This window comes from Ostrinia nubilalis, chromosome 9, assembly GCF_963855985.1.
Source record: "Ostrinia nubilalis chromosome 9, ilOstNubi1.1, whole genome shotgun sequence".
Lineage (NCBI taxonomy): Eukaryota > Metazoa > Arthropoda > Insecta > Lepidoptera > Crambidae > Ostrinia > Ostrinia nubilalis.
Window position 1 is genome coordinate 3361525 of NC_087096.1, and position 119935 is coordinate 3481459.

Below are 119935 nucleotides of genomic sequence, written 5' to 3' on the forward strand. Positions count from 1 at the left end.
CATTCCACCCGTGGGTGTTTACACCGGGTGAAAACAAATAATTTTATAATTATTTCAATTGGTATCTTTTCTTTATTTTTATTGAATTTTTCTCATTTAAGTTTATTGATTAATAAGTAATAAGTCAAATTTAACACTAATATGCATTTATATCGTGGCCAAATTGTAAAATTGATCACGTTATGATGATGTACCAATTATTTTATAAAATGGTGTTATTTCAAGAATCGTTGAACCGATTTAGAAGAAATTTAGTAGGAACACAATAATTTGTGATCATGGCAAGGACATGGAGGGGGGGGGGGAGGGGGGGATTGCCAAAGATGCCAAACTCTCTCTTTGATGACATTACTGTATAAAGTTACAAATAACAACACCAACTACAAAGTACTTCTGCTTAAACATTTGAAATCGAACCGCCCTTCCGCCACTGTAACGCATTGTAACGTTTTTCAAAACCTCCTCTCCCCCCAGATTGCATTAAGTATCACTAGAACGCCCCCTTAGCTACAAATACCACTTCTCACTTTAAAAAAACGCTATTTTTGTTTTCACCCACCAGAATGGGTGATAATGGGTAAAAACCGGGTTTTTACCCAAATCACCCAGTTTTAACCCAATCGGGTGAAATGGGTTTTTACCCACTACCCATCTCTAATCGTAACCGATTGTTGTAATCGGATTACATGAACATCACTCGACCATGTATGTCCATTTGGACATATCGGAATGGCACGCTTTGACGATCAACTTGCTGTATCTACTCTAATCCATATCTGTGATCTAATCTGTGATAGCACCAAAATAACAACACGTCAAAGTCACTCTGTTTATTTGAACGATCAACAGCAGATGATTGTTCTGTCATGACATCTGAAAGTTCAAATAGAAATGTCAGATGTTTTCCCCATTATAAGTAATCTGTGTCCCCATCACAGATTAGAGAGTATGTCTAAAGACAGATAGGAAACGGCCCTAGTATTGGTTAAACGATAAACAAACTGGTACCGAGCTAGATTGTCCAGTAGGTGGCGCTGAATACAATATGGCGTCTGCCGCCCACAGATTAAATATACCTGTCATACTTTTTTATGATCCGTTCCTTTTCATGTATTGCGGTTAAAAATAAAACTATTGAAGTATCAAATGAAACTTTATTGATGAAATATAACATGAAATATTTTGTTTACGAAAATCAATAAGCATTAAAACTATTGGATTTTAAAAGATTACAGTTACTGTTGTGATTACAGTAGGTACATTGTTTTAGTTTTTACATAATGTACTCACGGCTTGACATTTGTATGTAACTCATACAAAATAAGTTGCGTTATGACTTATAGTAAAATAGTTTTTAATGTTCTCCATAAATTCACATGTTCACTCTCACTTTGGTTCTGTCCAATCCAATAGCCACTGTAAGCAGGCCAGATCTACACGTTTCTCACCACCTGTAAAATATATGAAATATTTGTAAATTAAGAGCAAAAAGATGCGCATGTCACCGTAAGACTGTAATCTCCTACATCATCTACATTCTACACTAATATTATAAAGAGTACAGCAGATGAACAAGTGATCTGTCTTATCTACCATACCTATCTTACTGTCTGTTTTGTTTCTAGATTTGCACTACTTTGTTAAATAAAATTAATTTACCTTGTCAAATGTGTACTTGTCAATCAATTACATGTACATTCACAGAATCTGGATTCCACCAATCTGTAATTAAATAATTAACTTTTATTTGATCCTAGTCGAAAAGCGTCAGAGGATAGTGTTAGAATCATTTTGAGGGTGTTTTAAATTTTAAAGGTACTTACCAAATGTTCTTATCAACAGAAGTTAATATTCATCTAATACAAATCTTCCTAATTTAATGCATTTATGTCATGGCATAACTTGCAAATGAAATGAGTTCATCGTTTGTAATCAAGCATTCTTGGTCTGGTTTTATTGCTTATATAGGTTTCTTCTAAACTTATTTGAATAGGAAGTAAAGGTTGGTTCATCTGGATTTTAAGTAACAGTTGACAATAATGATCAGCACCGGTGATTCCATAGCAAGCACTTTTATTGTAATTGCAGCTTAACACCTTATAAGTTCGATATTAACCTGAAACAAATAGGTACTTAGATTCACTGTATAAAACACGTATCATCATTCACTGTGTCCTGCAAATCTATGCCTGCAATGTACCTACGTGTATTGTATTTTGGGTCCAAACTCCAAACTCCAAAGTATGTTGTTACTCCATGAAACGATCCATATTTAGTTTCCATTGATTTAAATGGAGTTATGAATGATATTGTAATGAAGATTTAATCCTTTGTGTGGTTCAATACTTGATAAAACATGATGTTGCTGCAAGCTGCAATAACCTTTCTATGAGTGGAGTGGATATCTTACTTGAGAGAAATTTCTTCTTAAAACAAACATCAATCCAACTGGCAATCCATGCACATGTAGTTCTAATTAATATTGATTGAGAAATTATTGATTTTAGATAAAATTTGTTTAAAGAAAAACACGTTTTTTCGATGAAAATTTTTGACGTTTTTTTTTTTTAATAATGTCACAGTTGTAGACTTGAGACGGAACTAAATTGATTAAAGTGAAAATTACGACTTTGAATTAATATACTTTTAAATAAACATTTCATTTATAGAATGCAAATAGATTCAATAAAATAATTTATAAATAAAAGTTGAAGTTGTAATTCGAAAATGTTTACTAACTTGATTCCAGACACGCAAAAGACCATTGCCATTGTCGCATAAAGGACAACTATAAAAAAAGTCACTTCCTCTCGGAACTGTCAAAAAAATTCACTCTCTATGGAGCTGTCAAACTCTATGGCGTTTCCACCCCGTGGTCCCCATTTTCTCACTGTGAGTCGAGTTGCGAGTGTTTTTCATTAAAATTATCCTTTGCCCAAGCTAAATATTAAAACCTGGCCGAATGACAATTTATTTATAAAATGGATGATAGTAACCAACATACTTTAGGCTATTCTACAAGGGCGGCTTTAGTCAAATTACGTGATGATATACGTGCAGTGATAGATGAACACAAGCGGAAAAACAAATCAGGGTATTTATTTACATTCATACATTACTTACATAATATGCCTACCTATGTAGCAGCTTTTTATCACTTTAATATTTATCGTATAATCAAAAATTTCACATTGACATTTAACGAAGTTTATTTATAATTACCCTATATCACGAAAAATCTGCTTTAACTCATTCAAAATGAAATAAAACTTGTTCCGACTTTGGTACCGGTAAATTTATTGTATTTATAAACACAATTTATCAAATAATGACTAATTACGAGTACTATGTAATGGCAAGGCACACAATATACAGCAAATAGTTATTAATTACAATTAGACACCACATCGTCAAAGAAGATTCCAGTCTCTTTAATTATATAAATTGATTTCAGGTATGAGCTGATGAAGAGTATCATATCATTTTCATCCGAGAAGGTGCTGCTGTCTGGAGTAGCATACACCATAACAATTGTGTACATAGTCTGCCTCATCCTAACATATTTGCTGGGCGAGTCGGTGCAGGCCCATGCCTATCTCCTCTGGGAGGCCCTCTTCTTGTTCATAATACTGGTTGTAAACTTTCTTGTCGCTTACAATGAAGAATATCTCTATAGGAATGAGATACCACACAGGGTCAAGAAAGTTTTAGGTAATCTGTTTGATGTATTTTTTTCTTTTTGAGGTCTCTCTACATAATTTTATTACTTACCCAATTAAATTCTATTTAATAATACTAAGGTAATTAATTCATAACACATTTTTTCATGGTAATGCTATAATTTGATGTTTAACTGTAACTTCTAACTCTTATCCATCAACATTCATTTCTAATTTACAAATTTTATGATATGTAAGTATGACCAATTCCTTGAATGATTGTTAAATATTTTTTTAAATTATTTAGCCACTCTGTTTATATCTTAGACTATGTTTCATAGTATTTTCATATGTAAATTGAATCCTTTCAGACACACTAGAGCAAGCCATAGAGGAGGCGAAGTGGAAGGATGAGCACTATCCTCATCTGTGTGCTCCATACTCCCCCTGTGTTATTCTTCAGTGGACTTATCGTGATGGTGAGTAGAATTTTTAATATTTTCTCAGATAATTCTCAGACACTCAGATAACGAAATTACTCTATAAAAACTTTATGAAAAGAGCACATTAAACAGTTCTATTATACAACAATTTATAGAACTATCAACAGGTAAACCTAAACTATAATAGGGAATTATCTGTTAGATTAGTGTTAAATGATTACATTTATTACTATTACTATTTTTTATTATTTGTATTGATTATGTTATTTTCATATTTTAATAAAGTTTTCTATTTCTATTAAATAAAACCGGAAACATTACAATGATACAGAAAAAGAAACAATATTATACCAAAATAAATATAATTAGTGGGAATTAACTAATCTGTTTTCTGCTAGGGTGATTTAATAAATACATATACCATTAACACGCAAAATGAGGTAGTAAATAAGCAATAATATCCATCCATTATCTTAACTAAATTAACCATCACTAGGATACTTGTGTGTACTATCAGGCCTGTTCATCTCCGCGAGTTTACATCGAAAACAAAACACGCACGATGGCCCACCTACAGGATACTATTCGACAAGGCCTCACATACGAGCGAACATTGACTCACGCACGCGTATTCTTGTGTATGATGAAAGAAAATAAAGAAAATGGTGTACTAAATACTGTGCAGTATTTAACTGCCTAAATAATAATAAAAACACAGAATGTACTTTTTTAAGTTGCCTCAACACACTGAGAGGTAAATAAGTAGTTAATATTATTCATGATAATTCATGCTAAATCATGTATTTCCTCCGCCATTTTCCGCAGTTTGGCACCTCACGTCACATCATTTTACCGAAGTCAGCCCTATAGCTTCGGCGCAGTGCCGATCACTGACGTTTGTCAACAAAATGGTGCTTGACTCTTGAGACAGGCTAAATTACACCATATTGTTAATGAAATTGAGCATACATTTTTTTAAATACCTTCGCGAAGTAAAACTTCTGTACGTAGTACTTATTATTATTCTGTGGTACTATTAAATCTGCTCCTCAACCTGTTCTTACAGCAACAATAGTGAACCTGCCGTGGGCCCTGCTGGTGGAAGGTGACGTCATCGTGCTACGGCCCGGCCAGGAGGTGCCGGGCCACTGCCGCGGGCTGCAGCCGGAAGACCCCGAGCTGTTCTTTGGACAGATATTCCAGCCTACGTCACAGGTACGTAACTTACAGCAACAGTAGTGAACCCGCCGTGGGCCCTGCTGGTGGAAGGTGACGTCATCGTGCTGCGGCCCGGCCAGGAGGTGCCGGGCCACTGCCGCGGGCTGCAGCCGGAAGACCCCGAGGTGTTCTTTGGACAGATATTCCAGCCTACGTCACAGGTACGTAACTTACAGCAACAGTAGTGAACCTGCCGTGGGCCCTGCTGGTGGAAGGTGACGTCATCGTGCTGCGGCCCGGCCAGGAGGTGCCGGGCCACTGCCGCGGGCTGCAGCCGGAAGACCCCGAGCTGTTCTTTGGACAGATATTCCAGCCTACGTCACAGGTACGTAACTTACTGCAACAGTAGTGAACCTGCCGTGGGCCCTGCTGGTGGAAGGTGACGTCATCGTGCTGCGGCCCGGCCAGGAGGTGCCGGGCCACTGCCGCGGGCTGCAGCCGGAAGACCCCGAGCTGTTCTTTGGACAGATATTCCAGCCTACGTCACAGGTATGTTTTTTTTATCCACAACGAGGAAGCTCTTGGCCTGTATCTCACCTGATGGTAAGTGATGATCAGGCCGAAGGTGGAAGCGAGTTTCACCCGGAATCCTCAACCACGGAGGAACTGGCTATCTTATCTCTAACTGCCGGAATACAACAATGCTGTTGTTAATATTGTTGTTATGGCGACAGACTTAGGTAAGATGGTGGTAGCTAGCCAGGCGGACTTAGAACAAGCCCTACCACCAACCAAACCGAACAGAAAAATCTGCCCCCACTGGAAATCGAACCCGGGACCTCTGCGTCTGAAGCAGGTGGACTTACCACTAGACCACAGAGGCGGTTAATGCGACTTACAGCAACAATAGTGAAAATGCCATGGGCCCTGCTGGTGGAGCGTGACGTCATCGTACTGCCGCCCGGCCAGGAGGTGCCGGGTGACTGCCGCGGGCTGCAGCCGGAAGACCCCGAGCTGTTCTTTGGACAGATATTCCAGCCTACGTCTCAGGTACGTAACTTACAGCAACAATAGTAAAGTGGCCAGGAGGTGCCGGACCATACTTTTTCTCCTCCCGACGTCCCTTACTTAACATTTAGTAACAAAAACACTAGAAAAGTTTCTCTTAGCCTAGGCGCAGACCGTTGGGCCCGATTTTAATTTGTATGAAGAATCGGCCGATACCAAATCGGTGTAATGTGCGCACTTTCATTCATCTCCATACTGATTAACAGCCCGATCCAACTATCGGCCAACTAAAAGTCGGTGGTCTGCGCCTAGGCTTACGAAACAACGCGTCTCCCTATTTTTGATGAACTTGACTGATTCACTGCTAAACGAAAAAGAAGTTGAGTTCCCATTTTTGCTGTCTCTCTCATTCCTCTCATCTTTAACAGAAAGAAAACTTCACTTCGCCTCGCATCCGCACGCCGCACCAGAACAAAGCCTACAGGATGCTGGAGACTCCATACCTAAAGAACCTGAAGCTTGCTCTGGAACAAGCCACGACCAGGCCTGTGACGGTCTTTGAGAAGCATAGGTATTTGGTGAGTTTCAATGCTTCCATTATTTAATTAATTAGTGCGCCAAAAATCTGATTTAGTTCATTGATAAATTCTAAATTGTTTTTATGATATCTTATCAAAATGCTTTCCTATCTTATTTCACCATCAGTTTAGTGACCAGATTACGAAAACCTTATCTTCGAATAGAACATGTATGTTCATATGTTGCGTGTATTTTACCGACTTATGTCGCCCAGTCAACCATGAGATCTCATATTCAATGACACTGCATTCAGTAGAGGGGTCAAGCGACTACTTAGTAATTAAAAACTATGATAGTATCCCACTATTACATAATGTTCTATTAAAAAATCGACTGCCATATGTCACCAACTTTCGCTTTGCGGGCGACGGAACTTTTTCAAGTTAAAAATCCGCTACGTTTAACTCCTTGCAAAAATTCTTCATATTATTTTACGTCCCAAGCAAAAAATGATTATATTTGTATCGAAATGCTGAAGAGCGTAAAATGTCTTTTGCCCGTTTTCACCATCAATCTCTAATTTTTTAGTGACCCCTATGGTAACACTTACCAGGAATAACTTCTTCTAACCGGTCACTTAAAATCAGGTATTGATGGTGAAAACGGGCATTAATCTCTAGTGCTCCGTTGAGTCATTCCATTTCAACAATGGTATTTTTATTGTGTCTCCTTTTGCGGCAAATCAGAGCATTATTTTATTTTAATAAATAAGCACTCAATTAACTCTTGTTGCACAGTGTACAGTGAAGATAATGGAGGGCATCGTGCTGCCCCTCGTAATAGTAGTGGTAGTGGCGGCGAGCGTGGCGCGTCACGTGCACGACCTACCGGGCGCCACGCACTGGACCGAGATCTACTTCCTGCAGACCATCGCCGCGTCGCTGCCGCTGCTGCAGATCGTGTTCCCGCTCGCCTGGGTCACGCTCAACTGCTACGGGCTGGCGAGGTCAGTCTCTACACGCCAACTGTCTATTGTATAGCTGCTAGTGGTAGTGGCAGCGAGCGTGATGCCACGTGCACGACCTACCGGGCGCCACGCACTGGACCGAGATCTACTTCCTGCAGACCATCGCCGCGTCGCTGCCGCTGCTGCAGATCGTGTTCCCGCTCGCCTGGGTCACGCTCAACTGCTACGGGCTGGCGAGGTCAGTCTCTACACGCCAACTGTCTATTGTATAGCTGCTAGTGGTAGTGGCTAGTTCTCTACACGCCAACTGTCTATTGTATGGCTGCTAGTGGTAGTGGCAGCGAGCGTGATGCCACGTGCACGACCTACCGGGCGCCACGCACTGGACCGAGATCTACTTCCTGCAGACCATCGCCGCGTCGCTGCCGCTGCTGCAGATCGTGTTCCCGCTCGCCTGGGTCACGCTCAACTGCTACGGGCTGGCGAGGTCAGTCTCTACACGCCAACTGTCTATTGTATAGCTGCTAGTGGTAGTGGCTAGTTCTCTACACGCCAACTGTCTATTGTATGGCTGCTAGTGGTAGTGGCAGCGAGCGTGATGCCACGTGCACGACCTACCGGGCGCCACGCACTGGACCGAGATCTACTTCCTGCAGACCATCGCCGCGTCACTACCGCTGCTACAGATAGTGTTCCCGCTCGCCTGGGTCACGCTCAACTGCTACGGGCTGGCGAGGTCAGTCTCTACACGCCAACTGTCTTGTATAGCTGCTAGTGGTAGTGGCAGCGAGCGTGATGCCACGTGCACGACCTACCGGGCGCCACGCACTGGACCGAGATCTACTTCCTGCAGACCATCGCCGCGTCGCTGCCGCTGCTGCAGATCGTGTTCCCGCTCGCCTGGGTCACGCTCAACTGCTACGGGCTGGCTAGGTCAGTCTCTACACGCCAACTGTCTTGTATAGCTGCTAGTGGTAGTGGCAGCGAGCGTGATGCCACGTGCACGACCTACCGGGCGCCACGCACTGGACCGAGATCTACTTCCTGCAGACCATCGCCGCGTCGCTGCCGCTGCTGCAGATAGTCTTCCCGCTCGCCTGGGTCACGCTCAACTGCTACGGGCTGGCGAGGTCAGTCTCTACACGCCAACTGTCTTGTATAGCTGCTAGTGGTAGTGGCAGCGAGCGTGATGCCACGTGCACGACCTACCGGGCGCCACGCACTGGACCGAGATCTACTTCCTGCAGACCATCGCCGCGTCGCTGCCGCTGCTGCAGATCGTCTTCCCGCTCGCCTGGGTCACGCTCAACTGCTACGGGCTGGCTAGGTCAGTTAAAACAATACAACAAAGAAGATTGTCTTTTGTTCACAAGACAGCCTCAAATTCCAAAGACCTTCTTTTTTTTCATATCCAGATTTGGGTTATCAAATATATTTTGTTTTTGGCCAGCTCTAAGACACAGTCCACAGAACTTCTTCGATATTATTGTTGCAACAGCTTTGATTTATTTGACTACTGCCTGGCCTAGTGTTTCGCCGGTCCCATTCCTGGCACAATACAAATATGGGTGTATTCTATGTATGTTTATTTAAAATGTGGTTTTCAGATTTAAACTCCTCTCGGAAACACGCCAAAAGTATGTCCGTCCGAAGTCTTGTTCCATATCAGAAGACGCCAGCGACCCACTTATACAAGCGCTAAGCGAATCTAATCTAAAACCAGAGAGTTTGAAGTCATTGGGCAAAACATTTTTAAATATCCTCTTAGGTAAAGAAGACATGGTCGCGAGGACGGCCAATATTGTGCACGTTCTGGGATCTTTGTCGGTGAGTGTACAAAAATATTTTTTTTTATACTTAAGAATCGGCTTTTATGAACAAAATTACCTAACTTTTTTCTAATATTTTAGGCCCTCAGCTGCGTAGACAAGAAGGGTATACTATCGTGGCCTAACCCGACTGCAGAGAAGGTGTTTTTTCTCCGCAACTCGAGCGCTACCTCACACAGCTCGAGTAAGACGAGCCTGGCCGGCTCTATGGGCCGCCAGAGCGAGACAACACTCGACCAGCTGGGCGACGGCAAGCAGAACCCAGAGCCGTCTACTATTGTCGAAGTGAGTCACGTGTTTGTATTCTTCTCTCGTTCTCCATTTAGGATTAGTTCAAGTGTCTCTCTCTCTCGCTTTAAACTTGAGTTTAAGCAGTTCCATAGGTCGGCTACCGTTGACCAGCTGTGTCGAAGTGAGTCCTGTGTTCGTAACTCCTCAAATCTCCTGCATTCTCCACAGAGCTAGTAAGTCGAAGGAGCTCCATGGGCATGGGTTATTCGATTATTAGCAGCTTTGTCAAGCGAGATCGCGATCTAAAAATTCCCTTTGCCATATAAAAAAGCAATAGAGATAATCACATATTGACAGCTCATAAAAATGTCTTTAGTGCTAGTGACGCTCCCTACGCAGAGTTGCATAATGTACCCTATTGACTAGTGATGTGAACCAATCTATTGTATTGTGTGCAGGTCCTGGACCTAACACACGACCAGAACGCGCCGTTCTGCGTGGAGTTCGACGACCAGCGCTGGCGGCAGCACCTGGCGCGCCTCAAGCCGCTGGGGCTGGCCGCGCTGCTCAACACGTGCGCGCCCGCGCCGCGCCACACCTACGCGCACTTCTGCGCGCACCTCACCTGCGAGGCGCAGCTCAGGTGAGCATACAACATGGCAGGTGACAGCGCTGGCGGAGCACCTGGCGCGCCTCAAGCCGCTGGGGCTGGCCGCGCTGCTCAACACGTGCGCGCCCGCGCCGCGCCACACCTACGCGCACTTCTGCGCGCACCTCACCTGCGAGGCGCAGCTCAGGTGAGCATACAACATGGCAGGTGACAGCGCTGGCGGAGCACCTGGCGCGCCTCAAGCCGCTGGGGCTGGCCGCGCTGCTCAACACGTGCGCGCCCGCGCCGCGCCACACCTACGCGCACTTCTGCGCGCACCTCACCTGCGAGGCGCAGCTCAGGTGAGCATACAACATGGCAGGTGACAGCGCTGGCGGAGCACCTGGCGCGCCTCAAGCCGCTGGGGCTGGCCGCGCTGCTCAACACGTGCGCGCCCGCGCCGCGCCACACCTACGCGCACTTCTGCGCGCACCTCACCTGCGAGGCGCAGCTCAGGTGAGCATACAACATGGCAGGTGACAGCGCTGGCGGAGCACCTGGCGCGCCTCAAGCCGCTGGGGCTGGCCGCGCTGCTCAACACGTGCGCGCCCGCGCCGCGCCACACCTACGCGCACTTCTGCGCGCACCTCACCTGCGAGGCGCAGCTCAGGTGAGCATACAACATGGCAGGTGACAGCGCTGGCGGAGCACCTGGCGCGCCTCAAGCCGCTGGGGCTGGCCGCGCTGCTCAACACGTGCGCGCCCGCGCCGCGCCACACCTACGCGCACTTCTGCGCGCACCTCACCTGCGAGGCGCAGCTCAGGTGAGCATACAACATGGCAGGTGACAGCGCTGGCGGAGCACCTGGCGCGCCTCAAGCCGCTGGGGCTGGCCGCGCTGCTCAACACGTGCGCGCCCGCGCCGCGCCACACCTACGCGCACTTCTGCGCGCACCTCACCTGCGAGGCGCAGCTCAGGTGAGCATACAACATGGCAGGTGACAGCGCTGGCGGAGCACCTGGCGCGCCTCAAGCCGCTGGGGCTGGCCGCGCTGCTCAACACGTGCGCGCCCGCGCCGCGCCACACCTACGCGCACTTCTGCGCGCACCTCACCTGCGAGGCGCAGCAGGTGAGTTTAGGTATAGCATCCATACGCTGCCGCCGGTGACGATGTGGACGTATGCGATTAAGATGTAGATCAGTCTTTCCCAAAGTGGGCGATAACGCCCCCTTGTGGGCGCTGCAGGATTAAAGGGGGGCGGTAAGAGACCCCGGAAAAAAATCGGGGCATTGTGTAGAGGCTTGGGAGGAGATTTATAATTTCATCTACTAGGAGGACTCTTAGACACCGACTGAGCACTCGACTCTTGACTACAAAAAGGGGGGCGCTACAAAAGAATTTATTCTCAAAGTGGGCAGTAGACAAAATAACTTTGGGAACCGCTGATGTAGATCATCTCGTCGTTTAGTATAGGCCCGGCTACAGACATATCTAAAAACCACTGGCATAGCATACGCTGCCGCTTAGTCTTAGTGGACGGCTGGATGATCATAACAACGAAGACGCCTTCAACAAAAATCCCTGTTCGGTGTAACCACGCCCCCTTCCCACTTATTGGAAGGCGGTGACGTCGACGATGGTAAACACTGGTAGTGTAAGCTACTAAAACTTAATTTTGTCACATTTTCAAATTGCAGCGAGGATTTAGTGCCGGTAACGAACCGGCGCTGCCTGTGCGAGCTGGCCAAGCAGATCGGCTTCACCGACGCCGTCGCAGACTCCTACAGCGTGCAGAACTGTCTTGCTGTCTTCAGGCATTTGGTAAGTGCCTTTTTTAAAACGGAAACTAAGTTTCAGTAACATTCTTCTCATTTTCTTTTTTTAAAAGACACTATTCTAGACCTAATAACTCAAATAATTTCCAATCAAAAGTATAGATGACCCACGCTGAACTGTCCCACCAAACTCAATGACAGGGGGGCGCTACCATCGTTCAACTATATGGTTTCCAACATGGCAAAAATCGGAACCAGCGATCCGGTATTGACGGTGGCGCCCCGCTGTCAATGTCATGGATAGGACAGTTCAGTATTTTGGAACTATAATTTAGTTTTTATTTGAAATTGACAGTTTGCAAACGTCATCGACTTGTATTGATAATATGAAAATAACGTGCGATATAAAAAGTATGTCAATTGACTGCTGGTGTAAACTACCCAAATGTAATCGGTATAGTATTATTTTTATTGTATTATTTTCTTCGTTGTTTCCAGCAAGCAGATACAATCCGGCGCGAGACTCGGTTCGTGCGGCAGTTACACCTTAGTACAAGAGTCAAAGTGCCGCTGCCGCACATGCTCGCCGTGCTCGTCAAAGACCAGGCCAACCAGTTGCAGATGCTCACGCAGGTAAACATGGCAAAATAGACTTTAGTGCTTTGTGTTTCGGGTCATTATCGCGTGTGCACATGCTCAAGCTTAGAATCACGCCAATATCAACTGTAGGGCTCTGTGTTTCGCGTTATTATCGTGCGGCAGTTGCACCTCTAGTACTTGCAAAAAGGTGCCGCTGCCGCACATGCTCGCCTTTCTCGTCAAAGACCAGGCCAACCAGCTGCAAATGCTTACACAGGTAAACATGGCAAAATAGACTTTAGTGCTTTGTTTTTCGGGTCATTATCGCGTGTGCAGATGCTCAAGCATAGGATTACGCCAATATCAACTGTAAGGCTTTGTTTCGCGTTATTGGCAGTTACACTTTAGTACAAGAGTCAAGGTGCCGCTGCCGCATATGCTCGCCGTGCTCGTCAAAGACCAGGCCAACCAGCTGCAAATGCTTACACAGGTAAACATGGCAAAATAGACTTTAGTGCTTTGTTTTTCGGGTCATTATCGCGTGTGCCGATGCTCAAGCTTAGAATAACGCCAATATCAACTGTAAGGTTTTGTGTTTCGCGTTATTGTCGTGCGGCAGTTACACCTTAGTACAAGAGTCAAGGTGCCGCTGCCGCATATGCTCGCCGTGCTCGTCAAAGACCAGGCCAACCAGCTGCAGATGCTCACGCAGGTGAAATGAACTCTAGTGCTTTGTGTTTCGGGTTATTATAGCGTGTGCTGATGCTCAAGCATAGAATCACGCCAAAATCAACTGTAGGGCTCTGTGTTTCGCGTTATTATCGTGCGGCAGTTGCACCTCTAGTACTTGCAAGAAGATGCCGCATATACTCGCCGTGCTCGTCAAAGACCAGGTCAACCAGTTGCAAATGCTCACGCAGGTGAAATGAACTAGTGCTTTGTGTTTCTAATCATTTTCGCATATTTCTGAGGTTAGCGTTTCAGCTTAATATTGCGTGGACAGATGTTCAAGCCGTTGAACACGACGAAATAAACTCTATTGCTTAGTGTTCGAGTTATTATCGCATGTTTCGGTCTGTAAATGCTCACGTAGTGATCACGCTAAAATAACTCACGTGTTCAGTGTTTCTGAGATATGCAATGCTCACGAAGGTCTGTCCAGGCAACCCTATTCAAATATAATTTTACAAAACTAGAAATTCGAACTTGCTACAAACATTTAAGGTTGAATTCCGTTTGGCAGGGCACAGCGGACATAATCCTGGACTCTTGCGTGGACTACTGGAACGGGCGCGACCTAACGCCCATCTCGCCGTCCGACCGCAAGAAGATCATCGACTTCTACCAGAGGAACTCGCTCACGGCCTACTGCACTGCCTTCGCTTATAAGTACGATATGATGTTAATGGAATTTGGACCTTAATTACATGGAGTTGATGATTGTAGCCTATGTACTGTTCGATGTATTAAATTTAACATTGTATGTATCTACGCTCTAGTAGTTTATGCCTGAAGAAGTGAAAGAGTTCATTCATCCGTCGCACTAACAATTTTCTTTAAAATCCGTTTGCCACTATATTACGAACCTGATTGCCTTGCCTTAAGGCTTCAGCAGGTCTTAAGCTTACTTGATATATTGGGCCGATGACGCACACATACCTAAATGTAGGTATTTCGCAGATGAAAGTGATCCGGAAATTTAGAAATTAAGCCCTAATTTGAATAATGTGGATGTTGCTTTAATGTTTGTAACCTTACTGCCTTATCTCAAGGTTCAATCTCGTGTGTATCTTGCAGACCGCTGACGCGTGGTGTGGCGCCGGCGCTTGCGCACTCGTAATTGGAACTGTCGACCGATAGCCGCCCGTTAAAATCACCCTTTTTCTGTTGAATTATGATATGGCCCCCGTATTTCGCACCTTACTGCCTTGTCTCAAGGCTCAATCTCGTGTGTATCTTGCAGACCGCTGACGCGTGGTGTGGCGCCGGCGCTTGCGCACTCGTACTTGGAACTGTCGACCGATAGCCGCCCGCTAAAAATCATCCTTCTTTCTTTTGAATAATACTAATATTGTCACTGAATTTTGTACTTAATACCTTGTCTCAAGGCTCAATCTCGTTTGTATCTTACAGACCGCTAACGCGTGGTGTAGCACCGGCGTTGGCACACTCATACTTAGAAATGCCGGCCGACAGCGCCCGCTAAAAATCATCCTTCTTTCTTTTAAATAATACTAATATTGTCACTGAATTTTGTACCTTAATACCTTGTCTCAAGGCTCAATCTCGTGTGTAACTTACAGGCCGTTGACGCGGGGCGTAGCGCCGGCGCTGGCGCATTCATACTTAGAACTGCCGGCCGATAGCCGCCCGCTAAAAATCATCCTTCTTTCTTTTGAATAATACTAATATTGTCACTGAATTTTGTACCTTAATGCCTTGTTTCAAGGCTCAATCTCGTGAGTGTCTTACAGACCGCTAACGCGTGGTGTAGCACCGGCGCTGGCGCATTCATACTTGGAATTGCCGGCCGACAGCGCCCGCTAAAAATCACCCTTGAATAATACTAAATATTTTCACCGAATTTCGCACCTTATTGCCTTGTCTCAAGGCTCAATATCTTGTGTATCTTGCAGGCCACTAACGCGCGGCGTGGCGCCGGCGCTGGCACACTCTACTTGGAACTGCCTTCCAATAACCGCCCGATGAAAATTACCCTTTTTCTGTTGAATTATGATAATATGGCCCCCGTATTTCGCACCTTACTGCCTTGTCCCAAGGCTCAATCTCGTGTGTAACTTGCAGGCCGCTGACGCGTGGCGTAGCACCGGCGCTGGCGCATTCATACTTAGAACTGCCGGCCGACAGCGCCCCCTAAAAATCACCCTTGAATAATACTAAATATTGTCACCGAATTTCGCACCTTACTGCCTTGTCTCAAGGCTCAATATCATGTGTATCTTGCAGGCCGCTAACGCGTGGCGTAGCACCGGCTTTGGCGCACTCATACTTAGAACTGCCGGCCGACAGCGCCCGCTAAAAATCATCCTTCTTTCTTTTAAATAATACTAATATTGTCACCGAATTTCGCACCATACTGCCTTGTCTTAAGGCTCAATCTCGTGTGTATCTTGCAGGCCACTAACGCGCGTCGTGGCGCCGGCGCTGGCGCATTCATACTTAGAACTGCCGGCCGACCGATAGCCGCCCGTTGAAAATCACCCTTTTTCTGTTGAATTATGATAATATGGCACCCGTATTTCGCACCTTACTGCCTTATCTCAAGGCTCTATATCGTGTGTATCTTTCAGGCCGTTGACACGCGGCGTGGCACCGGCGCTGGCGCACTCATACTTAGAACTGCCGGCCGACAGCCGCCCGCTGTACGCGCCGCTGTCGCAGCACTGGGCCGACGCGCCCGCGCTGCACTTTCACTCAACAGGTACTGACTACTTCTCTCTTAGGGACGATACCCATTGACCGGCGCGCGTCGCAGGGCACTTATACGGCCGTAAAGAAAATAGTAAGTATTTTATTAACAGTTCTTAGTCGTAATTGCTTACAACTGATTAACTGACATTTCAAATCGGACGGATGCGCGAGCATGCGTTGGAAGCCGGTCGGCTCCGAGCGTATTCCAGCGAACACGCGCGCATTCCACCGAATTTTTGCCCGAACGGACGCTGCGCTGCGCGCCAACTCGGGCCGGTCAATGTGAATCCTGCCTTTACTTAGTGCCCAGGTTCCACCAAGGCAGAGCGGAGCAGAGCAGAGTGGAGAAGTGTAGAGCCGTCAAATCATTCTATAGAATTTGACAGCGGAGACGACGCGCCGCGCAACGGAGCTGTGCGGAGCAGAGAGGAAAAGTCGAAATAATGAAATCTGATTGGTTATTCAAAACACTTCTCCGCTCTGCTCCGCCTTGGTGGAAACTGGGCCTTATACTCTACTGGTACAGTCAGCGTCAAACACCTAAAGTAGCCAATAAGTTTGCGACAAGTCTCTGATACAATTTTATTTTAATAAGGTTTTTTATCAACTTTTTGGCCACTTTGGGTGTCATGAACTATTTGAGGCTGATTGTGCCACAGTAACTCCTCCTCCCTCCTCTCATACTATACTTAATTTCTACTCTACAGGTAACCCTACCCCCTCCTCTTTCCTGCTTCACAGATGCCAGAATAACTAATACAGGGTATTAAGGTTACCAAAAATAACACACATCTCCTTTAAATCTTACTAAATTACTGGCATACATACGATGGCACATTAAACATTGGGACATCTTATGAATCAACTGTACTCATTAACTGAATTTCACCAATCATAATTATTTTACCATTTTGTGCGAAAGCAACAAAAAACTTGTGCACAAAACGTCAGCTTGCAATCATTTTATTAGCCAACAAGCCAGCTGGCAAGTTAGAGTTAACGGGAGTTAAAATGTAGACGATATTGCATCAAGCAAAAAACACAAAAACGTCCGAACGATGTCTGCTTGAGGATGTATATTTCATTGAACCCATGACAATTCAAATTTCATACTCAATGTATCAATTTGATACAATTTCAGAAAAATAACTATGCACCTATGTTTTGCTTTGTGCTACATCGCCTGCGTTTTAGAATTCGCGACTGCGCTGTGTAAAGGCTACCATATACTTATGCTATCATTGTTTGCTTCAGATTCACTGCTATTTAATGAGGTGACGGATGAAGATGTCAATGACGCGGAGGGCTATTTTGACATGCAGTGTAATCAGGTTGGCATTTCATTTATGTATTTTATTCATAAATAACGACACCGAAATTAGGTATCACGATTTTACTACATATTTCCATTTCCATTCCATTCAGTTCACTATAAACAATTTATCATAATGCATGAATGACTTGTAATTATTAAAGCATTATATACAGGGTGTTTCTTGTAAGGTGTCAAGCCGAAGGCAGGTGATAGGTGAGGGCTAGACCTATCGATTTCACCCCCATGTATGTTCTACGATTTTTCGTAGTTTAGAAGTTATCGTTAATTTTGTGATTTTTTCAAATTTTATGACCTAGTAGGCTTTAAATTTTTTTATCTTTTTTTTTGGGTTGACTTTTCTCAGATTTCTTTTTTTTGACAGATTCCCTATTAATTGCAGATGTTTGAAAAAAATAATCACCTTCCTATCCTTGATGCAAGATACAAATTTTTTGCTAGAAACATAAAAAATATACTTTTAGCAGAACATTCTAAAATTTTCAACTTAAAAGTTTGAAAAAAAAAAAAAAAGAACTTCCATAGGTCCAAAATAATTTTAAAAACTGCGCAGTTTTCTGAACTTTCATAATAACACAAAAAAACATGTACTTAATAGGCCATTTTTTTCTGTAATCGCTCTACTAAAGTGGTAAATCGGAAATTCCGTTACATGTTTTTGACTTTCTTAGGGCTAGGTAACTAATGCTTTCAATCCCCTAAGTTTACGTTACGTAGAACACATTTAGAGACAATAACTGAACAGAACATTTTTTATCCACAACGAGGAAGCTCTTGCCCTTCATCTGACCTGATGGAAACTGATGGATGATCAGCGAGCTTCACCCGGAATCCTAAACCACAGAGGAATTGGCTGTCCTAAATAGGTGGTCTTACCACTAGACCACAGTGGTGATTGTTACTTTACGATTAAATTTGATATACCTACCTATTAAAGTGTGAGAGAAAGGGAAAGAGTGTGTGTGTGTGTGTGCGTGCGTGCGTGTGCGTGCGTGTGTGTGTGTGTGTGTGTATGTGCGTGCGTGCGTGCGTGTGTGTGTGTGTGAGAGAGAGAGAGAAGGGTGTAATGATTTAATTTAAAGTAAATGTTCAAAATGTCCGCTGTTGACCGTATGCACATTCGACAACGACGCAAAAAAATTCTTCGTAAATTTACAAAAGCTTCTTCTTGCATTCTAATGTGGTTTTGTGCTTCAGTCAGCTTTGTCCGCAGTTCATCAATATTTTCATATTCCCTGTTGTATACCAGATGAAGGGCAAGAGCTTCCTCGTTGTGGATAAAAAAAATGTTCTTTTCAGTTATTGTCTCTAAATGTGTTCTACATAACGTAAACTTAGGGATTGCAAACATCAGTTAGTCCTAAGAAAGACAAAAACATGTAACGGAATCACCGACTTACCACTTTAGTGGAGCGATTACAGAAAATAATGGCCTATTAAGTACATGTTTTTTTGTGTTATTATGAAAGTTCAGAAAACTGCGCAGTTTTTAAAATTATTTTGGACCTATGGAAGTTCTTTTTTTTTTTTCAAACTTTTAAGTTGAAAATTTTAGAATGTTCTGCTAAAATCATATTTTTTATGTTTCTAGCAAAAATTTTGTATCTTGCATCAAAGATAGGAAGGTGATTATTTTTTTCAAACATCTGCAATTAATAGGAAATCTGTCAAAAAAAAGAAATCTGAGAAAAGTCAACCCAAAAAAAAGATAAAAAAATTTAAAGCCTACTAGGTCATAAAATTTGAAAAAATCACAAAATTAACGATAACTTCTAAACTACGAAAAATCGTAGAACATACATGGGGGTGGAATCGATAGGTCTAGCCCTCACCTATCACCTGCCTTCGGCTTGACACCTTACAAGAAACACCCTGTATACCAGTTATTGTTCTCACGGTTTATTCGTGATCGCGCACGATGATTTGACAACTATACAGTGATATCTCATATCATGCTTATACATAATCTTCTTTCATCTTCGTATAGGATGTCCTCAACATCCATACTTATAGTTCCAAAATACTGAACTGTCCTATCCATGACATTGACAGTGGGGCGCCACCGTCAATACCGGATCGCTGGTTCCGATTTTTGCCATGTTGGAAACCATATAGTTGAACGCTACCATCGTTCAACTATATGGTTTCCAACATGGCAAAAATCGCCCCCCTGTCATTGAGTTTGGTGGGACAGTTCAGCGTGGGTCATCTATACTATGATTGTGTAGTATTTTTATCAAACAATATTAAATAATCCTACAGGTTTTCATCGGCATGGTGACGATGCAGTACCAGGCGCAAAGCGACATGGTGGAGCTGATAGAACGGTTAGAACGAGCGTGCGTTCGCTTCGTTCACTTCAGCAAAGAGAATGAACTTCGCTCGCGAGTGTTCAGCGAAAAGATGGGACTGGAATCAGGATGGAACTGCCACATATCGCTCATGAACGACACTGAGCCCAGGTAACAATATTCACATTTATAGTTCCCTGGGAAAAGAAATTAAATTCCTAGTTGATGGGAATGGAAATTAAAATATCTGACCATAACTTCATCCTAGATTTCAAAAAGACCTAATTAAACACTTAAATGGGTTGGTTAAAAGTTCGACTATTCTTGAATTACAATAATATCGAGGGTCCACGTTTAATCATTTAAATGAGACTACAGGGTGATTTATGAAGGGGCAGTGTTGCTTACGAAGATTAGCATAAGTATTAAACACAATGTATTTGCAAAAGGTGGGGATAACATAACCAAATCATTGAATAATCTACATTAATAGGTTTCATCGTTGTCTTTGGGTTCGATTCCCAATGCTGACAATAAGTCAACAATGCAACAAGCTTACCATCAGTGTAGTGATTAACAAGGAGCTTCCCATCGTAACAAGGTTTTGTAACACGCACAGCCATCGTTAAGGTCACCTAAACAAACCACACAACACGACATGTTAGATGACTTCTTTTGTTGTTTGGAATTTAATCATTTCTGTGTTTTATTTTTAAATAGTTTTGATGTGTAATTAACTACCAAGCTCCACTAACAAAATGTGAAAAAAATAATGTTGAAAACTAAAAAAACATACTTATGTAAAAGACATTGTGTTGGTGGATTTTGGTAACTCTGTGTGAAATAGACTTCCCCTTTTCTTCAAACTGTCTAGAAAATCATAGGCGACTTATTTTCGCTTTGTTAAATATTTTTCTATATTATTTAAATGAGATGTCTTTGAAGTTATTCGGAAAAAATATGCAAATTACCTGTCCAATAACACTACTGGAATAACATAAAAGAAAGACATTATAAAACGAAGCATAATAATATTACTCAACTCAAACTCAAGCATAAACTGCTGCATTAATGTTGTACCATATTCAAGTACAGCAACATTTTACAATAACGTAAGATGCTACAGAGCTAAAGTACTTACGATTCAGTTGAATTGGAGGTACCAGGGGATATTAGCTGTATATCCTGGCCGTACAGGAACGCAGCGGCTGACAGGTGGGCTTAGTCCCAGGCTACACAGTACCTACAGTACAAACGACAGCACATCATTGTCAAATAGCACAAATTACAAGAACACAAAATGCCAGTGTTTGAATGTGCGGCGCTGTCGCGGTTTTGTTAGATCCTGGTCACACAGGAACTCAGTGACTGAAAAGTGGGCTTAGGCCGCTTTCACATTAGGGAGTGAGAAGCGCGACAGTAACGCAGCAGCGACGTTTTTGTAATGTGAAGGCAGGCATCCGCTGTCATATAGTATGAAATTATCGGCAGCGCGTCTGACGCGCGTTTGTCGTGCTGCTAAAGTTGCTTAAATGTGAAAGCGCTCTTAGTCCCGTCGGGCTACAGTACAGACGTCAGCACACCATTGCAAAATAGCACATATATTACAAAAACTTAAGAACGTATTTAGTTGGATGTGCGGTAGTTTGTACGGTAGCGTATACGGCGTGTTGTCGACAGCAAGAGTGCGTCCCCGCTGTCGTCGCAGACGCTGGGCCGCGAGCGCGCGCACGCCGCCAGCGCCGCCGACAAGTATGACGCCGCGAGAGGCTTTTGCTATAGGTTTGTTTCTCTATGCCTAACATCAGCTCGTAGACAATGTAACGCTCGTCGATTTATGTCAGTTCAATATTGGAATAGCTTCGCTTTGGTATCTTTTACCATCTCTAGTGTTACAAAACGAATTACAATCGACGAATTGGCATTTCATAATACGGAACTTAAAGAAGTTAAGATGTACCCACTGATCATGGACCTTGAATCGTGGACCGACCATTTACGGCTATTTCATTGTGCCGTGAATTTACCTCACAAAGTCGCGAAAGCAACTCATGCGCATCTCAATGTTAAATCACAACCTACAAACCTTAATGTAACCTAAATTGATATTGTGCTGTGTCTATACTTACATACATAAATAAATAAAATATCACTATCGCATACACGGTTACGCCATTTTCATTGCATTTATACCCTGACGTAGAAGCGCGATGGATCGCGTAATCTTGCGTCGAAACGAAGTTACATTGTCTAGAAGCACTTTTCTTCCTGTCTACTGTCTGCTTTAGTAAAAGTCATTGCAGACATTTAAAAGAAAAAGTATAATATTGTATAAAAGCATTTTATCTGCACTGTTTAAACGAGATTATTATTTTAAATTGAACATGTTTGCAGTTTCTTGAATACTTTATCGTACTTGCTATTAGTTAGTTGTAGTTAGTCCTCGTTTATTTTTCGTTTTAGAACTTAGTATTTTTTATTTTTAATGCTATGGACGAACACTAAAACACGTAAGGTCCCCTTAAATATATTTCATTCAGCACAAATCCCTCATCATTGTAGGATTGACTGAGTGTGCTTAATTTTGTGTTTGCATGTGTTGTTAGTGTGTAAACCAACATTGATCACATTGTAAAATAGAAAGTAGGTAGGTGCATTATGTATTTATTAAATTAATAACAAATACTTATGAAAATACAAAGTCCTAATTTTTTACTCAGTATTAATGAGCGTACAATGTGGTCATGGTGTTTTTTGAATAATTGCTCGCGTTTAAAATACTAATACATACGTAAATTGGTGTTAATTAACTTGCTGTTCCTCAGTATAATTTGCATCTGTGTTCAATATCATTTAGCATGCTTCATGTTGTTACTAACTTTTGCTTCTAAATGCCTCAGTAATTTAAGGGTAGGTCACATTGCCACATGGCGCGCGTGTAACGTTCCAAATATGTGCGACGTAGCATAGATAACAGGCAAGGGCATGCGTGGGCTTCTCCGCAGTCTTATACGTTACACACCCTATATAAGGCCCACGTACACCCCACGTATTCCCCGCTCGCGCCACGTGACATTGCAAATAACCCTACCGCTTCAGCTTCACACACTGACAACCACCACTAACACACGTGCGGTGTCGTCCTCGTGGCGTAGTGAAGTGACGTAGTGATGTTCGTAGCAACACCATATCGACGAGCAAGGCGCTGTCGATGTCCGCGCCCGGCGCCATCAACCTGGAGCACACGACCGTCAAGTTTGACAACGAGATCAAGAAAGCGCGACATTCTATTACGACGCACAGTGGACTGAAGGTACGCTGATAACAAGATCTTGAGTATAAAAAGATACAAAAAGTTTGTTTGTTTGTTTATTTATTTATTGAGAATTTATACAGGGCTGCAGCGTGTTGTGTCGCTGCAGCGATATGAAGTGCTAACATAGATAAATAACATTATTAGGTAGATTAAGACCTAGTGTGGGCGGTACCACTATTGCTCCGCCCACCCGCACTATTTGACTGTAAACTGGTTGCGACTTCGGTGCCTACAGTCCTTTTACTCATATTGCTTTACGAATGCGTTACGACGAGCAATCCTGGCCACAAACATATTACATGAGACAGGCAGTATTTGTATATGCGTAATTGTACTTGCGGAAAGTGGCTTGATTTTTTTGTTCTGTTCTAATAGATATAGATATTACTGTCTTAAACATACAATTAAAATTGTCACGTGTTAATCTGCTCGCGTTAGTTTCAGCGCGGCAGCATAGCCACTTCACACCCGTCAGCAGACTCGCTCTTAGACGATGATGACGACGACGCGGAAGGCGCGGAGTCGCCGGCGGACGCGTGCCGCTCGCTGTCGTGCCTCACCGACTCCACCGACCACTCCGCGCCCGTCAACTTCGACATGAGCAACCGGGTGAGTGCACCAGCTAACATGTCAACAGCCGAGCTGCAGACTCGCTCCTAGATGATGACGACGATGCGGAAGGCGCGGAGTCGCCGGCGGACGCGTGCCGCTCGCTGTCGTGCCTCACCGACTCCACCGACCACTCCGCGCCCGTCAACTTCGACATGAGCAACCGGGTGAGTGCACCAGCTAACACGTCAACAGCCGAGCTGCAGACTGGCTCCTAGATGATGACGACGACGCGGAAGGCGCGGAGTCGCCGGCGGACGCGTGCCGCTCGCTGTCGTGCCTCACCGACTCCACCGATCACTCCGCGCCCGTCAACTTCGACATGAGCAACCGGGTGAGTGGCATGAGCTAACATGTCAACAGCCGAGCTGCAGACTCGCTCCTAGATGATGACGACGACGCGGAAGGCGCGGGGTCGCCGGCGGACGCGTGCCGCTCGCTGTCGTGCCTCACCGACTCCACCGACCACTCCGCGCCCGTCAACTTCGACATGAGCAACCGGGTGAGTTGCATGAGCTAACACGCCAACAGCCGAGCTGCAGACTCGCTCCTAGATGATGACGACGACGCGGAAGGCGCGGAGTCGCCGGCGGACGCGTGCCGCTCGCTGTCGTGCCTCACCGACTCCACCGACCACTCCGCGCCCGTCAACTTCGACATGAGCAACCGGGTGAGTGGCACGAGCTAACACGCCAACAGCTGAGCTGCAGACTCGCTCCTAGATGATGACGACGACGCGGAAGGCGCGGAGTCGCCGGCGGACGCGTGCCGCTCGCTGTCGTGCCTCACCGACTCCACCGACCACTCCGCGCCCGTCAACTTCGACATGAGCAACCGGGTGAGTTGCACGAGCTAACACGCCAACAGCTGAGCTGCAGACTCGCTCCTAGATGCTCCTAGATGATGACGACGACGCGGAAGGCGCGGAGTCGCCGGCGGACGCGTGCCGCTCGCTGTCGTGCCTCACCGACTCCACCGACCACTCCGCGCCCGTCAACTTCGACATGAGCAACCGGGTGAGTGCACCAGCTAACACGTCAACAGCCGAGCTGCACACTCGCTCCTAGATGATGACGACGACGCGGAAGGCGCGGAGTCGCCGGCGGACGCGTGCCGCTCGCTGTCGTGCCTCACCGACTCCACCGACCACTCCGCGCCCGCCAACTTCGACATGAGCAACCGGGTGAGTGACCCGGCTAACAAAGGTACAAGGTAAACTTTGAAATTAGTAACCGGGAGAGTCAAACCATCGTGATGTAACAACCACCTCACGTCTTCATCACTCGCCTATAATGTCACGCGAGAAATGCTGCACTACAAGTCACAATACTGACAGCGAAATCGGTGAGCGAACTTTACTACTGTCATAATGTCTTTAATTCAAGACAAGCCTACAGCTGACGCTTGTTTATCGCGCACTTATTTATCGATATGAGCCATAAACGTCTGGAATAGCAATTTAAAAATTTTAATTAAAAGACCATACAATTTTACGTCTAAAATCATCGATAAGAATTTATCACAGCGCGCATCCTAGCCCGGCTGTTGAAACGCGTTTCTTCTATGGTTTGATGACGTCAGTTTTTTGCCATCTCTGTTGGCAAATTATGAATAGATTTGCAGCATTTTTTGTTTGTATCGGCAGGCCAAGCTGCCGCGCGGCATCGAGAACATCCGGCCGCACATCGCGCAGGTGGACAACGTGCCGCTGCTGGTGTCGCTGTTCACGGACTGCACGGCGCGCTCCGTGCGCCTTATGGTGCAGATAATGCAGGTATGCTAATGGATTTTAGGCTTTCTTTTGTGCAACAGAAGTTAGATATTTCACTGCAATTACACCTGATATTAACCCATAGTTCGGTTCGTACAAAAATGACGTCTTTGCAATAATTAATTTTAAATTTTTGCGTATCGCGTTAAAACCTGTTTAAATTAAGAGCGTTGTCACATTTTTCATGCAGAAATCGAGAATTTGGCAAATTTCGAAATGATTTTAGTCATATAATTTATTGTTATAGCTTCTTTTGACTTATATCATCGTAATTATCATACGTTTTTACGGAATGTCTATTGACAAAATCTCGTTCAAATTGGATTTTTGCCTACGAAAACAGCGAATTTCGAAAGCCCGATTTCCAGGTAGCTCGCGAAGGCACAACTTTGAACTAATATTACAACAAATTTATTTCTAAGTAAGAAGATATAATGCATTCATTAGAATAAGCATACCCTGAAGAAGAAAGTGTATTGAGAAAATTTTGATGTTTAATTCATTAAAATGCATTTTTATCATGTCTAAGATAGTCAAAATTCGAGAAAATTACTGCAAGAAAACAGGTCACATCTCATAATCTAAAAGTCATTTGGCAACATAAACTACTTTATACTTAAGAAGAAACATAGTACTATTATTGTGTGAAAAAGAAAAAATATCTATCTTCAATCTTCAAATGAAAAATTAATTTGAAAATACTATAAAATCGGGTGCATCAAATGGTATAATCAGTCGTGCTTTGGCACTCGTAGACGCCGGGTCTATGTCAGTTGACTGCCCACTGACGTATATGCGTCACGCGTGATTTTTTCGTAAATTGTAGTATGATTGAGTACTTTTGATCCGCAAGTATTTTTAATTTATTTGTTTAGGTAAATCGGACTTGTAATTTCTTTCTTTTCAAACTTTTTATTATTTTACTTCAGAATATGGGTAGAATAGATAAAAGATATTATTATAATAATAATAATAATAATAATAAATCATTCTTTATTCAAGTTACTAGGACTCAGTTTGTTAATAACAATTGCACTTAAAAACTATGTTAGTTGAGTTGAAACAGATGTAAAATTGAATTTAGATTTAGATTTAGAATTGAAATAAGTATTATAATAAATTATACTCATTTCAATTCCAAATCCACAAGTGTGAGGTTATGCATACATGAGTCATCCCCGCTTCACTCCATAGGCTGTGTCACAGCAATGCCTCACGTACACACAATCCAACCTGCTATCTATGATAATTATGGTATCTATTTAGTCAGGAAAAAATAAATGACTAATAAAATTTTTAACAGGGTGTCAAAACATTAGTCTATGCTATTGTGTTTCTACCAACATAAAATATACTCTTCCTTACTAATAAAAGTTGAACAAACAGACGCTCTGTATGGTCACACAACGCTTCGTCATGTTTTTCTGAAAGTTCAATTATTGACGACTGAATGAAAGAAATTGGTGCGTAACTATTCATCTGATATTAAACGTTTAGTAATAAAGGGGTAGGTCAGGTAAATGGCAAATCCACCAGCGGTCGCTCGATGACACTTAGACAAATCCCAACTAGTAATATTATAAATGCGAAAGTAACTCTGTCTGTCTGTTACGCTTTCCCGCTTAAACCTCGCAACCGATTTTGATGAAATTTGGCATAGAGATAGTTTGAGTCCCGGGAAAGAACATAGGATAGTTTTTATCCCGGTTTTTGAAACAGGGACGCGCGCGATAAAGTTTTTCTGTGACAGACAAAATTCCACGCGGGCGAAGCCGCGGGCGGAAAGCTAGTAGTTTTATAAAACGTCAACTAAGTTGGTTAGGTATTTGTATTGTAACACAGAGCATGGAATCGTCGCGCGCCGCCCGCTAAGTTGGTTAGGTATTTGTATTGTAGATACTTATATACAAATGAACGTATAAAATGAGTTTATTTTTAAAAGTATAGGTACAGGGTGGAAACGATAAGTGATTTCACTTGATTTTTAATTATACAAGATATCGAGAAACTGTTTACTGGTCCTGTAAGTGCTTCATGAGCTCTTTAAAACAATAACAATAAATAGGTCAAAGAATAAACTGGATCTATGCGAAAATTCAATGTTTCCGAATTTCATACTAAATGTATGCCGCCAGCCATACCTACCATATTAGAAGTGTTAATTTATTAAATTTAAATTTTTAATTGAGTAATATATATAGTAATCAAACAACAAACTCGTAAATTGCATTCTTATTTAAATTATTTTATTTATTTATTTTATTTGGTTTACCAGAAATTGTTACATTGATGCTTACACATTATACATACAGCCATAGTGGTAATAACTAAATGCACAATTAATTTAAGGTAAACACCGCATGCAATATATTAGTAACATCAATTATAAAACTGATAGAAACTAGACTGGTAGACAATTATAAATTAAAAAGAAAAAAGAGTTACAGAAATGGTTCGATACGGGCACAGAAAACCTAAATGTAGGTAAAATTGAAAAAATGCTAGAACACTACTCACCGACAGCGGTTTCTTCCAAGTGCGGAATTTACGGAAAACATGATTTTAGGTTTAACTTGCTACAATATCATCAAGAGATACTAATTAATAAATACTAAATAAACAGATAAAGGGGACGGCATTAAGGCACTCAGAATTCTCAGAAACCATTGATTTCGTGTTTGTTTGTAACTGTATTAAATGTATGAAAGCTGGAAATATAGGTTTTTTGAATAGATTCAGTTCATTTTTAAACATATTATTGATGCCGTTTGCTAGGTCTCATGAAGCACTTTTTCAGTAAGTAACCATTTGTTCGACATCTTGTATACCTACTATAAGAAATATTCGAGTGAGATCACTTATCGATTATTTTCGTCATCCTTATTTGTATTAAATTTAATTAAAATACACTAAGGCTGAGATGCACCACCTAACTTTGACCCTAACTGACAATAACCGGTGTTTTATGTTAGACAGATTTTTGACATCCAAAATTTTGATGTCAATGTTAAAGTAAGACGGTGCAACACGGCCTAACAAATGTATCTATCGTAGACAGTACTTTTTATTTTCTTCATAAATCTTTATTTTCTTTGTAAAGCTATCTACAAGCTTTTATTTTCTTTGACATCTGGAGTTGTAAAATCTTGCAACTTAAAATTTACTTACTTCCCGTTTTCCCATTGAGCTGAAATTTTGCATGTCTACACAGGCATGCAAAATTTCGTTTCATTTCGCACTAAATAATTTAATTTACACGTGTTTTCATGCGATGGCCAAGTCAATATATTTATGTAAAACGTTAATGATTTCCTGGACTGAACTTGGTATTACATGGATCTCACAACTTTTTACCGTAGAAGTAGTAGTAAGTAAGTAATTCATCTTCCATAACCACAAACCACGTTTAATTACGTGTAATATTTGACGTGGTAGCTAGCACGCGGTCAGGGATGAGGCACAGACAGAGCAGCAAAGAGTGCAGAGACACGCGACGCGTTTTATTTTATTTTATTTTATTTTATTTTTTTTTTCTTTTTGCGCAGAGTTCCTCGCTCGGAGTCGCTCGTGTCGTCTGCCACAGATTATGTGTGGCGCGAGTGCGATGTTCGGCGATTCGCCCGAGTCGCACACCGAAGTGTGAGCGACGCACTCGATTAATGGGGAGAAAGTAGCCGAGATTGTGTTCACACTACTGCGTCTTGGCCAATTTCCCACGCAGAGTGCCTGCATAACTAGAGGGCGCTTTTGTCGATGCTGGATGTCTCCGATTTTCGCCATGTTATGTTAAACTGTTTAACTTAAACAGTCGTATGATTTATGACATTTGCAGGAGGTCTGTGATCGTTACTTTAGTATTTATTATTACTTATTATTGTTCATTAACATTTTATTTATTTTATTTTATTCCCGTTTCGTTGACTTATTTATTTATTTATTAGTAAACACACAACACTCAACACGTCACCCACACTAACGCATTGATGGCACGTTCAGGAGCACACACACAACACACCTACACATTCTTCATTTATTAGTATTTTTCTTGATTTTGTCTTTAGCTTAGTGTCTGTAATGTTATTTTATTTTTATTGTTTGTTTATATGTTAGCAGAGCGCCACGCGGGGCCTCGACTGTTGAGCATCCCCTATCCGCTCTTGAATATATAAAAGTTTTAATAAAATAATTAGTTTATGTTTGGCGGACGCGGTTTGGGTCCCAACAGCCGAGGCCTAGGCAAGGGTACTCGCTGAAAATCAGCGTCGGGACATTTACTTATGTCCCGAGTATCGCTGAGCGGGCGCCTTTTTGGCTCGGGATTTTTACTGATCTGGCTGGATTATTTTACTGTTTTTTATTTTTTATTTTTTTCTTCTTTGTGTACCTTTTTATACTTGTAATTGTCATTTTTTTGTCCCGTGCCAAATAAAGATTTTTATTATTATTATTATTATTATTAGAACAACTGAGTAGTGAGACTTGGTTTTTTGACAAGTATTGTTTTTGATGGGTTTGTATTACAGAACGTATGTGTAATTGTGTACCTAATGGGATAACTGTTTAAAAACACGATTAGATAAATTTTGCTCTATGGATAAAAATCTTAAAGTTACCTCTGATTTTTTAGCATAATACGACCGTGGTTTATAAAATTAAATTCTATAAAATCACAATGATATCAGTATTTACCTATTTGATTTCCTGACTTGTTTAGATTTACAAAAACTAAATATTTATTATTAACTTTTAGATAATAATTTGAATGGCGCTTACGATGTTTAGTTACGAGCTCTTTGATGGACACAGATATTATAGATAACGTTTAAAAAATGGCACGCTCGTTTTCATACATTTCATTCTATTTATTTAACCTATCCATATTTATGTGCGGAAACGTCACAAAATCAGAATAAATTTTAATTTTTCCATCCCGCATCATAAAAACTAAAAAGTCAAAAGTAAAATTTAAATAGTAAATATTTTTCATAAACAAGCTTTTGATGCTGTAAAAAGAATAAAATAAAACATAATTCTTTCAAACCCATCAACTTATTACTTTACTCAATTTAAAGATTAAAAACTTGTCGCGGGATTTACTAGTGTAAAAAATACATTAATTACGTAACTTGATTTTGCTAAAAGTCTGATCTGAGAAAAAATCAAATAGGTAAATTATACATTATTTCTTTATTATTATGTATGATGTACTGTCTTAGGTACGATACAACTACGGATTAAGATCGTTTAGTCGACGCAGCGTTGAAATTGTACAGATAAATGCAGTTTGCGCACTCACTACGCGACGTCAAGCAATAAAAACCTAAAATTCGAACGCCAACTTTTTGCTACAACGCTCTTAATTCAAATGACGGAGCCAACGGCTTGGCCTCAGGTGGCAACCGACCGTAAAAGAAAGAAAGCCAATCATCATAACTCCAAATCATGAAAAGTAGGTACAGATAAGACGTCAGCTGGAGAAAGGCCTACCACAAGGAATTCCACAACGACGGGTCCTGCGCTGCCCATATCCAGGGTCTTCTCGCGACCTTCATCAGATCGTTAATCTACCTAGTGATATTAAATGAGATGAAGTCTAGGGTAGTCATACCTGCCCAGTAAATGCCTATTTACTCTCGCCTTGAAGAGTATAGTGTTCAGGAAAGAATCAGCAAGCAGTGAGTTCCAGTCACTAACTATCCGCGTAGGGATGTTACGCTAACCTTCCGGCTAGTTCCTCGGGTGACGAAAGGGGGCTGGTGGAATTAAATAAAAACAACAATACCCTACTAAGACTAAAATTTTATTGCAGGACTATGGTGAGGTGGTTTGCGTCATGGGATCTGCTGCGAATTGCCTCAATATGGAAATATTCATGCAAGCGGATGCAAGGTATGACCTTTTTTATTGTGCCTTTGTCCATAAATTGGGCTAAAGACTGAAAATTAGTATATTTTATTACAACTTCTATTAACTGACTTATTACTTATGATACATCTAACATAACAAATATAACATGTTACAGCATAGCAGTAGAGCCGTTGTACCCAGTGCTGTGTCAGAAAATGCCGCCTTACCAAGTACCTGACAAGTGCATAGGCCCGATTGACTTGGCCAGGGCGCTCAACTCTGTGCCTTGCTCCCTTTCGGTAAGATACATTTTTGAGTGATATTTTAAGTGTAATATATTTTTATGGAAATTAGAAACGAGATGAGCTGAAGAGAGTTCATCGAATGATGGCAACACCCTGCTTTGCTTAGCTTTTTTGTGCGATTTCCGAAGTATACAAAAATTTACGAATTATTACTTCAAAAGTACACGCTTAAGAATAATGTGATTTTCCTGTGTGCTCTTATCAAATGGTTGTTGAGTTTTGCCATTAAAAATACTACTATGTCAAATACCTGCATAACGTTAACTTGCTTTACTATATTTCCATGCTGCTTGTAAAGTTGCAAAACAAGTGGCAAAATCAGCCGCTGACTAATTACTGCAGTAAACAGGTAAGATTACTCATTTACTTTATAAGTACTTATTTACGTTTTTAATCCTTTTTAAACGAGTTTATAATTAAATAGCCTAATAATAATATCGTATTTAATTAGCTTTAAAAATGGTTAAAAAGTTTTTAATCATTGTTCAAAGTGTTCATGTATCAACTCCCCGCTAATCCAGGCTAAATTTTGTCAGTGTGTGCGTGCGCGCCGCATACGTATTGGCGCGCTCACATACAAACCGCGCTTGGTGCGTTTCTGTGAAGATGACCTACTCATTTTGTATTTACTCTGCCTCAACTCTTGTTGCGCGAGCTATAAATGAATGGTGTGCCGGCAGATGACGCGCGACGCGGACGTGTCGCTGTTCACGCTGATCACGATGTCGCGGCACTTCACCACGTGCCTGTGGAACAGCACACAGTTTTGGATGTGCAGCGTTTGCTTCATCGCGCTGTTACAGGTATCATAACTTAGTTAGGGCCTTGCCATACTGGCAGATTACAAGCGGAGCGCGGCGAACACGAGGCGAAAACTTGAGGCGGAAAAGTTGCGCATCCGCGACGTGTTCGCCGCGCAGTCGCAGCTGCAATCCGCCAGTGTGGCAGCTCACTTAACTTTACTTGTCTAGTGTTGATAGCATGCATATGGTTGAACATTTATTTAGGTCGTGTTAACTTATGACCAATTAGTAAGCTGGTAAGAAATAGTTTTTTGAAATAATTCTAGAAAACTCAATTGAAGAACAAGGTTGTAACTAGTTAATTTCAATTTTTTTTTTTTTTTTTTTTTAGTTAGTTAGTTTTTTTTTAGTTAGTTGGCCTGATGTTCAAATATATTATGTCCCTTATTCTCCTCTTTCGTCATCCACGCTATCACATCGATGTCCCTAAAGCCGTGTTCAGACGGGTGTAATGTGTAATGTAATTTACCGTGTAATGTAATTGAAATAGTATGCGCAGCACTTTACATGTAATGCTCGTAGTGCCGTCCATACGTAAAATTCGTGATACATTACTTCGTCTTGACCCGGCTTAATATTCTAAACAGCGTATGGATTTTAATAGGGTATTATTTTGCAACGAAAATGTATAGTTTTATGTACATGTATTTGGTCTCAGGTCGGGTCGCTATGCGCGTTCCTTCCCCTAGCACTGAGCGTGGGCGGCTGCGCGTGGCTGGGCTGCGTGGCGTGCCCGCTGATTTGAAAAAATCTTTTTGTGTTGGATAGCCTATTTATCAAGGAATAAATGTTGCAAAACGGGAAAATTTATTCAAACTATACTTACGAGCAAAAATATGGAATCACCACCTTGTGTTTTGTTCCGAGCGATCTTAAGAACTGAATGGCTATGCATGTATCTGTGGTATCAATTTAAAGTTTATAATATTACCTTTAAAATGGTACCGTTTTTATTTGTCTTCTATTAGTCATTTAGTTTTTGTGATCGCTCGAAACAAATAGGGTGATTCCATATTTTTGCTCGCGAGTGTATTTTCACGCGTACGAAGTCGCGGGCACAGCTAATGTTATAATAATGTTCGTCACAGGTCGGGTCGCTATGTGCGTTCCTGCCCCTAGCGCTGAGCGTGGGCGGCTGCGCGTGGCTGGGCTGCGTGGCGTGCCCGCTGCTGGCCGCGCCGCTGGCCTGCGCGCCGCTCGACGCCGCCTGCATGCAGCGCGCCGCCACGCGCCCGCAGCTCGGCGTGCACAGCCAGGCACGTGCCACTGACTTACTTGACTTATGGTCCTATGTCCCCTAGATGGGGCAGAGGGCGTCCACAACAGCCCTCCATCGCGTTCGGTCTTGAGCTATGCGTTTGATCTCGCTCCAAGTCTTGCCGATCTTCTTCGCCTCGTCTGCCACAGTGCGCCGCCAAGTTTGCTTGGGGCGACCACGTTTGCGTTTTCCTTGGGGGTTCCAATCCAGAGCCTGCTCGGGGATGTGATCGGGATCCCTTCGGAGAGTGTGGCCAATCCAGTTCCACTTGCGGCGCTTGATCTGCTGGTCGATCGGAATTTCGTGGCAACGTTCCAATAGCTCGACGTTGGAGATTTTCTCGGGCCAGTATATGCCGAGAATTCGGCGAAGGCAGCGGTTGACGAAGACCTGCAGCTGGTGCGAGATGACCTCGGTGACCTTCCACGTTTCACACCCATATAGCAGCACGGATTTAACGTTGGACCCGAAAATTTTGATCTTGACCCTTCGGGTCAGTTTCCGTGACTGCCATACGGGGCGAAGTTGTGCGAAGGTGGCTCTAGCCTTGGCAATGCGCGAAGTGATGTTCTCTTCGGTACCTCCAGTCTCTGACACGACGCTCCCGAGGTAGGTAAAATTGTGGACACGTTCCACATCCTCTGCACCAATCCGTAATGGTGTGCAATTCCTCACTCCAGATCGCATCTCTTGGGTCTTCCGGCAGTTAATTTTGAGCCCCGTGATGCCCGCCTCTCGATGTAGGTCATTAATTTTGGATTGCATATCGTGACGCGTGTGGCTCAGCAAACAGAGGTCATCGGCATAATCTAAGTCTTCTAAGACTCCGGCTGCGCGTGGCTGGGCTGCGTGGCGTGCCCGCTGCTGGCCGCGCCGCTGGCCTGCGCGCCGCTCGACGCCGCCTGCATGCAGCGCGCCGCCACGCGCCCGCAGCTCGGCGTGCACAGCCAGGCACGTGCCACTGACTTACTTGACTTATGGTCCTATAGCTATGTGTTTGATCTCGCTCCAAGTCTTGCCGATCTTCTTCGCCTCGTCTGCCACAGTGCGCCGCCAAGTTTGCTTGGGGCGACCACGTTTGCGTTTTCCTTGGGGGTTCCAATCCAGAGCCTGCTCGGGGATGTGATCGGGATCCCTTCGGAGAGTGTGGCCAATCCAGTTCCACTTGCGGCGCTTGATCTGCTGGTCGATCGGAATTTCGTGGCAACGTTCCAATAGCTCGACGTTGGAGATTTTCTCGGGCCAGTATATGCCGAGAATTCGGCGAAGGCAGCGGTTGACGAAGACCTGCAGCTGGTGCGAGATGACCTCGGTGACCTTCCACGTTTCACACCCATATAGCAGCACGGATTTAACGTTGGACCCGAAAATTTTGATCTTGACCCTTCGGGTCAGTTTCCGTGACTGCCATACGGGGCGAAGTTGTGCGAAGGTGGCTCTAGCCTTGGCAATGCGCGAAGTGATGTTCTCTTCGGTACCTCCAGTCTCTGACACGACGCTCCCGAGGTAGGTAAAATTGTGGACACGTTCCACATCCTCTGCACCAATCCGTAATGGTGTGCAATTCCTCACTCCAGATCGCATCTCTTGGGTCTTCCGGCAGTTAATTTTGAGCCCCGTGATGCCCGCCTCTCGATGTAGGTCATTAATTTTGGATTGCATATCGTGACGCGTGTGGCTCAGCAAACAGAGGTCATCGGCATAATCTAAGTCTTCTAAGACTCCGGCTGCGCGTGGCTGGGCTGCGTGGCGTGCCCGCTGCTGGCCGCGCCGCTGGCCTGCGCGCCGCTCGACGCCGCCTGCATGCAGCGCGCCGCCACGCGCCCGCAGCTCGGCGTGCACACACAGGCACGTGCCACTGACTTACTTGACTTATGGTCCTATAGCTATGTGTTTGATCTCGCTCCAAGTCTTGCCGATCTTCTTCGCCTCGTCTGCCACAGTGCGCCGCCAAGTTTGCTTGGGGCGACCACGTTTGCGTTTTCCTTGCGGGTTCCAATCCAGAGCCTGCTTGGGGATGTGATCGGGATCCCTTCGGAGAGTGTGGCCAATCCAGTTCCACTTGCGGCGCTTGATCTGCTGGTCGATCGGAATTTCGTGGCAGCGTTCCAATAGCTCGACGTTGGAGATTTTCTCAGGCCAGTATATGCCGAGAATTCGGCGAAGGCAGCGGTTGACGAAGACCTGCAGCTGGTGCGAGATGACCTTGGTGACCTTCCACGTTTCACACCCATAGAGCAGCACGGATTTAACGTTGGACCCGAAAATTTTGATCTTGACCCTTCGGGTCAGTTTCCGTGACTGCCATACGGGGCGAAGTTGTGCGAAGGTAAAATTGTGGACACGTTCCACATCCTCTGCACCAATCCGTAATGGTGTGCAATTCCTCACTCCAGATCGCATCTCTTGGGTCTTCCGGCAGTTAATTTGGAGCCCCGTGATGCCCGCCTCTCGATGTAGGTCATCAATTTTGGATTGCATATCGTGATGCGTGTGACTCAGCAAACAAAGGTCATCGGCATAATCTAAGTCTTCTAAGACTCCGGCTGCGCGTGGCTGGGCTGCGTGGCGTGCCCGCTGCTGGCCGCGCCGCTGGCCTGCGCGCCGCTCGACGCCGCCTGCATGCAGCGCGCCGCCACGCGCCCGCAGCTCGGCGTGCACACACAGGCACGTGCAACGATGTCTAATTATAGCTCCTTATCGGACTGAAAACCAAAGTCATAACCATCGTCACCGTATCAGATACTCAGTAGGGATGTTATGGATATGTAGTTTCGGTTATGGATATAGAAATAATATTATACCGGTTTCGGTTACGGTTAGGGATTTTTTTTTATTTCGGATATCCGAAAGTTTCGGTTACGGTTACGGATATCTGTGCTTTAGAATGCAATTTGCAATATTTGTCCAACACGGTTCATTCATGGCCGCACACTTTACATCAAATAAAAAAATAAAAATTGATTCTAGACGGCATTAACGGTAAATCAGGCTGTTATGCCTTTACATATTATAATGCTATACAAAAAACAATTTAAACTGCCTACATCCGAAACTATCCGAAACGGTTACGGTTTCGGATATTTTTTTATTTCGGATATCTGAAAGTTTCGGTTACGGTTACGGATATCCATAACATCCCTGATACTCAGACCTTTAATTTCGAACTCCTATGTTCTTCTGATTAATTTCGTTGCGGGTCCAATGACAGTTTAACTTTTCCCCGGGACAAACTTGACCTTCATTGGTTGGGTTTTTATGGCGGTCAAGTTGTAAATCCTGGTTACACAGGAGTTGCAGTGGTGGAAACGAGAGGTGGGAATAGTCCCGTTAAAGGTTGCCAAGCTCTGAATTTCCCGCGTGATCGAATCAGAAATGAGGAGATCCGCAAGGAAAATTAAAATGACCGACACATACTCCCTCCCCAGCAAATGAGCATGACGATAGACGATTACGAAAGGGTGGGTAGCTGGCACTGCACCCTGTATTGCCATCCTGTTTTTATGCGTTTTTCGTGTTTTCTTATGTTACTTTTGTTTTAATGTACAGACGAAGGCACATCAAGGTAAACAATCCGGCGTATGTATGTAGTTGTAATAAGTGCTAAGTCTGGATGTGCTGTCGCCCGTACTTAGGGTGATGTAATAAATGTCTGTTTCTTTCTTTCGAATACGATTATAAATTCATTTATTTTAAACATGTCCTTATCCCCCAGATGGCGTTATTCATATTCTGGTGCTACGCCTGCAAGTTCCTCCCCGCTGCTATCTCGATCCTCGTTCTCTACGGGTACACTCTGCGGGAATTTTGCGAGCAAATCTCGATCGCCACCAACGCGACGGGCTGCTGGCTAGTGTACCCCGTCAATACGGGCGCCTTCGACCCCGAGCGAGACCTGACGCGGCGCAGCTGGCACGGCTGGGGTGACGACTTCTATGACGGGCTGTATCTGGCGCAGCATATCACGCTCGCGCTTATTACTGTGCATTTAAGTGAGTGAGCGAAACAAAAGGCTTATGCCCGTTTTCACCATCAATCCCTATTTTTAAGTGACCCCTATTAGAACAAAATGCCTGTTATGTATTACCATAGGGGTCACTTAAAAATTAAGGATTGATGGTGAAAACGGGCATTGGTGTGAGTTTACATTAAACGTCGTCTACCAACGCGACGGGCTGCTGGCTGGTGTACCCCGTCAATACGGGCGCCTTCGCCCCCGAGCGAGACCTGACGCGGCGCAGCTGGCACGGCTGGGGCGACGACTTCTATGACGGGCTGTATTTGGCGCAGCATATCACGCTCGCGCTTATTACTGTGCATTTAAGTGAGTGAGCGAAACAATAGGCTTATGCCCGTTTTCACCATCAATCCCTAATTTTTAAGTGACCCCTATTAGAACAAAATGCCTGTTATGTATTACCATAGGGGTCACTTAAAAATTAAGGATTGATGGTGAAAACGGGCATTAGTGTGAGTTTACATTAAACGTCATCTACCAACGCGACGGGCTGCTGGCTGGTGTACCCAGTCAATACGGGCGCCTTCGACCCCGAGCAAGACCTGACGCGGCGTAGCTGGCACGGCTGGGGCGACGACTTCTATGACGGGCTGTATTTGGCGCAGCATATCACGCTCGCGCTTATTACTGTGCATTTAAGTGAGTGAGCGAAACAATAGAAGGCTTATGCCCGTTTTCACCACAATCCCTAATTTTTAAGTGACCCCTATGAGAACAAATTACCACTGTATAGGGGTCACTTAAAAATTAGGGATTGAAAACGGGCATTAGTGTGAGTTTACATCAAACGTCGCCCATAGTGAGCGCGTCAAAAAAATCTATGAAGATTTTAGTTCTTGAAAGTATCCGCTAGGGTCGCTGAAAATCCGTCATACATTTAATATAATTTTTTTTACGCAGTCACTAGTGAAGACATTTGATGTAAACTCACACTAAACCTACAGATACTGTAATCTCGCGTCTGACGTGAAAATGCTCTGTATAGATGACCCACGCTGAACTGTCCCACCAAACTCAATGACAGGGGGGCGCTACCATCGTTCAACTATAAGGTTTCCAACATGGCAAAAATCGGAACCAGAGCGATCCGGTATTGACGGTGGCGCCCCACTGTCAATGTCATGGATAGGACAGTTCAGTATTTTGGAACTATACTAAAATGATTGTGTTTTGTTCGCAGTTGTGATATCATTGTCGTTCGTGCATAGACAATCTTCCATATGGCAGAAATGTTTCTGGTCGAACCGAGTTTGGTCGACTAGTGTAGTCCTATTGTAAGTATCCAAGGGTATTTGTCACCAACAATCAATTGAAGTACTTTTTAAAGCTGTCAAAACGACTCTCCCATAGTATGGCAATTCAAACCTGTGACGTCACTATTTTGTCAGCTCAAACTACTTTTTTTTTCAATTACAATGAAACCAAAAATCTTAATTAATTATTTATTTTATTAATTAACCTGTAGTTAACCACAATGTTTCTCGTAAAGTGGTGAAATTATACTTTAGATTAACCTTTAGGGAAAAGGGAAGGAAGGACGTAAGACAACTACGCCAATCTCTTTTCACACCCCATAATATCTTCAAATCAAATCAAATCAAAATCCATTTATTTGCTTGATAAGCGGTACAGCAGATGTCAATATAAAAATAGTTCGCACAAATCACCACAACTGGCATGCAAATAGCTTACTTAATGTACTCAATTTAATAGATACATGCAACAAAAACAGGAAACATATGGGTACATACTACTGAAACTTAAAAGCATCAAAGTATTCCTTAATGATGTAAAAACCCTTCCCAATCAACCATGATTTTAATTTTCCTTTAAAAACATTTAACGGCAAAGATTTCATTTCTTCGTCCAACCTATTATAAACCATAGTAGCCATACAGTACGCATTATTAATACATAAAGCTTGTCTTCAGGTTTGTCATGAAGTAGTATCCTATTCACCCATCGTTTTTTCTCCGCAGAGTATTAATGCAAAGCGTGTTCAGCTGGGTGATGCTGAGCAGCCAGTACGGGCTGTGCGCGCGCTGGGGGCTGTGCTCGCTGCGGCTGGCCGCGCGCTGGCCGCTGGCGCTCGCGTGCGCCGCCTCGCCGCTCGCCGTGTTCGCGCTCAACGAACTGATCAAGTGGCAGGAGATCAAGTGAGTGGCGTCACACAATAATAATAAGTACTACGTACAGAAGTTTTACTTCGCGAAGGTATAGTACGGGCTGTGCGCGCGCTGGGGGCTGTGCTCGCTGCGGCTGGCCGCGCGTTGGCCGCTGGCGCTCGCGTGCGCCGCCTCGCCGCTCGCCGTGTTCGCGGTCAACGAACTGATCAAGTGGCAGGAGATCAAGTGAGTGGCGTCACACAATAATAATAAGTACTACGTACAGAAGTTTTACTTCGCGAAGGTATAGTACGGGCTGTGCGCGCGCTGGGGGCTGTGCTCGCTGCGGCTGGCCGCGCGTTGGCCGCTGGCGCTCGCGTGCGCCGCCTCGCCGCTCGCCGTGTTCGCGGTCAACGAACTGATCAAGTGGCAGGAGATCAAGTGAGTGCCGTGCCCAAACTGCACGCAGGAAGATTTAATGGACAATTTGACACCATTCTCCATTAATTCGAAATCACAACTTTACTAAAAAGACACTTCATTCTGGTCTTAAAAACTTAATTATTTTTAAATTACCTGTAAATTACGATTTTTGGTCGCATTGTAATTGAAAAAAGTAGTTTGAGTTGACAAAATAGTGACGTCACTTGCTTGTAGTGCCATACAAAATCTATGGGAGAGTTTCGTTTTGACAGTTTTAAAAAGTACGTCAATTGATTGGTGGTGTTAACATATCTATTGTGACCAGAATGGACGGTCACTACCCATATTTTACATGGAAACAAATATTGAAACTGACAACGCCACTCATAGGCTAAGAACTCAATAGGGATGTTATGGATATGTAGTTTCGGTTATGGATACGGTTACGGATATAGGAATAATATTATACCGGTTTTGGTTACGGTTACGAATATTTTTTTAATTTCGGATATCCGAAAGTTTCGGTTACGGTTACGAATATCTGTGCTCTAGAATGCAATTTGCAATAGTTGTCCAACACGGTTCATTCATGGCCGCACACTTTACATCGAATAAAAAGTAATAAAAATTGATACTAGATGGCATTATAAAGGTAAATTAGGCTGTTATGCCTTTACCTATAATACTACACAAAAAACAATTTAAACTACATCCGAAACTATCCGAAACTTATGAATCGGTTACGGTTTCGGATATTTTATTATTTCGGATATCCGAAAGTTTCGGTTACGGTTACAGATATCCATAACATCCCTGGAACTCAGTAGGGGCTGCCGCCCCGCAACCGCCGCGGACGCGGGTGATATGCGCGCCAATCAAGTCACTGGTACAAAATGGTCGCCCGCCGATCGATCGCAGAGCGCGCGGGCGCAAACTGTGCATTAGTTTTTACATAAGTATCTGCATTCTACAGAAGCTGCGGGCGCGGGTGGAAATCGCGCCGTGAGTTCTTAGCTTTATACGGAGTTTTTGGCTGACACTGTGTAGGTTTGTTATCGACACGACAAGAAGTGAGTGCTCGGCAGTAGCAGTAGCACTCAGTTTTGTACCTTTTTAATCCATTCCCGACTGTATCATGAGCATATGAGGGGGAGGCAGGGGAGGCCCTCTCATCAAATGGCAGTTTTTAGCAATAGAACGAGTTACGAGTACTTAAGTAATCCTCTTAAATCTGATTATCTATAGTTTCTTTATGAGAACAATGAGTCAGTAGTTTTTTTATGAGAACTTATTTACTTGTACACTGTGACTACAAGATTCGCTTGTACTTAGATAGGCAGATGGTACAGTATTAGATTATGGCATTTAATTTAACTTTTTATTTACAGAGCTGACATCCGCAACCAGCGACGAGCCCGCTTAGACTTCGGGACAAAACTGGGAATGAACTCTCCGTTTTGATGAAAACAATTACCTCTAGTCAATTACGCTTTAGTAGAATTTTTGAATATTTTTACCGTGTTTACTGAACGAAGCCAGAGGTGCGGTCGAGATTTATTTATAAGAGAAAAATGACAATGTACTTATGATGTACCTAACACTATTTTGTACTTACTTTATTTATAACGTCTGTTTCTATGATAAACATGAATATTTCAAGAGATGTTATTAAGATATTGCGTTTTATTTTTTCAACAGGCATAGTTCATAGCTGAGTATGTTCTTGCGGGCGGAGCGACAGTGGAGTATGCGGGAGCAGTGTGACGTAACGTAACTGTGCTGTCAAAACTGAAACTTCGCGATTCAATGTAACAATATGCTCTCCTATACTACCGCAGGAAACTACTCAGTTAAGCGCTATACCTGTTATCACAATAAGGTATTAATTAAATACTATTTGAAAACAAATATTTTTATTACGAGTTATCAATTTGTGATGTATAAGACATAGCAGTCATTTAAAAATACTCTATATTGCCAATTATTTTATCATTAAAATTAATAAAGGCATATGTACCTATGTACATAGACATAAAAGGCGTACTCCGTTTTATACAATTGATTATACAATCAAACTTAATTTAATGAACTACTATACCACCTAGTGACTACTCATTTACATTGAATAGTTCCACTTGAATTTTAAACATGTATCACAAATTAAGTTTTGATTTATGTGACATGAAAATAATGTTTGTTTCTGCCAATCTGACTTCTGAACTTACATTTGGCTGGACCTGTCAGTTATACATACATAAATTAATTTGTTAATAACAATTATCTCACATAATTCTCCAGTAACAATCTAGATTATTGTTAGTAATCACTAAACACTTGTACTTAAAGGTACTTAAAGTAAAATACATATTCCTATCACTAGGAGTCATCAGGTAAGTCTAGTATTTCTTGAACAAAGGAAGCTACATCAGTCTCCTTTTGACTATGCTCTTGACAAAACTGATGGGCCAGTAGTGCATCATAGTTTGGCCTCTTCTTGTAATCTTTCTGCAGACATTTCACAATCATGTCTTCAAACTCTGGCGAGAACTGGCCACTTGGTAGCCTTGGTGGATCATCTTTAACCACTTGCTTTAATTGCTCAAAGGGAGTCCCCCAATTGCTGTATGGAAACTGACCTGTCGCCAACTCTATCATAGATATGCCAAGTGACCAAACGTCACTGCGAATGTCATACTGCCCTGGATTACCAGACGGATCAATTCTCTCAGGAGCCATGTAAGGTTTGCAACCCGCATCAATGGTTTTAGCAACTGAGTCTACAAGATAGCCAGAAATACCAAAGTCACACATCTTAACTTCACCTTTTCTGTTGATCAAAATATTGGAAGGCTTCACATCTCTATGGATCACTTTGAGTTGGGAGTGCAGGTAGTGCAAGGCACTGACTACTGAAAATGATATTTTCCCAAGAATATTTTCTGGTATGGTTCTATTGTTTTTATAGATCTTGGTGTAGAATTTATCAAGGCTCATGTCCATGACTTCCATACAAATCCACACATCACCCTCTCTGAACATGGCTCCATAGAAATGTACTGTATATGGGCATGCACTGGCTCTCATCGAGACATCTAGGTCCATCAGTAGACGCTTCAGCTCCAGGGACTGGTTGTTGAATGTAGCTGTTATGCGCTGAAACAATAGATACAGTTATAGATAAATAACCAAAACCAAGATGAAAGTAAATTATGTTACATTACTACACTAACAAAATTCCATTTTTTATACAGTAAAATAAATATCTATATTTATCATATTTTTATTTATTTTTTATTTTCACCAACTTAACTGCCTTACTAACTAACTTAATTACCTTGACTGCCATTATTGTATCACTAGGTTTGTGGTGCATCTTTTCCACAATACCATAAGCCCCACGGCCAAGGTCGCATATCTTCACCAGGTCATCAGCATGCACTGTAAAGGTCTTGTCATCTACCGTTATAGTGGTCTGTTTGTCGAGATTTCTTGGTGGAGTCCTGGAAATTAGTACATTGCATTTGTATTAACAATCATGTCGGAATAGTGTTTGGTGCATGTAAAATTGCTATAGAGGTTACTTTACTAAAATTAAAAACACTTAGCCGAGGTGGTACTTAAAATACATATTACAGTAATGAGAAGTGAAAAATAGGAAAGAAAATTATGTGCTGAATGTGAAGATTTACCACATTTGACATAAGACCTTGATACATACACAGTCACTGGCGCTGGTACGGGTGGGAAGTTAAATCCTGGTGGTGGAGGCTTTCTTCGTCCAGACATACTGATGGCACAGAATTATCAGCAGTTATTACAAATAATACCTAAAGCCAACTTCCTACGTCGATACACCCGTGCTTTGCTGCCGTTGGGAGACGCTACTTTATGGATTTTATTTGCACATAATGACTGCCGTAAAATTTCTCACTGCCTATTTCTCGTCTGAGGAAGCTTGTATTATTAGATAATTTACATTTACTTCTTGATTGAAAGTGAACTTGATAACCCAAAGAAGGTAGCTTCAATTTTGACAGTTGGTTGGACAATGTTACCATTAATCGCTTATAATTCTACTACGGATAACAATCTACTAAAAAAAATAACATTAAAATTACAATAATTCCAAGCACTTTCTATTTTTTTCTTAGAGAATTAATTTATATTTTTTTACGGTATTCCTATATCCTATTTCCCCCATCTAAATTAAAATCATCGCTTTAAAAAATCCATAATTATTAACAACCAATATCACTTTCTAGCACTCCCAAAAGTTATTTGCTGCGATCCATGTATGTATTAAGTACTTCAATTACTTATAAGAACCTCCGAAGAAGAGATTATTGACCTCTTAGCGCTTAAGTGAAAAGGAGACAAATGAAAAAACAAAAATATAAACACTTTTTTTATTAGTCTTACAAAAAATATTAAAATTCAACATTTCTAAAGAACTTGAACAGTTTTCTTCAACTTATTTGAGGATGAAAATTTGATGGCTCTTACAGCAGTTTTAGCAACTTTCGATGCTTCTTCTTTTAATCTGAGCCTCTTTTCTTTTTCGGCTAGACCAACCACAGCATCATGTTGCAATGCACTCTTTACAGACGCTTTTGCGAAAAGTTTATTTAATACATAATCGTCATCATTTTTTGATTTCTCTTCCTTATTATGTTTGTGTTTTTTCCTCTTAACTTTTTTTACAGCTAGCAAACTGTCTACCTCTGTTTCAGATACAGAAGAATCTTTCCTTTTTCGTTTCTTATCTCTATTTTTACCATGATGATTTTTAGTCTTTTTTAGACTATCATCATGTGAAGCTTCAGCTTGATCTGGTAAGCCATCTAACTGCTTACCATGATTTATATCTGAAATTTTATCACTACTACCACTGTCACCTACTAAATTGTTTTTATTACTTCTAGATTCACTATCACTATTTATCTCACCTTCTTCTTTGCTTTCATTGCAGATTTCTGTAGAACTATTATTATCATCTTTTTCATTATCTTTATTTTGTTTGCTAAGCACTTCTTGTATAAGATTTTCTTCATAATTTTCTTTTGCATGCATATTTATTATATCCAATTCAGACATAACATTGTCAAATGTTTCTGTGGTTATTTTATCATCAATCAGATTTATTTCTGGCTCTGGAGGAGCCTTTGGGGGATTCAACAAAAGTTCCCTTTTTCTCTTATACCTTTCTCTTGGATCTACCTCTGCCACTGAAGTACTAGGTGTTTGTACATTCTTTGATATTCTTTTACTTATTTCTTTAGCCATTCTTTTCATTGCTTCAATTTTCTTTTTTGAATTGGAAATTCCTCCACTGTTATCTTTTTTGTGATTGTTGTCCATATTTACCTTAGTGTGTTTAAATAATGCTGCAGTTTCAGTGTCACCATCGTGATTAGGTTCATCTAAGGTGAACAAACCCTGCAATGTACTTGTTGTCAAAACATTTTTTTGGTTAGGATCTACAAGTATTCTGTTACTCAGAAAATGTTTAAAAATTTGCCTCTGATATATTTTTTCTTCAATTGTTCCAGCAGAAAGTAATCTGTAAACAGTGACATTCTTCTCCTGACCAATTCTCCAAGCTCTCTCTTTTGCTTGATTGTCAGTGGCTGGGTTCCAATCTGGGTCATATATTATCACTCTGTCAGCACCAGTTAAATTAACTCCAAGACCTCCAACTCTTGTAGTTGACAGAAACACTAAATATTCTGGATTTTCATTGAATGTTTTAATCAAATTTTGTCTCTGGCTAACTATCACAGTGCCATCCATTTTGAGATACTTATAGTTATGGTTTTGTAAAAATTGCTCTAAAATACATATCATTGCTCGGGATTGAGAGAAAATTAGTGTTCTGTGACCCTGTTTTTGCCATATCTTCAACAGAGAATTCACAACTGTCATTTTCCCTGATCTCTTCCAATGACCAAATGAATCATTCAAAACTGCTTGGTCTTCTTCTATTTCATAAAGATACAAATCTGGATGATTACATATTTTCCTTAAAGTAGACAGAGCTACTAACACTCTGGCACGAATAGGATCCCCATATCTGCTCTCTTTATCCAAAATACTTCTGACAGTACTTCCCATAAGATACCCCATATACAAATCTCTTTGTTCTTGTGAAAGGGCACAAAACAAGACTTGTTCATTTTTCTCAGGCAACTTTATATGCTCTTGAACCTCTGCTTTTGTTCTTCGGAGCATATAAGGGGTAATTAATTTTTTCAGTGCAATTGCTATTTCCAAAGCTGTTGCTTCCTGAAGCTCTGTGGCATTTGCATAACCTCCCTGGGTTATAGGATTTGCAAAGTATTCCATAAATGCATGGTGAGTCCCAAGTAGCCCAGGGCTCATAAAATCAAACAATGACCATAATTCTTGTAAGCTGTTCTGCATGGGAGAACCTGTTATCAACAGTTTATGTGGAGTATCAAATTTCTTAACATGTTTACTGACTTGAGTGTCAGGATTTCTTATTTTGTGGCCCTCATCTAAAATAATATAATGCCATTTATGACCTAGCAGATCTTTTGAATATTTAACAACTCCAGCATAAGTTATTAATAAAATTCCATGGGAGTGATGAATATCACGAATGAGTTTATTGTGGTTCCCTGAATGAGATCCAGAGTTGTGCAGAACTGCTATTCGAAGATATGGACACCAGTAGTGGAAATGTGAAACCCACTGGTAAATGACAGTACACGGGGCTACAATAATAGATGGGCCAAGTCCACCCCAAATCCCAGAATCAGTGTTTGATAATCCTGCTAAAAATGCAATTATTTGAACAGTTTTGCCTAAACCCATTTCATCACCCAACAATCCTCCAGATTGCACTTGATGCAATTCCCACAACCATTTCACTCCTGTCCTTTGGTACTTATAAAGTTGCTTCCAAACAAATATAGGAATGCGCAAACCTTGGTCCAGATGTTGAAACTTCTCAACATCTTTATTTCCATCTAGCAAATATTGAATGTCAGCAGAATGAGACTCATTTACTAGATTACCGGTGCGTGCTGCCTCTAAGTTTTCCCTCCATTCTTTTATCCTGTTGTCGTACGAATTTCGGTCACCGTCATCTACGATTTTCTTTAAATTCTTCTTGGGTCGCGATGTAGATGGCAGACTTGGTACAGTTGCCTCATCATCATCTTCATCACACGACGGAAGGTAATCGCTCTCGTCGTCTTCATCCTTATTTTTTGAAGTACTTGGTTGTTCAACTTCTGTGCATACTTGTATTGAAGATTCTTTATTAATCTTGCAGTTTTTCTTAAATAATTGTTTCTCCTCTTTTCTGGATATTTTTTCAGCGGCAGCTCTACTTATTTCTGAAACATCATTAGATCTGCCGACCTTGTGTACATTATGTTTCTTAGCCAAAGCAAGTTGATTTTCAAGATACTTATTTATATCCACCATTTCTACCAATTATTTAAACTTATCTACATTATTTCAACTAAATTGTTGAATGAAATGTCGCCTGCCGATGTTTTTATTTACAAAATCCTTTGAATAAAAATTTATAACACAAGCGAACAAGCGACGCAACATCGATGAAAAAAGTTTGTTTGACTTTTTACTTTTTTTTTGGGGTTCATAATTCCCAGTCCTTGATAATATAAACAGAGCCCCGATTACGGTATTTTTTAACGTCAACAATCCAGACACGCTTCTCGATTCTGCGATACGATTGGTCGTTCAACAGCGTACGTCAGCTGTTTTGACCAATCGTATTGCAGAATCAGAAACGCGTCTGGATTGTAGACGTTAAAAGTTACCGTAATCGGGGCTCAGTATAACAAGCCCCCGTAGACAAAGACGCAAACAAAACGTGACAGTTGTAATTTCGAAATATCTTCGCTCCGACGTTTTTTTTGTTAGTTTCAAAGTTTTTTTTTGTTGTAGTTACTTCGCCCTTCGCCCCGTGAACTGAAGTAAACGTGAAGGTAAGTGAAGGAATTCGATTTTCAAAGCGATCAAAAAGTGCCACTTGTCTGGATCTGAGGCTGGGGTCAAATCAAACTTTTGTCCTGTGTGAAATTTTAAGTCTTGATCGTGCTGAATCTTAAAAGCTGAGCATGTAATTTGTAACAGAGAAATGGTTTCTATTTAGATTTTTTCCATTCGTTCAATTTAGTTTGTGTATATTGTCCTTCTCAACTCTCTGGCCTCGTCTGTGATTTAACAGTCCCAGAGCCATATAAAATAAAAAAAAAACTGACAATTGATTGATTGACATTGACATTTCATCATTTTTGTTCTGTCGCACGATTTCGGTATCGGCTGAGCTATTTTCACACGTGGTTTTAAATATTTTTAAACAAGAATAAAAAGGTACTGTTATTATTATTTATACATTTTACTAAAGATTTATCTAAGCCAGTACCTCACTTTTACAAAATGTGTAGTTTTTATAACCTCTAACACAACCGACAGACTGGTAAAAAAATGTATTTTTTGCTATATTTATAGGATAGCAAAATGCAGAAAGTTAAACGAAAAAGTGAAGAAGTTAATGCTGTAGCTCCGAACAAAAAACCGAAATTAAAATCGGAAAAACATGAAGACAAAAAACAAAATGGGGATAAGAAACAGCCATTCAACAAAAAGCCCCAGAATTTTAAGAAGGGCGGTAAGGATTTCAAAAAAGGTCCTAGAGATTTTAAGAAATTCAAAGATGGAAATGTAAAAGGTAAAGGTTTTCATAAAGATGGTAAAATTACTGGCAAGTTTTCAAAAGAAAGTGGAAAGGATGAAAAACCAATATGGTCAGAAATGAAGAAAGAGAAGAAACAGTTACGGCTTGCGCGCCGGAAAGCCAAAGCGACAGCCGAGGTGTTTGAGGTGTCTCACAAGGCTAAGTTACTTGCTGCACAGATTCAAAGGTAACTAATTTTAGATTTTTTTGTTTATTTTCTGAAATTCAAATGATCACCTATATTTTAATTTAAACCTATCTCTAACTGAATAGTTTGCCTGTTATCTTTATGCAATGTTTACTCTTGTTTTAGGAAAGTAGTGAAAGCAGAGTTTCGAGCGAATTCTTGCAAAGAATTGCACAACTTGCTGAAAGGTCATTACAAGTCCATTGCCCTGACACATGATCTCAGCAGAGTCATACAAGTGCTCCTCAAATACGCTTCTGATGAAATTAAGAATGAAATCATTGCAGAACTGTTGGACCTGGTTGTCAATATGGCCCAGTCCAAATATGGTCACCATGCAGTGAAGAGAATACTGAAATATGGCAGTGACTCCATCCGTCATGAAGTGATCAAAAGATTCATTGGGCATATTGTGTCGTTGGCATCACATAACATTAGTGCACCAGTTTTGGACTATGCTTATGGTGAATTTGCAAACAACAAAGAGAAAATACACATGCAGCAGGAGTTCTATGGTGATATTTATAAAAACGTAAGTTGATAATATTTTCTATCTTACTCACACTACTACTTTACATTACAGACTATCCACTAATTTTACTGTGCAATCAATTTATAATACAAAATTTTAGTTTTATCACTATGAAGAAATCGCTTCCAGACATCTATGCAGAGAAGTCCATGAGACAAGCAAATTAGTAATTAACATGGCAGTAAATTGCCTCAAAATGGATTGTAATGTCGTTTACATTGTATATTGGAAAATGAAAATAAAATGTTTCAGACAAAAGATCCTAAGGTGCAGTGCCTGAAAGATGCCTACAAGGACAGTCCTGAAATGAGGCCAGCCATACTGCAGTCTTGTAAAGCCAATATACAAAAGATTTTGGATAAAAATCTACATGACAGCGAGTAAGTTACTTTCCTTTACAATATTTTGTAGTTATCTTTGCTTATGGCAATTATTATCTTATACATGTAAAAAAACAAGTTGTTAAAATGTGTGTTTTACATTTCAGATTGCTGCACTCAGTTTTGTATGACTATATTCGTGAATGCAGCGCGGAGGACAGAACAGAATTTGTGTCAACACTCAGCCCACTTATTGTGCCACTCAGCAACTCACTGCCTGGCGTCAATGCTGCTAGCATGTGTGTTTGGCAGGGCACCAACAAAGATAAAAAAGTATGGACCATAGTACTATAAAGTCATATACATTTATGTACTAATTTCTCTAAGGTTCTGAATAAGAAAATGATATTTGTAGTAATATTGTACTAAGTAAGTTTTCCTTCCTTTTCAGACAATACTAAAAGTAGTAAAGGAACATGCAGTGCCACTCAGCAAACACAAGACTGGATACAGACTCCTGTTGGCTATTTTTGACTCTGTTGATGACACAGTTTTAGTGAAGAAGGCTATAGTGTCCACACTGGCCAGTAACTTAAAAGATATTGTTAAAGATCATTGGGGCATCATGGTAAGTGTTTATCATAACAGAATAACATTTATTATAAGTCCTGGAGACAAGTAGTGGTTAATTGAATTTTATGTAACACATTGAATAATCCTTCACCTGTTATAGAATAGAATAGAATAAAATAACGTTTATTTTGCTGCCACATGAATACACATACATACATAAAACAAACGGTCAACATTACAGAACCAGTCAAAAGAATGATAATTAAAATTAAAATTAATCGGGACAGTTACTTTGGCGGCGTTGCAGCAGCAAAAAGGTCCCCGTCTCAGCATGTTTCAAGTGCATACCACATGACGCTGATTTTCAGACGGCGGTCGTGGTCTGAGTTGCTCGGTGTATCAGGATATGAGTTTTATAAATGTCAAATTTAATGTCAAGTAGTAGAAGAAATTAAAACAAATAAAAAAATAATAATTAAATAACATTAATATGTATAGTTATGAACAACTAGCTTTCCGCCCGCGGCTTCGCCCGCGTGGAATTTGGTCTGTCACAGAAAAACTATCACGCGCGTCCCTGTTTCAAAAACCGGGATAAAAACTATCCTATATCCTTTCCCGGGACTCAAACTATCTCTATGCCAAATTTCATCAAAATCGGTTCAGTGGTTTAGGCGTGAAAGAGAGACAGACAGACAGAGTTACTTTTGCATTTTTAATATTAGTATAGATATAGATAGATATTAATTATTATTATATCCTTTCAGACAATACATTGGCTAGTGAAACCAAAAGACACAGCCACATTCCACCCCACACTGATCCAGTTTCTCAACGAGGGCGCCAAAAGCGGCACCTCGAAGAAGGACGCGGAGCTTCGCACGGCTGAACTGCGGGAAGCCATCTTGCCCGCGGTGACGGCAGATATCTTGGCCGACCCGGAGTTCTGGCTGAGTGGAAAGGCTATTATGCTGCTGACTGTGGCTGTCTTGTCTATAGGTAAAGATAAAGAACTAAGTTATACAATTTTTAACTGAAGATTCTAATACAGAATAGACAATCTTAGTTACTGTCTACTATCCTTATCTACAGCACATTAGGCTATACATTTTTCTGTTGTAAAACTCCCACTATTTATTACAACTACATCCATTATTACTACATAATACCAGGCCTGTTCATCTCCGCGAGTTTACATCGAAAACAAAACACGCACGATGGCCCACCTACAGGATACTATTCGACAAGGCCTCACATACGAGCGAACATTGACTCACGCACGCGTATTCTTGTGTATGATGGAAGAAAATAAAGAAAATGGTGTACTAAATACTGTGCAGTATTTAACTGCCTAAATAATAATAAAAACACAGAATGTACTTTTTTAAGTTGCCTCAAGACACTGAGAGGTAAATAAGTAGTTAATATTATTCATGATAATTCATGTATTTCCTCCGCCATTTTCCGCAGTTTGGCACCTCACGTCACATCATTTTACCGAAGTCAGCCCTATAGCTTCGGCGCAGTGCCGATCACTGACGTTTGTCAACAAAATGGTGCTTGACTCTTGAGACAGGCTAAATTACACCATATTGTTAATGACATTGAGCATACATTTTTTTAAATATCTTCGCGAAGTAAAACTTCTGTACGTAGTACTTATTATTATTCTGTGGTACTACATACAGAAGTTTTACTTCGCGAAGGAAGGAAGTGTAATTTAGCTTGTCTCAAGAGTCAAGCAAGTTTGTCAGAAGTTTTGTTGACAAACGTCAGTGATCGGTACTGCGCTGAAGCTATAGGGCTGACTTCGGTAAAATGATGTGACGTGAGGTGCCAATCTGCAGAAAATGGCGGAGGAAATACATGAATTATCATGAATAATATTAACTACTTATTTACCTCTCAGTGTCTTGAGGCAACTTAAAAAAGTACATTCTGTGTTTTTATTATTATTTAGGCAGTTAAATACTGCACAGTATTTAGTACACCATTTTCTTTATTTTTTTCCATCATACACAAGAATACGCGTGCGTGAGTCAATGTTCGCTCGTATGTGAGGCCTTGTCGAATAGTACTCTTGTAGGGGGCAATCGTGCGTGTTTTGTTTTCGATGTAAACTCGCGGAGATGAACAGGCCTGGTAGTACTTATTATTATTCTGTGATAATACTAAATGGCTTCAAGCATTCTTCTGTTCAACCCTATAATCAACAGAATATTTAACATTGTAGAATGTCTTGATAAAATTTTAAAATTATTTGCAGAAAGTACAAAAGAAATGTTGCACGCCCTGGCCGAAGTTATATGCCGGCCGGATTGGCAGATCACTGTCGATGGAAAACCGGTGCTGGCGGTCGAGGATGCGGGCATACACATGTGCTTAAAGAAACTGGCTTGTTTGGACAAAGACAAGACTGAGCATACCCTAGGCGAGGCCGTACGTGAGAACTTGCAGGAGGAAACGGTAAGATAGAGTTGCTGCATGACACGATAACTTACTATACCATACTATTAGGTATCCCAACTAATGCCAGACTATTGGATTCAATCAATAGCACAAAATATGTTAACACTATTGAGGCACAATCAAATCAACACTATTCTCTTGATTGATCAATCACCTTTTTGTTCTTTTACAGTTGAAAGCATGGCTGCCAACAAACAGAGGATGCTTCTTTCTCTTGAAACTGATTGAAAATAACAACGAAAGTGTATCCAGTAAAATATTGAAGAAGTTAAAACCTCACACAAGTATATTGAAGCAGCAGACTTCAGAGGGTGCAAAAATTTTGCTGCAAAATATTCAGAAAAATAAATGTTAGTCAAATATACTACTAAAATATTTATTTCATCCTTTTAGTATTAATACTTAGCATCATTCATGATTATTAAAAATTACAAAATAAAAGTTTGGAGCCCCTTAACATTTGTAGTCAGTCAGTCATCTAATCAGTAACAAACTTTCTTCAGTTCCATGTGTGACATTCACAATGTATCACAATAAATTTGTACAATTTACATCATAATGTGCATTTGTGCTAACTGTGAAACTAGTGTAAAGGGGCTCTTTTATTCTTATTTTTCTAGTACAAATGCTTCAGTAGACGGTGACCATACTTTTCCCACTGGTTTATTCTCTATTTTGTTTATCACATTCAGTGCTTTTTGTAATAATTCCTCTTCAATACATTCCATTGTCCTGAAAAGATTGAGATAGTTTGAACATTACACATAATAAATTTCACATTAGAATTTTTTTGGATGGGTTTGCATATCACACAAGTAAGAACACAAATAATTTAAAAACTGTCAAGAGCATAGACTCAAATAGTGTTAAGTTTAACCAGTATTATTACATACCTGTTTGCATCGATTATGTCCCAAGTCTCATCCTGCAACTTAAGATACATTTCTGCGACTCTTTTCTGGAAAGCAAGAACCTCATACCTACAAACAACATAACACTTATAAGAAAGGCTATTCAGAATCAAGTATTATGATACAATTTTATGCTGATTAGATTAAAATCTGACCTTTCATTTCCATATCCTTTCCTTTGCTGAACACTTTCTAAAGGCATTGTTAGGAAGAACACTTTGTCGGGCTTGGGCAGGCCAACGTCGGGTGCTTTACACCAGTCAATATTTAATCCTGAAATCGTAATAAGTCTTGCAAAATAAGTTTTATCTTTGATAGCATAATGAATTAGTGTTTTTAAAAAAAGGAATACTTTAATTACAAGATTACAACACTTATTTACTCAAAAGTTCATAATCTGTATTGCTGAGAGTGCTGTTAAAGTATTTTAAAAACTTAAATTGTAATTGCCATACCTTTAGCAGCAGTAAAAGCAACCCCTGAGTAGCAATACCTATCTACTATTACACTAATGCCCTTTTCTAAAGTCTTCATTATTTCATTGGCCCTTTCCCAACGATTTGCTGAAAAGAGCAGATGAATAGTCTCATCTGATAGATTATTCTGGAAAGTTAAAAAACAACATTAATAATTAAAGTAAATAAAATAGAACTCAATCATATTTCTGAAAAATATGTTCTTCTACTTGTCAGCCAGAAAACGTGCACGCAGGCAATTTATGTAATTATAAAATCATGTAAAATTACTCTATATATTATTTACCTGTGACTTCAAATAGCTATCAATCACTTTACCTATTTCTGTATTACGTGCAGGAAAATTAGTGGCCTCTGCTTGAATATCATGTTTTTTCAATCTCTCAACTGTAAACATTATTCGTATGCATTTATTTACATTTAAAATAGCACAAGATCTAGAGAGAAAAGTATCGTTAGTTACCAAGTGCTTTACACTGCGTTGACTTCCCAGTTCTGTCCAACCCTTCGACAACTATTAGGGCTCCTCGATTTATTTTCATAATTAATAAAAACAAGCAGAATTTAGATAATAAATACAGAAAACGCTACGAAAGATCGTAGGTTATTTTGGCTCTTCAATTTTATCAAAAGTCAAAACAACCACCAAAAAAAAAAACCGCCGCCGACAGGTGACAGAACCAACGAGCTATCAATAATATGGAGGCACCCATGGTAAAATGTAAAATATGGGTTTCGTTTTTTGCCATTTGGCTACGGAACCCTAACAACAGCTGTGGGTCTTTTTATAGATGACCCACGCTGAACTGTCCCACCAAACTCAATGACAGGGGGGCGCTACCATCGTTCAACTATATGGTTTCCAACATGGCTAAAATCTGAACCAGCGATCCGGTATTGACGGTGGCGCCCCACTGTCAATGTCATCGACAGGACAGTCCAGTATTTTGGAACTATACCCAACTGGTGGAGGGTGAGACATGAAAAAAAAAATTTGCAATAGCTCGTTCGCCAGCTATCTAACGCGTTGCCGTTACTGTTTTGGAACTAATATGGACACAATGCGAAACATCGGCCCCTTTATTCAAATGTCAAAACGTGACAGTTGTAATTTTGAAGTCTCTTCGCGGAGTGAAGTTACAGCCGCCATTTTGTGTTCTAACTTTAGTTAAAGGCACGCTTATTTTGTATGTATGATCCACAGATATGGATTAGAGTAGATACAGCAAGTTGATCGTCAAAGCGTGCCATTCCGATATGTCCAAATGGACATACATGGTCGAGTGATGTTCATGTAATCCGATTACAACAATCGGTTTCGATGATTTTACGAGGACAGTAGTACGGACACGGTAGAAAGAAGAAATTATTTACGGATTGAGAATTGTTATTAACAGCAAAAGTAACAAATAATTAATTAGAATAAAGTAGCAGTAGAAGAAGTATAAAGTAGCATTGTTTTTAATACATTTATCCTGCGATGTACTCTTAAGAGTTAAAACCATGGTCCCTGTATGTGGTGCACTCATACCGATCCCAAGGAACCGTACTTACTCATAACAATAAGACACACACTGATGCATGTATTCATGCACTTGACAAATTTATGTCTTGAAACGCTGGTAGGGTAAAAAAAAAAAAACGAGATTTGACGATTTGTAAGAATTAATTTTAGTGTCCGACCGAAACAAGTTTTACGACCGAAACCGAAACCGAAAACGAATTTCGGCAACGGTGTCTATTTCGGCCGAAACCGAAACCGAAACTTCCTTACAAGGCTCATATTTTGAGGGAAAAATAAAGAAAACGTTATTATAATCAGTCAGTCTTTATTGTTTTCTCTTTAAATTGCATTAAAATTGAACTTATAAAGTGCCTTTTTACTTTAAAAGGTATCAAATTATGTATTAAAAAAGAAAAAGAAGGATTTATAGTCTAGATTTTTTTTATTACTCGCAATATTCAGGACATCTACATAACCCGTCCCATGGTCGGGTCTTTTACCTTAATAATTTCTCAAAACAAAATTGGTAGTAGGTACGTAAGTTAGTATCTACTGTACTTGCCACTTGGATACCTTGGTGATAAATACTAAAATGAACTTTGAAACTCTGAATCCATAATATTATCACCATGAAATGCACTATAGTCATTACTAACTACTTAACTAATATTTGTTTACGTATAGCATTTGCGAACCAAAAAAAAATACATATAGGTTAGATTAAACTTGATTATACTTTTATCAGTCATATTGAATTTTTTTTTTATGTTTACACCCCCTATCCACGAGTAACATAGGCTAAATTTTATTTTGGAAAAAAATAAGGGTTCCGTAAAATATGTATGTAGATAATGTAGTCCACGCGCGCGAAGCCGCGGGCGGAAAGCTAGTATGTTATAACGACATAAAACGAGATAAAACTTACCAAATTCAAAATAAATCACTCGAAAACTCGCCACCACAACAAAACAAAACTAACAGCAAACAAACAAGCGAGCGAATCACGACATTGGCTCTGATCGGATTCATTCACTCATTCAACGCGCCGAACATGACCGATAACAGCGCGGAAACTCCCGAATGCACATTCGGTTTCGGTCGTAGTTTCGGCAAGTTTGCCGCCGAAAACGAAACTAAACCGAAACTCGTGTTTTTACCGAAACTCAACCGAAAACGAAACCGAAACCGAACATTCGGTCGGACACTAATTAATTTATTTTAAAAAGGTAAATAAAGATGTTTTTGGTTTTGTATTTAACAAATTATCAGTTTTATCGGAATTAATTAATTTTTGAATCGAGTCACACGATATCATTCGATGACTTTGCAAATGCAGTACGATGATACGATTACTTTTACGTTGCGGCAATCACTAAAATTCGCTAAAATGACACTAATGACGTTTAAAAAGTGGCACGCTCGGCTTCATACAATTTTTGACACATGCTGCATCTATCCATATCTGTGGTATGATCAGTCCCTCGAGTCCCTCCCACAGATATGGATTAGAGTAGATACAGCAAGTTGATCGTCAAAGCGTGCCATTCCGATATGTCCAAATGGACATACATGGTCGAGTGATGTTCATGTAATCCGATTACAACAATCGGTTACGATGATTTTACGAGGACAGTAGTACGAATACGTAGAAAGAAGAAATTATTTACGGATTGAGAATTGTAATTAACAGCACAAGAAACAAATAATTAATTAGAATAAAGTAGCAGTAGAAGAAGTATAAAGTAGCATTGTTTTTAATACTTAACCTGCGATGTACTCTTATGAGTTAAAACCATGGTCCCTGTTATGTGGTGCATTCATACCGATCCCAAGGAACCGTACTTACTCATAACAATAAGACACACACTGATCCATGTATTCATGCACTTGACAAATTTTTATCTTTAAACGCTGGTAGGGTAAGAAAAATAACGAGATTTGACGATTTACAAATCGTCAAATCTCGTTATTTTTACGAATTAATTTATTTAAAAAGGTAAATAAATATGTTTTTGGTTTTGTATTTAACAAATTATCAGTTTTATCGGAATTAATTAATTTTCGAATCGAGTCACACGATATCTTTCGATGACTTTGCGAATGCAGTACGATTATACGATTACTTTTACGTTGCGGCAATCGTTAAAATTCGCTAAAATGACACTAATGACGTTTAAAAAGTGGCACGCTCGGCTTCATACAAATTTTGACACATGCTGCATCTATCCATATCTGTGGTCCCTCCCTACGTTTATAAACTAATGAACAAAAAAGATAGTCTGTGGTTGACTTTTGACATTTTGCCGATATGTTCATTCATCATTCGTTCTTCCTGCCTTCCTTTGTTTTTCAGCCGAAGTTTTTCCTTTTCAGTTTCAGTCAGTTCGTTCGGTCAGTAGCTATTTCCCTTCAATTTCCCATTTTCCTTCTCATTCACAGATTCGGACCGCAAGTGAAATGTGAAGTGGCGGCAGATGTGCGTCGTATTTATTGTAAAAATTATTTCTTTTGTTTTTTCCAAAGCAATCATTTAAAATCATCATGAAGAAAGGGTATAAAGTTGCAGACGTTAAACGCGAAAAGAAAATCGGCGTCGCCGCTGAAAATTTGGAGGAGTTGATAGCGAAATCTCGGAAAAAGTTAGGGGTGAGTTTTAATTTATTTATTAAGTGTTCCCCTTTCGGTTAAATAAGTGTTTAAATTGTGTATTTCTTGTTTATTGGGGGCGAGTTTAATTTATGAATTTGATTGTTGGTTCCTGGATAGGGATGTGTGTCAAGGGCAGCAGGCCTTGACATATCGCGGTACCTTGACCCATTTTCTGTTCCAGTTCAATGTCGAGGAGGCGGGGGGCTGCCGGCTCTTCGTGGCGGAAGACGGGACGCGCGTGGAGGATGACGAATACCTGTCCACTCTACCGTCGCAAACTCTCTTCATTCTTCTGAAGAATAAAGAAACTATGGTCACTGGTATGTTAAAGCTGCTCATAATGATGGTCATGTTCTTTTTTTTTTAATAAGACTGAAGTTTAATGCATTAATTTTAGTAGGTAACAAAGTAGGCTGCGGTTTAAAATCTGAAATATTTCCCTCTTTAAATTAACTTAATTACCACAAAGTTAATTAATCACATTTTCTTTTTCCATTCCAATAGTCTTTATTCAGCTATGTTCAAGACCTGAAAGGTAATAAAAAAAATTTTTAGCATAAAAAGTTTTAACAGAAAGAATCTTTCAGATTTCGACTTCTACTACAACATGATCCGGTCAACGAAGAAGGAGTTCATCGACACAGGGGCAGCAGCGCAGGAGTTCCTCAGTACTGATGTCAAGGAGAAGTTCAAGGTGTTCCAGCGCTACATCGCGGCCGCTAGTGACGCGCGCACCATGCTCAATGAGCGCGCACAAGACCCGGGCTGGTTCGAAGGTAAGAGAGAGTCTGTATACACAAGGGCAGCAGTGCAGGAGTTCCTCAGTACTGATGTCAAGAAGTTCAAAGTGTTCCAGCGCTACATCGCGGCCGCTAGTGACGCGCGCACCATGCTCAGCGAGCGCGCGCAGGACCCGGGCTGGTTCGAAGGTAAGAAAGAGTCTGTTTAAACAAGGGCAGCAGTGCAGGAGTTCCTCAATACTGACGTCAAGGAGAAGTTCAAGGTGTTCCAGCGCTACAACACGACCGCTAGTGACGCGCGCACCATGCTCAGTGAGCGCACGCAAGGCCCGGGCTGGTTCGAAGGTAAGAAAGAGAGAGTCTGTATACACAAGGGCAGCAGTGCAGGAGTTCCTCAGTACTGTGTCAAGGAGAAGCTTAAGGTGTTCCAGCGCTATATCGCGGCCGCAAGTGACGCGCGCACCATGCTCAGTGAGCGCGCGTAAGACCCGGGCTGGTTCGAAGGTAAGAAAGAGAGAGTCTGTATACACAAGGGCAGCAGTGCAGGAGTTCCTTAGTACTGTGTCAAGGAGAAGCTCAAGGTGTTCCAACGCTTCATCGCGACCGCCACCGTAAAAACTCTACTGTCGTCTACTGCTACTGCCCTAAACCATTATGGTAAACTCAAAGTGTTACGGCATAATCGCCACTAATTCGGTTTCCTTTCAATACGGTTTCCGTCCATTCAACGTGCGAGATTTGATGCTTACTAAGTTGGCGGGGTATAGTAGTGTCAATTCCATAAGGTCCCAAAGTCTTAATGGTTGACGCGTAAGTGGGTTAAGCCCCGCTAATGATCCAGCGAGTAAAAGGGATCTACTTAAGTAAATGAATATAAGGGAACCAGAAACTCCTACAATCATTGTGTAAGTGTAAGTACCTATTTCACAAAGAATTATTTGTCTTATTGACGATTATAGACTTAAATAGCACAGTACCGTTATTTGCGACAAAGTCGACTTACCTAATCCTAATGAGAAAGGACCTCCCTATCCATAATTATTATTATTATAAATGCGAAAGTAACTCTGTCTGTCTGTATCGCTTTCACGCTTAAACCACTGAACCTATTTCGATGAAATCCACTGAACTGATTTAGAGATAGTTTGAGTCCCGGAAAAGGACATAGGATAGTTTTTATCTCGGTTTTTGAAACAGGGACGCGCGCGATAAAGTTTTTCTGTGAGACAAAATTTCACGCGGGCGAAGCCGTATTTTATAATCTACCTTACTGAAATTCGTCTCGAAGTAAAGATTGTTAGGAATATTTGTAAGGATCGATAACGTAATATTTAATAAGCTTTAACTCATCAGAATGTTACTATAAAAATAAATACACTATCTGACCCACGCGTGTAGATAAGCACAATGTAATTTAAAAAGAAAAATCCTTTTAGAACAGGCTCTTAGGCGCTCGATTGAGTAAATGGGACGCTTCGGCCGGTCTATTTTACGCTACGGCTGCAAGATATTACATACTCAATATCTTTGTAGGGCACTTTACCCATCAACCCTATAAAAATAGAGGTCTCGGCGTTAGGTCCTGTGAGGGTATTCTTGTAAGGTCGCGCCTTTATTTTCCTAGCTATTTCCTTAAATTGGTAAGGATTATAGCTGTCGGGGTCGGTATTATTTCAGGAAGAATTGAGGCGATCGCCAGGGGCGCCAATGTTCAAGGGCTCGGCTGTTAGGAGCTGCTATTATACCAATATTATGTTATATCCTTTATTATGGTTATATCTGTGGGATGTAGCGACGATTTAGGTTCCCAGCATAAAAAATATTATGTGCGTAAAACATCTTGAAGGCAAGCGATTTGTATGAGGCATATTCCTGTCCATTTCCGCGATCCCATACAAATTTTGTGCGCTTTATGTGAATAGACCTTTTTACTCACTAATTTAAAATTATTTGAATTATCGACCTTTCTCGAAAGGAATCAAAAGGAAGGAAGGAATATCTTTAATAATCTCCTATTCTTCCAGGTTTGGAGCCTTCGGAGAAGACGAAGGAACAGTCAATGTCGAAGCGCGTCAAGGAACGAATGAAAGGGTACTACTACAAGACGAAATCCGCCCTCCAGGCCTCCGAGCTCTACATCAACACCAAGAGCGGCCGCGGTAAGAAACTCATCGACCAGTTCCTAGTAGACCTCCGCAAAATACTCGAGTCCAACAAATATAACGAGAGTTACTTCAACCGTAAAGCGGACCAACACGCTCGCATCTGTAACGATAGTGGCCTGTTTGAGTGCGGCGGACTCTGGAGCAAGGACACGTGCTCTTACGAGGGCGATCACGTCATAAACCCTTACAGGAGCCGCGAGGAGCGAATCATATTCCAGACTTGGAATCTGGACCATAAAATCGAGTTATCTAGGTCGATAATCCCAAACATACTGAAGGCGATCGAAGGGTTGTACAACGGTGATATTAAATGTATAACGTGCGAGGCTGCTTTCAAGCAGGGCACTGTGGAAGCCGATAGGTACTACATAGAAATATTTACTCGGGAGAACCTGAAGCTGGTTCACATTGTGTGCCATTACAAGGGCCGGCACGACGCCGATTCTGACGTGTACACCGTTTGCAAGAAATGTATTCGTGCTCAGAGCATCGAGTATAACGCTTAAAACGGCTTTTTCTTTGGTAAGAGCGATTGACTGATTTGCTGTTGATATTTTGTGCTATTTTGTAATATTTTTCTCTATTTAGATCTTTGAAGACCTTTTATTCACTAAAAATTCAAACCGTGTTATAAAACTGTCATGCAAATGAATACGTTGTAATTTCTGAAATTGATTTGACTAAGATGAAAAAGATTCAGTGTTTTGGTAACTATGTATGACTGTTTTAATTTTTAAGAATAAAAGGATTAGTTATTAAGTGCAACATACATACAGGGGCGAAGACGGTACGATGTTAATAAAGGCATTACAAAGTCTAAAAAATATGTAATAAACAGAAAATACTTAATAATTGAATGAAAAACGGCGATTTGTGTAGCTATTCTCAGGATAATTTAGAATTATTACCATTAGCCGGCGCTCGGCACTAATGAAGTATGTACTCCAACCCGGAAAATGTTCCTACATTTCTACCTGCATGTTATATTTTAGCCTATATGTTACAAAATATTATGTCGACTTAATTTAATTTCGTACCGTCATCACCCCTTATCTACATATTTTGAATAAATATTTCTCACTACTTTTTGTATGGTTTATAAATACTTTGCTATAAATTAATTATGTATTCGCATTTTTATATTGTGCCAAAGACTTTTTCCTTACAATTTTGTTATTGAAATTGTATTGTAACTCTTGTGAATGTACTCCTACTGCAGTTTTCTGTAAGAACTAAATAATCTAACGTAAGAAAAGTTATGGAATTGTAGCAAATGTAGATAAAATTATGTAGCCTTTTAAAGTAGTGATTATTTACAATTTTAAATTATATTGTTAATGTTGTAATGTTTATTAGACAAGACTTTTCTATTCCTTAATTGATCTCCTCTTCCCTTCGTGTTTAGATGTAAGTAAATACCTACCTATTAAAACATGTAATAACACTACCGTAAGTGTTAAAAAAGGTAGAACATTTTTTAATCTCAATTATGTATTGATTTATGTATTTTTTTATCTATTTAATAATTTGTGTCATCAAGTTTAATTGATGATGAAGACGTATGCAGCCAATGGCATATCGTGTTACTAAAATGTTCCAAACCTACATAAATGTAACTTTATTTTGATATTAAATTAATTTATCTTGTATGTGACAAGTACTTGTCCAAAATGGCTAACAAAATTGAATACATTACCTAAATGTAAATAATATGGTAAGTGTTCCAATTTGTTAAGGAAGAGGGAAAGGACACAAACGTTTAGCCAAGTTGAAACATGATAACCTCATTTTAAATACAGGGTTGTAGATAGCCGTATCCAATATGAATGAGTAGGTCATCTTCATAGAAACGCACCGAGCGCGGTTTGTATGTGAGCGCGCCAATATACGTATGCGGCGCGCACGCACACACTGACAAAATTCGGCGCAACCACGACTGGCTCCCCGCCAAATTTTGTCAGTGTCTGCGTGCGCGCCGCATACGTGTTGGCGCTAGGGTTTGCTCCCGGGAAATCCCGGTACTCATTTTTCCCGGGAATTCCCGGTAATCTAATCCTTTATCTAGTTCCGGTACTGACGATGCAATTCCCGGGACTTTCGGTTCTTTCGGGACTTCAATAATTTATTTTTAATAACAATTTTTTGACTAGATGCCATCATCTTTTTACGTTACACACTATCAACAATAATGAAAAAATATTAATAATGTTCCTAATTCATTAGGTACTATCCTTTTAAGACTGATTGTTTTATCTGATTGTACTTAGATACTACTTATTATTTCTTTTAACAGCGTGTTTTTTTATAAACCTAATTTAGTTAATTTATGTTTTGTCCCTAAGAGTAGGCGCACACCGTTGATTTTTCGTCGGCCGATAGTTTAGTCGGGCAGTTAATCAGTATGGGCATGTATGGGAGTGCGCACACTACGCCGATTCGATTTGGCCGATTCTTCATACAAATTAAAATCGGGCACAACTATCAGCCAACTAAAAATCAACGGTGTGCGCCTACTCTAACTCTTGTCGCTGCCAGTATTTGACATTGATAGAAAGTGAGAAAACATATTTTAACTAAAATAGGTTGATTAAACAATTGTTGCTTTTTATGAATATGGCGGTTATGATTTTTAATAGGCATTTTCTAGTTTTGTCGTGTTGTGTAACTGTTTGGACTGATTTATTATTAAGGTAACAAACCAATTGAACTGAACAGAAAAAGTTTAATATTTTTGTTAACCTATTTACATTTTTATTAAAATTACGTACAAATTAGGTAATTTGTTTTAATAAATAATAACCATTCACGTGGGTACCGAATTTCCCGAATTTCCCGGTTTTCCCGGTACTGGCTTAGACCTGGTACCGGGAATTCAGTAACACTCCTTAGTACCGGGACTTGCAACCCCTAGTTGGCGCGCTCACATACAAACCGCGCCCGTACGTTTCTATGAAGATGACCTACTCTGATTTATAAGTGCAAGTTATCATATGCATTCGTGCCGGACATCGACTAGTTTCTTGTCGCATCTAGATTCTGCCAACGACTTCTCGCATGTCGTCATTCCACCTAGTTGAAATCCTACGTCGCGATCTTCGCTCAATAGTTTACAATCAAGATTACGTACGATTAACAACAAGTACCTGCAACGAATGTAAATGGTAATTCGCGCTAAAACTCTTTCAAAATTTATCGATTGTTCGTCTGACGAGCACAAGGTGCCGCCATCGAATTTATAGACCAACGCCGTAGCCTCTCAAAGATGCTTTACGTCCAACTCTTCGGTGGGTAGATAGATAGATAGTTACAAGGAAAGGTACTAAAGGCTTTTTCCTCTTTTACAAGTTTGATAGAGCTGAAATTAGTCTGAAAAATAATCTATTGAATACCAACTTCAAACGAAAAGGAGAAAAAGCCTTGATGAGTAATGGATTGACTCAAACTTATTATCACAATGTGATTGTTGATTTAAAAATTCTAATTAATTATTATTGGTTAAATATCATAGTCTATTTTACTAGTGTAATGGATCATTAACTGTTGCTTCTAAGGAATATTCATGATAAGGCTTGTTTCACAGTCGTCAGATAAGAAGAGCCCTATTACAGAAGTCACGCTTTGAATCCATCAACAATAATACATTTATTTTACCGCATTGTCTCAGACCAACAAAAAAGCGCAATAAGAGCTACTATCATAGCTGGGCACCGTTAATCAAATAGTTAACTTCGTTAATCGTTAAACCGTTACTAAAAAAATTAACTTCGTTAAACGTTAAAACGTTACATTTCGGAAGATTTAACGCAAGTTAACGTTAATCGTTAATCCGTTAACACGTGATAATAAAACGAAAAAAATAATTGTATGCAAGGTTCAAATAATTTCGAAAGCTTGTATCGCGCATGGAATTTATTCCTCTTTTATGTTTGCGCTGCAAGTTTTCGAAATTATTTGAACCTTGCATAAGTACAATAATTTTTTTCGTTTTAGTACAACTGCCTTTCAGAATAAAAACTTGTTTTTAAAAAAAAAAAAATATTTAATTATAATTTTATTATACAGGGTGTTAGGTAAATGGGTATAACACCCTGTATACTTTTTAGTTGTATCTCAACTCAATCTCAGAGCCTTGGTACAATTAGGTACTATACAATTTAGCACCAAAGTGCTCGAAAAGGCAAATCCAACAAAACCCAAACTCGATAAGTTTCCACCGTTTTCTTTAGGAATTCCTGTGGCCACCTCGTGACTCCATCATATGGACCCTGGACATCATCTAGTACTAAAGTGCTCGAAAAGACAAATCCAACGAACCCAAATTCGATGCGATTCCGCCGTTTCATTTAGGAGTTTCTATGGCCACCTCCTGACTCCATCATCAGACCAGCTCAATGGTACTATAACATTGCATTGTCATCGTACTTACATAAGTATACCAAATTTCAGCTCAATCGGTTGGGGAGAAGTGGTCTAAAATTCAGTTCTAAATAAACAAAAAAAATGCATTTTTTATATCGTTGCGTTAGTGATCTGGTTACAAAAACTGTTGTTTTGGGTTCTAGAAGTTCTGGAAGCCCGAACGTACTTGTCAGAATGCGTTTTATAATGTACTATAACATTGCATTGTCATCGTACTTACATGAGTATACCAAATTTCAGCTCAATCGGTTGGGGAGAAGTGGTCTAAAATTCAGTTGTAAATAAACAAAAAAAAATGCATTTTTTATATCGTTGCGTTAGTGATCTGGTTACAAAAACTGTTGTTTTGGGTTCTAGAAGTTCTGGAAGCCCGAACGTACTTGTCAGAATGCGTTTTTCAGCGTGCCTGCTGTATCTTTCTGGTAAATAGTAGGTACTAGATTAACGATTAACGGACTTAGGATAATTTAACGGAAGTTAACGAGTCCGTTAACATTTTTTAAGTTAACTTAAAAGTTAATCCGTTAATAGAAATGTTAACTTCGTTAATTAACGATTAACGGATTAACGAGTTAATGCCCAGCTATGGCTACTATACAGGGTGTTAGATATATGTATGGATCTTATTTTTTATAGCAATGTAAGGTAAACCTCCCTTATACTTTTTCATTTAGTTTTTAATTATTATTGTTTTATGGTAATAGTGTATTTTAAATTGTAAAACTTCATAATAATTTACAAACATTTTACGTTTAGGTATAATGATTTTTGGGACAGATATAATGTTCTCAAAACCTTGTCTTACATCCTGTAAAAAACGATGACACATAAATAAATAATAATCCAAGAGTCCTAAAAGTTAACAAGTAAGTTTGTTTCCAAATGCGCGACCGACCCAAGACTTCGTAATAGGGCAAGATTTTAATAAGTTTAAATGTGTTCTGCATCCCTCGGATAGCGCTTATCCCGCGGTTGTGAGACGACCTGAATATAATATTTAATAATTATAAGAATATATTATCAAAATCAAAAAAATCCTATTTTGTGACAATTGTACCTAATTATTTAGATAGACGACATCAATAGCAATATTACTGTGTAAGTAATTATGTACTATTATAGATTCAGATGTCGATGTAAATTATTAGACAGCAAAAAATTTAATGTTGGACTTAGAAATATCCGAGAGTAGGTTTGTTTATGTAGTGTTTTTACCAGGTCATAATCAAGTAAAGATTTTTATAAGTTTGTGTTGATTTGTGTACTTACCTGTTTTAATTCAAAAGAATGCAGGATGGTGATTGTTCTTTCATTCCACATCATAATGAATCAAACAAGTTAATTTTAAATATTACTGTTGGTACATACTTTATTTTAAATATTTTCATTATTAATTTATTTAAAACCCTGTATGATGAATTGCTGATTATGACCTTGGTGATTGGAGTAGTAATTGGTTAAGTGAAGCGCAATAAAATGTACTGTAGATGCTTCCATACAGCTTTATGGTGTTTGCTCATAGGTGTACTTGTGTAGAGTATGTAGCGTAACTGTTCTTGGTATACAGTATTATGGACCTCCTCCTCCTCCCCCTTTAGTACCAGTAAGAGGAAATAGTATGTAACATTTATAAAAATGAACCATAGGTGAAATAATTTTAAATTGTAGACTTTAGTTAACAGGATATAGAATATAGAATTCAGAAATATTTTCTAAGCTTCATGAACATCTTCTTTTTATGTTTTATGCCATAAGTATAAAAATTACTGTATTGTGTATTGGAAATTTATGACTGTTTATTATTTATAGTTATTATTACACATACACATTGATTTAATTTAGATGAAATGTTACTTATCATTATTTATATATTTCTACACAGAATAGAGAAATATAAAAATTAAATGTAGCATGAAATCTTAAAAATATTTTTAATAAACCTGTTTCAACATGAAAATGTGTTTCATTGGATGAATAAATAATAAAGTTTAAGTGTAAATACACATTTAATGATAATAATTATTGTGGAGTAACACAGTTATAATGCAACACTGTATAAGTTTGTCTGGCCTAATTAAATTTTCTTCTGACCTCAACCTATCTCCTTTTCCTACCAGGATTCTTTTTGCTTGGATTCCTTTGACCTCTGCCTCCTTTAGGTTTCTTAGCTGAGAAGTTGGTCACATTTCCTTTTCCACCACCTTTGCGACTGCCTTTAGGTGGCTTGAAGTTTTTCTTTTCCTCTGACCTCCTAAAAATAAGAAAAACCAATTTAAGCATGATACATTTTACACCCTCTCACAAGATATTGAAATCTTTGAAGATCAGCGATTGGTAGTTGACTAGTATCATGAAATCCAAATGGATTGAATAAATAAAAATAAATAAAGGACATTATAAATAAGTAGGATGCAAATGTCTTGAAATCAAATATACTTACTGCATTTGTTCATCATTTATATGTTTTGCCACAGCTTTATCCATGTCAATTTTAGGCCTCTTATTTAAGATTTTGTCAATCATAGACAAATTGTTCTCCCTCTCTGCCTGTGGTGTAGGTATAGGTGCCTTGCGCTTCCTGTCTTTGCCAGGAATGAGCTCATGGATGCCCTTGCCTCTAGCTTCTTTTTCTTTAGGCAATTTGTCTTGGAACTTTCCTAGTGAGGCTGTTGATGCCTTAGCGACTGTTGCAGCTGTGGCAAGCTAAAGAAAAAAAAAAAAGTATTTTTTTATTAATTTCATAGAAACATGAAAGTTTTCACTTTCTATATTATGTGAGTTGTCTTACATACCTGTGTAGCAGAAGCCTTATCTGAGGTGACTGGAATACCAACTCGTGGAATTGTAACTTTTCTCGCTCTAGCAATGTTTTTCAGCCGCTGCAGTTCATTCTTTGAGACTTTCTCTGATTTTTCTGTGGCCTTCTTCTCATACATATCTGTCATAGGATCAACATTTTGTGGTACTTCAATTAGCCAGTTCTTCTCTTTCTCAGCTGCTGCCTTTTTAAATCTGAAAGTTAATTTTAACTTAGTAAAAACAATCTGTGGACTAGGTACAACATCAGTGGAAACATTACAAGGATAAAAAGTCTAAAATTACCCATATAAAGGCACCCATTTCTGCAGCTGTTCATCCCATTCCAGTTTGTCTTTCTTCTTCTTGGTGATACCCTTGGCTTTAGCAAACTCTTGCCACTTTGTCAAAGGTTTGGGCTTCGGCACGGGCTTGGCGCGCGGCAATACGGTCGTGGGCTGCGGGAGCCGCACCACGATGGCTTCCTCGATCCTTTCGGTGGGCAGCTCCCATACTTTGTTCAACAACAGCTGAGTGTTATCGCGAGACAGCGATTGTAAATATTGGTCTTTTTTAGAACTGAAACACGAAATCAATATCAACATCTTGCCTTTGTTGTAAATAATAATTCATATTGATGTGCAAGCCCTCGATTATAATAAAATCAATTACTTAAGTTATTAATGGCAATAGTTCAAGAAATTCTTAAGCATGTGGTATTTTAATTCTTACTTACCTCAACAACTTTGTGTCCAAATCATTCGAATCAAATGCAAGAAGAGTGCCCACATCAAAATCCAATTCTAAATGTTTTTCAACGGTGATTGATTTATACTTCTCAGCTTTTTTTTGTTCTCTTTCCAATATTTCATTAACGATATCCATTTTGCTAGTAAAATATTATTCTACGCAACAAACTAAAACTACCACTATCGGCCACAACATCATAACCTAAAAATTAAACGTCAGATTTTTGACAACTCCACGTGTGACTGTTGTTTTTATTCCCATGTGACAAAGGAATAAAGTTATGATATTGATGAATTAAATTTTAATTTCTACAACAGGATCAGAATTAAAGAGTATCTTCATAAATAATGGTCATCATTATTTGTACAATAAATACTATGAAAAAATACGTTCATCTATTATTGGTATATCCGTAATAGTACTATCGATAAAACATATCCGAAACGAACAACACTATTTCGCATCCGTTCCGATGACATTGACAGACAATCGATTAATCGGATTCCTTCCTTGCTTGATCAATCGATTGTATTGTTGTTGTTTTTGTGTCACTCACTTCTCACTTATTTCAAATCAAAATGAGAAAAGTTTGCTATAATTAGCGATATTTCTTACCAATAATCGTCAATAAATAACAAGTATGACACCTGATATGGATAAAAGTTATTGTTTTAAAAAAGAGAACAAGTTCCTCGTCAAAAGTGGATGTAAGAAAAGGATGTGGCGATCACTGAAACAAATACTCACGGCTGAAAGAGCGTTGCCCTGGCATAACGAAGCTGTTTTGTGTATGTAACTACTTATTTCCTTAATATCCTGTTAAATACAAGTAATTTCCGAGTCCTTTTCATGATATAACCTCTCTCTTTACAGATTATACAATAAACGCTCCGCCGACTTTTAAACCTACTAAAAAGTATTCAGATATATCTGGGCTACCAGCGCCGTACATGGACCGGCACTCGAAGCTGTTCTACAGTAATGCAGACGAGTTTGCAACTGTTCGCAGCCTGCCCATGGACATAACTGCAGGATATTTGCAACTAAGAGGAGCTAATATTATTGTGGGATAGTTCATAGGTTAGGCAGACTTAAAATAAACTGATTATTTTTAAATTTACGATGATTTTTTATAGTGTACAGTTTTGTGAAATAGTAACTTATGAAATAAAAACAACACAAGTATTATTAATAGTATTTATTAGAGATGAAACGGATATCCGGTAACTATCCGGTAGGCCGGATATCCGGCCTACATTTACTATCCGGCCGGATACCGGATAGTAACTCACTATCCGGCCGGATACCGGATATTAAAAAACTACGACAATTTCCTATTAATAAAATGAAATACATTAATCTTTGAGGTAAACATCAATAAAATGGCTTATAATCGTTCGTTCGTTCGTTTCAGCCGAAAGACGTCCACTGCTGGACAAAGGCCTCCCCCAAGGATTTCCACAAAGACCGGTCCTGCGCCGCTTGCATCCAGGTACTTCCCGCGACCTTCACCAGATCGTCGGTCCACCTAGTGGGAGGCCTGCCCACGCTACGTCTTCCAGCTCGTGGTCGCCACTCAAGAACTTTCCTGCCCCAGCGGCCATCAGCTCTTCGAGCTATGTGCCCCGCCCACTGCCACTTGATTTTAGCGATTCTGCGGGCTATGTCAGTCACTCTGGTTCTCCTACGGATCTCCTCATTTCTGATTCGATCACGCAGGGAAACTCCGAGCATAGCACGCTCCATCGCTCTTTGGGTGACCTTGAGCCTTCTTATGAGGCCCATAGTAAGCGACCACGTCTCAGAGCCATACACCATCACTGGCAACACACACTGGTCAAATACTTTTGACTTGAGACACTGCGGTATTTCGGACGTGAGAATTTCGCGAAGCTTCCCGAACGCTGCCCAGCCGAGTTGGATTCGACGATTAACCTCTTTCTCGAAGTTGGACCTACCTAACTGGACTGTTTGTCCCAGGTATACATAATTGTCAACAACTTCGAGTGTAGTGTCTCCAACCTTCAGAGGAGTGGGTACAACACGGGCATTTGACATAATTTTTGTCTTGTCCTTATAATAACGTTAACTTATAATAATGACGTCTTTTATTTAAAGTACAAAAAGCCATATTAAGGCCATTAAAAAAACTAATTTCTTTTTCTGGGCTATTCACTCTAATGACGAATACATAAATAGTAAATTAATATCTGTTACCTAAGTCGAAATATTGCCAAATAAAATAGGCGATCTTTTTTTCACTGGATGGTCTGATGTCATGATGCAGTTCAGTCAGATTATGCAGCAAGTAAACTAAGTAATTTAATTTTCGCTATTCAATCACACACTCACGATGGCAACCGAAATCGCCCGAATTGATCTGCCCCCTAGGCAAGTGGTAAAATCTGACATTCTATTCGGACTGATTCGATTTTCGAAAAGTGTGACTAGTCTACTGATCGCGTTCGAAGCACCTGTGCGGCGCTAAACTCGTCACGACATGCAACGCGACAATGGGCCAACTATCCGGCCGCCGGATATCCGGCTATCCGGCCTAGCAGATGGCCGGATATCCGGTATCCGGTATCCGGCCAAACAACTATCCGTTTCATCTCTAGTATTTATTAACAAATATTATGATTTAATTCTGAAATTAACAACTAATAACCCATTTTTGGAATCCCCTGACTTGAACCATCGGCCAGATTTGTGTTCCTGTCCAATGGCGGCATACAACATGTTCCCATCACTACTAAACTGCATACAATTCACAAATCCCTTTATCTGTATGCTGAATAGTGGCATAATTTTTCTATATGCATCACACACTTTCCACAGTCTAATATTATTGTCATATGATCCAGATGCAAAAACATCTGAATTCAACAATGTTGCTACACTAGTTATCCATCTTGGCACACCATTTTCAACACCATGTGCTTCTGCTATTGTACATAGAGGTTTCTTTTTAAGAACACTCCAAAGACATAAGGAACCATTGTCGCTGCCAGATACAAAGCGTTCTTCATCTAATAGTCTGACTTCATCTAAACTGCCCACGGGCCCATTGAATATGAGCTGGGATTCCTCAACAATTTTCCATATCCTGACTGTAGTATCTCTCCCTCCTGCTGTGATTGCTCTCTCTCTTGACAGCGCATCTATCGATGTTATTGGTGATTGATGTCCAAATAAAGTCTCCACATACGCCATCTCATCTAATGACCAAATTTTCACAGATCGATCTTTGCTGGCCGAGTACAAATCATGCGTATTCTTTCTAAATACTAATCCTGTTATTGTGTCTTTATGGCCTTTGAATGTGTGGATATGTTTTAGAGTTGTCGGGTCCCAAACATGGATGTCAGATGACTGGTCTGAACTCACTAGGTATTTGGAGTCTGTTGAAATTGCAACTGAAGTAATGCTACCTTTTAAGTAGGTAGCATGTGTTTTATATGCCAGGCAACCGAGTTTTCTTTTCTCCTTAATGCCCCACTTTATAATAGTACCACATTTGCTTCCCGAGAATGCAAACTGAACATCATTACTGATGCAGACGCACGTGAGAGTCAGCCGGTGTTCCCTGGCGCGGATCAGCCTGCAGTCCTCGTCAGTGGGCGCGATGTAGTTGTCGGCTACTTCTACTTTTAGTTTGCCTTTCTGTTCCAAGTAGTCCTTCTGTAAACGCTTCTCGACTGCATCATCAACCTCTTTTAGTTCGGCTCTTTTGGCCTCTTCTTTTTCAATTTCTTCTAAGTATTTCTTGGCCAAACGAAGTTTCTTTTGCTCTGCCGTCTCATTATCACTTTCAGATTCTTCTGCATCGGAAAATTTCTTGATTTCCAAGTCACTTTCAGAAGATTCGTTACCATTTTCTAGGTTAGGAGCGTTTTGCCTTTTCGGATTCTTCTTCTTAATTTTTTCACCTTTTCTTTTGTGAACTTGTCTAGATTTGCCTTTTAGAAAGAAGGACGATGACATTGTTTTAAAGAAATACAGTAGTTTTATTCAATATTCGAAAATATTTAAGTTCGAGCACACGTTGATTTGATGGCCAACTAACTGACATTGACAATACGAAATTTGACAGTAACTTTTTTTTGTAATAGTGTGGTATTAAAATTTGTGGTGTGTCGTGGCTTACTGGGCAAAAGAATTCCTAGATTTGGTTGGTTTGGTTTGTTGATGTTGGAGACGACTTACAAAATAACTGTACCGTACTCGCTATTCATTCATTCTAGTGGTGCTGATTTTGAAAGTATACAGGATGTCCCAGAATGGGTGAATCAAACTGCTAGGGGATGTAGCTCTACTATCCCAGAAAAATATGAAAAAAAAATTGAGTTCGATTTCTTTTTAATAAAGTGCTCTAAACTCGAAATCTAGTCATTATTTTCAGTTTGTTTACAGATAAACGAAGCGATCATGTGCAATTAATATTAGTAACAAAAAAGTACAAATAAACTCCAAACGCAGCAATTAAGGCATTTTTTTTTGTTTCCTGAAGCGCTTTATTTTTTTTTTCATATTTTTTAGGGATAGTACATTAGTAGAGCTACCTCCCCTAGCAGTTTGATTCACCCATTCTGGGACACCTGTATAGTCAATGAAATGAGGGCCAACGTTTTAGCTCTCACCAGCTGGTGCCACGCTTCGGCAGTACATTTATTAAAAGAGCAAGGTCACTGTCATCACTTGCTAGTGGCGATGAGGCTAAAATGGTAGGAGTTAGGACTAACGCATTTGCACTCACTAGGATGGCGCCACTGTAGAGTAGGGTCATGTCAGTGGTGAAAAATAATAGGTAGGCCATCATTTCGTTATTATTAATAAGTTAATTAATTAGGAACAGTTCGTTCTGTATTCTGAGGAAACGCCATAAACTTTTGGTTTTGCCATACATTTACAATAACTAGCCCTCATTCATCATTTCCCAACTGAGCCAGTGGGTTTTATCAAGATCAGTTTAGTAATTTTTACTCATTATTACACTAGGCAACAGCCTTTAGTCTTTCTTTGAAAGGTTACAAATTAAAAAACAAGTTACTTTCTATCATTATATTTATTTAGTACACAATAAAACAAACTACATAGAATCTAGTGCCGGTGTCTTCCGATGATCTTCTTTCTTCAAGCCATTATGGGTATACCTTACCTTTCTTCAAGTATAGCAAGTAAAATCTGTATTAATTGAAATGTAAAATACTATAATACTATGAAATGTACTAGTCATCTCTTTCTGTGGGGAGCAGGGAGGGTTAAAGGTGGTCCTGCTTCGTTACCGATAAACCTAGAGACGCGCGTTATCTGCAAATCACAGGAATCAGCACAGGATACTGCCACAGCAAACAGGCCAGCGCACCACCGGCCTGCCAAACAAACGCTCATGTTAGTGCGGAGTCTGCAATCAGCCGGCGCTACCTACGTCCATCAGAATGTATGCGATCGTGACGTTATTCTTTACTTCCCCATAAAAAGGCGTGTTTTAACCCCAGTACAGACTTAGTGATGGTATGGAATGATATTTATATATTGAGTGCCATGTTAAATGAAAAATCTATCTATTTTAAAAAGAACGTTATAAATTGTGTCTATGAAATACTTCGCCAAGAGCCTAAGATATGCGTGTCTCGGTTTGTCAATAAGTATAAAAGTTTACTCATAACTTATGAACGGCAACAACAGCAAAACAGCAGTTGTCAGCAATCAGCAACCCCCCCCTCCCCGCAAACCGCCGCGCTCCCCGCGTTCTCCACGCCCTGAGCATACCAACATTATTGTTAATATTACATTTAATTACATTGTATTCATTAAAAACCTCTTGGGTACAAATTGATACAAAGCAAGACCATTTAATTCACGCAAAAAGAAATGAATATACAAGTGTTGAAAGTTTATGAACAAATTACATAAATTGTTTATCACCTGTTTCAAAACAAGATACTAAAATTTAGTAAATATAAAAAAAAACTTCAGTCAGGTTTTAATGAAGTTATTTACCATGTTGTAAGGTTGATACAATTTATTTCCCAATATAGCCCAATTGTCCCTCTTGGAGTGTACATGATCTTCTTGATTTAGTACATAAAAACCTGAAATGACATCTAAGGGCCTTACTGGCCAGAGTCCTAACTGCTAATAAATTAATACATCAGGTGACACATTCATTACACACTAATCTAAAAAATTTAGACCATTGCTTTTGGATTTCAGACAGCTAAGTATATTGTACATAAAGGAACAATGATGTACTACTAAATAAGTAGCATAGGTTTGACATCCAATGTAAAGAAACAACAGGTTAATTTGTTCTAACTGAAGTACACTGACCACCATACTCTAATACAGGTTATCTTATTTGCAAATAAAAAAGGGAAATTGTTAAATTTCTTACATTAAAGTAAACCTAGAGATAAAGAACTTAAGGTATAATTTGTTACATCAAATTTTTGCCACTATGTAGAACATAGTTAGGTCTTGAATGGCTAATGAGTAAGTGTGGAGTATAGTACCTTAGCTGAAGGCTGCTACTCTTGCGGTACAGCACTTCAGCTCTGATTTGGTACTCTCAACCTGAAAAAGAAAGATTTACTTAATTTTGTTTCACAAGATTCCACAGACTCGAAATACTACAAAAGACAAAGAAAAAAAATGCAATAAACATTTATGATTTTGCACTATACAAAAACTACAAAAAATTTTGAAGATTCTACTGAATTTTCATATGAATTATATGTAGAAGTATGAATTTAGTTAGCATTATATGAACATAGCATCAATTTTGTATTTTATTTAGATAACAACAAATAAAGAGAGCTAGTTAGTATGAAAGTTTACATTGTGTATGAAGTAAAAAAACTCAAATTAATTACCCATCACTTCAATGTCTGGAGCGGGAGCGGGAGCGGCTGCGGCTGCGGGAGCGGCCGCGCGAGCTCTTGGAGTCGGAGCGGGAACGCGAGCGCGAGCGTGATCGCGAGCGCGAATACGAGCGCCGGCGCGAGCGGGACCTGGATCGACGACGTGAACGAGACCGTGAACGGGAGTTGCTAAAATAAAAACCATCAAAGTTCTATCAGTCTGATTTACGATTGGCTAGAAATTTTGACAATTCCATGCAAAATAATAACATTCGGACAATTCTGTTGAAAGGACTTTTGATTATTTCAGTTACAGTTTCAGTCAAATCTTTAAGACCTGAGATATTGACAATAAAACATCATATTTGTAAATTTGTACTATTTATGAAGCGCTGAATTTAAATATATTATTATGGCAAACATTAGAAATTCAAGTCTTTCAACAGAATAAAAATGTCTACGTAAGATTCAGGCTTTCCACTGCACTGGATCTGCAAGCACCAGCCGGCAGCTACTGCTGAAGCAGCGAATACCAATTAATTTACATCGGACACCGAGCAAAGGTGTCAATTATTTAATAAATAATATTACAAGTCTTTACAAGAATCACATGTTATTTTTTCGATAATTTTAATGTTTGTGGGTTGCAATTGCAAATTCCAAGATAGAATGGCCACCACTTAATTGAATTACAGTTTCGGTCATCTTTAGAGTTAATTTCTTGAACAAATAGTAAATCCTTGTCTAATAAAAAGCAGTTTTAAGGTAAAGTTAAGTCTCTAACCAGCAGCTGAAATTAAAAACACCACAGTTAACAGATGTTTTATAGAATATTTATGGGTTTGCTTGGCTTCAAATCAAAAACAAAATAAAGTTAAAAATTAATCAGGAAAAGAACTATACCTCTTGCGTCGGTCGTAACGGCTTCTGTAAGGGGATGATGGCCGACCGTATCTGGCCATTTGAACCCTGAGTTCCCTGCCATCCAACATACGCCCGTCAAGGGAATCTAATGCTTCTTCGGCATCACGGCGGTCGTAGAATCTAAAAAAAACAATGACTATCTTGAAGCTTTGCTACATAAAAAACTGAAAGGTTACATGAAGCGTGGTATTTTCACCGGCACCTTGGGTGGCTTCAGTTACAAACATTTTATAGCATAACATACCTGACAAAAGCAAATCCTCGGCTTTCTCGTGTATACCGGTCTCGTGGTATATAAATATCACCAACTTCACCGCATCTCTCGAACACACGACGCAAATCTTCGGGCGTTGTGCGATACGTGAGATTGTCCACCTTCAACGACACCATGCCGTCGATACGAGGCGGCGGTCTACCGTAACTCATTTTGGAGAATACTTTGCACTATTTAAATCACAAATTCACCTTTACTTTAATTAAAAATTATCACTGTAAAACGGCGTCACTACTCGAGAGCTTCACTTGAAAGAATGGCAGCCATTCAATGGCTGGCTTGTGGAATGGCGCCCGGAAAAGGAAATGGCTTGGTAATGAAGATGACGCGTGCTTTCTGTGTTGCCATATGAAATTTAATAAAAACTACTAAATTGAAGCTTTTTTTATCAAGATGGCAGTAGCGTCGCTACCTAGTTCTACGACTTAAAATATTAATTTTAAAATAAAAATAATTAATTTAGATTTGATTTACCAAAAAATATGCAAATAAAATTGAAACTAGTCTTGAAACCAAACAAGAAAATAATGAATGTATGTTTAGCCCAATTAATTAAACTGAGTTTTTCAATAAACTTTTAGAAAGGTGTTGTTTTAATGTGGCTAAAGCCAAAACCTATGATATAATGTAAAATGTCTACTGTTTATATAGCAACAAAAACCTACAACTATGTTAAGTAGAGTAATTAGTAAAAGTAGGTAATTAATTAACGGCCTTAGCTATCGTCCGTTAGGTAATTACTCTACTGTCATCTCTATGACTTACGAACGATGGGATGGAACTATACACCTTTAATTATCACTAGTAGGTACTACCAGAGTAAATATATTCTTTGATTACTACTCGTTACCATGGTAAAATTATTTAGCATCCAGAATAACATGTCAAAATAATTTATTTCAGGTTTCGTTAAAATTCGCGTTGATTTTTAGATATATCCAAATTAATAATCATGACTGGAGTTAAACAAGTTAGAAACAAAAGGCTTCTCCCAGATTTGCGCAAGGAAGGTGAACTTACTAAAGAAATAAATCTCGCTACTAAAGAGAAACATGGAGTGCCGACTGGCTACAGGCTATACTCTCATCATACGCTAGCAAGTGTTAGGAAGATGAGTTATTTTCACCCTTTCTTGTGAGTTAGTTTTTAATTAAGTTCCTCTTACTTACTTTTAGGGTTCCATTGGGCTTTGGGTCAACCATAGTGGGCCACATACACCGTCATGATAAATCTTGAATTGAAAATAAATAATCGCTACCATTAAAATTGGGCTAACTCTAACGTGCTGACTTGGTGGAATAGAACTTTGGTCTTTGTGTATTACGTCATAATATTACCACGGATAACATAAATTACCACGTTATTTTATTAGACATACCCTGGGTCGTGGATTAATTAGCCTCAGTCATCATAATTATATTTAACAACCCGCTAGAGCTAACTGCGCATCTCCCCGCGTTCGTCCCGTCCGTACCAGAGCGTCGATGTGACGTCACGGCCGCCAGGTGCGCAGTTAACTCGATTACTGTCCCTCTTAATTCTTAAAGAGGTCGTTTCTAACTAGTGCATTTCCATACAAAACATTTTTGCCCCTTGCAGTTTACCTGATGATAGTCTGGATTTGGTTCTGGCGGCCACATACAACCATTCCACGGAGAAATTTGCTGATAAGGAGGACTTGTATCTCCAGCCTGAGACGATAGGCTGCGAAACCTGGCGCCGGCTCAGGAATACTTATGACAAATATCCCCCCAAGAGTGTGCCTATGGTAAGTTAGATTTTTTTATCCACAACGAGGAAGCTCTTGGCCTGTATCTCACCTGATGGTAAGTGACGATCAGGCCGAAGGTGGAATGAATTAAATCAGATACCAGTAAACGACACTACACGCTCGACATCCTATGTATCGTAAAGGGAGGATAAACGTTGTGTTACCAATACACGCTAAAATGGCAGTTGTGCGATATGTAGATCATTCATTAAGCATGGCGCAAATGCGCAATAGAAAATCTTCGAATTTGTTCTTTTTCTCAATAATACGTATTGTAAACCTTATCGAAAATTTTTATCGAAGAAAGAATTACCGAAAACTAAACTAAGTACCTACTTAAGTAATCGAAGTAATTAAATCCCTGCGACTTTCAACTTAATTTTCATTCATTAAAAGTACGCTCGTGTTATTTTTTTAATGTTAAGTTGAGTAATTAGTAAAAGTAGGTTATTAATTAACGGCCTTAGCTATCGTCCGTTAGGTAATTACTCTACTGTCACCTCTAAGAGTTACGATGGGATTTCTTTCGCCCAGGGTCACCCGATGAAGCGCGGAGGCATCTCAGAGCACAAGTCCCCGTTCAGCGTGAAGCTGATGAACTCCGGCGTGCACTCGTCGCAAACCAACCCTGGCTACAGCAGGCAGCCAGCGGGTGGCGCTATATTCTTTTATTAGTTTTTATCGGATTGCTGGCAACAGATTGGCCATCATGCTAAACTTCGTTGGTCACACGTTGAAGTACCTACCTAAACGTAATTATGGATGGACAGGGACATTTTGATCACCTTTTTTTGTCAGATAATAATTATAAAGCAAATTGTTTTATAACTTTTATACTAAAATCGCATCAAATACCTAGCCCCAAACTGTAAGAAGACTGATAATATTATAAGACGCAAGTCAAGTAGGTTAATGTAGATATTATGTGGATTGCCAGCCAGCTTAAATCAATCATGTTTAAATGTATTTAGATGTTTAATTTTGTTGCCAGCAATTTTTGCTAAAGGAATCTGTCTTTAAGAGTAATCGCACTGTTTTATTTAACTTTTTTTAAAATAAATTGCCTAATAATGTAGTTTTTATAAAACATTACTTGACACCATGTAGACTTTTAAAAGTTTTTCAACTTAGTGCCTTTTATACCATTTTGTACGAGGACTATAAGTAGGTCGGTCGTTATTTAGTTGTTTAGTTTGTTCGTTCGAAGTTCGGGGTTATGTTAGTTTCGTTGTAATTAAAGTGTTAATTGTTGTCGTCACTCATGTACCTTCGTTGTCGTCTTAAAATATACAATTTTGTTTCTATCAGTATTTTATTTTATTTATTTATCCACATTTTATGATACCTACTTATTTACAATAAGGGTTCTTTGTCAGCAGGCCTACGGAACCCTAAAAAGCGCCTTGACGTTTAGCCTAGGCGCAGACCACCGATTTTTCGTTGGCCGATAGTTTAGTCGGGCAGTTAATTAGTATGGGCTGTGCTGTGGTATGGGCATGTATGGAAGTGCGCACATTACGCCGATTTGATTTGGCTGATTATTCATACAAATTAAAATCGGGCCCAACTATCGGCCCACTAAATATCGGTGGTATGTGCCTAGGCTTACTCAATAAGTATTGCTTGGCTGATAAACGTTTGAAGATTTACCTTGTAATTTGTTAGGCTTAAATAATAACACCACGAAGACGTGGTGTTTTTACTGTGGAAGGATAGGTCAGATACACAGTAATTAAATAATTGTTTAGACTCGCTAAGCCTTAGAGACTCTAATTTCGTGTCCTGGTATCTTAGAGTCTAAGGTACCGGGACACGAAATTAGAGTCGCATCCCAAAGAACATCGCAATAATGCATCGAGTTTCAGTATTTTACTCGAAACAATCGAATTCTTAATAAATCCTCGAAATATTTTTCAAATACTGGCATGTCAGAAGAATTGTCTGGAGTATTGTCATACTTCAAATTACATGACAAAAAACATTTTCTCTTGAGTCACTATTCGAAAATTTACACAATTATTTCCATTTAACTATGTAAACTTTAATTAGTAGTTTCATTGTATAAATTCTATAATTCAATATTTAATTAACCGTTTTAAACTTAAATGAATGGATTTCTTGGATTCCATTGGTAAGAAGAAATATTTTTAACTTTATTACGTTTTCTTCTATTACTACCGTCTACCACTTGTTTACCACGTGGTGTTTTTACTTTTACTTTTATTCCCGTAGAATTAAAATCAAAAGATAGAAAATCAAAGCGTGTTCGATCGTGGTACCTTTACGAGCAATTCAAATCCCTCGAGAGAAACCAGCTGGACGCCGCTCAGAAGCTGAAGAACAAGTCGTACCAAGACAGGATCTTGCGGCAAGAACTGAGCGAGCGGAGGGAGCGGCGCAAGCTATACGACCAGTACGGCGTTTGCCACAGCGAGTCTCGTATCACGAAGAGCGCAAGCGAGGGCAACAAGACGTCTCTCAGCGCTAGCACTGATGATTTCTTTGAAACTTTTTGCGAACTGCAAGAAGATGAGAGATCAAGCGAAGCTGAACACGAGACAGACACAGAAGACGTTTACAGCCAAGACGACTCGCAGACTGGAAAGCGCTACCTCGACGAGTTCAAGAGCTTAGAAAACATTAAAGACGATCAGAGCTTCACGGATAGCGTTAATAGCGTCGTCCAAAATTACAAGTGCTGCGAGAACTTCACGGAAGATCTGAGAGAGGAGCTCGAGCTGGTCAAGAAGAGCATCGCTGAGGAAATCACTCAGCAGTTTGAAACGGTAAAGGAAAACATAGAATGTCTTGAGAAGTACTCTAAATTGTGCAGTGAGGATAAGATATCTGACGCCGAGAGTTCAGAGTCTGTCGATGCTTGCGCGTGCGACTTGAATAAATCGCTGCGCCACAATCGGGAAAGCGATATAAATCTGTACAATATATGGTCTAAATTGGTTTCGTTTGCGTATCAAGTCATTCAACTGAATCACGGTAAGGATTCTTTTCCCACTGACTTTTAATTTGAATTCAGCCGTTTTAATGAAAATACGAAAATAGATAAAATATTTTGAGGTCAAATTCTTTTTTGTACAGGTAACTGTTACTACGACTACAGTTCACAATTCCTAACTGCTGTGTTGGCCTGTGACGTGATACGAAGAGGCGTCAGTAGAATGTGTAAGTGATTCCCATGAAACGTAATATTTTCTCACTTTGCCACATACATACTCCTAGAATCAAGTTAGGCATGTAACCAGGAACTTAATTTTAGGTCATATTTTGCAGCCCTACGTTTCACCAATAAAGTTTGCTACTGATGAGTCTGACGCCTCAACTGTCAGTCACAAAAAGAAATCTAGTAAAAACGTCTCAAATTCAAAAAAATCAAGGAAACCTACCCAAACTCAGGTAAAGTTCCAGTATTAAACACTAACTTAGTACTACGAGAGTAGAATTTATAGAAGGCCGAAGAGCAGTACGACAGGTTGATGAATATTTTTTATTGTTTCAGAAACGTACGAAATGCCAGAGGAGTTACAAAACGCGTTCCTACAATAAATATTTCTCAGATGATTATTGGCGTAATTTGTCAAAACACAGTTTTGGATTTAGGAGAAGAGTGGCAAACAGGGCGACCGAGCCCTGGCGAAGTATTGCTAAATTCCCTTCTTGTAGAAGCTGCGAGCTCAGCGAGAAATCCTCTTGCAGCATTTGGCCATCGTTTTCGAGAACTAATTTGTCTGATGAATGTGCCTGCCATTTGAAAGTGGCAAACCCTATGTTGAAAATTGGCCAGTACATAGATAAATTACTAAATGACATCGACGATTGTAAACGCTTGTGAAAATTGAGAATGTTACTAGGTATGCAAAATCACTTGAAACCTTTGTTACAGTTAAGCTTTTACATTTACAAATACATTAGTTTTTATTTCATTCAAAAATACCCAGTAGTTATGATTTTATAGGCATTCAAAGTTCGCTTAAATATTGAGTCCCGCCGACGGTCACGTGACCCCGTGTGACGTACATTCACAGCGTCCGCTCACTAGAAAACGGATATAAACATACTTAAATAATTTTTTTTTGTAAATACAAACTTATTATACATATTAACACCCAGACCCATCACAGAAATTAAAATTGAACCAAACCCAAACTTGATGCGATTGTGTCGTTTTATTGCGAATTACCTTCCAGCTCCATCATTAGACCCCGATTACTATATAGAATTAAAATACTCATCAATACAAAACCAACGAGCCCAAACTCGATGCATTTAAGTCGTTTTATTATAGAGTTCCTATGGCCACCTTCCAGCTCCATCATCAGATCAGCTCCATGTCATCATAATATTGCATAGTCATCCAAATCACATGTGTTTGCGAAATTTCAGTTTAATCGGTTGCCTGGAAGTGGGTCTTAATTCAGTTTGCAAGATTCCACCCATACAAATATGAGCCAGTTGTTGTAATATGACGTCACGCGCATAAAATGGCGGGCCGGCCGCCGCCCGCACTTTTAAAATTCAATATCTTGGAAACTAATTGACGTATCGAAATAATTCTTTCACGTGTATTTTTTATTTTTAACAGAGAATACAGAAAGCTAAAAAACAAAATTAGTGAACATTCTTCATTGTTTATATTCGTTCAATAAATGTAACCTGTGACATCAATTTTGTTTGATTTGATTTTTTTTAGTCCGAGGGTTCGTCCTTTAAACTTCCTTATGCGCGTGCGCATCCTTTCAGAGTGCATTACCGCAGCAAAATTTTTATAAATGTTGTGCTTTAGAGAGTCGAGAGTATAGCAGATAATTAGTCCATCGTGAGCAGAAATTTGTCCACTAATAGCAAAATTCGTTCAAATTATAGTTTTAAAGTTATTAGGAAAAAAACAGATTTTGCTGGGGTAATGTTTGAAACATTACCCCAGCAAAATTTTTTTTTGAAAGTCGTTCTATCCCGGAACCAAATACATGGATAGATACCTTTTGTTGCGTAGTAATTTGTCCACGAATAGCAAAATTTGTTCGTGTTCCGGTTTTCAAGTTATTCAGAATTTTGCTGGGGTAATGTTTTGTGATGTCCCAGATCTCGTAAATGGCTCAACGCAGAAGTTTGAAAAAAATACCAATGATAGACCTTGATATGTCCAAATTAGTTCAAGCATTAGTCATTGATTTGAATGATAAACACCAGTGTAATTAAATGATTTCGAAAATCAGATAAAACGGATTTGTGAGTAAACCAGTACTCTTACAATCGAATAAAAAAGTGTAGCATGTACCCTTGGTACACCTTTATAACCACAGTAAATATAAATGATGTGGCTTTGCGCAAAAGAGAGATTTCAAGAAATTTAATTTATTTTAACAGTCTTACTTTCGTGGCCGAATACGCAATTCCCTTATAACAAGGGAACATGGCATACAATGGACAAATTAAAATGTTCCTTGAATAAGCTATCCTGTTAATTTCAGCTTTATATTACGGCTTATAAGAAAGTTATCGGACTGCAAAAAAATATCAGGAATTCTTCTATAAGCCGACCAAATTATAAAGGTCACAAAAAAGCGATCACTCCATACATACAGGTATACTTCGCAAATTAGTAGCTTAGCTGTCAATGTTTTGTACAGTTATGTGGAATATTGTAATACGTGCAAACGATTTTTAAATATTAAATTTCTAATCAGTCTCCATCGTCCTTCCACCATGCGTTTTTTTTTTCAAAAATAATGTCTTAAGTCTGTAGCTAAAGGTCTACGCTGCAAGATGGAAGAATCTTCTAACCAAAAAGATGGGAGATGCAGCAGATGTCAACGGATTTAAAACTGGAGTTCATGTGACTCATTGTAGACTTGAGTGTCTAGAGCGTCCCTTCCTCCACCAAGCGTAAGAATTTTCACAAAAATACTGTCTAAGGTCTGTAGCTAAAGGTCTACGCTGCAAGATGGAAGAATCTTCTAGCCAAAAAGATGGCAGATGCAGCAGATGTCAACGGATTTAAAACTGGAGTTCATGTGACTACTTGTAGACTTGAGTGTCTAGAGCGTCCCTTCCTCCACCATGCGTAAAAATTTTCACAAAAATACTGTCTAAGGTCTGTAGGTAAAGGTCTACGCTGCAAGATGGAAGAATCTTCTAGCCAAAAAGATGGCAGATGCAGCAGATGTCAACGGATTTAAAACTGGAGTTCATGTGACTCCTTCTAGACTTGAGTGTCTAGAGCGTCCCTTCCTCCACCATGCGTAAGAATTTTCACAAAAATACTGTCTAAGGTCTGTAGCTAAAGGTCTACGCTGCAAGATGGAAGAATCTTCTAACCAAAAAGATGGCAGATGCAGCAGATGTCAACGGATTTAAAACTGGAGTTCATGTGCCTCCTTGTAGACTTGAGTGTCTAGAGCGTCCCTTCCTCCACCATGCGTAAGAATTTTCACAAAAATACTGTCTAAGGTCTGTAGCTAAGGGTCTACGATGCAAGATGGAAGAATATTCTAACCAAAAAGATGGCAGATGCAGCAGATGTCAACGGATTTAAAACTGGAGTTCATGTTACTCCTTGTAGACTTGAGTGTCTAGAGCGTCCCTTCCTCCACCATGCGTAAGAATGTTTCAAAAATACTGTCTAAGGTCTGTAGCTAAAGGTCTAAGCTGCAAGATAGAAGAATCTTCTAGCCAAAAAGATGGCAGATGCAGCAGATGTCAACGGATTTAAAACTGGAGTTCATGTGACTCCTTGTAGACATGAGTCTCTAGAGCGTCCCTTACTCCGCCATGCGTAAGAATTTTCCAAAAATACTGTCTAAGGTCTGTAGTAAAAGTCTAAGCTGCGAGATAGAAGAATCTTTTAGTCAAAAAGATGGCAGATGCAGCATATATCAACGGATTTAAGACTGGACTGGCACCACCTTGCAATGTCATCCTCTCATTGTTATCTGTAATGTAAATTATTTTTAAAATGAATTAAAAAAATAAAATGTTCGTTTTATTATTTCAATAATCTGACCTCTCAACTCAACACAACACCTTTGTTCGCAACTGTACTGACGAAAGCTCGATATCATACCGTTGATTTAAGATGGCAAGCCTTATGTATGGAACGGTCGCTTTTTTGTGACCTTTATAATTTGGTCGGCTTATAGAAGAATTCCTGATATTTTTTTGCAGTCCGATAACTTTCTTATAAGCCGTAATATAAAGCTGAAATTAACAGGATAGCTTATTCAAGGAACATTTTAATTTGTCCATTGTATGCCATGTTCCCTTGTTATAAGGGAATTGCGTATTCGGCCACGAAAGTAAGACTGTTAAAATAAATTAAATTTCTTGAAATCTCTCTTTTGCGCAAAGCCACATCATTTATATTTACTGTGGTTATAAAGGTATACCAAGGGTACATGCTACACCTTTTTATTCGATTGTAAGAGTACTGGTTTACTCACAAATCCGTTTTATCTGTTTTTCGAAATCATTTAATTACACTGGTGTTTATCATTCAAATCAATGACTAATGCTTGAACTAATTTGGACATATCAAGGTCTATCATTGGTATTTCTTTCAAACTTCTGCGTTGAGCCATTTACGAGATCTGGGACATCAGAAAACATTACCCCAGCAAAATTCTGAATAACTTGAGAACCGGAACACGAACAAATTTTGCTATTCGTGGACAAATTACTACGCAACAAAAGCTATCTATCCATGTATTTGGTTCCGGGATAGAACGACTTTCAAAAAAAAATTTTGCTGGGGTAATGTTTGAAACATTACCCCAGCAAAATCTGTTTTTTCCTAATAACTTTAAAACTATAATTTGAACGAATTTTGCTATTAGTGGACAAATTTCTGCTCACGATGGACTAATTATCTGCTATACTCTCGACTCTCTATAGCACAACATTTATAAAAATTTTGCTGCGGTAATGCACTCATCCTTTCATGTCCCAAATAGACAGATCTATTTTATAACATTGTGTTCAACTTACAATAGTTTTAAAAGTATTGAGTAAAGTATAATAAAAACGCAAGTTTAACAAATATGTAACACTTTAATACACTGGTCGTTATACAACAGCGAATTTCAGTTAGTTACATTATTCATTTTTTTTAGTTTTCACGTCGACAATATTTCATAAGAATGTATCCCCTTCACCTCTGAATAAATTCGTATCAACTATATCATGCCACGTGGGAGTAAATGGAATAAAATATGGAAGCTATTTCATTTCAACATAGATCGGTGATATAAGGAAAGATGGGAATTATAATCTGTAACTAAATAACTTTTATACTGTTTAAATGAACACATCAATGCAAAGGCCTGGAACTATATTTACACAATTATTATTAAGAACACAGATGTTTCTAATAATAACATTTATAAATATTGCTTGATAAGTGAGAACTACTATAACATGTATAATGGTTAGGTCAAAACTGTTGTAAAGTATTAATTTAGAAAGCACTTGGCAGGCTACAGGGTGAATGTGTTTGTATAATACCGTGGTATAATTAAAATCAAATGTAACTGGCAATACTTAAAAAAATCTACCGATGCGTTAATGACTATGGGATTTAACGGAAACGTGTTACAATTTCTTGGAACATTAATGAATTCAAGTTTTTTTTTTGTGATTTTTATGGGACTTATGCTAACTAAACGGTTATTTCTTATGTAAATAATATAATTTACAAGTGGATTTTGAATCTGGCAAAACAATTCTTTCGATTTGTACATATTAAATAATTATATGTATTTTCATAAGAAATGGGTTAACGTAATCAATTAAAAAGATTTATATAAGTTACTTACACAATTCTTCTTCTTTATTTCTGCTATAATTACCGTATTTACCGTTTACATTACTTAAAATGGTATTGTCATAACTTTAGATAATTTCATCCGATACGCATAAACGGTAATAAGTAGGTAACTTTTAAATTATGTGGCAAGTTACATGTATATTTTAGACTAAGAACTCATGGTTTTTTCGTTCCCGTGGTAGTTACAGAACAGTGATTTTATCGTAAGACTCAAGGAGTCAAGGTACAGTCGCCGTCAGATATATCGGAGCAGACAAAGTGACCAAATACTTCTGAACAGTTTAAAACGTCAATAAGTTCCATACACTACAAGTTACTATTAATATCTGTAACAGGTATGTGTGTCGTCACGCATGTCATGTGTCTCATTTACCCAGCTCCGTAGATACACTTGACGATGAGTGTTCAGATATTATTGGTTAGTTGTGTGTATAGAAGTTATTGACTAGCATCTGCTCATATATTAATGTTAACTTATTGATGTATGAAACTTATTGATATTTTAAACTGTTCAGAAGTATTTGGTCACTTTGTCTGCTCCGACATATCTAACGGTATCTGTACCGACTGCAGGAGTATTTACGGTAATATAAAATTAGCAAAAAAACCGTGAAATGTGCCCTTACTCAAAAATCAACATATTACCAATCAACCACAGAGCGTAGCTCCATAAGTTCTCATCCTGACTTATTGCCGTTTAATGTTCCACCAACCACCAACATAACTTGCTTATTTCACATTTCACCATTTAACTAACAATGTGAACGCATCATCTATAATTAACATTCGTATCAATCGATTCATAAATAGACATTACATATTAAGTTTAAATATTAAGATTACTCGTATTATACGCCGAAATGTATATTTGTATCACATAATCATCTAGTATTATGTAAGTAAAAATCTTTTGGGGCTTTGATATGCGTTTCAGTTCGCCAGCGATCATCCTTTCTCAGTTGTGTCGATCAAAGCCCGTGTATAGTTAAATTGATAAAAGTGCTCCGCTTTTGTGCTATGACAAGAATTTAAAGATATTACTATGCCTCAATATCTCATTATATAGCCCGACCAGGAACATAAAAACCCTCGCCATGTTGCGGAAAACTAATGGTACTAATTTCTTTTAATGGCAACAGTAACTGAAAACTTCATTCACATGTCACCTTGCATGTCAGTCTATTGCTGTCAAAGTGTAAACAAACTTTATTTTAAATGTGCGCAATTGATTTTGTGAATTAAATTGCTAAAATCTTTTTATAGTCGTGAAAGAAAAGTGGTTCACAATGTGTTAAAGTATTTGTCGAAGAGAAATACTAAGGGTTCGGACAATATTTTCATTGAATAATGTTTCCGACAAAGGTTGTCAAATTGACTGACATGTTTATCGCATAGTACAGTCCACTATGAAAATTAGCTGCGGTTTGTTTCAACTACCTATTTAAAAAAAAAATGTCACTTTCTAAGTGTTGAATTTTATGGAATTGGGAAAGAAGTACCGAGTTTGAAGCGTTCATGAGCAAACATTGCAGTTGAATATTCAAGTTCTGAATTTGATTATTGATGAATAATAAAATAAATCCTACTAGCTCGATTGATGGTTTCATTTAATTTATTTAAACCAGGTTACCTATAATAATATTATTTCGTTAATTTATGAAAATATCAAATTAGCCCGTAATCCTGAATCCTGATACATAAAGTTAGCCTATTAATTTAACACAGGTACGACTGTACTCAGTGTTGCACTATCAAATGCAATTGACGCGCCTCTAAGCCAGGGTTTTTATGTTCCTGGTCAGGCTATACTTATAACTTTATATTTTGAAAGTTCTTGGTTTAGGATATTGCTAAAATTTTAGGGTGGATATGAACTGCGTCTAACTTATGCAATCTATGCATCGGTCACCATATTACCGAAATATTAATTTTACAAACTAAAACTATAATTACATGGTGCCCGTTGTCATGGTATTTTTAAAATAATATTACAGCATTCGATCAATTACAACAATAATGGCATTAGCTAATGATGCGTAGCTAAATATTTTAACAAACAATTAGCTACAAAGCTGGACCGTTAAAGAACTGAATAAAACTACTTTTAAAATAAAATATCCAGTACCTGTTTAGACGTAAAAAGTTCATAAAAATCAATACACTGTTATACAAAAATAAATACGTAACTAGGATAATCATTGATATTATACAAAATTGATTTCGCGTACATTACAATACGAAGTAAAATTTACAAAAATTGACTTCATGAAACACTCGTTGCTTTATCTTAAGGAGTAAGGTCAGTTGCAAGAGTTATCCTTGTTATCACATACAGAAGTAGAACTGAAAAAGTGGATACTTTTTTGTGCAACTGACATTACAAATATTGACCTTGCAAAGGACGCAAACGGGCAGACTTGCTGAATGCTTAAAACGATATAAGATACATAATAATATGGGAAATATGGAAGAATTATTTATAAAGAAGGATCACTTATTAACAATTTCTATATTTAATTCGTCTGTATGTAATTTGTCCTATAAGTTTAGGGTTGCATGCAAGAATCTAAAAAATATTAAATATGTCGCAAGATTTAAAAATGTTGGTGAAAGAGACAACGCGTATAAAACGTCACCATTTAAGCCTTGTCTCTTTCACTTCTCAACTCTTCAAAATTCGACTGATGGATAATATAAAAATAAAATTGAACAACGTAAAATTTACTAATTCAAAAATACATACCTAACTATTTTTATGTTTGTGTTCAACATTTTTCCTTTAAGTTAGTTCATTATTTATAAATTAGCTATAATATTTTGAATCCGTCAGCAGTTGGATAGGTTAGTTGTAATATGTATTCATTTGTGCTTGATGTAAAGAATTGCATAAAAAGAGGCCCAAAACATAGATGTAGACAATTCAAGGTACAATAAAAGCCAATTATGAAGGTATTTAACAAAACTACTGACTGCGTTTTACCTCGTCGCAACACTGCCACATTTCATTTTCATTTGTTTTTATCTAATTTCCTATTTTTATAGCAATTTAATCAAAAATACTAAATTAAAAAATCAAAACGATTCGTTTTTCAATCATTTCGTATTGATAAACAAACATTCAAAACCATATAAATAATGTAATGTGATAGTTTTGCGCAGCACAGAATTTACGTTTTTAATTGCTATCGCCGAGGGAATACGATTCACATCTTTTAGCAAGTTTTGACTAAGAACAAGCTGCGGGCTTAGTTTATAAAATTATTTATTATTATTAGCTAATAAAGTGTGCACAAGAAAGCTAAGGACTACTTAATACCACTTAATTCAGTATTGACGTACAAGAAATCATTAGAGTAAAATATTTTTTAAATTAACTTGTGTAATAAATTTCGTGTTAGGTATTTCAATGAGTTATTTCTCTATTTGAATTAAAAATTGATGTACATCAACATCAGGACTATGCAATGCTTTGCTTTCTTGTTCACTTTCTTTCACAATTTCGCTACATATACCTTAGTTCTTTAGAAATTTCCCTAAATGTAAACAAATATGGCCAACTGACATTCACGAATTTTTAGTCTATGTCAGTTGATCTACTAGTGATGCGACAAAATCTCACGTTAATCGCAATAATCTGTAAATGTCATTTACGGACTGCAACAGACGATTATTAGATTATTAAAGATTGTTTTTAAAACTCTTTTATGCTCTTTGGTTTGTATAATTATTAAGATCAATCCCTCTTCTGATTGATGTTGTGATCAGTAATGTGATCGTCAAAATAGGATCTTCTTAATCCCTTTTTTATTTGTTTAGGAAATATAATTTAAATTATACTGTGGGTCTAGACAAAGTGCACAATAAAATCGTAAACCAGTCGAAAAGTGGTCGAAATGCCTTTTTTATGTGACACTCGTCTGTATAATAAAGGAATTCAAAGACTTCTTCGCAAAGTGTGTTGTTGCATTCAATGAAGAAAAAATACATTGTTGAATATAACCTCGTTTATATTTTATTTTAAATTAATATTATCAAAGTAATTGGTAATTGAAATAATTGAATACTTGAAATAAAATCGATAAAATTTACAGATTATTATCTATGAATATTGTCTATGACTTACAGATTTTCCAGAGATAGGACCTAAATTTCAATGTCAAATATCGATTTGACATTTTAACATGAAGCACAAATTTTCACCATCCAAATATTTTGTTAAAATATTTTGTTTTCAAAGTTAGATTTCATATTTGTTTCATCATGAGAATAAAGTTGGTTTCATGACCTTGTGAAATAATGTGTATGATATTAAGAAAACGTGAGTATTATAGTGTAATTGTGTGCACAAGTGTTTGTTTACATCGATGGAAATTTCTAAAGAATTAAGGTTTAGATTGCCTGTATCGTGGTTGCTTGCTACTTACCGTGTGCGCCAGGTGTTTCGCGGTGTCCTTAGTCAGCGCCGAACGCAACGCTATGCGACGGGACACGATGATACGCCGCATATTGGCACGTAGGCCGCAAGTAAGAGATGTATATTTTACTAGCTTTGATATTTGTCTGTCACAGAAAAACTTTATCGCGCGCGTCCCTGTTTCAAAAACCGGGATAAAACTGTCCTATATCCTTTCAAACTATCTATATGCTAAATTTCATCAGATTCGGTTCAGTGGTTTAGGCGTGAAAGCAAGCAAGACAGACAGAGTTACTTCCGCATTTATAATATTAGTATAGATAATCGCGCTCGTCGCTGATTTAGGACACAGTGCTACAGTGTCCGGCTTCCGAGCATAGTTGCCAGGCGTTGTCCGGCCTAGTTGTCCGGCGGGTAGTCGAAGTAGTCCAGCTTGTCCTGCGGCGGCGGCTGCGGCTGCGGCTTGGGCTGACTACGCGCGGCCCACGCGTTCGTGGACGTCAGCGTTGCCCAGCCGGACGGTCTGGAGATACGATAGCAACAATAATGTAGTAACTTAGTGTTAGTTAACCTACCTGTGGGCATTTCTAAGAGTTCCATCTGAAGGGATACTCCGTAAACATTTAGAGAAATAGCGAGTCTCTCGCAAGGTCAGTGTTATGAATGAATTTATTAATCTTCTCTCTGCAGACCTATCTTTCTTCCGACACGGTAGGATTGTTAATTTTTACGACGCGGCTCGCGTACGAGACGATCGTCAACGCATGTTTCCGCCTCATTGCCATAAGCCTCCCGGTAGGATCGTTCCACTTTTCCATAGCCACACCAATCTAACGGTTATAACTGACCGGATCAGGATGCCTATAGGATGTTAAAATAATAATAAAACTAGCCAGCATCGTTTATTTTATAAAAGAGACAGTTTTATTCTTTTTCTTGGTCCTTCGAGCCGGATATGAACCAACGACCTATGGTCTTCACTTGGATTTTTATTGGGTATAATCCCAATCTTAGGGTCTTCGCCCACGGCGACTTTTTGTAGCGATGCAGTCGCGCGTTAGTAGCGCGTAGGCATCACTTCTGTAGTGCGTTGCAAATGCGGCTAACGCGCGTTAGTAGCGATGCTGTCGCTCGTTTACGAAACGCGCGACAACGTCGCCGTGGGCGAGGGCCCTTACAGGCATGCACGAATTTTACTGGTAGACTACCAGTGGTAGTACTCACTTGTTGCCGGCGGCGGCGGCGGCGGCGCTGGAGGCGGCGGGCGGGCGCAGCACGGGCCCGGGCACCTTGCGCTTGCCGGCCTCACGTTGCACGACTTCCAGTATGCTCATCGCGGGCAGCCACGACTGTGCGGAACGAATTATTTTTATTAGTTATCATCCCCCACTAACAGTTAAGATCCTTTTCATACTAGATTTTCAGCAAGGAGAGATTGCTTTGCAAATGAAAGTGGCATAATAGTAACGAAATGTGAAAGTCACGTTTCGTTAGTTTGAAAAAAATCCGAATGAAAATTCGATTCCAATTGCAATGCTGCAAGATTGGTTATTTTTGACATGACATTGACAGATATTTCAAAATCCACCAATCATGCAGTATTTGGACCTCGCGTCTACGTATTGCCTTAAAACCCTCATTAAGATTCAGTTCAAATCGACTGAATCGAGTGAGCTATTGAGTTGTTGTTTATGTTATAAATGTTTTTGATTTTATTTGATTTTGATTTGGTTGTTATTTATCAAAAAGTAAGTGAATATAAAATAATATTTCAGTTCAGCACAGCTTGACGATAGTCTGGTCTGTGAGCACGTAGAATTTTGTCCAATGACCCCAAGCTACCCATCCTTATCGCTCGCGCGTAATTATGTTGCTATCGCGCTCGCACACTCACTGCGGGTGCCAGTCGCACAGACCGGGCTTTAGTAGAAAATACAGTATGTAACAGAAGTGTGTATGTTATACAGCAGAAGGACATTACATTTTTGTTGCAAAATAGCTCTTATTACAAAATCATAAGAATTTGCCATTGTCTAATTAGCACATCACACATGTTTATTGCAAAATCGCACTTATTCCAACTACACAAAGTACCTTCTCGCGGTCGGCGGTGGCGACGACGTTGCGGTTGGGCTCGGCATCGTAGGCCACGCTCTCGCAGCCGAAGTGCTCGCACAGCTCGTGGATGAACTGCCGCTTCTGCCAGTTCATTGATGGGAACGAGTGCGCGCGCGTCTTCTGCTTCGACTGGTGGACAAAATTAATGTATAGTTAATAATATACGTTTGAGTCAAAGTATTATGACCATGAGGATTACAAAACTATTAGCTAATAAATCAAAAATCAAAAAAAGTCAAAATCAAAAGTATTTATTCAGTTTAGACCACAAGTGGCACTTATGAACGTCAAAATATAGTAAATAATAAAAAAAGAAAAGGTAGCCAATAAAATGTTAAGTGTTATATTATTCTGCATTTATGCCTATGTTAAATGCTATGCTAGTGCAGGCGCACTACGCGAGCACGCATTAATAGTTGCGCTTGTCTAGAGCAGGACTTCCCAATCTTTTTTTACTGTGATTCCCTTGCAAGAAGGTGCCTGTTTTATGAGAATAACTTCTAAAAATAGAGCTCAAGTTTGGAAATTGCTACTCTCACCTCTTTTTCTACGTTTATTTTCGATCGCCTCAAGACGCCCTCGAAATAATGCCTGACGCCTCAGAGCGTGCAGGCGACTAACAGTTTGGAAAGCCCTGCCCTAGACGACCAACTTGTGCAATCAAAAAAATCTCATCTAAGGACATAAGCCCGTTTTCGCCATCAATCCCGAATTTTTAAGTGACCCCTATGGTAACACAACAGGAATTTTGTTTTCATAGAAGTCACTTAAAAATTAGGGATTGATGGTGATTGTCACTGAAACTACACGAAATTCACATTATAATTATGTGCACAGCACTGCCCTAAGGCAGCACTGGCAGGGTCGCCATGTAATGTGGGGACCAAGGAGATGGAATCAAAGATGTTAATTGGTCGACGATCGGTTTAATACTGCGTTAAAATGACTTACAGCTAACTTATAAGTATATGCCTTGCATTAAGTTGGTACTAAGGAGAGGTGTGTCATACACTACAATTGTCTCGTATCTACCTTCTTAGCGAGGTGCACGAGCTCCGTAAGCTTGTCATGTATCTGCTGCGCGAAGGCAGGCTCGCGGGCAGCCGTAGCCCGCAGCGTGTCGCTGTAGCGCGGCGCCAGCTTGGCCGACACGTCGGGGTTGCGGATCTGCAGCGCCAGCGCCATCTGCCGCGTGCGCGCCTCCACGCGGCACTCGTCGTCGCAATCCAAGCTGGAAGGAACTCTATTGTTATAGGCGGTAGATCTAGTTTCGTGAAACACTAGCTAATGGTAGCCAAGTAGCTAAAGCCCGGTCTCCGAGCGTAGAATTTTGTCCAATTACCCCAAGCTACCCATCTTTATCGCTCGCGCGTAATTATGTTGCTATCGCGCTCGCACACTCACTGCGGGCGTCCGTCGCACAGTCGCGACAGCAATATAATTACGCGCGAGCGATAAGGATGGGTAGCTTGGGGTCATTGGACGAAATTCTACGTGCTCGGCGACCAAACCATAGCTATAAATATGATTTATAGATGGAATAGGTGATCAGGTAACTTACGTTTTGAGCATGGAGCCTGGACGTTGTACGTCGGATAAATCGACGGAACCGCCTTCTTGCATTTTAGTCGCGGCCAGCGCGCTCATCATCCTGTCAAAGAAAACACAGCCGTCAGAACGAGGCTTCCACGCAACAGTAAAACATTTTCATGTGTTTAGATTCGACACTTACACAAACAACCACGAATTCAGGGTGTTAGCTATCTTCTTAGCTCCTTATCATAAGGTTCTGTTACTATTTAATTTATACCCGTTTTCACCATAAATCCCTAATTTTTAAGTGACCCATATAAAAACAAATTTCATATTATTTGTTACCACAGGGGTCACTTAAAAATTAGGGATTGATGGTGAAAACGGGCATTAGTCTGCCAAGTTGCAACATAACGAATTATTGTCACCGAAGGATAGGGGACTGCGGCAGGGAGGCGGCGCAGGTTAGGGGGCGCCGTCACCTGGTGCCAGAGGAAACTACATTCATTTGTTTGAGTCTCTCGCGTTGTCGGCGTACGCGCCGTCACCTAGTAGCAGTAGACACCATCACCTAGTGGCAGGGGAGCCGCTCACTTGTTGTAGTCGCGCGCGTTGTCGGCGCAGGCGCGGTCGGCGGAGCGGCGGCCGCAGGCGCAGGTGGCGCGCACGGGGCGGCGGCAGGGCGCGGCGCTGGGGCAGGGCGCGCCGGTGCCGAGTGGCAGGGGTGACGTCACCTAGTGGCAGGGGAGCCGCTCACTTGTTGTAGTCGCGCGCGTTGTCGGCGCAGGCGCGGTCGGCGGAGCGGCGGCCGCAGGCGCAGGTGGCGCGCACGGGGCGGCGGCAGGGCGCGGCGCTGGGGCAGGGCGCGCCGGTGCCGAGTGGCAGGGGTGACGTCACCTAGTGGCAGGGGAGCCGCTCACTTGTTGTAGTCGCGCGCGTTGTCGGCGCAGGCGCGGTCGGCGGAGCGGCGGCCGCAGGCGCAGGTGGCGCGCACGGGGCGGCGGCAGGGCGCGGCGCTGGGGCAGGGCGCGCCGGTGCCGAGTGGCAGGGGTGACGTCACCTAGTGGCAGGGGAGCCGCTCACTTGTTGTAGTCGCGCGCGTTGTCGGCGCAGGCGCGGTCGGCGGAGCGGCGGCCGCAGGCGCAGGTGGCGCGCACGGGGCGGCGGCAGGGCGCGGCGCTGGGGCAGGGCGCGCCGGTGCCGAGTGGCAGGGGTGACGTCACCTAGTGGCAGGGGAGCCGCTCACTTGTTGTAGTCGCGCGCGTTGTCGGCGCAGGCGCGGTCGGCGGAGCGGCGGCCGCAGGCGCAGGTGGCGCGCACGGGGCGGCGGCAGGGCGCGGCGCTGGGGCAGGGCGCGCCGGTGCCGAGTGGCAGGGGTGACGTCACCTAGTGGCAGGGGAGCCGCTCACTTGTTGTAGTCGCGCGCGTTGTCGGCGCAGGCGCGGTCGGCGGAGCGGCGGCCGCAGGCGCAGGTGGCGCGCACGGGGCGGCGGCAGGGCGCGGCGCTGGGGCAGGGCGCGCCGGTGCCGAGTGGCAGGGGTGACGTCACCTAGTGGCAGGGGAGCCGCTCACTTGTTGTAGTCGCGCGCGTTGTCGGCGCAGGCGCGGTCGGCGGAGCGGCGGCCGCAGGCGCAGGTGGCGCGCACGGGGCGGCGGCAGGGCGCGGCGCTGGGGCAGGGCGCGCCGGTGCCGAGTGGCAGGGGTGACGTCACCTAGTGGCAGGGGAGCCGCTCACTTGTTGTAGTCGCGCGCGTTGTCGGCGCAGGCGCGGTCGGCGGAGCGGCGGCCGCAGGCGCAGGTGGCGCGCACGGGGCGGCGGCAGGGCGCGGCGCTGGGGCAGGGCGCGCCGGTGCCGAGTGGCAGGGGTGACGTCACCTAGTGGCAGGGGAGCCGCTCACTTGTTGTAGTCGCGCGCGTTGTCGGCGCAGGCGCGGTCGGCGGAGCGGCGGCCGCAGGCGCAGGTGGCGCGCACGGGGCGGCGGCAGGGCGCGGCGCTGGGGCAGGGCGCGCCGGTGCCCGAGTGGCAGGGCGCGGCGCACGGGTGCCCGCAGCTGGGGCGCTTCTCGTTGCACGGCTGAGTGCATCTGGGGGACATAAATATGAGTCAAACTCGAGATCTATTTATCCTAAAGACATTCTTGTAAAGCCTTATAGTTCTTGCAACTCACGAAGGCGAGTGAGCTTTACTTATGTGTGTACGTGTACAACTGTACATAACGAAGTGTAGTCTATCAAAACTTTTGAAAAATTAACAGTAGCGAGCCACCACACATGTAAAGCTCATTCGCCTTCGTGAATTGAAACTACTATAGCTTAAAACAGATTTTGACAAATTATTAGAATTTTCTAAATTCTCGAATTAATTCCTAGTGGTTGCTTTTTTCATCACCAAAAGAATTTACACGGTAAGCATGTTATACTCACTTGCTAGTGTCGCATTCTCCCTTGTGGCAGGTCTTGATGCAGGTGTGCTTCCCGCAAGGTAGCGGCTTGCCGCACGGCAGCCCACACGAGAATTCGTCTTGCGAGCATGGTATCGTTTTTCGCTCCTGTCGAAATATATTTTACATTTTAACAACAGTCAATGAGGCAGTTACACTTGCGCAGGGTACATTAACGCGTACTAGTTGGCGCCCCTAGTGGATAGAACTTTACAGTGGCGCCACCTTGTGAGTGCCACAGTGTAAGCGTACAGAAAGTAGAAAGACTACAGTTTCGGCGCTTACTAGTTTCCGTCAACTAGAGAGCGCAAATTGATAACAATCGGCACTTTAAAAAGATAACATTTTATTTAGATAAAAAGGGGCGGGGCGTTTTAAGGGCGTGGTTTAACGTCTCCGTAGAGCTAATGGTAGGCTGTGGGGCGTTACCTGGTAATTTTCACGCACCGCATGTATAGGAGCTCCTCGAAACCTAATTTCCTGATGAGGACCCAGTGATGAATGTTACCTCGTGTTACTCGTGGTAGGGCTTGGTTGGACGCAGGGCAGTCAATCTTGCGCGCTTCGTGTACAAACGAAGCTCCTCGAAGCCTAGTGACCTAGTGTACTGACGACGAGTCACCTCGTGCTGGCCGTGGCAGCGCTTGGTGGTGAGCACGACGCAGGGCGGGCAGTCGCCGGTGTGGCACGAGTGGTGCGGCGGGTGCAGACAGGCGCGGCGGCGGCGGCACGGCGCGTCGCAGGAGCTCCTCGAAGCCTAGTGACCTGGTGTACTGACGACCAGTCACCTCGTGCTGGCCGTGGCAGCGCTTGGTGGTGAGCACGACGCAGGGCGGGCAGTCGCCGGTGTGGCACGAGTGGTGCGGCGGGTGCAGACAGGCGCGGCGGCGGCGGCACGGCGCGTCGCAGGAGCTCCTCGAAGCCTAGTGACCTGGTGTACTGACGACCAGTCACCTCGTGCTGGCCGTGGCAGCGCTTGGTGGTGAGCACGACGCAGGGCGGGCAGTCGCCGGTGTGGCACGAGTGGTGCGGCGGGTGCAGGCAGGCGCGGCGGCGGCGGCACGGCGCGTCGCAGGAGCTCCTCGAAGCCTAGTGACCTGGTGTACTGACGACCAGTCACCTCGTGCTGGCCGTGGCAGCGCTTGGTGGTGAGCACGACGCAGGGCGGGCAGTCGCCGGTGTGGCACGAGTGGTGCGGCGGGTGCAGGCAGGCGCGGCGGCGGCGGCACGGCGCGTCGCAGGAGCTCCTCGAAGCCTAGTGACCTGGTGTACTGACGACCAGTCACCTCGTGCTGGCCGTGGCAGCGCTTGGTGGTGAGCACGACGCAGGGCGGGCAGTCGCCGGTGTGGCACGAGTGGTGCGGCGGGTGCAGGCAGGCGCGGCGGCGGCGGCACGGCGCGTCGCAGGCTGGTGGCCGCGCGCCACAGCGTACTGGTGGGAGTAAGACTTGCGCGCCGCAGGTGCAACGGAGCTCCTCGAAACCTGAGAGTTTGATCAGTAGTTTAGGAAAGGCGACCGGTCACATGGCTTTTTTACTTTTTAATAAGCAAAGGCGTTAATTGACACGCAAATCAGGCGTGCAGTAAACGACCATACGTTGTTGCTACAGCGACGCGGGCCGTCATTTGTTTTTTTTTTTTTTACTTTTTAACATAAACAAATCAAAGGCACTCCACTGACGCGTGAGTTTAACGCGTAATGTTTAGTGTTTTGACGCGGCAACCGCGATTATTTTTAAATTAAATTAAAACTAAAGCTAAGGCATTCACGGTAAGGACACAACATGCAGTTTACATAGAATTTTTCTTGACAAAACACTTCAAAGGCACTCACTGACGCGCGGGCACGGCGCACAGTGCCCGGTGTGGCAGAACTCCTCGCAGCGGTGCAGCTGGCACGACAGCGTGCGCGCGCGTCATGAGGCGGCAAGGGCGATGGTCATTTTATTTTATTTTATTTATTTATTAGGTACACCAACAAAGTCATTTGTTTTTTTTTACTTTTTAAATCGAAACAAATCAAAGGCTCCACTGACGCGTGAGCTTAGCGCGTAATGTTTAGTGTTTTGACGCGGCAACCGCGACAGTCACGTGATTATTTTATAATTTTTTAATTAAAACTAAAGCTAAGGCATTCACGGTAAGGACAACATGCAGTTTACGTAGAATTTTTCACATTTTAAATGACATAACACTTCAGAGTTATAGATGACCCACGCTGAACTGTCCCACCAAACTCAATGACAGGGGGGCGCTACCATCGTTCAACTTTATGGTTTCCAACATGGCAAAAATCGGAAGCAGCGATCCGGTATTGACGGTGGCGTCCCACTGTCAATGTCATGGATAGGACAGTTCAGTATTTTGGAACTGTACTCACTGACGCGCGGACACGGCGCACAGTGTCCGGTGTGACAGAACTCCTCGCAGCAGTGCAGCACGACAGCGTGTGCGCGCGTAATACGCGACAAGGGCGATGGTAATTTTTTTTTTTACTTTTTAACATAAACAAATCAAAGGCACTCCACTAACGCGTGAGCTTTGCGCGTAATGTTTAGTTTTTTGACGCGGCAACCGCGACAGTCACGTGATTATTTTGTAATTTTTAAATTAAAACTAAATCTAAGGCATTCACAGTCATGACAAAACATGCAGTTTACATAGAATTTTTCACATTTTTAATGACAAAACACTTCAAAGGCACTCACTGACGCGCGGGCACGGCGCACAGTGTCCGGTGTGGCAGAACTCCTCGCAGCGGTGCAGCTGGCACGACAGCGTGCGCGCGCGTCATGAGGCGGCAAGGGCGATGGTCATTTGTTTTTTACTTTTTAAATCGAAACAAATCGAAGGCCCTCCACTAACGCGTGAGCTTAGCGCGTAATGTTTAGTTTTTTGACGCGGCAACCGCGACAGTCACGTGATTATTTTTACCCGACTACGGCAAAGCAAAAGGAGGGTTATGATTTTGACAGGCTATGTATGTATGTATGTTCATCTGTTCCCTCGTAACTTCTAAACTACTTATCAGAATTCGACAAATGACATATCATTAGAAGCGTCTTAATTGTCCGCTGGTTATAGGCTATATGGAGTTTCACAAAATCGAATGTGGCGCCCTCGAATGAGTAAAAAAATAAAGTTAAGATAAATATGCCGTGTTTGGTATCAATTGAAAGCGCTTTACTTGTTAAATTAAATTAAAACTAAAACTAAGGCATTCACGGTAAGGACACAACATGCAGTTTACATATAATTTTTCTTGACAAAACACTTCTGCGGTACTCACTGACGCGCGGGCACGGCGCACAGTGTCCGGTGTGGCAGAACTCCTCGCAGCGGTGCAGCTGGCACGACAGCGTGCGCGCGCACACCACGGCGCAGCGGTGCGACGACGCCGCGCAACACACGGTGCGGCAGCGGTGCCGGCCGCACGACAGCTTCTGTTGGGGGAACTTGGACTTTAATGCAAAGGAACTGGAACGTGTAAAAGTGCTTTTTAAAAGCCTATTAGAAAAATAAATTAGTTTTATTCGTTTTTTTAAATACGGTGTGCACGCGCTGGCGGCATCAACAGGCTGGGAAGAACAGCGCTGTGTCCTAAACTGCGGTCATAGAACCTTGGCGCAACACCCCGCTAATCCACGCTAAATTTTGTCAGTGTGTGCGTGCGCGCCGCATACGTATTGGCGCGCTCACATACAAACCGCACTCGGTGCGTTTCTATGAAGATGACCTACTCATTTGTATTTACTCTGGTTCAACGCTATGTTGGGAAGTGAAAGGAGGCGGTCTTTCTGCGATTAATGCCCGTTTTCACCATCAATACACAGTCTTCTTACAGAAGGAGCCTTCGGAGCGCGAGCGGGAGGATAATTCTCTCGCCCCAGAGTTACACAGGCGAAGAAGGAGGAGAAGGCGGTCGTATGAGCGTCCTTCTCTTGCCCTAGATAGCGACCAATAGGCCGGGGTTGCGAGGAAGCCCTTACCACCTTTCAAAGTGAATAGTTTGGCGTTGGAAGCTATTCCTGGGGGTCATTCGGCTTTCCGCAAGGGAGGCGCGTAGGGACCGTCGCCGGTGGTGTCGCGGAACTCAAAGGCTTCGGCCGGGATACTCATGACTCGACAACATTCCTGTTGCTATAGTATTGAATTCTGACAACACACAATATTAAGGCGGGAAGAGCCTGGACGCGGGCAGCGCAGGACCGGTCGTTATGGAAATTTTTAGGGGAGGCCTTTGTCCAGCAGTGGACGTCATTTGGGTACACAATATTAAGCCTTCCGCAGATGGGTTAAAGTTGCAAATTACTCACGAACCTTATTACACTTCTTCTGGCACAGCACGTTGTTGATCATCTGCGATAGCTCCGCGCAAGGCACCTCGCGGCTGGAGTGCCCGCAGCGACATTGGACTAATGTCTTGTCGGGACACACGGGACATTCGCCTGGGGGAAATAATAAAGCTTTGAACAGGCTGTTTCTAAAAGAAGTGTGAATAGAACGTAATGGCATGTATGATAATAGAGGTTTCTGATATCAAGTTCCACCTCTAGGCCTAGGATGCACGCCGCGATAAAAGCTTATCACGCTATTTTATTGATTTTACGCGATAAGACCATACATTTGTCGTCTAAAATTATCGATAAGATTGTATCGCGATGCGCATCCTAGCCCGGCTGGTCACGTTATAAGAACGCCTTGGAATAATAAGTTATGTATATTAACCTGTATTTTGAACTAATAACATCGTAATAAGTACTAGAATAATCTCAACATGTAGCACCTTAACACCGTTGTAATAAGAGCGACTTTGCAACAAACATGCGCTTTATAAGCTTACCTTCATGGCAGTCCAGCTTGCAGAAGTGCTTATCTCCAGCTGGTCCACAAGGCAGCGGCTTGGCACAGATGCCACCGCACAGCGGGATAGGGTCCGTGCACGACTTGCGCGAGTCTTTGTCTAACCTGTACAGATGGAAAGAGAGGGAAGTATTATTATTATGCTTCGTTAGGTAAACAAATAAAAAAGTGTAAGGCGGTCTCGAAATTGAATCTGACACAAATGGGACAATATTGACAGGCACAGGTATGTAATGCATAAGTTTTTTACTTAAGTTATCATCGTATTCTCTATCCAAATAACGAAACGATTACCACAAGCCGGCTGCAACTTACAACCATACGCCTACCGGGATGAATGTCGGCTAAACGTTCTTAGTCTGCGGGCATGAAACTGGCGACGGCAGAGTGGGGCGATCGCAATACTACGCCTCATAGCAGCCGCTCCGACATCGTATCACCCCGTCATCGCTCGGCCGTCGTCAGTTTCGTGCCCGCAGACGTATGCCCGTTTTCACCATTAATCCCTAAGTTTTAAGTGACCCCTATGGTAACACATAATATGAATTTTATTGGTATAGGGGTCACTTAAAAATTAGGGATTGATGGTGAAAACGGGCATTAGACTACGGAGTGACACGTCCTTTCCAAACTTACTTCTTCTTCCCTCAAGGACACGTGAGCACCAGGCGCGGCAGCAGGCGGCAGGGCGCGTGGCACGCGACAATTACCAGAGGCAAATGAAGGATTTGGCCTACATTTCCCACTCTGACCAGTCAGTTTGGGGAGTAAGAGATCAATCCAAAATTAGACTCAATTTATGGCTACATACTTCTTCCCACAGGGACACGTGACGACTAGCGAGGAGGTCCGTCACAATTATAAAAGGAAAATAGAGGATTTGCTCTATACTTTCGACGCTGGCTAGACTGGTCGCGTCTCAACTTTGAGAATGACTGGCCGATGCGTGATCCGGGGAACGCGGGTTCGGTCCTCGCCGCCGCTTGGCTATTGTGGTGAGCTCACTCGTGACACAAGCATATTTAGCTTAGTACGAGGGGCTAACGGGACGTAATTATATTGCGTCGCGCTCGCACACTCACTGCGGCCGCCCGTCGCACAGTCGCGACAGCAATATAATTACGCGCGAGCGATAAGGATGGGTAGCTTGGGGTCATTGGACAAAATTCTATCTAAATAGAGGATTTCGCCTACATTTAAAACGCTGACCAGTCAGTTTACTTACTTACTTCTTCTTCCCGCAGTGACACGTGACGACCAGCGACGAGGTCCTTCACATTTATCAAAGGAAAATGGAAGATACTTTCGATGCTGGTCATTGGACGAATTATATGTACTAGGCGACCGGACTTTAATTACTAATAACCTATTTAAAAATCTTACTTGTTCTTCCCGCACGGACACGTGAGCACCAGGCGCGGCAGCAGGCGGCAGGGCGCGCAGGGCGGCGCGTGGCACGCCAGCGTGCACACGTGGCGGCCGCACGCCAGCACGCGCGCGCACGCCGAGCCGCACGACCACTGCTGCTGGCTGCCCGTCTCGCGAGTGCACGGCACCGAGCGGCTCTTGGCCGCGGGGCACGCGACATATTACCAGAGGCAAATGGAGGATTTCGCCTACATTTCCCACGCAGTCAGTTTGGGGAGTAAGATTTCAATCTAAATAAGACTCAATTTATGGCTACTTACTTCTTTCCACAGGGACACGTGAAGACCAGCGAGGAGGTCCCTCATATTTATAAAAAAAATTGAGATTGAAACGACTGGCCGACTCGTCATCTGGGGATCGCTGGTTCGGTCCCCGCCGCCGCTTGACTATTGACATTGTGGTGAGCTCACTCGTGACACAAGCATATTTAGCTTAGTACGAGGGGCTAACGTGACGTAATTATATTGCTGTCGCGCTCGCACACTCACTGCGGCCGCCCGTCACGACAGTAAGATAATTACGCGCGAGCGATAAGGATGGGTAGCTTGGGGTCATTGGACGAATTATATGTACTAGGCGACCGGACTTTAATTACTAATAACCTATTTAAAAAGTCTTACTTGTTCTTCCCGCAGGGACACGTGAGCACCAGGCGCGGCAGCAGGCGGCAGGGCGCGCAGGGCGGCGCGTGGCACGCCAGCGTGCACACGTGGCGGCCGCACGCCAGCACGCGCGCGCACGCCGAGCCGCACGACCACTGCTGCTGGCTGCCCGTCTCGCGAGTGCACGGGACCGAGCGGCTTTTCGCGGCGGGGCAGTAGCACACTAAAAAGAAAAATAGATAAGTGATAGATTTTTACTTTAAAGTACTTTAAAGTACTCAAGGATATCGATTTTACCAAGATATTTTTAATACCAATATACCACCAATTTTTTTGCTGTATCATTAGTTTAAGGCTTGGTATTTCTGCTAAAGTAGGTATTTCGCGCTGTCAAAATCTGCGCGCGCAATACTTCGCCGAAGACAGCGCGCCAAAGAGCTCTCGCGGCTACACAGTATAGAAATACGCAGTTTAGAAATACGCAGTTGGTTAGGTTAGGTTGACTTCCTTCCGTTCAAGCGTCACACTCATAGCACTTTCTAATACAAATCATATCCAAGTGATACAAATTAAAACAACTTTCAACATTTTTGGGAATATATTTTAGAATCGATTAAATATAGAATATAACTGCCAAAGTAAACACGGTTCAAAGAGACGTGGCGTCACCCGACCTTCCGGAAGTTCCGCGCCGGCTAAAAGAATTTCAAGATTACGTCACCCGACTTATCGGTAGATCCTCGGGAGCTTGAGCGATTGGAAAAACATTTTATGATCAGTTACTCGTAGTAGCGATTATTTAGAGCTTGGATAATAAATTATAGTTGTTGCAATTCACAAAGCTTTGCATGTAGTTAATTACATTAATCAGTACACGCATCAATTTTGTTCAGTCTTTTTGTTTATTAATAAATAAAAATATCATACTAAAATTGCATACATATTTGTTTGTATTGTTCTGGGTGTTTTCTTTCCATAATTTATGTATAACGTATGTACGGGGCTCTGTATCGAAAATCACTATGATCAATGAGCATCACACACGGTTACCTGGAGTGCATTACCGCAGCAAAATTTTTATAAATGTTGTGCTTTAGAGAGTCGAGAGTATAGCAGATAATTAGTCCATCGTGAGCAGAAATTTGTCCACTAATAGCAAAATTCGTTCAAATTATAGTTCTAAAGTTATTAGGAAAACACCGATTTTGCTGGGGTAACGTTTCAAATATTACCCTGGCAAATTTTTTTTTAAAGTCGTTCTATCCCGGAACCAAACACATGGATAGATAGCTCTTGTTGCGTAGTAATTTTTCCACGAATAGCAAAATTTGTTCGTGTTCCGGTTCTCAAGTTATTTAGAATTTTGCTGGGGTAATATTTTGTGATGTCCCAGATCTCGTAAATGGCTCAACGCAGAAGTTTGAAAAAAATACCAATGATAGACCTTGATATTATGTCCAAATTAGTTCAAACATTAGTCATTGATTTGAATGATAAACACAAGTGTAATTAAAAGATTTCAGAAAATCAGATAAAACGGATTTGTGAGTAAACCAGTACTCTTACAATAGAATAAAAAGGTGTAGCATGTACCCTTGGTACACCTTTATAACCACAGTAAGTTTTTGGCTAAAAGATTCTTCTATCTTGCAGTTTAGACTTTTATTACAGACCTCAGACAGTATTTTTGGAAAACTTTTACGCATGGTGGAGGAAGGGACGCTCTAGAACAGTGGTTCTTAACCGGTGGTCCGCGGACCACTGGTGGTCCCTGGAGGCATTCCAAGTGGTCCACGATGTGCACTTGCACACCTTGGTCAAAACCACTTTTAACTGATTTTTGCAGTCAAACTGGTTTTGACCGATTATGAGGTGGTCCCTGACAAGACAGAAATTTGGTAAAATGGTCCCTCATGACTTAAAAGTTAAGAACCACTGCTATAGAGACTCAAAACTACAAGGATACACATGAACTCCAGTTTTAAATCTGTTGACATCTGCTGCATCTGCCATCTTCTTGGCTAGAAGATTCTTCTATCTTACAGCTTAGACCTTTAGCTACAGACCTTAGACATTATTTTTTATTATTTATTTGTGTCAGTGTGCTCTTCTAAAGAGTGTAAGACGATTGTATGTAGGTACTATTAAAATGTAATTTTAACTCATTGGTTTTGTCTCATATTTGAGGAATGTACTATGTATCATGAGTAGAGTCTTCGTTTAAAAGGATGCGAACGATTCAAATTTCAATAGGTAGACAAAATTGATAATTCTTAAAATTATCAAAAATTTAAGCTTTCTCCAGTAACACTGATATTATTATACTGTGACTCATCAAAGTCATTATTGTCAAAAATATTGACAAATCGCGAACTGTCACGGCCAAAAAACTGACACGCGTCCGTCCTCCGTAAGCGCCACCGCGCGACTGATTGAGATTGTCCAAGCCGTCATGGACGATTTTTTCCACATTTTTTAACATAGTAACTAAATAAGACGCAATATAAAAATTTCATCCGTTAAAAGCCCTCAAGTTATTTCTGAACTTTAGTTTAGTAAAAGATTTAGAATCTCAAATCGCTTATTTTAAAAATAAAACCATAAATAGAAAACGAATAGAGGTAACTTTGGGAATTTATTCTATCGAGTCAACTTCATCAAATCGTGTTTCCATCCGTTAATAGCCCTAGAAAATATCCTCAACTATGCCCAATAAAAATCTTAGCCTTTAATTTTACTGTTTAGTACCTCAAAAATTAAAAATGAAAACCTCATTTTCGCCATTTTCTCTGCTACCCGGCCTTAATATGAATTCTTATTCCAATGTGTAAACACACGTTTACACACTGCTATAGCGCCAGCGATAAAATTGATGTTTTGCTGTGCCCTTGCAGGGCGTCACATGTAGTATACCTCTATTTTGCAACAACATATAAATTGTAATGTGACCTGCAATAAACGTTTTTGAATTTGAATTTGTACTAGTTTTGTTTTGATTAGTATGAGGCCTTTCACAGCGACGGCGAGTGCCGCTGCCGCTCCAGCATAGCGTGTAAACGCGCTAAATTTCTTCTGCACAGTCCACATACATTACTGTTTTTCAAAAAGCTTGTTATTCTAAAACCAGCCTTATTACCTTGCGTGACGGTTTTCGCGTGCACGCCGCAGTTCAGCGTCTTGTGATACGTGCGCCCGCATACTTGCATTACTTCAGGAAGCCTGCCACTCTATTGTGAGCCTAACGCTAACAATTTCTCATGCAATGTCCACACACACTATTACTTTCCAAAAAGCTGTCATTCAAAAACCAGCCTTATTACCTTGCGTGACAGTCTCTTCGCAGTCCTGGCATGCGCCCTCGTGGCACGGCGCTTGACAGGCGTGCGCGCCGCAGGTCAGCGTCTTGTGGCAAGTTCGCCCGCACACTTGCGGGAGTTTGCTGCTGCATAGAACGGAGCGTGTTTCGGCGCCGCAGCCGCATTTTCTGTTGGTAGTAATTTTAAATTAGGTAAAAATTTTAGCGATGAACACAATGACGATGCGAGGTGACGTCACAATTTTTAATTTTTGTTTAAGTTGGGTGGGTAATATCAAATGCGTCATGTATGTTTGATGTCTACAAACAAAAGGAGTCAGTTTGGCTGGCGAATGAATACATCGAACTTCACGTTGATACAGTCAGCGTCGAAATGTTCGTGACACCTAAAGCAGCCAAAAAGATCGTAACACGTCTTTATTACAACTGGAATAAGGTTGTGTTATCAACTATTCGACACTGATTGTAATAAGTACTGTACTCACTTGCTGACGGTAGCCTGACAGGGCGGACACGGCCCGGGATGACACAGCAAGGTACACGGATGCGGGCAGGCTCTAGGCCGCTTGCAGGACTTCCCGCAAGTGTGAGCGCCGCTGCCACCGCGCTGGTACTTTAGACCACTGATATAGCCACTAAACTAACTAATTACATGTTGGTGTGTACTATGTACTTACTTGCTGACAGTGGCCTGACAGGGCGGGCAAGGCCCGGGATGACACAGCAAGGTACACGGATGCGGGCAGGCTCTAGGCCGCTTGCAGGCCTTGCCACAAGTGTGAGCGCCGCTACCACCGCGTTGGTACTTTTTAGACCACTGATATAGCCACTAAACTAACTAACTACATGTTGGTGTGTACTATGTACTTACTTGCTGACAGTGACCTGACAGGGCGGGCAAGGCCCGGGATGACACAGCAAGGTACACGGATGCGGGCAGGCTCTAGGCCGCTTGCAGGCCTTGCCACAAGTGTGAGCGCCGCTACCGCCGCGTTGGTACTTTAGACCACTGATATAGCCACTAAACTAACTAACTAACTACATGTTGGTGTGTACTATGTACTTACTTGCTGACAGTGGCTTGACAGGGCGGACAAGGCCCGGGATGACACAGCAAGGTACACGGATGCGGGCAGGCTCTAGGCCGCTTGCAGGCCTTGCCACAAGTGTGAGCGCCGCTACCGCCGCGTTGGTACTTTAGACCACTGATATAGCCACTAAACTAACTAACTAACTACATGTTGGTGTGTACTATGTACTTACTTGCTGACAGTGGCTTGACAGGGCGGACACGGCCCGGGATGACACAGCAAGGTACACGGATGCGGGCAGGCTCTAGGCCGCTTGCAGGACTTGCCACAAGTGTGAGCGCCGCTGCCACCGCGCTGGTACTCAGGAGCGCGAGTCGCGCCACACATGCAGCGGTATTCGGTGGGGATCTCTTCGCTTGTGTTCTGGCAGGCGGGGCAACGCCATTTCCCCTCTAAAATAGTGATGTATTCGAATGTTTATGTTTATTGTGAGTAAATGGTGCTGTTTCGAATTTGTATTTCTTTTGTCAGTTTTGTGCAGTAATTTATGTATATTCTCTGATTAAAGGAAAAACATATTAAAAGGAAAAATATGCAAAAATGTACTATGACATTAACCTTGTGTAACATTTACTTTATTAGGTAAGTTTATAAGCTTTTTCCTCCTTAATATGACTAATTTTACCGACAGGAAAAACTTTTCACTGGAAAAGTTTTGTATACAAAAATTGATAACATGTTAAAATTATTCAACCAACAAATGTTAGGTATCTGATGATATGAAAAATTGGCTATTAGTCCAAATCACAAACTGGTTAAACTGATGAACTGACTAATGATATAAATAATTATATTCGGTGTACCAAATTGTATATTTATCTGTAAAAATGTCCAGAATACAATAAAGACTAAAAAAAAGTTAAACTGTCATACCAACAACACTGCTCATGGCCCACTTTCGGATGCACCGCAGATGGAGTACGTGGTAGCAATTGCCGCAGGACCACACGGGGTCGATCTGCTTGACGCGCTCGCAGCACACCAGGCACTCCAGAGTGCCCTTGTCCAGCTGCTCACTCAGTCTCTCCCGCTGGGTCATTTCTGTGTGTGCTGCAGATAAAAAAAAAAATAATGTTTAGTTAAATAGATGGTGCTTTGTTAGTGTTCTCTTTTGGACAATTTGTAAGTTAAGTTTCCAGATGTAAGTCTTAAAAACTATTATTCATGTAATTATGTGGCTCTTTTAGTAAATAAAGGATCCTTTGACTTTTTTCCTTTTCTGTTAGGTATGAAATCTCTTGCTAGAAAATCACTAAAATCTAATTTATTACATTTACAGATCTGTTTCTATGTATATCTAAAGGAAATAAATAATAAAATAACTTACCTGTCTCTGCAGTTTGTTTGTTTCTGAATTTAGGACTGGGATTTTCTTGTTTTGCCAACCTCTCTGCTTTCTCCTCTTTGTATTGCAAATAACTGTTTGCATACTGCTCATCCTCTGTGTAATTTCTTTCAGCTCGGAGTCTCTGACTTCCTGCCCAGTTCCGGTTCCTGCCGGAACCTTCCCCTTTTCCATTACGATGGTCCTGCCCTCTCTTATTTATAGAACTATTATAAAAAGTAAGACCATCAGCATCTTGTTTTTTAGATTTACCATTGGACTTTGATTGATTCCTATCAGGTCTATTGTTTGACTCATAGTTGTGACTATTTGAGTCTTGGTAACGGTTCCTGTCACGGTCGCGATCCCGGTTTCTGTTGCTATTCTCCTGATGTCTATAGTTGTCTTGATAGCGACTGTTATGTTTAGTTTCACCATTCTGTTGAGATGACTGTGGTCTCTCTCTCCAGTTGGTGTCAGAAGAGCTTCCATGACTCTTTTTATACTCAGTAGCACCATTATTACTACTATTAGAGTTGGTCGTTTCAGGGACATTTTGAACACTTCTTGAAGGCTTTGCTTTAGTACTTTTTGGCACAAATTCAGAAGCAGTTGGAGTTAAGTTTGATTTGAGTATTAACTCATTTGAGTAGGAAGCTTGTTCTTGTGGCTGTTGCTCATACTGACTTTGATTGTATGATTCTGCACCATTCTGGCTATTTGAAGAGTTACCTGCATAATAACTGTCTACTTGTGAATTTTGGGAGGTAGATGGCATATTTTGATAATCATATTGACCATAATTCTGATACTGTGAATTATTGTAGTTATTAGCACTAGGTTGAGGCGCCCCATTGCTTTGCATTTGATTTATAAACTCATTGAAGCTCACATACTGTTGGTTGGCGGAGTCATATTGTTGATTAGGATTGGGATAGTAACCTTGATTTGCATATTGAGTATTCAGATCTCCGTTCCAGGTATTTTCACCTTGGTATTGGTTGTTGTACACGTAAGAATTGTTCCACTGTGACATTTTAGTTGCAAATGTGGTGTAATGCTTGGTGTGAAAAATTCGGGATAATTCCGCTGTTTCAGGTGTTGATGAGTTGCGGCGACCACAGGCCGAGGCCTGAGGCCTTAGAGCTGAAGACCTTAAGCTCTGTAACCAGAAATAGGAGTTTCGTTATCATTATGTTGATAGGAACAGTAGCGACATGTGATTTAGAATTTTAGGGAAAATGTGGACCACTTACCGCTAGCTCGGTCTTTTTCTTTAGCCTATCAGTTTATAAATAAGTAGAAATGAACAAAAAATAAACTAAAATAATTTAACAAATTATAAAATTGTAAGAAATAACGATGTGTCAAGATGATTCGGAATCAGTTTGAAGGGGAAGGAGAGGTGGGACGGGAAGAAGTCGACGTTGACAGTGTTTTAGGTACTTTTACATGCCAATGTACCATAAAAACTACCATTGAGTTAAAAAAAAAACTAAAACTAAATAAAACTAAAAATTGAATCAACTTATCAATGTCAAACATTATTGAATAAAATTTATAGTTATTTTACGTAAATTTAATGGTTTTTAACCTTTCCTCATCGATTTGTAAATTAAGTCTTTAGTTAAGACAATCGACGACACTATAAAGTATCTCGTGTTGTCAAGGCGTGTTTCTGTCTAAACATATTTTTACTACAGGATCATTCTTTTAAAAACTTCTGCTCTATTATGTATCTATTTATTAACTTGTGGCCTCGCAAGTCGCAAAGTAGACGCGCAAATAGACACTGAAATGCACTAAAAAGATCAATCTTCTTCTTCTTCTTTATAGCCTGACCGGGAACATAAAAACCCTGGCATAGAGGCTCGTCAATTGCATTTGATAGTGCAACACTGAGTACAGTCGTACCTGTGTTAAATTAATAGGCTAACTTTATGTATCAGGATTCAGGATTACGGGCTAATTTGATATTTTCATAAATTAACGAAAAAATATTATTATAGGTAACTGAGGTGGAATTGTGTAAAGCAATCGTTATCATTTGACAGTTCATAACGTACGATTATTCTGTCAAACGCTTTGTTTAACTGACTTTATCGTACGTTATGAACTGTCAAATGATTACGATTGCTTTACACAATTCCACCTCTGGTTTAAATAAATTAAATGAAACCATCAATCGAGTTAGTAGGATTTATTTTATTATTCATCAATAATCAAATTCAGAACTTGAATATTCAACTGCAATGTCTGCTCATGAACGCTTCAAACTCGGTACTTCTTTCCCAATTCCATAAAATTCAACACTTAGAAAGTGACAAAAAACTTTAAAATAGGTAGTTGAAACAAACCACAGCTAATTTTCATAGTGGACTGTACTATACGATAAACATGTCAGTCAATTTGACAACCTTTGTCGAAAACATTATTCAATGAAAATATTGTCCGAACCCTTAGTATTTCTCTTCGACAAATACTTTAACACATTGTGAACCACTTTTCTTTTACGACTATAAAAAGATTTTAGCAATTTAATTCACAAAATCAATTTATTGCGCACATTTAAAATAAAGTTTGTTTATACTTTGACAGCAATAGACTGACATGCAAGGTGACATGTCAATGAAGTTTTCAGTTACTGTTGCCATTAAAAGAAATTAGTACCATTAGTTTTCCGCAACATGGCGAGGGTTTTTATGTTCCTGGTCAGGCTATACAATAAAAATATGCGCACTGATGAATAATGAAAATATTAATACGCACACAACATACTACATACTAAAACAACTATGTACTAAAATTACAATCATAATTATAAAAACCACTACTATCAACTTTACGGTCATGGTCCATGGACCTATAAAAAAAGGCGGACGGAACTCGCGCTATAACAACAAAACTGTGACGCAAAATTTTGGCGTCTGTCTATTGTGTGAGTGAATTTAGGGATGCCATGTTAGCCAAAACATTTTACCCATTTATTTTAAGAAAAACAACTACAAAAAAAAAAAAAAAAAAAAAAAAAAAAAAAAAAAAAAAAAAAATAAAAGGCGCGAAATTTTCAATGTTCAAATTTTCTTACATTGTTTGCAAGTCAGTGTCAGGGTATGTACATAATGTTGATCAAAAATTATTCACGCAGTTACAAATTACGAATCTTGTGTACATTATAATCATAATGTTATGCATCATCAATATAATTATTATTATCTCTGATAGATTTTAACATACAACCTGACACTGACTTGCAATCAATGTAAGAAAAAGCGTCAGGGTGTGAATGTATGCGTGCCGGCCTGTACGTACAGGCAAGCTGGTGTATCCTAATGTCACAGTATTTTGTTGATGAGAATCCGTCCGACTTTTTTTATAGGTCCATGTCATGGTCATTCATTTTAAAGAGGAGAGAGTGCTTGTCGGTCTTCAATAAGACTAGGCATTTGACTAGGTATCATTGAGTTATAATATTACTTCAATGCTAGGTATAGACTTTTTGTCAGGTGATAGCCGGAATGTGCAGCGTAGGATGTCCACAAGATGGACCGACGACCGCAGGTAGCAGGAAGGCGCCGCGATACAGGTCGCCACCAACCGGTCACTATGGAAATCATTGTGGGAGGTCTACTTATGTTCAGTAATGGACGTCTTATGGCTGAAACGATGAGGATGATGATAACGTTGTTAACACAATAACCAACACCTACGCTTATTTGGTATCGGGCATCGGCCAAATCTTCATAAATATTAGAGGTCGTTTATAATCTGCTGGGAGTTAATCTTCAATGCCAAATTGATAGAAGGTACCCAAGTAGTATATAGCGTTATGATCGATAGGCGTGATTCTCGATAGGTAAACCACGCACAACTCATTCATGTTCCAGGCCTGCACTTATGCGAACTTAAATATTAAAGGAGTCCGCTGGCTAAGTTGTTGCCGTCGGACTGCGAATATGGCCTTTAGTTTATGAACATAAACATAATCAAATGAGTTAGGTAAATCATGCATGACTAACGATGTAGGTAGGTAGGTATACCTAGCTAGTATACTAGCTAGAAATTAACATAGAAAGCAAAACCAATACCCTATCGTGGTATTCGTGGTATAAGTACGTAAGAAAATAGCTATCCGTTGATTAAACGATTGCATGAGTTGCAATTTTAAATGGAAAAGTAATATACAGCAACATAACTGACTGTGGAAATCGTGTTGAAAACCACTTTGTTGATGACGTGTCGTGATCGTGGGTGATTATAAATTAATGACACATTGCCGCCTTCTACGTAGACCTTGTTAAGGATATGGCAAATTAAATAGAACCGTATTTTATTGCAAAGTTAGTGACCAAACTGATTTATTATTTGGTAAATTGATGTTTTAAAAACAGTAGGTAATTTAAATTACATTACAAGCAATTGAGTGTTTAAGGGTGGATATTAACTTGCATAATTATTATGATGCAGGCCGCTACCAATCGATCAACGTGGAAAGCATTAGGGGAGGCTATGTTCAGCAGTGGACGTCCTATGGCTGAAATGATGATGATGATGATGATGAATTATTACTGTACCTACTTACGTAAAATAAATGTGCCTACCTAAGTACTTAGTACGAGTAATGACGTCTAATAGGATATCGTACCCATCTCTGTACCACCATACTTCAACGATTCTCATAAGCAGGGGTGTATCGTGAAATATGTAAAATCGTTGTTTCGTACATCTACGTTTAAAAAATCAACGCGGTGCCGCCCAGCGCTTGCGCCTATTGTCTTCTAAACGAAACCATTCAGGTGTGAACATGAAATATTTGCCGAACTATTAGCGGTGACCTCGGCACATTTCTTTTATTTGAGTAACGTATTTAGTTACGCTGAACCAGCTGACGCTTAGTAGTCAGGGCGGTTGGGCATGGTGTGTTGAGCGGAGATGACGTAGAGTTGATTAGTGATAAAATAAATTGTGAAGCATATTATTTTTAAATTCCTCTTGATCAATTTTGAAACTTATTATTTAAAAAATACTCTTGTGATGGCATGGGCTGCATGGCGAGTTCACACAAGATTGCAGTGTCGACTACTTCCACTGTGAGTCTTGATTAACTCATCACTTAAAGATTCTTATGAAATTCAAAATTGTATTAGAATTTATTTCGTTAAGTTTAATGTTTGGTTCTATCACAGACTTGAATTAATAGATTTCTTACATCGTTTCAAAATACGTGCCAATTTTTTGCTTACTATAAGTGGCGATGTATTTGTATCCGAGATGTTCAAATAATTTGCCAAAGTCTCAAATTAAAATCTGAACCAAATCAACATGACAAAATAATAACATTGTAATGATTTCACGTTTATACATCTAACTAAGTAACTTATAATATTTGGGCAGCATTTTGTTTGTCACTATGATTGAGCAAAGTTACCTTTGCCAACAACAACGTTTAATTTAACTGTTTCATCATCGTCGTCACAGCGCATAAGAATGTACCAATACTAAGCTGTACCTACGAGTATCTGTCTACTGTAGGTACTAAGGCCCCGACCTGACAAAGTAGCCAAATCTAGTGCTTTAAAACATAAATGGGCAAGCGAATGATTTTTAACACTCCAATGTCCAATTGCCCCAGCAGTCAACGTGGCCCGGATCCTCGGTGAAGGGAGAGACGATCGTGGCCGCGCTCGTGAGGCTGGACAACGAGATCGCCAGCAGCGAGAAGGCTTTCCCTGCTGCCCGGCTGGCGGTCGTCTCTGCTGAGATGGAGAGCATACAGCAGGTATTTATGTCATGTATGATAGAGGAGACAATCTAAGAGCGAAAAAAGCGCTCTTAGGGCCCTCGCCCACGGCGACTTTTTGTAACGATGCAGTCGCGCTGCTGTAACGCGTTAGTGGCGCGTTGGCATCACTTCTGCAGTGCGTTGTAAATGCGACTAACGCGTGTTAGTAGCGATGCTGTCACTCGTTTACGAAACCCGCGACAAAAAGTCGCCGTGGGCGAGGGCCTTAAGGTATTGCCAATTACCAACACGTAACGACGTGATAATGTGCCGGACGGTGGAGAATGAAGACTTGTTATAACTATTGTATTTTTTACAGGAAATAAAGGCGTTCGAAGAAAACACAAATACAGCGATAAATAAAGAAACTTACGCGAAAACACTTCACCAGGTATGAAAATTAATTTACAAAAAGTAACTTATGGTTTTACTTTGAAAGCATGGTCAGATGGTCACCCATAATCGGGTGCAGTTCGATTTTTTCAAGTTATTCATAATTTTCAAATGATTATGGATTTATTGTACTTTTCAGGTTTTTGTAAGTCTCGATGTCTACAGAAGGCCGTTATTAGCTTCGGAAAATGAAGATTTTATTGCTAACATCAACAGAAAGGTAGGAAAGCTGTAAATATTAATTATGAAAATTAAACTAATAGATATGGGTGAATATCCCAAACACGTTTTTTACGCGGCGGAGCTGAGAATCGATGGGAGAAATGTAACTAGAGCGATGATTTTTTTTCTGTATATAGTTTATACAGCGTTTTACACGATAGCAAAGTCTTCAGGACAATAGGTAGTTATTTTATGTACTAAAAAAATTTTCAAAGACCCAAAATCTAATAGCGGTGGCGCGTCCTAACTCTATTTCTACTCATAAATTGTGTTATTCCTTCTTTCTCGGGGATTCTAGTAATTTAAAAATAGTATAGCCATAAAATACATTAAATAAGACTTCCAAATGATATGAAAGAAATGTGATATTTCATATTTTAAGTGTTTTAAATAGCCTTTCAAAACTGTCCCACGAAAAAAAGCAATTACAGTGGCTCAATTTCGACACTCTCTTACTTCTCCAAAGAAGCTTTGAGAGACGTAGAGTTCTTCTTCCCTGCATCACTCAACTGTGTCCTCCTGATCGGGCTATAAAGACTTGCGACTTGTGGTATTGTTTTTCCAGCAGACCCGTAAATATTAGTATCAGCGGCACAGGAATACAAAATTTTTCAATTTCGCTGGCAAGTGTATGAGTGAAAGCTACTTACTTAGATGCTAAACGATTCTTTAACATGATTAAAGTTTGGTGTTTTGTTGTATCTGCATACAGAAATTATTGATCAGAATTATAGTTTTCTTTATAATTTGAATTTTGTAACAGTTTTTCAATTCCGGTGGCGCAATTTCGGTGGCTCCGGTGGCGAATCTATTGCCGGAATTGGTCTTATTGGCTCTGGAGCATTGTACCTAGGTCTACAAAGGTCTCAGTCATAACTACAATATCGTCAGTGAATCGAAGTTGTGTGGTGTACTCGCCGTATCTTGATACTGAGCTCGGTCTAGCTCAGAAGCTTGAAAACCTCTAAGTGGGAGGTAGTGAAGACTTTAAGAGATTATGGTGTCTCCAACTCTGAACCCTCGCAGCAATCAGATAAGTTTCGAGTTCTGATCTTGGGGGAGGGCTGATATGATGAAGTTTTCATACAAATACTTCAGAAGTTGCATGTATCGACAGTCAATTTGACGCCATTAAAGAGGCTGTAGCACAGCCCAGGTCTTGACCGAATCGAAGAAGGTACAAAAAGGCCAATAATAATGACTGATTATAGTCCTCAGTCTTCTGCATAATTTGACGCAGCATTAAATATGTACGTAGTATTACAAACGTCTTTTCGAAAATGAGGTTGTCTGGGAGACTGGATGTTTCAGGAAAAAGCTGCCTCACCTGACTCTGGACCATCACCAACGTCCATTCCATTCCAGTCTCTAGCACCACCACCATGTCTTATTTTTTGGTTTATCGACCAATAAACATGGTGGTATTTAAGAGAACTTTAGTACTAGCATTCCATCTGATTTCATAAGCTCAGTTGTGATTTCATTAACTCCTGGTACATACCTTGTTGTTTTTAATAGGGCATTCTAATCTCACTCAAGCTAAAGTCTGGGATATCTTCGCTAAAGTGTCGGAATAATCTCGATCTTCAGCCTAATTACTAGTAGTGCTTCTTAATCTCTCCTAGCAGCTTAGGCATTTACCAAAATGGTTCTGCTATCCTCGTTATTCATGTTGGTATATTCAATTTGGTACTCGCAAATACATACTTTCGATTTATTACAAGAAAATCGTCTCTATAATACACTTTGTATCAGCGTGAGGACTTGGATAGCTATTTTATACATCGATACTAAGCAGAATCTTAAAAACAGATGAGAATAGTCCTGAAACAGCTAAAATTTCCCTAGTCTCGTAGGTTGCAATCTATTCTGCCACTCGAGATGAAAATTCGTGGGGCTTTGGAGCTGGATTGGCACTGGTCGTGGCTTAGGCTTCATCAGTCGACAGCTTTTGAGCATCTTTTATTCGGCATTCTTCTATTTCGGTGATGACTTCTTCTTCTTCCTCGGTCCCTCACTGATGAGGATCGCAACCGCAGATAGTGTTCCTTCATAGACTGCGGTCATAAGCTGTGTGGTGATCGGAGAATGCAAATGTGATTAAATTGCCTGTTCGTCTAAAAATGATTACTACATTTTGATTTTTGCAGTACTATTAGGGTGCAGCTCAGTACGCATTTACAGTTCTGGCATCTTTTGCTAGGCCTTCTCTCTCTATGAGGCTGGCTGGATTTAGTCCTCCGTTTCT

The 119935-nt window shown here is 40.8% G+C and overlaps 11 protein-coding genes and 1 long non-coding RNA gene across 18 annotated transcripts; 5 read left to right on the top strand and 7 right to left on the bottom strand.

The window, feature by feature from the left end:
* Window positions 1–1140: 1140 nt before the first annotated feature.
* LOC135074420 (uncharacterized) lies at window positions 1141–2562 on the bottom strand. Of its 3 annotated transcripts, none has more exons than XR_010257832.1 (4): window positions 2411–2562; window positions 1824–2116; window positions 1660–1722; window positions 1141–1451 (listed from the first exon to the last, which is right to left on the bottom strand). It is a non-coding gene; the product is annotated as an uncharacterized LOC135074420 (long non-coding RNA). The 3 variants fall into 3 exon arrangements; XR_010257831.1 differs by having other exon boundaries at window positions 2201–2562; XR_010257830.1 differs by having other exon boundaries at window positions 2205–2561.
* A 320-nt stretch (window positions 2563–2882) lies between these two features.
* Window positions 2883–41942, top strand: LOC135074419 (transmembrane protein 94). The gene is made up of 27 exons (XM_063968707.1): window positions 2883–3094; window positions 3455–3711; window positions 4031–4138; window positions 5169–5317; window positions 6697–6846; window positions 7585–7793; window positions 9362–9581; window positions 9665–9868; window positions 10273–10457; window positions 12103–12226; window positions 12679–12813; window positions 14003–14148; window positions 16071–16201; window positions 17446–17522; window positions 19787–19986; window positions 21496–21597; window positions 22996–23128; window positions 23570–23740; window positions 25386–25514; window positions 31321–31400; window positions 31534–31657; window positions 32344–32466; window positions 33555–33728; window positions 37440–37716; window positions 38923–39016; window positions 39722–39898; window positions 41659–41942. Exons 1-27 carry the CDS (start codon window positions 2982–2984, stop codon window positions 41729–41731), a joined length of 4065 nt encoding a protein of 1354 aa, XP_063824777.1. The 5' UTR covers window positions 2883–2981; the 3' UTR covers window positions 41732–41942.
* Window positions 41943–42166: 224 nt separating this feature from the next.
* On the bottom strand, window positions 42167–44319 carry LOC135074417 (dual specificity mitogen-activated protein kinase kinase 6). The gene is made up of 3 exons (XM_063968705.1): window positions 43989–44319; window positions 43605–43770; window positions 42167–43423 (listed from the first exon to the last, which is right to left on the bottom strand). Exons 1-3 carry the CDS (start codon window positions 44054–44056, stop codon window positions 42647–42649), a joined length of 1011 nt encoding a protein of 336 aa, XP_063824775.1. The 5' UTR covers window positions 44057–44319; the 3' UTR covers window positions 42167–42646.
* A 4217-nt stretch (window positions 44320–48536) lies between these two features.
* On the top strand, window positions 48537–53446 carry LOC135074415 (protein penguin). Its single transcript, XM_063968702.1, has 9 exons — window positions 48537–48637; window positions 48776–49188; window positions 49315–49720; window positions 49973–50100; window positions 50208–50373; window positions 50492–50668; window positions 51381–51612; window positions 52880–53079; window positions 53255–53446. Exons 2-9 carry the CDS (start codon window positions 48785–48787, stop codon window positions 53435–53437), a joined length of 1896 nt encoding a protein of 631 aa, XP_063824772.1. The 5' UTR covers window positions 48537–48637; window positions 48776–48784; the 3' UTR covers window positions 53438–53446.
* LOC135074418 (thymidylate kinase) lies at window positions 53445–55205 on the bottom strand. The gene is made up of 6 exons (XM_063968706.1): window positions 54933–55205; window positions 54756–54856; window positions 54449–54596; window positions 54149–54266; window positions 53976–54062; window positions 53445–53814 (listed from the first exon to the last, which is right to left on the bottom strand). Exons 1-6 carry the CDS (start codon window positions 55009–55011, stop codon window positions 53691–53693), a joined length of 657 nt encoding a protein of 218 aa, XP_063824776.1. The 5' UTR covers window positions 55012–55205; the 3' UTR covers window positions 53445–53690.
* A 3117-nt stretch (window positions 55206–58322) lies between these two features.
* On the top strand, window positions 58323–62575 carry LOC135074910 (DNA fragmentation factor subunit beta). Its single transcript, XM_063969283.1, has 4 exons — window positions 58323–58619; window positions 58804–58942; window positions 59210–59551; window positions 61387–62575. The coding sequence occupies exons 1-4, from the start codon at window positions 58515–58517 to the stop codon at window positions 62031–62033; spliced, it is 1233 nt and encodes a 410-aa protein (XP_063825353.1). The 5' UTR covers window positions 58323–58514; the 3' UTR covers window positions 62034–62575.
* A 5358-nt stretch (window positions 62576–67933) lies between these two features.
* LOC135074416 (ribosome biogenesis regulatory protein homolog) lies at window positions 67934–69715 on the bottom strand. Its single transcript, XM_063968704.1, has 5 exons — window positions 69479–69715; window positions 69049–69321; window positions 68739–68958; window positions 68387–68649; window positions 67934–68197 (listed from the first exon to the last, which is right to left on the bottom strand). Exons 1-5 carry the CDS (start codon window positions 69625–69627, stop codon window positions 68044–68046), a joined length of 1059 nt encoding a protein of 352 aa, XP_063824774.1. The 5' UTR covers window positions 69628–69715; the 3' UTR covers window positions 67934–68043.
* Window positions 69716–72107: 2392 nt separating this feature from the next.
* Window positions 72108–73555, bottom strand: LOC135074911 (U3 small nucleolar RNA-interacting protein 2). The gene has a single exon (XM_063969284.1). It carries the CDS (start codon window positions 73474–73476, stop codon window positions 72127–72129), a length of 1350 nt encoding a protein of 449 aa, XP_063825354.1. The 5' UTR covers window positions 73477–73555; the 3' UTR covers window positions 72108–72126.
* Window positions 73556–74538: 983 nt separating this feature from the next.
* On the bottom strand, window positions 74539–77862 carry LOC135074411 (serine/arginine-rich splicing factor 2). 3 transcript variants are annotated; one of them, XR_010257829.1, is made up of 5 exons: window positions 77524–77860; window positions 77259–77399; window positions 76368–76544; window positions 76008–76068; window positions 74539–75254 (listed from the first exon to the last, which is right to left on the bottom strand). XR_010257829.1 is itself a non-coding variant. In XM_063968695.1 (4 exons), exons 1-3 carry the CDS (start codon window positions 77703–77705, stop codon window positions 76376–76378), a joined length of 453 nt encoding a protein of 150 aa, XP_063824765.1. In that variant the 5' UTR covers window positions 77706–77862; the 3' UTR covers window positions 74539–76068; window positions 76368–76375. The 3 variants fall into 3 exon arrangements, 2 of the variants coding, with proteins under 2 accessions (XP_063824765.1, XP_063824763.1); XM_063968695.1 differs by having other exon boundaries at window positions 74539–76068; window positions 76368–76505; window positions 77524–77862; XM_063968693.1 differs by having other exon boundaries at window positions 74539–76068.
* Window positions 77863–78422: 560 nt separating this feature from the next.
* On the top strand, window positions 78423–80631 carry LOC135074912 (cilia- and flagella-associated protein 276). The gene is made up of 3 exons (XM_063969285.1): window positions 78423–78687; window positions 79153–79321; window positions 79859–80631. The coding sequence occupies exons 1-3, from the start codon at window positions 78506–78508 to the stop codon at window positions 79997–79999; spliced, it is 492 nt and encodes a 163-aa protein (XP_063825355.1). The 5' UTR covers window positions 78423–78505; the 3' UTR covers window positions 80000–80631.
* A 654-nt stretch (window positions 80632–81285) lies between these two features.
* Window positions 81286–83171, top strand: LOC135074913 (uncharacterized). Of its 3 annotated transcripts, XM_063969288.1 has the most exons (5): window positions 81287–81455; window positions 81557–82318; window positions 82421–82504; window positions 82599–82735; window positions 82839–83171. In XM_063969288.1, exons 1-5 carry the CDS (start codon window positions 81434–81436, stop codon window positions 83169–83171), a joined length of 1338 nt encoding a protein of 445 aa, XP_063825358.1. In that variant the 5' UTR covers window positions 81287–81433. The 3 variants fall into 3 exon arrangements, with proteins under 3 accessions (XP_063825360.1, XP_063825358.1, XP_063825359.1); XM_063969289.1 differs by lacking the exon at window positions 82839–83171 and having other exon boundaries at window positions 82613–82729; XM_063969290.1 differs by lacking the exons at window positions 82599–82735; window positions 82839–83171 and having other exon boundaries at window positions 81286–81455; window positions 81557–82110; window positions 82421–82509.
* An 8791-nt stretch (window positions 83172–91962) lies between these two features.
* Window positions 91963–112688, bottom strand: LOC135074412 (protein shuttle craft). Its single transcript, XM_063968696.1, has 17 exons — window positions 112547–112688; window positions 111294–112452; window positions 110840–111016; window positions 110139–110358; window positions 108880–109043; window positions 105578–105782; window positions 103510–103634; window positions 102987–103114; window positions 101956–102109; window positions 99953–100149; window positions 98650–98774; window positions 98124–98309; window positions 96254–96343; window positions 95725–95923; window positions 94669–94821; window positions 93799–93923; window positions 91963–93097 (listed from the first exon to the last, which is right to left on the bottom strand). Exons 2-17 carry the CDS (start codon window positions 112324–112326, stop codon window positions 92974–92976), a joined length of 3405 nt encoding a protein of 1134 aa, XP_063824766.1. The 5' UTR covers window positions 112327–112452; window positions 112547–112688; the 3' UTR covers window positions 91963–92973.
* Between the last annotated feature and the right edge of the window lie 7247 nt (window positions 112689–119935).

Coding starts and splice junctions, on each gene's coding strand:
- LOC135074419 (XM_063968707.1), top strand. CDS start 2,982: ATGGATGATAGTAACCAACATACTTTAGGCTATTCTACAAGGGCGGCT. Junction 5,318..6,696: donor TATTCCAGCCTACGTCACAG/GTACGTAACTTA, acceptor CATCTTTAACAG/AAAGAAAACTTCACTTCGCC. Junction 21,598..22,995: donor GCGAGAGGCTTTTGCTATAG/GTTTGTTTCTCT, acceptor TGATGTTCGTAG/CAACACCATATCGACGAGCA.
- LOC135074417 (XM_063968705.1), bottom strand. CDS start 44,056: ATGTCTGGACGAAGAAAGCCTCCACCACCAGGATTTAACTTCCCACCC. Junction 43,771..43,988: donor GTACCAGCGCCAGTGACTGT/GTATGTATCAAG, acceptor ACTAATTTCCAG/GACTCCACCAAGAAATCTCG. Junction 43,424..43,604: donor ATACAATAATGGCAGTCAAG/GTAATTAAGTTA, acceptor CTATTGTTTCAG/CGCATAACAGCTACATTCAA.
- LOC135074415 (XM_063968702.1), top strand. CDS start 48,785: ATGCAGAAAGTTAAACGAAAAAGTGAAGAAGTTAATGCTGTAGCTCCG. Junction 49,721..49,972: donor ATGGTGATATTTATAAAAAC/GTAAGTTGATAA, acceptor AAAATGTTTCAG/ACAAAAGATCCTAAGGTGCA. Junction 51,613..52,879: donor TGTGGCTGTCTTGTCTATAG/GTAAAGATAAAG, acceptor AATTATTTGCAG/AAAGTACAAAAGAAATGTTG.
- LOC135074418 (XM_063968706.1), bottom strand. CDS start 55,011: ATGAAAATAAATCGAGGAGCCCTAATAGTTGTCGAAGGGTTGGACAGA. Junction 54,597..54,755: donor ATAGCTATTTGAAGTCACAG/GTAAATAATATA, acceptor TTAACTTTCCAG/AATAATCTATCAGATGAGAC. Junction 54,267..54,448: donor TGCTTTTACTGCTGCTAAAG/GTATGGCAATTA, acceptor TTACGATTTCAG/GATTAAATATTGACTGGTGT.
- LOC135074910 (XM_063969283.1), top strand. CDS start 58,515: ATGAAGAAAGGGTATAAAGTTGCAGACGTTAAACGCGAAAAGAAAATC. Junction 58,943..59,209: donor TAAAGAAACTATGGTCACTG/GTATGTTAAAGC, acceptor AGAATCTTTCAG/ATTTCGACTTCTACTACAAC. Junction 59,552..61,386: donor GGACCCGGGCTGGTTCGAAG/GTAAGAAAGAGT, acceptor CTATTCTTCCAG/GTTTGGAGCCTTCGGAGAAG.
- LOC135074416 (XM_063968704.1), bottom strand. CDS start 69,627: ATGGATATCGTTAATGAAATATTGGAAAGAGAACAAAAAAAAGCTGAG. Junction 68,959..69,048: donor AAATGGGTGCCTTTATATGG/GTAATTTTAGAC, acceptor ATTAACTTTCAG/ATTTAAAAAGGCAGCAGCTG. Junction 68,198..68,386: donor ATAAATGATGAACAAATGCA/GTAAGTATATTT, acceptor TCTTATTTTTAG/GAGGTCAGAGGAAAAGAAAA.
- LOC135074911 (XM_063969284.1), bottom strand. CDS start 73,476: ATGTCATCGTCCTTCTTTCTAAAAGGCAAATCTAGACAAGTTCACAAA.
- LOC135074411 (XM_063968693.1), bottom strand. CDS start 77,705: ATGAGTTACGGTAGACCGCCGCCTCGTATCGACGGCATGGTGTCGTTG. Junction 77,400..77,523: donor CGAGGATTTGCTTTTGTCAG/GTATGTTATGCT, acceptor TGTTTTTTTTAG/ATTCTACGACCGCCGTGATG. Junction 76,545..77,258: donor CGTTACGACCGACGCAAGAG/GTATAGTTCTTT, acceptor TTTTTATTTTAG/CAACTCCCGTTCACGGTCTC.
- LOC135074912 (XM_063969285.1), top strand. CDS start 78,506: ATGACTGGAGTTAAACAAGTTAGAAACAAAAGGCTTCTCCCAGATTTG. Junction 78,688..79,152: donor AGTTATTTTCACCCTTTCTT/GTGAGTTAGTTT, acceptor TGCCCCTTGCAG/TTTACCTGATGATAGTCTGG. Junction 79,322..79,858: donor CCCCCAAGAGTGTGCCTATG/GTAAGTTAGATT, acceptor TCTTTCGCCCAG/GGTCACCCGATGAAGCGCGG.
- LOC135074913 (XM_063969288.1), top strand. CDS start 81,434: ATGGATTTCTTGGATTCCATTG. Junction 81,456..81,556: donor GGATTTCTTGGATTCCATTG/GTAAGAAGAAAT, acceptor TTATTCCCGTAG/AATTAAAATCAAAAGATAGA. Junction 82,319..82,420: donor AGTCATTCAACTGAATCACG/GTAAGGATTCTT, acceptor TTTTTTGTACAG/GTAACTGTTACTACGACTAC.
- LOC135074412 (XM_063968696.1), bottom strand. CDS start 112,326: ATGTCACAGTGGAACAATTCTTACGTGTACAACAACCAATACCAAGGT. Junction 111,017..111,293: donor CAAACAAACTGCAGAGACAG/GTAAGTTATTTT, acceptor TTTTATCTGCAG/CACACACAGAAATGACCCAG. Junction 103,115..103,509: donor CAAGCTGGACTGCCATGAAG/GTAAGCTTATAA, acceptor TATTTCCCCCAG/GCGAATGTCCCGTGTGTCCC.